At 36.3% G+C, this 144,179-nt stretch overlaps 8 protein-coding genes across 19 annotated transcripts in view; 4 read left to right on the top strand and 4 right to left on the bottom strand.

The window, feature by feature from the left end:
* The window catches only part of LOC148307639 (cryptochrome-1-like), a 22,883-nt gene extending 10,599 nt beyond the window's left edge, over positions 1 to 12,284 (top strand). For 2 of the 4 annotated variants that reach the window (XR_015837820.1, XR_015837819.1), the window contains 6 exons: positions 1,398 to 1,538; positions 6,630 to 6,781; positions 7,466 to 7,668; positions 10,135 to 10,170; positions 10,506 to 11,612; positions 11,776 to 12,284. Coding sequence is in view for 2 of the 4 variants with exons in the window: in XM_088263181.1 (XP_088119307.1) it covers positions 1,398 to 1,538; positions 6,630 to 6,781; positions 7,466 to 7,668; positions 10,135 to 10,170; positions 10,506 to 11,494 (1,521 nt within the window). In the remaining 2 variants the exon portion in view is untranslated. Of the gene's footprint in view, positions 1 to 1,397; positions 1,539 to 6,629; positions 6,782 to 7,465; positions 7,669 to 10,134; positions 10,171 to 10,505 lie in introns of all 4 variants that reach the window. The other 2 variants (XM_088263181.1, XM_088263179.1) reach the window with 1 other exon arrangement.
* Positions 12,285 to 13,618: 1,334 nt separating this feature from the next.
* Positions 13,619 to 25,273, bottom strand: LOC148307638 (uncharacterized). 5 transcript variants are annotated; one of them, XM_088263185.1, is made up of 8 exons: positions 25,029 to 25,273; positions 23,943 to 24,065; positions 22,662 to 23,368; positions 20,890 to 20,984; positions 20,232 to 20,301; positions 18,969 to 19,153; positions 17,069 to 17,880; positions 13,619 to 15,905 (listed from the first exon to the last, which is right to left on the bottom strand). In XM_088263185.1, exons 1-8 carry the CDS (start codon positions 25,075 to 25,077, stop codon positions 15,727 to 15,729), a joined length of 2,220 nt encoding a protein of 739 aa, XP_088119311.1. In that variant the 5' UTR covers positions 25,078 to 25,273; the 3' UTR covers positions 13,619 to 15,726. The 5 variants fall into 5 exon arrangements, with proteins under 5 accessions (XP_088119311.1, XP_088119312.1, XP_088119309.1 ...); XM_088263186.1 differs by having other exon boundaries at positions 22,662 to 23,347; positions 23,943 to 24,068; positions 25,029 to 25,265; XM_088263183.1 differs by having other exon boundaries at positions 23,943 to 24,068; positions 25,029 to 25,238.
* Positions 25,274 to 26,134: 861 nt separating this feature from the next.
* On the bottom strand, positions 26,135 to 26,813 carry LOC148307637 (cytochrome c oxidase assembly factor 1 homolog). Its single transcript, XM_088263178.1, has one exon. It carries the CDS (start codon positions 26,675 to 26,677, stop codon positions 26,267 to 26,269), a length of 411 nt encoding a protein of 136 aa, XP_088119304.1. The 5' UTR covers positions 26,678 to 26,813; the 3' UTR covers positions 26,135 to 26,266.
* Positions 26,814 to 26,942: 129 nt separating this feature from the next.
* RpL8 (ribosomal protein L8) lies at positions 26,943 to 32,429 on the top strand. Of its 3 annotated transcripts, none has more exons than XM_088263172.1 (5): positions 26,943 to 26,970; positions 27,193 to 27,343; positions 29,467 to 29,623; positions 30,446 to 30,808; positions 32,178 to 32,429. In XM_088263172.1, exons 2-5 carry the CDS (start codon positions 27,206 to 27,208, stop codon positions 32,291 to 32,293), a joined length of 774 nt encoding a protein of 257 aa, XP_088119298.1. In that variant the 5' UTR covers positions 26,943 to 26,970; positions 27,193 to 27,205; the 3' UTR covers positions 32,294 to 32,429. The 3 variants fall into 3 exon arrangements, with proteins under 3 accessions (XP_088119298.1, XP_088119300.1, XP_088119299.1); XM_088263174.1 differs by having other exon boundaries at positions 26,943 to 27,012; XM_088263173.1 differs by having other exon boundaries at positions 26,943 to 27,079.
* Positions 32,430 to 33,436: 1,007 nt separating this feature from the next.
* LOC148307635 (trafficking protein particle complex subunit 2-like protein) lies at positions 33,437 to 38,323 on the bottom strand. 2 transcript variants are annotated; one of them, XM_088263177.1, is made up of 4 exons: positions 38,151 to 38,323; positions 35,654 to 35,814; positions 34,531 to 34,692; positions 33,437 to 33,664 (listed from the first exon to the last, which is right to left on the bottom strand). In XM_088263177.1, exons 1-4 carry the CDS (start codon positions 38,181 to 38,183, stop codon positions 33,613 to 33,615), a joined length of 408 nt encoding a protein of 135 aa, XP_088119303.1. In that variant the 5' UTR covers positions 38,184 to 38,323; the 3' UTR covers positions 33,437 to 33,612. The 2 variants fall into 2 exon arrangements, with proteins under 2 accessions (XP_088119303.1, XP_088119302.1); XM_088263176.1 differs by lacking the exon at positions 38,151 to 38,323 and adding an exon at positions 37,429 to 37,485 and having other exon boundaries at positions 33,469 to 33,664.
* A 652-nt stretch (positions 38,324 to 38,975) lies between these two features.
* Vhl (von Hippel-Lindau protein) lies at positions 38,976 to 43,566 on the top strand. Of its 2 annotated transcripts, XR_015837818.1 has the most exons (3): positions 38,976 to 39,217; positions 41,701 to 42,680; positions 42,986 to 43,566. XR_015837818.1 is itself a non-coding variant. In XM_088263175.1 (2 exons), exon 2 carries the CDS (start codon positions 41,714 to 41,716, stop codon positions 42,221 to 42,223), a length of 510 nt encoding a protein of 169 aa, XP_088119301.1. In that variant the 5' UTR covers positions 39,070 to 39,217; positions 41,701 to 41,713; the 3' UTR covers positions 42,224 to 43,523. The 2 variants fall into 2 exon arrangements, 1 of the variants encoding a protein (XP_088119301.1); XM_088263175.1 differs by having other exon boundaries at positions 39,070 to 39,217; positions 41,701 to 43,523.
* A 10,004-nt stretch (positions 43,567 to 53,570) lies between these two features.
* LOC148307633 (uncharacterized) lies at positions 53,571 to 66,393 on the bottom strand. Its single transcript, XM_088263147.1, has 9 exons — positions 66,148 to 66,393; positions 64,102 to 64,169; positions 62,615 to 62,782; positions 60,332 to 61,132; positions 58,521 to 58,881; positions 57,603 to 58,092; positions 57,289 to 57,457; positions 55,490 to 56,505; positions 53,571 to 54,099 (listed from the first exon to the last, which is right to left on the bottom strand). Exons 1-9 carry the CDS (start codon positions 66,260 to 66,262, stop codon positions 53,697 to 53,699), a joined length of 3,591 nt encoding a protein of 1,196 aa, XP_088119273.1. The 5' UTR covers positions 66,263 to 66,393; the 3' UTR covers positions 53,571 to 53,696.
* A 2,934-nt stretch (positions 66,394 to 69,327) lies between these two features.
* On the top strand, positions 69,328 to 140,207 carry LOC148307632 (ATP-binding cassette sub-family C member 4-like). The gene is made up of 22 exons (XM_088263198.1): positions 69,328 to 69,882; positions 84,755 to 85,000; positions 100,360 to 100,564; positions 106,898 to 107,123; positions 109,391 to 109,547; positions 111,616 to 111,865; positions 113,220 to 113,438; positions 118,292 to 118,459; positions 119,039 to 119,176; positions 120,077 to 120,244; positions 121,835 to 121,960; positions 123,228 to 123,321; positions 124,665 to 124,797; positions 125,679 to 125,945; positions 127,278 to 127,604; positions 128,580 to 128,720; positions 130,859 to 130,962; positions 132,882 to 133,174; positions 134,525 to 134,647; positions 136,041 to 136,163; positions 137,260 to 137,420; positions 138,547 to 140,207. Exons 1-22 carry the CDS (start codon positions 69,809 to 69,811, stop codon positions 138,830 to 138,832), a joined length of 4,029 nt encoding a protein of 1,342 aa, XP_088119324.1. The 5' UTR covers positions 69,328 to 69,808; the 3' UTR covers positions 138,833 to 140,207.
* The last annotated feature ends 3,972 nt before the right edge of the window (positions 140,208 to 144,179 follow it).

Below are 144,179 nucleotides of genomic sequence, written 5' to 3'. Positions count from 1 at the left end.
GTAAATTCACAGTAAAATCGGGATACAATTTTATATTGTTTCACATTTTCAATAAATTTCGCAACTTAGTTAAAAATAAAATATTGCTTTGCAAGAGGTCTGTTAGGAGGCCTAGATGCTTCTGTATTCTGATACAGATCTGTCTGGGAATGCGGTGGGACAGCTTTTAATATATATTTATAATTCCACATGGACTGTGATCCCAGGTATATTCATTTGCTTGAAATAAGCATACTCGTTTATATACATCGATACTAGCATGCTCATAAGAAAACCTGTGCAGACATGCTTACAACAAGCCCCTCCGACGCGCACTGTAGGTAGAATGCTCAAAAATCGAACGACTGTCGATTTATTAACATACTCGAAATGAGCATGCTTATTTCTAGCAAAGTACGTACACGCATGCTACTAAGTAGCAATTTGTTAAATATAGCATGCCTATGTGCTAATAATGAGCGTGTGTATCTACCTTTAGTGCATATAAAGACGAATATTCTAACTGTTTTAATCAGTTTCCAGTTTATCCCAAGTGCAACTCGGGCAAGGAGTTCGCATTGTAAAGATAGTTCGAGTGCTGTTCGGGAAAATCATATTCCGACTTTTCGGTATTGATTTGCCTGCGCCAAATATATTTATGTATTTATTTTTATTGGCTAACCCGAGCGGTGTTCAGGCAGTCTTGTTTCGACTTGTTGGTGACGATCTCTTGCATCGACAAATTTTCTCACCAAATTCAACTGTTAATCGGTTAAAAGACCTTGTATTTATGGCCATAGCTACCTCGTCTCGCCTCACGATATACACCTGGGACTGCAGTCCTGACCTCGCCTCTTCGAATGAACAGCAGAACGGTACTAGAGGATTATTATCAAAAATACAGAGGTGATAGTACTTCGTATTGGATTGAAATCCTTAGACTTGCATGATGAGATCATTTGCTAGATATTGAGTTTAGATGTGAGAAGTACAATGGGGGAGAAACGTTGGGATGTTTTCTTTAAAGGGGTCATAAATGGAGAAAGGAAGACAAGCGGCCAGACATCCATCCCATCCCAATAATTTGATGGTTGATAAATAACAACCATCCCAATAATTTGATGGTTGATAAATCGTTTTGTGCAGAGTCCTCGGGGTAACGGGCTGACAACTATTGCTAGAGCTCGCCGCTTGGGGCAATTCCGCAAACTGATCCGCTGCTGTATTTAGTATAATATCAGGCTGACAGTGCTGACAACCGTGGGGCAATTCCGCGAACTGATCAGCTGCTGCATTTAGTATAATATCGGGCTGACAGTGCTGACAATCATGAGGCAATTCCGCGAACTGATCCGGTTCTGTATTTAGCATACTTGAAGATGATTATTTATTGAATATGTTTTGTTGATCAATCTCAGGGAAGAACAGGCTTCCCGTGGATAGACGCCATCATGAGCCAGCTGCGTGAGGAGGGATGGATCCACCATCTGGCACGGCACGCCGTGGCGTGCTTCCTCACCAGGGGGGACCTCTGGCTGTCCTGGGAAGAAGGAATGAAAGTAACACATACTTTCAGCTCTATCCACACTTACTCCATATTATACTTTTTCAGATTTAATTATACTGTTCAAAAGATAAGGTATTAAACCAGTGGCATGGGGTGAAATTTTTTGGTCCGCACTATGAGATACTCAAAGTCTATATTTTATACACCAGTCAAAGTTTTTAGATTTTTTTTTTTAGTTCTTATATTATTTTACCCGGTATTTCGACATGCAGAGTTCACCACTTTTCCATCTTTACAAATTCTAAATCTTTTCAAATTATCTTTGTCTTGTTTGGACGGAGCGTTGTGGTCTGTACCCTGTACCCTTGGTTGTCTGAAAAGTGATGGATGTTTTCTTACATTATTTTACCCGGTATTTCAACAAGCAGAATTAACTAGTTTTCCATCTTTACAAATTCTAAAAAGCATTAAATTATTTGTTCTCTTGTTCGGACGGAGCGTTGCGGTGCCCTTGGATGTATGAAAAGTGATGGATGACTCACCTTTATTTTCTCTAAAAATCATATTTAAAATGTCAATGACAATCAAAACATAATAAGTCCTTTAAATATGTTAATCTTAGCAATTTTGATTTTTTTGTTGTTGACTTTTACTTGGTAAATACCACTCCTTTTAAATGCATCTGTGACGGGGTATTTTCTAACAAAATTTGGCAAAACATTGAGATACATGTCACAATACATTTGAATAAATAGTGGTATTTACCAAGTGTCCGCCTCCGTAGTGTAATGGTCAGCACACTCGGCTACCGTTCTGGAGGTCCCGGGTTCGATCCCCAGGGGGGTCAAATAAAGATAAGTGATTAATTCACCCTAATATTTATTCAATATTACCCTGGACTGGTTCCTGAAGCGGAGGGCTGATCACCTTTCCTTCATGTGTTAACGATCAAGATAACACTGTGTTTATGATGTAGTGCCCTATGCATCATTGGGGTGCGGATGAGGGTTTGAATGAATTTACCAAGTAAAATTTTGATAAAAAAATGACAGTTACTACCTCATAGTGACTACTGAAACAAATAATGAAATCACTTTTATGAAACTCAACCCTTTTTTCTAATCATTAAAGTGATTTGAATATTTCCAATCATTTTCCTTCTTTTCAGTCTCTTCCTGCACATAGTTGCCTTAGCTATCTTTTTTTTACTGTTAATTCCCATATGCAAGGAAACATAAGTCCTCAGATGTGGTGTGTGATGTGTGTGTGGTGTGTGATGTGTGATGTGTGTGTGGTGTGTGATGTGTGTGTGGTGTGTGATGTGTGTGTGGTGTGTGATGTGTGTGTGGTGTTGGAGAACGAAACCTGCAAATGTTATCAATCTGTAAGACTCCCTACAGCGAATCCCATTTTCTTACGTTTTATACACAATTCGGCAGTCATTTTTGTTTATATTGTTTTTGCCATCTCGGTTTGTTTCCAAATTGAAACTTTTTCTGGGTGTCACCATAATTATTCAATGAGTCACTATTCACTTTTATTATCCCATAATGGAGGCTAAAAACTATTTCACTTCATGCCATTGTTTCTAATTACTCTATTGACATAACAAGTTGTAGTTTTATCTGTTAAATTTAGTATGCTACATGTTGACCCAATTTTTCTTCTTGTTTTATGAAAAATAGCTCAAAGCCAGGGATGGATTGGAAAATATTACCGACCACAGCGATCTTTGATATCGCTCACTCCTTTCAAGAACGTCATAAATCAAAATACTTGATTTTTCAGGAGAACATTTTTAAAGTTTAAAAATATAATAGAATGTATTATAAATAAATATCAAGCCACTTATTAAACTTTTTACTGTGCAACATATTATTTTAGGTAAAACCTGAAAGTTTTTTCTCCATTTGAAAATTATTTATTATATTTAAAAAAATAATTAAACAATACCTTTTCTTCAAAATGCGAAAACAACACTTTTTGCCCTGTAGTGGGTAAATATTAAGTTAAAAATATGCCTCTTTTGGTGGGATATAGTACATTTTCTGGGCATTCCGAAAACATTCACAACTGAAAATTGAAGTTTTATTGATTTATGACGTTCTTGAAAGGAGTGAGCGATATCTTTAAGCCAACACACGCACTGGCATTCATACCACATTGTCTTTTCAGGGATACGACGTACTAATCATCATGCTATCTCCTTTATACAAGTACCTTACGGGCATCTATCTCTTTTTTTCCTATAATATTTTCAGTTGTTCGTCCCTCTAGTGGACGAATTAAGAATCAAAGTAACAGAATCAGTTGATCATAAAGAAAACTTGATGGTGGTCTTTAAGCTATTGCGTCTCGTGTCTATATTTTTAGTTAAACCATTTATTTAAGTAAGAATCATTTTAGAAACCTCAATTATTATGCATTGACTGTTGATCGAAAATGATTTTTTGGCGTAAACAAGTCTTGATTTTTGTAAATAAGATAATTTATTTTTAAAAACTTGTAAAAAAGCAAGAAATCATAAAAGAAAAGTTAAAAGGAAATATTTTTAGAAACGTTTGGTATTTTAAAACCACCCTCTTAGTTTTTGTTTCTTAATTTGATGCAAGATCCCTTGTCCTCACAAATTAAAAATTATAAAAGGAGATAGACGTCCGGTAGGTACTTGTATAAAGAAAAATATACTACAATGATAAATACTGTATATGGAAAAGATAATGTGGCTGGCCGCCAATGCAGATGCGTCTGCACAATCGCATCCCTGTCTTGCTTTGGTCCATTCCCGTTGAGTCTTAAGCTAAGTGCAAGTCTAGATTTATCAATTTGTTTAGCAGTTTGTATGCAAAAGAGATGTATGGAGACAAATATTGAAGTGAGTTTTGTACTGAAATTTCTCGGTGGTACTGCATTTTATATAGTAAAATAATAACTGTATAGTTTTTTTATTTATTGTAACTGCAGACAGTTGGTAGAATTACATATTGAATTGTTGGGTGATATATCTAAAATTGAACAAGGTTTATTGGATTGAATTCTAAATTTATTTATGGATATGTTAATATGTTACATATTAACATATCGCTCACTTCTTTCAAGAACGTCATAAATCAAAATACTTGATTTTTCAGGAGAACGTTTTTAAAGTTTAAAAATATAATACAATGTATTAAAAATAAATATCAAGCCACTTATTGAACTTTTTACTGCATAACAGATCTTTTTAGGTAAAACCTGAAGGTTTTTTCTCCATTTGAAAAATATTGAGTATATTGAAAAAAATAATAAAACAATACCTTTTCTTCAAAATGCAAAAACAACACTTTCTGCCCTGTAGTGGGTAAATATTATGTTAAAAATATGCCACTTTTGCTGGGATATAGTACATTTTCTGGGCATTCCGAAAACATGCACAACTGAAAATCGACGATTTTTGATTTATGACATTCTTGAAAGGAGTGAGCGATATAATAAATAAATGTAAAATTCAATCCAATAAACCTTCTTAAATTTTGGATATATTACCCAACAATTACATAGTTTTTTCCACATATATTTTATTTGACCAGTGACCGGGTTTTGTCATTACGACGTAACGACAAAACCAGGTCACTGGTCAAATAAAATATTTGTAGAGCTTTGGAATTATGATTCTTTAGAGAATTCATGCGGACGTTAGCCATTTTGTAGTTAGTCCATTTGGATACCATGCTGGAGGTCCCGGGTTCGATTCCCAGGGGGATCAAAATAAATATAAGTGGTTTTTACCATTCCAATATTTATTTAATATGACCTGAGGCTCAGGACTTTTACTTCACATAATAAACAATCAAATTAAGATGTAAGCAGCGCCCTATGCACCATTGGGTGCAGATAAGGGTCTGGAGTAGTAGTTACCCATAACTTAACATCTGTTTTTTTTCGGAATCTATATGAATCTGTGTCGGGTTGTGGTCCCGTGGTTAGTGTTACGGACTCTGAAATCAGAGTTTCTCAGTTCGAATCCACTCTACCACAATTTGATGCCTGTTTCTAATAATGAGCTGGTTAGGCTCGCAGAAAAAGTATGAAATCGAAGTATTTTTGTAAATTAAAAAATCACAAATATTTCATCAAACTACAATAAATAAATAAATAAACTACAATCATAAATATTTCATAAAGTACATTTCCATATTTGTTTTCATATCATTCTCTAAGTATTTTACATTTCGTTCAAATAATAATTAACAGCATATTTAAATTGGTTAAATCCACTGTTTAAATTCAAACAGTGAATTTCACTAAGAAAGGGCTTATGTATATAAAACAATATTAGATGTCTTAACAGAAACGATGCATCGCTATATATACAATGGGAATATCACTGGACTCTGGGCATTCACACGGCTATAACAGGTTAGTTAGGTGCCAGTCACTACCAGGGCAGTGACTGGCACCTAACTGACACCATAAAAAATATAAAAAACTGCCCTTTTTCCAAATAAAACCATCATTAAAACTCAGTCAAAGGGTTAAGCCAGCCAATGCCGGATCTCGTAAGCCTCGTGAATTCCCAGACCCATCTTTCTTTTGTTATAAAAAGATCCTTCGTTTCTATTGAGATATAGATGTCATGTTAGAATATAAAGTGTGTTAGTCCACTTGCGAAATATGTAATGTTAAAAAATTTGATTTTTTAGAAAATGGCTCCAATTGGTAGAAAATTAAAAATATTGACGTCCATATTTAGCGTAATCTGCCAAAACTCATTGAGTTGGGAATAAAATGTAATATAAAAATCAATACTCTTGTAAAACTCGCTATGCAGATCGACAGTTCACTTTCTGAAATCTCTCACAAAAGCTCAAATCAGTAGAAGGTTTAATATTCTACCAGCCGCCATTGGCTAAAAGACTTAGTTTTTAAACATAAAGTGGTTTGCAAGTGGGCTACTACAAGTAATAATTTACTAGGGGAAGACTACTTATGTACAGATAGATGTTGAATAGAGCTTTAAATATTTCAAGAAGGGTTGGAAGGAGGATTGGATCAAATTTACATACCTAATTTTCATTCATTACCATTTAAGATCACAGCGACAAATGACCTTATTGAGCGAGTCTGAGTTTTTGGATGCAATATAACGAGTGGATTAACCCAGGTTTTTGAAGAGCTACTCCTGGACGCGGACTGGTCGGTGAACGCCGGCACGTGGATGTGGTCCAGCTGCTCCTCCTTCTTCCAGCAGTTCATCCACTGCCACTGTCCCGTGCGCTTCGGCCGCAAAGCTGATCCCAACGGAGATTACATAAGGTAATAAAAGGACTTGATAATTAACAGGAAAATATCGCTCGCTCCTTTCAAGAACGTCGTAAATAAAAAAACTTGATTTTTCAGGAGAACGTTTTTAAAGTTTAAAAATATAATTAAATGTATTAAAAATAAATATCAAGCCACTTATTGAACTTTTCTCTTTAGGTAAAACTTCTCTTTAGGCAACAGATCTTTTTAGGTAAAACCTGAAGGTTTTTTCTCCATTTGAAAAATATTTTGTATTTTTAAAAAATAATTAAACGATACCTTTTCTTCAAAATGCAAAAACAACACTTTCTGCCCTGTAGCGGGTAAATATTAAGTTAAAAATATGCCTCTTTTGCTGGGATATAGCACATTTTCTGGGCATTCCGAAAACATGCACAACTGAAAATTGACGATTTTTGATTTATGACATTCTTGAAAGGAGTGAGCAATATGTGAGATCGAAGATGTCGTTAGGTGGGGAAGGCAACGAAGGAGACAGTGGTATGCCCATGTGAGGAGAATAGAATCATCCAGACTCCCCCACATTGCGCTGCACATCATGCTGGTATAACACGTTTTGATCAATATCACTAGTCTGTTTTTGGTTGGTCGGAAGATATTGCTTTTAAGCAATAAGCCCGCCAATGTACTCATATCTTTTCTGTACATAAAGTTTAAATAAATAAACCAATACAGGCGCTACGTCCCGGCGCTGAGGGACTTCCCGACGCGCTACATCCACGCGCCCTGGCTGGCCCCCGCGCAGGTGCAGCGCGAGGCGCGCTGCCGCGTGGGGCACGACTACCCGCTGCCCATGGTGGAGCACGCCACCGCCTTCCGCAACAACGCGCTCCGCCTCCGGCAGGTCTACAGCTATCTGACCGCGCCCCAGCCCGCACGTGAGACCCCCCCACACCATAAATATTCTTGCATGGATAGGTCGACAATATTTAATTGGATCACCGATTGAATATTGTTGACTTACTAATAAACCAGGGTGTTTGTTTTTTTTTATGCAGTGGAACCTCTCATAACAAGTTTAATTCTTTCCAGCATTTTACTCGTTATGCGAAACACTCCTTAAGCGAAACATTTTTTCCCATACAAATCAATGGAAAATACGTTTATGCGTTCCAGGCCGAAAGAAAACTTAATTTTTAATACATATATTTTTTTAATGTTATTCAAATAAAATTACTTGTAAATTGTTAAGGAGTATTAAAACTTGGAATATAATGTAGATTTGAAAAAAACGAATAAAAAAATATGGATATATCGCTCACTCCTTTCAAGAACATCATAAATCAAAAAACTTGATTTTTCAGGAGAACGTTTTTAACGTTTCAAAATATAACACAATGTATTGAAAATAAATATCAAGCCACTTATTGAACTTTTTACTGTGCAACAGATCTTTTTATGTAAAACCTGAAGGTTTTTTCTGCATTTGAAAAATATTTAGTATACTTTAAAAAATAATTAAACAATACCTTTTCTTCAAAATACAAAAACAGCACATTCTGCCCTGTAGCGGGTAATTATTAAGTTAAAAATATGCCGCTTTTGCTGGGATATAGTACATTTTTAGGGCATTCCGAAAACATGCACAAATGAAAATTGTCAATTTTTGATTCATGACGTTCTTGAAAGGAGTGAGCGATATGACAAATACATTATCCCTTTTAACTAGAAAACTGTTTTAAGACATTTGTTTTAGCCGATGCTTCAAATGTTTTTCTAAAATGTGTCAGCATTATCATTGAATAAATTTGTAGCAGGAATAGATACCTCCTTATTAAGGCAATGCTTCTTGATGAACGATGCAACAGTTTCCCGTGCTTTCAGCATTTCTCTTATTGTTTATTTTATTTTATTTTATTCATTCGGGAATTGTACAGCTTACATATAAAAAAATTATATAAAACAATAGTTACATTAACAATAATAAACATTACATTACATTGACAAAAAATAGTTACTTTAAAAAAAAAACCAATTAAACAATTCCACAATTATGTTATAAAACTATTAAAGAAAATTCAGAGATTAAACAAAAAACAAAAAAACAGAAAAAGGGTATTATATAAAATAATAGATTTAGCAGGAAGGAAAAGGAAAGGAGAGGAATTAATAAGGGCGGTTAAAGGATTTTTTTTTCTAGGTAAGAAGTTTAAAAATATATTAAATATACATACATACATATACATACGCATACATACACACATATATATACATATACATATTCAATATTTATACAGAAAAAAATTGTCATGCACCGTTCACCCCCCACCCATAACATAACTAGGTTATTGGTGGAGAGTAAACAGAGTATGACAACTTTCTACCAACCTCTTTTTTTATTATAGCAACACTTTTCCCGTTTGTGCTAGATGATTGTTGCTCCGCTACTTCCTCCTCCTCCATTAACAAACTCTTCTCTATAATGTATTGGTGTGAAACACGATGCAACTCCATAAGCTCTTCGGTGGTCAGCTCTTGTCTGTACTCTTTCACAAGCTCTTCAAAATCGTTGTTATCCACCTCGAGTCCCAGGATATTGGCTAATGTCGACTAGACTCCACAGTTACTGTTTCAAAATCACATTTGACAACACTCTCTGGCCAAAGTTTTTTCCAAGCAGAAGTGAGGGTCCTCTTGGTAACTCCTTCCCAAGCCGCGAAGTACCAGTTCACAGGTGAATGTGGTGAAAAAGGGACTTGTCCTTCCTCTGAAACATCGCTTGTTAAGGGAGCAACTTTTTCACATTTTTTTTCTCGCTATGCCAATTACTCGTTAGGAGAGGTTCCACTCTAATTGCATTCGGAAAACCTCTTTGTTGTAAATATATAAAAAAAAATGGGAAAAGCACTAATTCCATAAAAAATGACATAAGCAGGAAATTAGGTGAATGATTGATCGTTGCCGTTTGTTCAACAAGCCAACTGTTTAAATAGGTACTACACACACACACACACGCACGCACGCACGCACGCACGCACGCACGCACGCACGCACGCACGCACGCACGCACGCACGCACGCACGCACACACACACACACACACACACACACACTCACCCCAACCAACATAAGAATAGCATTATCGGAGGATTTTTTTAATTGGCCATAGTTTGGTTAATTAATGTTGTGTATAATATATTGTTTTGGCTGTAAAAATCCCAAATAAAATAAAATAAAATAAAATAAAAATAATAGTCTGATAAGAAGCATCACTATATACGAGGTTTGTTCAAAAGAAAAGGTGAATTTCGAATTTTTTCCAAAAACATTTATTTATTCATCAATATCCATTTTCTCCCCTTCAAAGAACCAATTCCTTACATATATTTTTGTTTTGCTTTTCAGTTATTGAAGAACCTGTAAGAGGAGACAGCCTTTTACGTAAGTATTTTATAATATTTTTTTTTTATAGATTTTGTGATAAAATTTTTATTCAGTAGGCAAAGGAAAGAATGCAAGGCTAAGATAAGCATTATCAATGAAATTATGAAAGGTGTGTTTTGATGGTTTGGATATGTGGAACGAATGAGTGAGGATAGAATGGTAGAACAAATATGAGACGAATGTGGTTGGGAATAGAAGCAAGAGAAGACTGAGAAGACTTGGCATGAACGCATTGTTTATAGTGCATTTTTTCTAGGTTAGGAGTGAAATAATCGTCAGGTATACATAAAACAAAAGATTGTATCAATAATATTGGCTGTGTATTATTTCAGAAATGTATGCAATTAACAACATAACCACACCAAACATCACCGTCTCATCTTCCAGTCCCGATTCCGCCATCCGGGACTTCCGGGACATCAGGGACGTCAGTTCCAACTACTTCCGCCCCATCTCCGACAATCAGCAACCTGACTTCGTGTTCGGTCTGCGAACACAGCTCAAGAACGTAGACAATGAAGAATCCGATGAAGATCACCAAAACAGAACGGCCTCCGACGCATTCGCCGAAAGACAAAACAAAAGGAACTTGAGGACGGTGCTCCGACACTTGCCTTATAAAAAGATTATTCTGATTGAGCAGAAGCACGGAGTGATAAAGCAAAAAAGAAAGTCCAAATTGCGCAGATCGATCCAGTACCTAAATGGAAGAAACGCACGTGCAATGCGCAATATTATTGGTGATGACAACGTTAATGGATTTCAGAAAGTCAGCACGGAGAGTGTGGATAACGGGGAATCATACAATATGAGAAATGATTCAGAAGACGAAAACCAGCATTTCAAAGACGCGGCAGGTGTCAAGTTTGAGACGAAGTTCAAATTTGAAGCAGATGGGATGGAGTCGCCCCCGAGTTACATCTTCCCCACGCTATACGCTGTCAAGCAACCCTTGAGCGACACAATATACGAGATGAAGCACAAATCAACCAGGAACCCGTTAAGGAACAAAAGTAACTCGATGGAGACGTTGAATCTCCACCTGAACACCCCTTCCGACCAATATCCCCGAACCCGAGACGCACACTCCGAGAACGACCATGAACCGGATGACCAGGGCAACGATATCGAGCCAGACTTTACCTACGGCCTCGTGAAACACAACAGCCACTTTCGGGGCGAGGGCTACATCTCACGATCCATGCAGAGGCGCCGAGAATTGGCTGGCCAGGAGTCAAGCTTGGAAGAACACCAGATGACATACCTTCATCAGAGATTCGAATCCAATGTGCGCGAGGGACCTAGCGACACACTGGAATGAATAACAACACTACAGGATAGAATATAATATCACTCTACAGTATCCAAAGCCAATGAGTCAATATTTGATAACGAAAAATGTTCCCTTACCTTATATTCTAATATAACATCGCTATAGAGTACCCAAAGCCAATAAGTCAATATTTGAATCCGAAAAATTAATGAATAACAACACTACAGGATAGAATATAATATCACTCTACAGTATCCAAAGCCAATGAGCCAATATTTGATAACGAAGAATGTTCCCTTACCTTATATTCTAATATAACATCGCTATAGAGTACCCAAAGCCAATAAGTCAATATTTGAATCCGAAAAATGTCCCCTTTTATTGACCATCTCTGATTCCTTCCGTCTGTGACTGCCAATCAATACAAAAAATAGCCATGTGAGATTTCTACTATTAAGTTTTGAGTAAGAATTTGTTTGCTTTGAAGCCAGTTGACGCTATAATTAAGTTACAATAAGATATTTAGTGTTTTATAACAAGTTAATTTATAATTTATTGAGTTAATTGTCATTGTATGGTACGTGTTTATAATTTGTAGTAACTTTTGTATAGGTTTTACAATACATTAAGTTAGCTTCTTGTACCGTTTTATGTAGAAATGCACAATTTTTCTATACGTCTTTTGTATAACATAACATGTTTTTTACGTTAAATATTATAAAAAATGAAATCTAGATGTTACGCAGTTTTTTGCCTCTCCTGTGATTTTGTATTACTAGGAGGTTTACTTGATGTTGTGATATTAATATGTAACAAAATACAACATGTTGCAGAAAAATATGTATTATTTTTACACCTTTCAATATTGTTTATCAGCAAAAAAATAATGGAGAGAAATGCCAATGTGATCTTTTACCACATCTTATGCGGGAGGCAATTTTTACAGTCCTCAGTCCGACAATCGCCGTTTGCGGGAGGCTGTAATCACAATTACCAAAATTTTTACTTCTGTAGAATTTTCTGTAGATGGCAGCACCAACTGTTCCAACTAAGATAGACACGGTATTTTAATAACATTTCACATATACAACATTTGTAAATTAATGCAATATAGTTCAATAACGGAGAGAATGGTTGGAAAGTGTATAAAGTGATCATTTAAGCCAGCCCCAGGATAATCAAAATCTCAATGTTCATAACACTAACTCTAACCAACACGCCGCTTCTCTGCAGGGGTAGGCAGGGAGAATCGAACGCCACACCACTCTGTCTTTGCAAACATTCTTCGCCTCTTCTACATTCATGCATCTCCTCATACATACCCGACGATTATTACGACTCCTGACTTCATACAAAAAAGTAGCCGTTTCGTTTATGTTGAGACACCTATACTATAATGTATACCCAACCATTGCAGCAGCCTGGGTCCTCACCCATCCGACATCGGATCCGCGTAAGTTCATAAAGAACTCTCACAAAAGGTGGTATCATGCATGATAAAACTAGTGAAGAACATTGGTAACATAAACCAAGCTAGGACATAAAATACCAAACCCTCTTCTAGTGGAACGGAAGGTCTGTTGACGACAGTCAACAGTCCGGCTTCTCCTGAGGAGTGCAACGTGGTTTCCTCCCAGCAATGAGAAAATGCTGACAAGTTTCTGATTGGCCCACACTAGATTATTCTTCCTGTTCCCAACACAGATTCAAATAAAACATGTATTTTAGCTAGAGGAAACAAAATTCACAAAACAATTTATAAACCTTATACATCATTCTTCTTCTTCTAACCCTTATCCGCACCCAATGGTGCATAGGGCACTGAATCATATGAATGCAGTGTTATCAATCGTTAACACGTGAAGGAAAGGTGATCAGCCCTCCGCTTCAGGTACCAGTCCAGGGTAATATTGAATAAATGGTACAGTGAAAAAATCACTTATATTTATTTTACCCCTCCTAGTACTATTTACACACTTAAAACTACACAAAATGCACATAACACATGCGATTTTTTGTCGACCCGAAGACCAACATGCACTAAGGGTTGCAGCACAAACATGCGTTACGAGCCAAGGTCGCGAATGCATGAATAAATAAGTAAAAATGACTAACCATAAACTAAATGCTTTAAATATTAATAATATTGAGAATAAAATAAAGAACGATTAATTTTCATAATTATTTATTGAATCACATTTATAATCCATACCACATATCGCTCACTCCTTTCAAGAACGTCATAAATCAAAAATCGTGAATTTTGAATTGTGCATGTTTTCGGAATGCCCAGAAAATGTTCTATATCCCAGCAAAAGAGGCATATTTTTAACTTAATATTTACCCGCTACAGGGCAGAAAGTGTTGTTTTTGCATTTTGAAGAAAAGGTATTGTTTAATTATTTTTTTAAATAAACTAAATAATTTTCAAATGGAGAAAAAACCTTCAGGTTTTACCTAAAAAGATCTGTTGCACAGTAAAAAGTTCGATAAGTGGCTTGATATTTATTTTTAATACATTGTGTTGTATTTTTAAACTTTAAAAACGTTCTCCTGAAAAATCAAGTTTTTTGATTTATGACGTTCTTGAAAGGAGTGGGCGATATATCAAAATAAAACAATAGTACTACAGTAAAAAAAAAAGTTACTTCTTTATACATATTATGTTACATTACCCTGTAATAGCAGTCTACATCATTGAAAAATACAACAAGTTCTCACTATTGTTAGATAATTTATATATTTTTTAATTAACCGGATCCACGCGGCTCGCATAACCGTATGTGTTTTAACAAGACATGCCCCATACGCGGCTGACATAAGCGTTTGTGTTTTCACTTTGCTCCAAGTTTCGAACCTCAGTTCAACTTGGAGGGATTTTTTCATGGTGTGGAACTTTGGATAAAATAATACGTCAATCCTCGGCCTTATGACATCTGTTGAAATATCTGACTAATAATTTGTAACATCACAAGGATAAATAAAACAACAGATCCCTGATTTTTCTTGCGGTCGGTAATTAGTCCGCGCCATAATCAAGCCCTATATCTGTCTCACTCTCGACGCTACGCATCGCCAGTGGGTAAGAGTGACACACGATGCGTGCTTTGATTTATTTATGTTACGATCTAATTTGTTTATATTACGATATATTTCAAGAATAATGTGACACACGTGTATTATAGAGTACCAAAAAGGCACAATGAATCCCATTGAACGTTTTTGTTTAGGAAAATAAATCGTTTCATAACTAAAAACATGATAAAAGTAATCATTTAAAAAACGGCGAAATACAGCCGCGCATGAGCGTCTCTTAGGAACAAAGTTAACGCGTTTAAAAGGTTAATACATATAAAAAGAAATATTTGTTTTTATTATTTACACAAATGTTTAAATTTCATACTATTTCTGTGAGCCTAAGCGGCTCATTATTAGAAAGAGGCATCAAATTGTGGTAGAGTGGGTCCGAACCGAGAAACTCCGACTTAAGAGTCCGCGACACTAACCACGGGACCACAACCCGACCATTTTTACCATGTCTTTGCTGTATTTATATTTCAATTCAATTCAAACCCTTATTCGCACCCCAATGGTGCATAGGGCACTGCATTATATAAACACGGTGTTATCTTGATCGTTAACACACGAAGGAAAGGTGATCAGCCTTCCGCTTCAGATACCAGTCCAGGGTAATATCGAATAAACATTAGAGTGAAAAAATCCCTGGGAATCGAACCCGGGACCTCCAGAACGGTAGTTGAGCGTGCTGACCATTACACTACAGAGGCGGAGGTGTATTTATATTTACTTTATTTTAAAATTTATTCTAATGCTGTTCAATTTCAAGTTAAAGATACTTCATCTTCGAGGGTTACAATCTGTGTGAAAATTGGTTTGCTTCTTCTATGGTCAGTCTCCACCCGTCTCTTCAACTCGGAGTACCCGCTAAAGTGCATGGCGGAGATAATTTGGTCCATGTACTGTCCGGCAGTCGTTTTTTTTAAATAAAAGCGACTAGGACAGTTTAGTGTGGTCGAATTTATCACCGATCAAGCGCACCAATCCGAAGAAAGACGGCCAAAAACACAAGCCAATCATCCGTTTTATCATGCTAACCGGACTGCCGGACTCCCTTAAGGGAGGGACACTTCTTCTCTGTCTTATTCCTCATTGCTGAGGGTTGTGACCCATGCAGAAGCAATGACTCTTCTCCAGTTATCCTAGAGACAAAGAAATGAGGAATGGGTAGAATAACAAGTGGTCTCTCTAGCCTCTAGCCTCTAGCCCAGCACGTAGAAGGTGAAGTCGGTGGAGGTGTCCACGAGCTGCATGGCGCCGCTCTCCTCCAGCACGTAGCCCGCGGAGCAGGACGGGTTGGGCTCTTCTTGGAGCAGCACCGAGGAGCGGAAGTCCAGCCCTGCGCTCTCCGCCACCGGCTTGCATACAACGATCTCCATGCCTGCGGAAAAAATAAATAAATTCACTAACTTTTTTTTCTTCTTAATGATTGGCGTGTGTTTTTGCCTAGAATTTTCGCTAATGAATTACATGAAATTATAGTAACTTTAAGCATAAAGAGTAAATCCACTTCACGAGTAGGCATAGGCTATGAAACTTAAAAAGTTGAAGCCTGAGCAGGGACATGATAAGCGGTGTTGCATAAGCCGTAGCTAAATTTCAGAGTCACGTTAGGTACCTCAAAAAAAAAAAAAGATTTTTCCAGATACTTTGTGGGACGGACATATTATAAAACTTTATAAAATAAAAGTAAAGCTTTGTTTTTAACCTCTTTTATTTTTGGTACTTCTCTCCAACCGTTTTCGATAGAAACCTAGTCATCTTCAGGGATGGACATGCCCCTTTTAACCAGCCTGTGACAAGTCATAAGCCCTGTAAATACCCAGGCTTCCATATTCTTCTTCATCTATGTTGAGATGTCAAAGAAAAAAACAGGTGGAGAAAACCCAGATTATTATCACAAGTACACACTCCAAAAGTTGTGAAAGTTGTTTCAACCAAAAAAGCTATGTGTTAGGGTGGTGACTGACCGGAGCATTTCGTCGTAACATCGCTCGCGGCGAGCATCACCGAGCCTCCGAAACTATGGATGGAGCGCTCGGCTCGCTGTACTGACTGCCTGAATGCTCGCATCGTAACGTGTTACGTTACGACAAATTGCTCCGGTCAGTCACCACCCTTAGGTTTTGCTTGGAACTTGGAGTTCTATGTACGTTACCATAAAGTGTGTTAATTGTGATTAGCGTGTTTTGCTGGGAGGTGCTTTCATGTGTTATGTGAGAGTAGTTCATTAAGAACGTCCGCCGTTAGCACGCTCAGCTACCGTACTGGAGGTCCAGGGTTCGATTCCAGGGAGGGTCAAAGAAATATAAGTGATTTTTTCACTCTAATATTTATTCAATATTACTCTGGACTGGTACCTGAAGCAGTTGGCTGATCACCTTTCCTTCATGTGTTAACGATCAGGATAACAATGCGTTTATATGATGCAGTGCCCTATGCACCATTGGGGTGCAGATAAGGGTTTGAAGAAGAAGAAGAAGTTCATTAAGATATTTCATTGTGAGACATTGATATTTTAAAATGGTTGGGAGTAATACCTACCAGCATTCAAATTGTCCGCTTTCTCCAGAGTGTCGACCTTTTCATCTTCGCAGAGCAAGACGGGCATGCTCGGCATCAGAGGAAACTTTCCGCTGACCCGCTCGCAGCTCTTCGGAGGACTCACAAACACGCCGTCTCCGACGCTCCTGCTCTTCCCGTTCTCCACGCGTATCACTTTGTCGGGGCACAGCTCGCCGAAGAAGGACGGGGCGCAGAACACACCCGGGTCTTTGCGGAGGGCCTTCAGATCGGTCTTGGCCCCGCCCACAAGTTCGACTTCTGGCAAGGTTTCCACATTCCGGTTGAACACAAGCAACGAGCCGATGTTGAAATTTTTAATAGGGGAAGTCTCCTTCGAATCGATCTTGAGTATTTCCCCCGCGACCCCTTTGCACAGGACATCCGGAAGGGCCAGCGTTTGGAAGGACATGTGTCCCATTTCCTCGTCGAAATGCGCCGTGAACGACGACAGGTCTAGAGAATCCTCTTTTACGCTGTTCAGACTCTTTTCGCTGGTGAAGTACTCCTTTCCCGGAGAGACGCTCTTGTTGTTTTGCAGCATTTGGCAGTCGAAGTCCAACTTGAGGTCGTCGGCCATCGTGGTACCTAGCAGGCTGTCCTTCTTGGGACAGTGGGTGGGCAATTTGCTGTCATTTTTTTCTTTTGCACGGCTGAATTTCTTTTTCTTGGCGGCGTGCTTCGCAGGCGGGTCTGAGCCAGCGGCCCTTTTCTTCACTTCCGTCTGTAAGCTGGTCACAAACTCCATGTTGTTCCATTCGTGCTCATATTCCGGGTGATGCACCTTTAAATGCCTGCAAATTGAGTTTGTAATTGAGTTTGAGTTGTAAATTAACGGGCGAAAATTAATAAGCGAGTGTTTTTGCCTAGAATTTTCACTCATGAATTACATGAAATTACTCTTAATTAAAACCTTATCCGCACCCCAATGGTGCATAGGGCACTGCGTCATATAAACGCAGTGTTATCTTGATCGTTTACACATGAAGGAAAGGTGATCAGCCCTCCGCTTCAGGTACCAGTCCAGGTTAATATTGAATAAATATGACAGTGAAAAAATCACTTATGTTTATTTTACCCCCCTCGGGAATCGAGCCCGGGACCTCCAGAACGGTAGCCGAACGTGCTGACCATTACACTACGGAGGCGGACGAAATTATAGTAACTCTAAACATAAAGAGTGAATCCACTCACAAGTAGGCATAGGCTGTGAAACTTATAAAATTAAAGCCTGAGTGGGACATGATAAACGGTGTTGCATAAGCCGTAGCTAGATTTCAGAGTCACTTGGACGTTAGGTAATTTAAAAAAAATTTAAAAAATTGGAAATTAACAAAGTGTAATTAACAAAACAAAGTAACCCTCCGTAGTGTAGTGGATCCGATTCCCGGGGGGGGTCAAATAAATATAAGTGATTTTTCACTCTCATATTTATTCAATATTACCCTGGACTGGTACCTGAAGCAAAGGGCTGATCACCTTTCCTTCATGTGTTAATGATCAAGATAACACTGTGTAAACAAGATGCAGTGCCCTATGCACCGTAAGGGTTTCGAAGAAGAGAATTAACAAAATCTTAATAAAGTGTTTCTTGACTATTTTTTGCAGATACTTTGTAGCGCATTTCACAAAACTTTATAAATTAAAACTAGAGCATTGACTTTAACCTCTTTTATTACTTTTAGTACTTTTCTCCATTATTATTTTTAGGAATAGGGATAGGGAATCTGGTATTTATGAGGAGGCACATGAATGTGGAAGAGGCGAAGAATGTTTGCTAAGACAGGGTGGGAAACGGCGCGATAGTTAGGTAGTTAGTTAGTTTTCAAACTATTTTTCATCGGATAATATTGTACGGCAACTAAAAGAGAACGATCTTTACCTGCGTATGGAGTGTCGGTGGGCGACCACGGCGCCGCAGTAGACGCAGGTGTAGCACAGCGACTTCTCGTGCGTGGACATGTGCCTCTTCAGGCAGCTGTTGTCGCTCAGGGAAAGCCCACAAACCGAGCACGACACGGCGCGACTCTTCTGGGAAGGTTTCTCCTTGTCTGATTTGCTATCATCCTGAAATCACAAACAACTCATCATGGAAACGCTGTCTGCTCACATTTTAACCTTTTAACTGCCGGCAGGTACATGTATGGCGGTACCCAGCACGCCGGGAATTTTACGACAAATATAAAACCTTTTAAACATATCGTTATTGAAAGTGTTACATTTATAGTTTATTTATAAAACTTACCAAATAAATGAAGAGCGCGCCGCCAGTCGTGCAGTCATTTATCCAAAATCATAAAATTAATTGTTCATGGTGCAGGGTTGTCACAAAATTTGTCATAGAAAATATGAAAACTAAATTATATGTCAAAAGTAATTGTTTATGTTCGTTTAATATTAAAAGTATACACACACAGTATGATTTAAAAAAATTAAAAATCATCAGAATCGACCCTAAAATCACTTTCATCAGATTCGGCAGTGACGGCAACTCGGGGATTATTGGACAACCCTGAGCGCCATCAGTTGTTCCGACGACAAAGCTCTCTTTAATTTACGTTTAAAGTGGTAAAAACAAATTCTGTTTCTATTCTAAGTATGCAAAGATATTCTCAATAGATGCCACTATGTGTTCAATATATTTGTACATTTTAAATAATTGATTTTCTTTAGTAAAATTCTATTTAAAACGGCGCGTCTTAAGACGTAATTTTTGTATGAGCGGCGCTCCGTTCACAGAAAATTATGCGTCTTAAGACGCTTTTGGCAGTTAACCGGTTAAAAATGAATTTCCAATCTATAATAAACTTTTAATGATATGACAAAATGTATATCTTACTTGACAGACCTTTAAAAGTTGCAATGTCCGCCTCCGTGGTGTAATGTTTAGCGTGTTTAGCTATCGTTCTGGAGGTTCCGGGTTCGATTCCCAAGGGGGGTGATAGTAAATATAAGTGATTTTACACACTAATATTTATTTAATAATACCCTGGACTGGTCCCTGAAGCGCAGGAGTGATCACCTTGCCTTCATATAAGTATCCATCAAGATGACACTCTGTCAATATAATGCAGTGCCCTTGCACCATTGGGTGTGGACAAGGGTTTGAAGAAGAAGAAGAAGAAGAAGAAATGGTATATCTTACTTTGGTATTCGTGCTTTCGGGAATTCGTGAAGCATCCTGCGAATCGACAGGAAAACTTGTACAATTTTTCCTATAAAAAAATAATTAATTAGGGGATCAGGTTTATAAGTTCAAAATGAAAAAAGTTTCAGAATTTTGTTTTAAAAACAGATTTTAGTATTATTATATTATTTTGAGAAATAAAAAGACTTTAATTTATTAAATTAAACCCTGAACAGGGCAACAGGTTGTTGCCGAAACTAGTCGGTTGTTAGTAAAAATGTGAGTGAATCAAAAAATAAAGTCTTTTTATTTCTCAAAACAATATCGTCGTCATACAGGAGAAAGTGACCAAGTGCATTGTTTTACAAAAACGTGATCATTGACTATTTGATATCTTACTAGCTTAATATTGCCCTGAAAAAAGTCCCAAAGGATTTCAAACTTGGAAGTATAATATATTGACTAGTTAAAAATGACTAACTGCATTGGTGTTTATTCTCTTGCCAAGCAAAAGTGACTTAAATGGCCTTCCTGAACATTTTACGTTTTGGTAGTTGGTCACTTTCTCCTGTACGACTACGATATATCAATACGATCCACAAAGTTAATGCTTTCAATATTCAAAACACTTTTTTGTCTAATTTTTTGAAATGTTAATTTATCTAAAGTTACTTACTTAGAAGCCAGTTCAGGAAATTTGGTGAGATTGAGTTCTGCTTTCTTCTTTTCTGGACAACAATGCGTGATCAGCGTTTCCTTACGGGTGAAACTCTGTAAACACATAAACATATCGTCACGTTGACATCTCGATATAGGATAACCTTCAGGGCCAATGATATTGTCCCGCAGATGGACAGTTGATGGACTGAAATAGCCCAAACAAGAGAGGACTGGAAAAAATTATAAGAGCTCTACATTCGGCAGTGGAGAGACATCTGACGAAGAAGAGGAAGATTACACAAAGTGAATGATGAATGAGAAGGAGAGTGTTATATCGCTCACTCCTTTCAAGAACGTCATAAATCAAAAATCGTCAATATTCAGTTGTGCGTGTTTTCGGAATGCCCAGAAAATGTACTATATCCCAGCAAAAGAGGCATATTTTTAACTTAATATTTACCCGCTACAGGGCAGAAAGTGTTGATTTTGCATTTTGAAGAAAAGGTATTGTTTAATTATTTTTTTTAAATAACCTAGAAAAAATTCAAATGGAGTAAAAACCATAAGCTTTTACTTAAAAAGATCTGTTGCACAGTAAAAAGTTCATTGAGTGGCTTGGTATTTATTTTTAATACATTGTATTATATTTTTAAACTTTAAAAACATTATCCTGAAAAATCAAGTTTTTTTATTTATGACGTTCTTGAAAGGAGTGAGCGATATGTTATATATAAATGAGCGTGAATGTAGGATAGTGTGGATAAGGGTGAGAAGAAGAGTCTGTACAGATTGAGGAGATGATAAAATAAAATTCACAACACTTGCAAATTATTTTTACATTTTTTGCATCTCAACATAGATGTAGACTGAAGTAGACTGAATGCAGTCGAAATGCGATCTCTCAGAAGAATGTGCGACAAAACGATGTATGATAGATGTGCGAATATTGAAATAAGGAAGGAATGCAAAGCTAAGATAAGCATTATCGATAAAATTAAGAAAGTTGTGTTGAGATGGTTTGGACATGTGGAACGAATGAGTGAGGAAAGAACGGTAAAACGGATGTATGGGGCGAATATTAGTGGGAAAAGAAGCAGAGGAAGACCAGAAAAACATGGCACGATCAGGTATGCCAAATACTTGAAAGTGGTCAGGTTAGGAGTCGTAACAATCGGCGGGTATGTATGAGGAGATGCATGAACGTGGAAGAGGCGAAGAATGTTTGCAAGGACAGAGTGGTGTGGCGCTCTATTCTCTCTGCCTACCCCTGCGGTAAGCGGCGTGATGGTTAGTTAGTTAGTTAGTTAGTTTTTCAACATAGATGTAGAAGAATATGTCCAGGTATTTACAGGGCTTATGGCCTGTCATAGATGACTCCATACACATATGCACATCACCATTCTACCCATGATTGACAACCACACAACTCAAATTTTCGGAACTCTTACATATATTGATCGGACCGAGTTCGGATCTGCATACAAAGAAAGGGGCTCTGCTAAATAAAAGCTTCCTCATTCCAACGTAGATGGCTGTTGTGAACTCATATGTACTGTGTAATGATAAATATATTCCGAAAATTTCGAATTCCGAAAATTTGAGTAATGTGGTTGTCAATCATGGGTAGAATGGTGAATTATGAATATATATTGTATATTAAAAGCATTGTTAACTTTGTGGTATGGTAATATAACACTCTCCTTATCATTTTGTTTGTGTAATACCACTTTTAAGTGGTATTACACAAAGTGAACAATGAATGATAATGATGAATTTTTCAAAACTTACCAAAAAGCAGTAGGTGCAGGTAAACTCTCCGGTATGTTTTCTAAGATGGCGGTGAAGGTAAGCACTTTTCGAAAACGTCTTGTGGCATATCTCGCAGGTATTAAAATTCATAAGCGGTTTCGACTTTTCCGCAATTTCGATCGGCCCTCCGCTGACAATCCGCCCGTTCAAGTCTATCAACCTCACCGACTTGTCAACAGAGTTGTCCACAATGACCATGTTATCCTGGTAGACCGTGTTTGGACACGACTCTTCGTTGACCTCTGAAATTTCAACATTCTGGACGGCGGAGGCGAAACGGCCGCCTTCGAGGTAAAAGAGATTGAGGGGAGTTATGGTGGCTAGATTTCCCCCATCACCTTCACCCTTATCATTAGTTGCCATGGCATCTTTGTTTGAATTGCGATTATCTTTCCCATCTACGGCAAGACCGCCCAGGTTTAGAATTTCCGTGTAGTTGAATTCCGCGGGCGCGTCTTCCGCGTGTTTCGACGGCATCACGAGAGACGGATCGACCAGCTGTTCGCATATTTCTCTATTCTGAGAGTTGATCTGCATCAGGTCGGTAACAGCATTGGGCTGGCTGATCTCCAGTTGACTTGTGGTGAGACTGTCGAATTTGATGAACGGTGTATTTGCCAGTATTTTCTCACTCCGCAGGGCGACATCTTTCGCGCTGGGTTTTGCTGGAACATCAAATGGTCCTGCTTCAAAAATTTGTACATGAAAATCAGCAAGAAACATTTTTGAGTTTTGAAAAAACATAGGAGAAAGGTATGGTAAATAGAAAACCAGGATTAGTAAGAAAGTTTAGTAATGCTACCCTACACTACATGATACATGCGCATACAATAGTATGTGAGGAGAATGGAACTATCCAGACTCCCCCACAACCCCATGGTAGACGACTCCCGGGCAGACCACCAAAGAGATGGGTCGATAGCTGTTAATCGATATCGCAGGAGGCTAATCCCTCTTAAAAACAGGCCAGAAGGCCTGCAAAAAGATGAAGAAGAAGAAGAAGAAGACATTATAGATTATTACATATTGCAAAATGGAAAAAAAAAAATTAAGAAAATTTTTATTTTTTTTAAATCACTTTATTTTTTGGTAGGTTTTTTTCATCCGGTTTCGACAAGCACCTTGTCATCTGCATGAATGTGGAAGGGGCGAAGAATATTAGGAAAGACAGAGTGGTGAGGGATTCTGTTCTCTCTGCCTACCCCTGCGTGAAAGTGGCGTGATGATTAGTAAGTTAGTTATAATTTAGTAACTAATTACCTGGTTTCCTATGCTGCCGCGCTCTGTGTCCCGAGAAGTGGGTTCGTAAATGTTTGGCGAATTCCACTTCGCTCGTAAGAACCAGGCAACACTGTTTGCACTGCCACGACTTGTGAATGGACTCTGCTATAATATAATTAACTTAATGTTTTTTTTTTAAAAAGGAATAAGGCGCAAAGCCTATTTTAGAGGCTTGTCTGTAGGTGTAGGTAGTATAGTAAGGATAGAGTTTTATAATAATACTTACTTATTACTTATAACCCTTATCCGCACCCAATGGTGCATAGGGCACTGCATCGAATTGATGCAGTGTTATCTTGATCATTACTTACACAAAGGCAAGGTGATCACTCTTGCGTTTCAGGAACCAGTCCAGAGTTATATTAAATAAATATTACAGTGTTAAATCACTAATATTTATTTTCACCTCCCCCCTGGGAATCGAACCCGGGACCTCCAGCACGGTAGCTAAACACGCTGACCATTACACCACGGAGGCGGACTTATAATAATATTGAACAATTTATATAGAGGCTTTTTCGTAGAAAATCTTAAAGACAGGTGTTTTTTATGCGGACCGCTGGCGACAGGATCTGATAATTATGTACATATACAGTGAATCTACAGTTATTTTACCTCTTGTTGTTATGTTTTTGTAAATATAAATCAGAGGTAAAATAAATATGAACATAAATAAAATAAACATGTATAAAGTAAAATAAAATAAAATAAATATGCATGGCTAACGAAAAAAATATCTTGATAACTCTTTTTGGGGCTACATCCAGTATTTGAGTATATAGATATAGGCACACTCAAAATATTGTTGGCAAAAATAGATAAAATTTCATTTAAAAATTGTATTTTTCTTTTAGCTAAAGATATAAACTGCTTACACGATATTAAATAATAGTGATGCAATTAAAAGAATGAGTATAATGAATTAACCTAACTGAAAAACCTAAATGTTTTTATTAAAACGCAGGCCGAAAAACAGATTCCACATTCGATGTGGAATCTATGTAACGACATAAATTAACATAAAAATTTATTTTAGTGATCAGAGAAAACAACTAAATTACATACCTTGCAAGCTTACATTAAAATTTTGTAAGCAGTCTTTTATTGTTGTCATGCTTCCAGCGTTTAGATCATTTTGCGACTCCTACGATCGAAGATCTTACATTTTCAGAATTGACAATATCAATTGTAAATTACTGAGAAACACAAGGTGCGATACACTTCAAAATCCGAAAATATCAACAACAAAGCACCGCAAGGAAATTCGAGCCCGCCAAATAAAACAATTGTATGACGTTTACCATAGATATAAGAAATTTTAGTCTAAATCATAGATTTAATAACTCAAAGTACCTACTTGGGGGACCAAAACATCTTCATGAACTAGGTGTTTTTACGAAACTATTATTATGTGTATATTTACTATCTCACCGCTTCACCGCAGGGGTAAGCAGAGAGAATGGAACGTCTCACCAATATGTCTTTGTAAACAATCTTCGCCTCTTTCAGATTCATGTATCTCCCCATACATAACTGCTGGATGTAGGTCTATCACAAACATTTCTTCATGCATACCCGTCGATTATTCCAAATCCTGACCTGACCACTTTCAAGTTTTTAAAATACTTTGTAATGGCAAGCTTTCCTCGGTCTTCCTCTGCTTCCATTACTAACCATATTCGCCTCATAAGTTTGTTTTACTATTATTTCTTCACTTATCCCATTCACATGCTCAACACATCTCAAAACACTTTCCTTAATTATAATGCGCATTATAATTAAGGAACATTCGAACATCTATCATACAAGATTTTGTCTCACATTTGACTGAGAGAACGCATTTCGATTGCATTCATCCTTCTTTTGCAACATGCATGGTTGCATGCTTCACTTCCATACATGAAATAAATTTAGATTCACACTGAATTTCTTGTGAAATTTCACATTCAATATTTAAGTTACAGTAAATAATGAATATCCAAAATGATTAATTTACTAATATGTTTTTATTCTTAAACTTTAAAAACAATAATTATTTCTTCTTAGAATACAATAAATACAAACCAAACAATATAAAAATGATGACAAAATATTTTTATATTAATTCTCCATTATCACACTATATTCACATTGACAAATGAAGAGGTTTTCAGAAACCTACAGTCTGATCGATACACGTATAGCCACAATTGATGAAACCCTTTCAAACTCACAAGAAAAATATTATTTCAACGTATTGTTTACAATTTGTATCAATACAGAATAAAATAAAATAATGTATGATTTTCGTGAGTTACATATGATCACTTTTGAATGTCGGAAGAATTCGTTGTGTCTTTTACAATAACCAATCTTTTGGCAGGATCGTCGTCCAACCCTAATTCAGCTCTCGTAAATACCCATTTATCTTCAACTTTGTCGGCCCAGAAATAATACGTGCCATTTGCATTCGGTCCTTTTATTGGTATTTGAAATCTGGCAGTCCGTCCATCGCAGTAGTTGATTTCGCTGTTAAACTTAAAAGCCTTTTCTTTGATAGGTTCGCCGAGAACATGCACAGCACCGGGATGGGTACGAAGATTCTTCATAGCAGATTTATACAAATCACTAGTGTACACCTGACTCCTCAATTTATCCTTTAGGATGAAACCGGTGGTAGCAACTATAAAACCACCGACTCCGGCTATTTTAACCAGTGTTTCTGTTCTAACCATTTCAACTTATATGTATTTTTTAAACTTACTGTAAATAAAACACTTTATTTATTTTTAAATACAGAGTTAACAATTTCCCAAACAATAAATTATTGAGGTTATGTAACGCAACGATCTGTCAACACTTGACGTTTAATTTAACCATAGATTATCGTACGCGCATATATAGTATCTAGCTACCAAAAATAATATTAGGCAGCTATTTAGTTTTTATTTAAAAACATTCGGATTTTGACACTTGTGACAAACTTCACGTTCATCTGTTCTTTTTTAATTTGTCTTTGGTTTACGCGGTACGTGTTCTTGTGATTTGTTGTTAAAATCCTGAATTATTTGTACAATTTCAGCTCATCCATTTATTTTTTTCATGGATAATTGTTAAATAAACTATTTTACGTCATTGTGGATACCTATTTTTTGATTTTAACATGTTTTTATTGCTCTCCAGTTTTCATAATACATGGTGCCGTTTGAAGTTTCTTACACGTTTGTGATGATAACCTTTTTATTTTCAGTGTGTCATTAAATATGGGACGTGTAATTCGCGCCCAGCGTAAAGGTGCGGGCTCTGTCTTCGTAGCCCACACAAAGAAAAGGAAGGGAGCTCCCAAGCTCCGCTCTCTGGATTTCTCCGAGAGACATGGATACATCAAGGGAGTCGTGAAGGTAAGCGATTTCTACCGCACATAACCTCATACTATTTCACTTAAATACACCCTTTAACGCATATCCCAGAATTTCGCTTGTGCAAGCTCCAAAATCAATCCGTCAACAGTATAACCTAACCTCAATTTCAGTTCGTAAATTCATTACTTGTGCAATTATTGCCAGAACCTGGAATTTGCGCATTTATTCACATTTACGATATAAATTACCCATGAAATTGCACCCTTAAATCTAGTAGCAAGTTATCAAGCAAGGAGAAGAGGCACATGCCTCGGACCTCAAATTTACCTTATTTAAATTGTTTTCTTTTTTTTTTATCGATTTTGATAATCCGGAAATTAATAATTAAAAATTATAAATGTTCAGATAATGCAAATAAATAAACGTTTTTATTTATAACAATCTACAAAACACCCAATCCGTTTTTTTTTTAAATCTCAATATTCTGTGGCTTCATTATTTATGAAATAAATAAATTGTTATTAATTGGTTGAAAAAGGGTTTAAAAAATGGATATTAAATTTACATATTTCTTTACATAAATGTAATTTGTCTTTGGGCGATATAAGATCGCATGGAAAGAATGATGACAGAAAAGAATCGATAACATTTTTGTATTATAGTGACATCTATCTGCTACTCAGCAAAGCAAACATGACAAGAAACTAGAAGTTTAGGACATGTTTTTTTTTTGATGTTGAACGTAACCAAAATACACAAAAATGTACATACTGCCGCAACATAAGGTTTCTGAAACACACAAATAAGTGCACGCCGTAATACATATTGATGAAAACAAAATATGGATGGAATGTTACGCCACCTTCTGTAGGGATAGGCAGAAAGGATTGAATAACCTTTTCGAATATTGTTGCGATTCCTGAATTGCAAAATATTACTGTCACGGTGATATGGCACATATCGCTCACTCCTTTCAAGAATGTCATAAATCAAAAAACTTGATTATTTAGGAGAACATTTTTAAAGTTTAAAAATATAATACAATGTATTAAAAATAAATATCAAGCCACTTATTGAATTTTTTACTGTGCAACAGATCTTTTTAGGTAAAACCTGAAGGTTTTGTCTCCATTTGAAAAATATATCTAGTATAGTTAAAAACATAATTAAACGATACCTTTTCTTCAAAATGCAAAAACAACATTTTCTACCATGTAGCGGGTAAATATTAAGTTAAACATATGCCTCTTTTGCTGGGATATAGTACATTTTCTGGGCATTCCGAAAACATGCACAACTGAAAATTGACAATTTTTGATTTATGACGTTCTTGAAAGTAGTGTGCGATATGTCTTAGGATAGATGGACGAAAACAGTGCTTGAATGGAGGCCTAGAACGGGACGCAGAAGCGTGGGTAGTCCTCAGACAAGATGGTCCGATGACATTAGGAAAGTGGCGGGCCTGCACTGGAAGAGAGCCCAAGACAAAACTGGTAACATAAATCAAGCTAGGACACAACGCCGAACCCTCTTCTAGTGGAACGGAAGGCCTGCTGATGACAGTCAACATTCCGCAGTCCGCTTCTTCTGAGGAGAGCAACGTGGTTTCCTCCCAGCAATGAGCAAATGCTGACAAGTTCCTGACTGGCCCACACTAGATTATCCCTCCTGTTACCAACACAAATTTAAAAAAAAACATTTATTTAGCTAGAAGAAACAAAAATCCACTTAATGATCTTTAAACCTTGTACATAATAAGAAAGGTAAATAATAAATGCACCGTCCGCCTCCGTATTGTAATGGTCAGCACGCTCAGCTACCGTACTGGAGGTTACCGGTACCGGGTTCGATTCCCAGGGGGGTCAAATAAATATAAGTAATTTTTTTCACTCTTATATGTATTCAATATTACCTTGGACTGGTACCAAAAGCGCAGGGCTGATCACCTTTCCTTCATGTGTTAACGATCAAGATAACACTGCATTTATATGATGCAGTGCCCTATGCACCATCGGGTGCGGATAAGGGTTTGAATGAATGAAATAATAAATACAATTCCCATCTTTAAAAAAAAAGTCCAAGGAGGCCTTTGTCCAATACTGGACACAAGAAAAATATGATTACTGTTACGAATATTAGAATAATTAAATCTAAATTTGCAGGATATCATCCACGACCCCGGTAGGGGCGCTCCCCTGGCCGTGGTGCACTTCCGCGACCCCTACAAGTTCAAGGTGCGCAAGGAGCTCTTCATCGCCCCCGAGGGAATGTACACTGGACAGTTCCTGTACTGCGGAAAGAAGGCCACCCTCCAGATCGGTGAGTAGCGAGACTCGTGTATACTCCACACTTACTCCATCATCCAAGATACATAAATAAGATTCGCATTGGTTGTAATAGGGCAGGCATGGGGAACCTGCCTGTTTTGCCTGCCTGAACTTTTTGTAAATATGCATTTTTGAAAGAAAAAAATTAACTGCATTAATTTACTTTAATTACATCACAATATAAATGGTTAAAACCATTTATATTGTGATGTAATTAAAGTATTTAGTTTATAGGAGGGGTATCAAAGTTTCCTTTACTGCGGCCTCATGTTGAATTAGATAAGTGAATGTGGCCTATTGAAATAGAAAGGTTCCCCATGCCTGTAATAGGGTATGGGGTGGCATTTGTTTATTTGACTTGTAAAAAAGTCGTGGTATTTATTGTTTCGGCATTCACTTTGTGGTGAGACATGATAAAAATATGAATAAAACTTGTTCTTCACTATTTGAGTACTCAAGTGGTAAAAAACAAGTGTTGAAAAACAAACTTGATCAAGTATTTCGAATACTTGAAAGTGATCTCAGATCAGGAGTCAGAATAATCTGCGGGTATGTATAAGGAGATGCAATATCCCACCAACGAAGTTCTAGTGATCAAGTTTTCTAAATTGGTTCTTATATATAGAACTTCCAAGAATTTGAGTAGTGTGGTTGTCAATAATTTGTAGAATTGGTGAATGTTACACATGTGTAAAGTGATTACTTAAACCAGCCTATGACGGTCGTCAGCCCCGTAAATCCCCAGACTTCCATATTCTTCTTCATCTTTGATGAGATGTCAAAAAACTATAAAGATTTTGTTTGGTGTTTGCAGGTAACGTGATGCCCGTGGGCACCATGCCCGAGGGCACCATCGTGTGCAACCTGGAGGAGAAGACGGGCGACCGCGGTCGGCTGGCGCGCGCGTCGGGCAACTACGCCACCGTCATCGCGCACAACCCCGACACCAAGAAGACGCGCATCAAGCTGCCCTCCGGTGCCAAGAAGGTCATGCCCTCCAACAACCGCGCCATGGTGGGCGTCGTGGCTGGCGGCGGCCGTGTGGACAAGCCCGTGCTCAAGGCCGGTCGCGCCTACCACAAGTACAAGGTCAAGAGGAACTGCTGGCCTAAGGTCAGGGGTGTCACCATGAACCCCGTGGAGCATCCCCACGGTGGTGGTAACCACCAGCACATCGGTGAGTCACACACAACTCCAACCCTAATTATACTCGGACAGTTTGCTATACTAATATCACATAATAAATAATATAATAAAACCCTTATCCGCACCCCAATGGTGCATAGGGCACTGCGTCATATAAACGGAGTTTTATCTTGATCGTTTACGCATGAAGGAAAGGTGATCAGCCCTCCGCTTCAGGTGCCAGTCCAGGGTAATTTTGAATAAAAATAACATTGAAAAAATCACTTTATTTATTTTACCCCCCCTGGGAATCGAACCCGGGACCTACAGAACGGTAGCGGAGCGTGCTGACCATTACACTATGGAAGCGGACAAATTAACTATGCATACTAATCACATGTAACCGGAAACCAAATTCCCATCTGCACAATTTTTTTTTGCCCTCTGCGCTGTATCAAAAGTAAGCAAATAACGCCTATAAGCGTCTCCCGCTCTCTACCAACAGTATGTAAAAGATGCTTTTACATAGTGTTTCCCACAAACAATGTGTTGACGTGTTATAGGTGTTTGGGAGAGGCATGCAGAGATCCATCAACTGGTATATACGTAGCGACTGTTGATATTAATTTTTGGATCGTATGTCATTCTACCACAATACTAATCACATGTACTACTGCACTTTAGTGGCTGTCTGGCAGTAGTAAAGTGTTACGTAGCCACAAAAGTACATAGTCAACAGATGAGATCACTTGAGAGTAATTGTCCTTGTCTTGAGCAGATCTAAACAGCGCCTCGACAGTCCTGATCCCCGTCCAATGTTGTATATTCCGGAGCCAGGAGATCTGTCTTCTGCCCACACCTCGTCGACCCTCTATTTTGCCTTTTATGATTAGGTGCAATAGCTCGTGCTTCTCTTCTCTTAGCACATGCCCCAGATAGGACTCCTTCCGGACCTTGATATCAGTCAGCAACTGTCTCCCCGCTCTTGCTCTTTGGAGCACATTTAAATTGCCGACCATATCAGTCTATGGAATGCGTAGCATTCTACAATGTAGCCACATTTTGAATGGCTTTAATCAGTTCATAGTGCCGATTTTGAGGGTCTACCGCAGTCGTACCTAGAGAAATTTAAATCATTCCGCAATTATGTAGCATAGTTTAATTTCACATTTAATTTCTACTTCTAATTTTTATTTTTCTTACTTCATTACTTTTAATTGTTATCACCCTTTTTTTACAACCAAATTTCTATTCTGTATATATGTGTTTAACCAGCACCTTTATTGTTTCTGTAAGCTTGTTGTGTTCTCATCTAATTGATGAAAAACATTCAAACAATTTGTATTGCGCTGTATTTCATTTATTGTAATATGTTTTTCATTGTTTGTGAACCATAAATAAATAATTATTTTTCTTCTCAGGTAAGGCTTCCACCGTCAAGAGGGGAACCTCCGCCGGTCGCAAGATCGGTCTCATCGCTGCGCGCAGAACTGGACGTATTCGCGGAGGAAAGGGAGACGCCGTCAAGGACGAATAGACAGAGAAACACAGCGCCATTGCGGCCAACCGCTGACCTCTTCATACACACTCTCCTTGTACTGCTTCGTGTGGGCTGAAGCCAGCGGATGGTTGTATGTTTATATAAGAAAAAATAATAAAAAAATTACTCAAAATATTCTTGGTTTTATTTTTTATTTACTGTCAACCATTTTCAAAACTATGTTTCACGTATTATACTAACATGTACTTATTACTCATAACCCTTACTCGCACCCAGTGGTGCATAGGGCACTGAATTGAATTGACGCAGTGTTATCGTGATCATTACTTACATGAAGGTAAGGTGATCACTCTTGCGCTTCAGGAACCAGTCCAGGATAATATTAAATAAATATTTCAGTACAAAATCACTAATTTTTATTTTCACCCCCCCCCCCCGGGAATCGAAACCGGGACATCCAGCACGGTAGCTAAACACGCTGTCCATTACACCACGGAGGCAGACATACTAACATGTAGGTGCATAGAATAAAACTAATGATATTTATATAATAAAAAAAAACTTGTTTATTTTTACAAATAAATTGAGTTTATTTAACCTGCTAACAGGGGAGTTCACTTTTTAATTACGTAACATACAACGGGCGCTAACTCTTTCACTAGGACGTGTCAGTACGTCACGCCCGGAGGTCGTAATTTCATATATATTTTATTTATGCTTAAAATAAATCAAGACTATGAAATTTTTTTTTTTCATTTATTTGTATATAAATCACAAAATTAAAAACAAATATAAAAGAATTCATGTCAGGATGTGTATGGATGACTAATGACTAATTACTTATATGTTTTGAATATTGAAAGCATTAACTTCATGGAATATATATATATTATTTTGAGAAATAATAAGACTTTGTTTTTTGATCCACTCACATTTTTATTAACCAACTAGTTTCGGCAACAACCTGTTGCCCTCTCCAGGGTTTTTTCAGTCATAAATTAAACCCTGAAGAGGGCGACAGGTTGTTGCCGAAACTAGTTGGTTAATAAAAATGTGAGTGGATCAAAAAACAAAGTCTTTTTATTTCTCAAAATAATATAATTACATACTTGTATTATTGGAAAATATAGGTCCCGCCCGTTCTAGGGCGCAACATATATTTCAAGGACGTATTCATATGTCCTACCCGTACCCGATATTGTTTACGTTTGACGTATTTATACGTCCCGCCCGGTTAACAGGTTAAATATGTTAAAACAAATGAAATGTCTTTATGGAGCGACACTTTTATAACATTTATGGATTAATTGGAACATTTCTAAGGTGAAGATGAAGAGCAGATCAGCTTCAAACTTCTACATAGGATTTCCACCAGCCATCAGACTTTTGACATTCTTGGCAAAGATCCTGAAATATAAAATTACTAATAAAATATATTTATCTTAAAAATAATACCGTAGAACGGGGCTACTTGAACTTTCATGTGTTACTTGAGCCCAGTACAAAAAAGAGATTTAAATCTGTACTTGGTCTACAATAATGAACGTTTCGACATGATTCATTGTTTCCCTGACAGGGGACACTTATTGTCACGATACGTTCATTATTGTAGACCAAATACATATATAAATCTCTTTTTTGTACTGGGCTCAAGTAACACATCAAAGTTCATTAGCCCCGTTCTACGGTACTGAATGTGTATGTATAGTAAAAAATAAGTGAATGAGGTTAAAAGGAGAAGCACATTAAGCGAGCAGCATTTACTTATTAGTCATTTAATTGGTGATTTTTTTTATAACGTTGCACACATTTAGTTAAATAAAAAACTGACGGATATTTTCGTAGTATAGAAGATAAAACAATGTCAATAGTGTTTTTAAATTATCAAACACATTTTACTTTTAAATTATGGTTTTCCTACCATTATTTCATTTCATTCAAACCCTCATCCGCACTCGATGGAGCGTAGAGCGTTGCATAATATAGAAGCAGTGTTATCTCAATCTTTAAATACACAAAAAGGAAAGATGATCAGCCTTCCGCTTCAAGTACCAGTCTAGGGCCAATTCAATAAATATTAGAATGGAAAATCACTAATATTTATTTTACCCTCTTGCGAATCGAACCCGGGAGCCGGGACCTCCAGCATGGTAGCCTAACGTGCTAACCACTGCACTACGGAGGCGGTCATAGTGACCCCAAAAGCTCTGGTAACCAAAGGGTTAACATGCAAATTGGTTGCGGAGATTTCGTTGGGGGGATATGACACTTACGGAGAGGTGATGGGGTCGCCGGGCCGGTAGAAGGGGCAGCAGAGGGCGTCGGCGTAGAAGGAGTGCAGACGCCGCAGCAGGGAGCGGACCTCCGCGTCTCGGGCGCCCCCCTCCCCCACCACGGCTATGAGCTTCACTTTAGTGTTGGTGACGTATCCGTAGCTGGAAAAGAGTTTCTTCTTTATACTCAATAAAAATATACTTATTCATTGTAACTGCAGACAGTTGGTAGAATTCCATATTGAATTGTTGGGTAATATATCCAAAATAAAACAAGGTTTTTGTTGGATTAAATTCTACATTTATTTATGTATATATCTTAATACGTGACGCGTTTCCTCTTAGGACATTATCAAACACTCTGTCGAGTGTACAAGCTATTGCACTTATTCATAAAAGGGAAAATATAAGGTGGGTAGAAGGCAGATCTGCTCCCCGAATATACAAGATTGGATGGGGATCATAATAGTTGTGGAAGTCCTCACCAAAACGTTACATTTCCATTATAAATTATTTTAAGTAATCGGTAAGTACCTTGCAAAATTGTTACATTTTGGTGCGATTTAATGATTTCATATTGTAAATTAATGTTTTACTTAGTAATTACCACTATTTCCTAAAATCTACTGTGACCCGTGTTTCGATGCATTCCGCATCATTTTCAAACACCGTATGTGAAACTAATTCTAAATTTTAAAGTCGCAGTTTAATTTATACATGCCACTATTGTCTAATATATTTCCAGGATAACTTTGTGTTTTAAAAATTTTGGTGATTTATTTTTAGTGTAAGTTCGACTGTGGAAGTAAAAATGGATAGATTTTACCACAAAGTGACTGCCGAATCAATTAATGAAATGATTTCATATTGGTTTAACACAGGATTGGTCACGTTTTGTCACAACTTTAATTAAGATTGCGATAGAATACAGTAAACAGAACAGATTTGCATTTAAAGGATTTTTGTGCAATATTGGAAATGTAACTTTTTGGTGGGGTGATAGCACCTCCAAAGTTGTGCTATTTAGAGCTGCACAAGGTAGGGACACATACTTTCAAATGATAGTCAAAGTCGGGGAGATTCGACATGGCACATGAAGAAGGAGAATATAATGAAAACGAACATATTGTGGGCTTCCGTCGAGTAGAGAAGTCCCAGGTAAAGGTCGCGCTGGTCCGGGGCCCGGCCGCTTGACAGTTTTTCTTCTGCCACGTCCAGCGCCGTGTGGACCCTCCACTGCATCTCGGCCTCCGCCTCGCTGCACGCCACGTACAAGGGCCAGTTCTGAACCACAGACAACTATTTAAGCATCATCTTATTACCTGTATTCCATAAATATGTTGACAGCTTAACCCTCTCCTATATTAACCTAGTTCCTATTCCGATCCATGGTGTAATGGTTAGCGTGTTTAGCTACCGAGCTAGAGGCCTCAGATTTGATTCCCAGGGGGAGGGGGGTGAAAATAAATATGAATAATTTCACACTCTAATATTAATTTAATATTACCCTGGACTGGCCGCTGAAGCGCAAGAGTAATCACCTTGTCTTCTAGTAATTAAAGATCAAGATAACACTTCTATACGATGCAGTGCCCTATGCACCATTGGGTGCGGATAAAGGTTAAATAATAATAATAATAAAAACATTAACCAGTTCCATGACTAGCCCTCGCGTGACTCGGGCAAGGAGTTTGTATTGCATTTGACGAGTCCGAGCACTGTTCGGGTAAATCGTATTCCGACTCGTCACTCCTGCTTTGCCCGAGTCAAATATTGACCCATTTGTTACCCAGATACACTCAGACCTCGCTTTGTGTCGTAACTGAATTAAGACTCATTTTTGCTGTGCGTTGTTCTTTTTTCGAACTGAGGAGAATCATTTTTGAATTTTCTAAAAGGTAATTTCCTAAAAAACTAACTAATTAACCATCACGCCGCTTCTCCGCAGGGGTAGGCAGAGAGAATTGAACGCCACCCCACTCTGTCTTTGCAAACATTCTTTGCCTCTTCTACATTCATGCATCTCCTCATACATACCCGACGATTATTACGACTGCTGACCCGGCCGCTTTCAAGTATTTGACATACCTGATTGTGCCAAGTTTTTGGTGATTTCCCGTTTTGTAAATTTAAATTTTGATTAAATTTTGGGAAATCTTTTGGAACTATCTAAGACACAAAGTGAGGTCTTAGTGTACTGATTTTTTTTGGTTTTTTATGCAACTTGTCAATCATATTTTGTGGCGACATTTCGATCACCATTACAGGGATCATCTTCAGGGCACTATGAAGCTGATATTATGTGACGTACAAAGTGAAATATGAATAATAATAATAATATAATAAAACCCTTATCCGCACCCCAATGGTGCATAGGGCACTGCGTCATATAAACGCAGTGTTATCTTGATCGTTTACACATGAAGGAAAGGTGATCAGCCCTCCGCTTCAAGTACCAGTCTAGGTTAATATTGAATAAATATGACAGTGAAAAAATCACTTATGTTTATTTTACCCCCCTCGGGAATCGAACCCGGGACCTCCAGAACGGTAGCCGAACGTGCTGACCATTACACTACGGAGGCGGACAAAAAAGGCGGAAATATGAATGTCAGTATAAATAATATAATGTATAATAACGAATGAATACAGACCTGAATGATGGAAGTTTAACTTCTGAAACATGTAGTCTATAATAAAACTCAAGTGGTAAAAAACGAAGTGTTTTCTTTAATCATTGTAACATGTCTTACCACAAAGTTAATGCCGAAACAATAAATAAAATATCTAAAAGAGTTCGTTATAACCGAATTGCGCTGTATTTGCGGGTGAATCGATAGAGTACGGAAATAATTGCATGACTACACAGCGCCAATAATAATTCGGTCATCAGCTTACCGAGAAGCGTATATGATTCCAATCAACTATCGTTCGGATCATCTTCCCACCTCATGGTCATCCACTCGCCACAGCAGCTAGGGAGACCATACATCACTGATGACATCAAGACTAATGTACAAATAAGTTTAAACTTAAGCTGAATTGGCGCCGTGGCGTAGTTGGGTAGACGCTCGACCGCGAAACTGGCGTCGCGGGTTCGATTCCCGCCAATTATAAAATAAATTTAAGAAAGATTGATTTTCAATTGGTCTGGGTGTTTGTGGTGTATTTTTCACATCTACCTTCCCTACCCTTACTTTCCTACCTGCAGACAAGCCTCTTAACATAGAGGCTTTGCGGATTATTCCTTAAAATAAATAAAAATAATAAATAAATGACTTAGACAATATTTGATTGCTTGGATTCAATTTGAAAGCTAAAATACTTTAAATAAGTACCTCAATATTTCAATGACATTTCATAATTTCGGGCAATCTTTTTCAAAACTAGTCACTTTCATAGTGAAATTTTGTCAAGAACCGACAGTTTTTATGAAACACTCTTGAAATAAAAATACTTATTTACTTATGAAACTTAAATGACATATTAAACACGGATTACTACATATAACGAAATAATTATGTTCGTTATAACATAATTATGTTTTATTTTCAAGAGTATGTATTTCTGACAAAATACATAAAATAATCTGAAGAATTATAAAAAAAAGAGAATTATACCTCCTTTCCAATTACCGCGACACAGACAGCCATGATAATTATAACGTGTATTTTTTTTAAACTAGTGTAATATATTATAATGGATTGAATACATTAAGTTATTGATAAATATAAAATTAATACATTCTGAAGTTCCACATAGCCCTTATTATTATTGAAATGTCACAAACGTCAAAATAAAATTTTAATTATTGCCATTAAAAAAAATTCAATACTTTTAGCTATTTATAAAAGTAGCGAAATTTAGTTGTCCTACCTAAATAATATTTATCTTTCTGATCATCCAAAAATTACTCGTGATCCGAAGGGGGGTACTAATAGACCCCAGTTCATATTAGTATGGAAATAGTATACGGCTCGCAGCAAGTACCAAATCACCGCCAACTGAGTCACAGTGATATCACGTCCGTCCCAAGGGGATTGAGTGCGGGTAGCGGGACACTAGAATAGCGGGACACTAGATCAAACGAAAGCCGAATAGTTTAGTTGTATCACTCTTTCGTTATAGTAGTATTACATTTATTACAGTGAAAGAAATAACATGTAGCTTGCAGACAAAAAATAACGTGCTGGTACATAAGTACGTAAATCTCGCGGCATCGACTGATTGTGCTTTTTATCAAAAACACAAAAATTCTATTGATTTTGTTTTTCGCATTGGGTAAAGGTTATTTTTCACTTTTAGCCAATGCATACTTAGCGGATATCGTTCAAACAGAAAATATCCCAATTTGAACGGGTGATCGTCTTTATGATCTCTTTTAGTAGTTGAACGTAAACAATTTATAGAAAATGAAATGCAGAATTACAGTTTAACCAACATTCAGATATTAATTGTTTTGACATCGCGAATGTCAGATTTTCAAAGAATTTGCATTATTTAAAAATTAAAATAATTTTTATGTAATTATTGCATTGCGTTTTCTTTCTCAGTTCTACAACCGGCTGTTGAATTATTTTTCTTCTCCATGATTTTGAAATACTAAATATAAATTTATTCGTAATTAGAAGTTCACGCTCGCCTGAAGGATTATGAATATTTCCTTGAAACAAATCTGCTTATAGAGGTTCGTTTACTTTTCAATATCTATTAATAATTGTTTACCTGGTAATTTTTCAATGGTTGGGTTTACTAACATATTCACAACAAACGGGAAAATAAATGATAAAATATGTAGATGATTCTAGAGAATTCTTCAGAGATTAATAAAATAAAAAGAATCCTGTAATAGAAAAAAGTTACCAGTAGGTGCTATCGTCACCAAAAAAGATCGTTAACTCTGACGTATTTAGTTGGCAACCTATTTATATAAATAATAATAATAATAAAACCCTTATCCGCACCCCAATGGTGCATAGGGCACTGCTTCATATGAACACAGTGTTATCTTGATCGTTTACACACGAAGGAAAGGTGATCAGCCCTCCGCTTCAGGTATCAGTCCAGGGTAATAATGAATAAATATTACAGTGAAAAAATCACTTATATTTATTTGACCCCCCTGGGAATCGAACCCGGGACCTCCAGAACGGTAGCCGAGCGTGCTGACCATTACACTACAGAGGCGGACAAAAGGCGGACATTTATATAAATAATGATTGGTATTTAGAAAACCTTATATAAATACGAACATATAAATTTATATTATCCACTGACACTTCGTGATGGAATTGCATTTTTAATTTATTATTAGATTAAAACCAATATTTTTAGCTTTTCCACTTTTTTATTTGACCAGCGACCGGGTTTCGTCGTTACCGACATCATCAGACTGGTGATGTCGGTAACGACGAAACCAGTCTGATGATGTCGGTAACGACGAAACCCGGTCGCTGGTCAAATAAAAAAGTGGAAAAGCTAAAAATATTGGTTTTAATCTAATAATAAATTACGAACATATAATATCTGTAAAAAACTGCGATGCATGCTAGTTGTCACTACATTATTTACATGTGTTCCCCACAGATTGGGTGTCTAATAATAAATTACGAACATATAATATCTGTAAAAAACTGCGATGCATGCTAGTTGTCACTACATTATTTACATGTGTTCCCCACAGATTGGGTGTCCGTCGTAAATTTTACGAATGTCCCGTAATCTAGGGTTAAGTATGCAGGGTATCCAATTCAAAAAGTATACTTTTTTGACATCCCAAAAAAGATATGGAATAATAATAATAATAAAATTGGATAACTTATATAGTGCCATTTTCGTAAAAAAATACCTCAAGGGCGCTTCACGGTGAATGAATTGGGGAAAATATTATGGTGGAAATGATTTAGCAAACAAATGTGTTTTTAGTCTTTTTCTAAAGATCATCTCACTCTCACTATTTCTAACCATTGGTGGAAGAGCATTCCACGCCGTCGGTCCTGCAACAGCAAAGGCACGCTCGCCAAATTTAGTGCGTTGGTTGCGAGCTGGTAAGATAACTTTGCCCATTGCAGATGTTGTAGCCGATCGAAGCGTGAGACGTCTATCAACCAATTCATATGGAATAAACAGCTAGGAAATCTGGGTATTTACTTCCATATTCTTCTTCATCTATGTTAAGATGTCAAAAATGTAAATATAAATCCTGAGTGAAATAAGGAAGGAATGCAAAGCTGAGATAAGCATTATCGATAAAATTAAGAAAGGTGTGTTGAGATGGTTTGGACATGTAGAACGAATGAGTGAGGAAAGAACGGTAAAACAAATTTATGAGGCGAATGTTAGTGGGAAAAGAAGCAGAGGAAGACCGAGAAAAACATGGCACGATCAGGTATGCCAAATACTTGAAAGTGGTCAGGTTAGGAGTCGTAACAATCGGCGGGTATGTATGAGGAGATGCATGAACGTGGAAGAGGCGAAGAATGTTTGCAAGGACAGAGTGGTGTGGCGCTCTATTCTCTCTGCCGTGATGGTTAGTTAGTTAGTTAGTTTTTTAATCCTGAGTGATGAAAACCCAGATTTGTGAACAAGTATTTGGACACAAATAGGTCGTAAGACCTCAAAAAAGATGGTCTGACGACTTAGCCGCTGTGGGGGGTAGAAATTGGCTGTAAGCAGCAACATACCAAAAAAGGAAGGATACGGAAGAGGCCTATATTCGGAGTGGAGAACAGAAGGCTAAAGAAGAAGAAGAATTTGGATGCACTCAAAATGTTGTGACTAATAATATCATAGTTGTGCAGGAGAAAGTGACCAACTAACAAAATGTAAAATGTTCAGGAGGGCCATGCAGTTAGTCATTTTTAACAAGTCAATATATTATACTTCATATTATTTTTTGACATTTCATCAAAGATGAAGAAGAATATGGAAGTCTGGGCATTTACGGGGCTGACGACCGTCATATTTATTTGGACACACTCAAAATGTTGTAAATATTATACTTCCATGTTGAAAATCGGTTTGGGATTTTTTCAGGGTAATATTAAGCTAGTAAGATATGAAATAGTCAATGATCACGTTTTTGTAAAAAATGCACTTGGTCACTTTCTCCTGTATGACTACGATATATCTATTATTATTATAATACCACTATTGTGGCTATCTTTTCAGGAAGACCAGTGCTATGAATGCCGTCGAATACGAAACAGACGACGAGGGAGATCCGAGGATAGTCAAATCCACGGAGAGCGAATGCCCTTCCTACGTGCGCTTCACCAACGTCAGCCGCAGGCCCGTGGACATCTACTGGATCAACTACACGGGCAAGCCGGAGAAATACAAGCAGCTGCTGCCCACGCAGTTCCTCGACGTCAACACCTTCACCAGCCACCCGTGGATCTTCAAGGACTCCATGACGCAAGAGAGATTTGTGATTAATAACTGCCGCGTCTTCCGGGGTCCTCCTGATAGGGTACCCGTTCCCCATCCAGCTAACTTCGCCATGAGGTCTAGATTCAACATTGTCGCGAGGAAGAATTGCAATATAACGGCACCTCTGAGGGATCTCAAGTCCAACGCAATGCTGGCCATTGTGGAGCTGCTGAGGGATGAGAGTCAGGTGAACCATTTAGAGCTACCGAGGACCCTAGAGTTGGAGCTGAAGCAGGCCATCGTGTCGCACAGAGCTCGGTGACGTTTAATGCTGGAACAGACGGGAAGAGACAACGTTAGAAGCTCCAGATGACTTTATATATTCCAAATGAATATATCGGACAATTTTGTCATCTGAGTTCTGGCAGTCTGCCTTTTTTCGAGTCTTTTCAGTGCCTTCTATAATGAATACAAGCTGTGGCCTAGATTTAGCAACTTCACGTCAGTTGTAAACTATATACTATTTTTTTAATTTATATTTCATCATACAAATAATTAACACAAATTACAATAACACGCCTTCACTGAGTTTTCCCGTGCTGAAGGCACATTTTAAAATACATTATAAACAATATGAAAGAAAATTGTTTATACCATGTCATCTCATATGACATGGCCGAATGACACAATCTATTTCAGATCTACCCACTTTCATTATCCATTTATGAATAGCTCTTTTATTCAAATACACATATTGATTTGAAATAAATTGACTTTCAGTGATAATCTGTGGATTTATTTGCAAAGTTACTGTATAATTTAGACTTCACAATCTTAATTTAAAATCAATTTTAATAAAATACCTATCTGATTTTGCAAACCAATAATTAAAAATAAGTTTTATCATGTTTTATGGATGGCAATCACCACATATTTTCATTAACAATATTAATAAACTTTTGCTTTGTCTCTGACATTGTGAAAAAAATTAAAAAATTAACTCCTTAGATATGATTTAGGTCACAAAAACTCACTCACTGATAGGTTAACTAACTCGTGCAATATTATGCCGGAGAAGACTCAGTATAATGTAATATTGAATTATTTTCTAATATAAAATTTTATTTGCCCTCAAGTCAAAATTTTAAAAATAGTATTGAATTTTTTGCAAATATAACTTTTTTCTTCTATGTAAAAAATTATATCAAGTTCTCAAACAATATTTTACTTGAAAAATAGAAGCAAATGGATTAAGAATGAAGATGCTAAACCTATTTTACAGCATGGCGTGTATTTATATTCTAGGAGGCACTGGTCTGTTCCAGTGAGATAATTTTAATAATAATGGCAGAAATTTTATATCTGCACTTCGTTATTAAGCTAATTTTATTAAAAATAATCATTTGTTATTATGATAATTGTGGATTATGGATGTGAAAATATATTTGATTTATTCTGAAAGTTTTGAATGTGAATGAAACTAAGAACAGGAGTTTCTGCTTTAAAAAAAAGTGAGAGAAATGAGTTATAATTTTCAATTATTGGTCGTTTTTTCAAAATTCTTAATTCATTTACGAAAATTAAATATGCCTCAGGAGTTATTATTCTTCTTGCATAAAAAATCAATACATCTTCAATAAAGACATCATTAACCTTCCCCTCCCGGTGATATATATTTATTACAACTCGACTTTTCAAATGAGAATATCAATACAAAATATGATACATACAGACTCAGAATGTTTGTATTCCTTCGTAATATAAGTATGAATTACATGAAAGTATTACAATATAATATTTTATTGTAATACTTTCATGTAATTCATACTTATGTAATAATTACATGAAAGTATTACAATATAATAAAGTATTACAATACAATATTTTGTCCGCCTCCGTAGTGCAATGGTCAGCACTCTCGGCTACCGTTCTGGAGGTCCCGGGTTCGATTCCCAAGGGGGGTAAAATAAATATAAGTGATTTTTTCACTGTAATATTTATTTAATTAATATTATTACCCTGGATTGGTACCTGAAGCGGAGGGCTGATCACCTTTCCTTCATGTGTAAACGATCAAGATAATACTGCGTTTATATGACGCAGTGCCCTATGCATCATTGGCGTGCGGATAAGGGTTTTATTTATTTTTATTTATATTACAATAAAAAGCTATTCATTTGCAACGGAAATAAATAATTTGTGAAAAAATCAGGGATAAAATCAGTAATACAAAAAAGTTGCGTGTTTTGTGTATACGCGCATGTCCTAAAGTGTTTACTGCGCCAGTAGTGCGCAGTAAACACTTTACGACATGCCCGTACATAAATCGTCTTACGTGGCGGTCATGTCGCTACGCCAGCTATTGCGGCTACTTGCAATGTATTTGTTTCTCATTTTCAGACACATACCAGATCTAACATTACAAAATTGTTACAATTCAACTTCAATTATACACACACACACACACAAACACACACACACACACACACACACACACACACACACACACACACACATTTTTAATTGGCCATAGTTTGGTTAATTAATGTTGTATAATATATTGTTTTGGCTGTAAAAATCCCAAATAAAATAAAATTAAAAAATTAAAAAATTTAATTATGGTCAATAAAGCAACATTTAGGAATATTGACATTTTTCCTGATTTCAAATAACATTTTCATATGGTGTACAAAATACATATCATCTATGCACGCAGGAGTTTTTTAGCACCGTAAGGGAAAGATTAATGAAGTCTTGATTTACAACATTTTGAGTGTGTCCAAATACTGGACACAAAATCTGGAGTTATTTTACAGGAGTTATTTTCATATTATTTTTTGACATCTCATCAAAGATGAAGAAGAATATAAGAGTTTCTGCTTAATAAAGAGCTTCTTTACATCTCACCAATAGATGTCTCTAGTGAGGTTCTAGTGATTCAAGAACAAGTTTTCTAAATTGGTTCATATATATAGAACTTCCAAGAATTTTAGTAGTGTGGTTGTCAATAATGGGTAGAATTGGTGAATGTTACACGTGTGTAAAGTGATCACTTAAACCAGCCTATGACGGTCGTCAGCCCCGTAAATGCCCAGACTTCCATATTCTTCTTCATCTTTGATGAGATGTCAAAAAATAATAAGTCTTGATTTAATGCAATCGAAAATTACTATGTAATTTTGGCAACAGATGTCAGGCAAATTGAGTCAGATACTAATATTAGGGTATATCACTCTTCATATTAAAAACTAACCAATTTTTTATTTTTGATAGAAGGGTTCTCAAAAGTTGCATTAGATCTAAACTACAATATAAATTCAAAAGTTTTTGTCAAAATATTTTTAGATGACGAAAATGGCTTGGAGATATGTCGCTCATTCCTTTCAACAACGTCATGTATGAAAAATCGTCAATTTTCAGTTGTGCATGTTTTCAGAATGCCCAGAAAATGTACTATATTTAAGCAAAAGCGGCATATTTTTTTACTTAATATTTACCCGCTACAGGGCAGAAAGTGTTGTTTTTGCATTTTGAAGAAAAGGTATTGTTTAATTATTTTTTTAAATATACTAAATGCTTTTCAAATGAAGCAAAAACCTTCAGATATTACCTAAAAAGATCTGTTGCACAGTAAAAAGTTCAATAAGTGGCTTGATATTTATTTTTAAAACATTTTATTATATTTTTAAACTTTAAAAATGATCTCCTGAGAAATCAAGTTTTTTGATGTGTGGCGTTGTTGAAAGGAGTGAGCAATGTGTGTTATTATCAAATTTTAAGCCCAAATAAAAATAATAAAAAAGTACATTGTAAACATATATTTTTTATGAAATAATATAGATTATTAGGGTTTGTAAAATATATAATAACACAAAATCATATGATTATTATAAATCGATTATACAAGGCAACTTTTGAGACCCCTTTAACCACTGAATTTTGAAGTCATCTAAAACAATACAACTTTACAACTAGAACATTATCATATCAATGTAATTTTTTATTGTACATGTAGTTGAATTTTTAGTTGATTTAAAGCTATTACTTATTTTTAAAGGTTTTCTTGACTTTAAGATAAGAGGAATAAAATTACTATTTATGCTAGTTATTGGTTAAAATAATCTATAATAATATTAGCTTTGAGCTGAAAATTGTGATACATTAAATTAATCAAAAGTATGGTACCCAGGCAGGAACAAAACATACCCGTAAAATAAGAAAATCAATCCCAAAAACAGTTGTACGTCTACTCAAAACTAGCAGAGACATTTAGACAAAATCATTATTACTAATATAGGCTGTATTTTTATGAAAATATATTAAAATTCAATTTGTCTAATATAATGAATTTCACATATGAATATTTGTGGATATTCAAAAATACAGTGAAACCTCTATCTTTCGTTTTTAAAATCAATCCCGAAAACAGTTGTACGTCTACTCAGAACTAGCAGAGACATTTAGACAAAATCATTATTACTAATATAGGCAGTATTTTTATGAAAATTATTAAAATAGATATTTTAAAATTCAATATGTCTAATATAACTAAATTCATATATGAATATTTGTGGATATTTAAATACAATGAAACCTCTATCGTTTTTAAAGGGACCTATTGAAACAAACTATGAATGGGGGAAAACAATGAATGCGGGATTCAGAAGTCCATACAAAAGGAGATACGATCCAGTAAAGATACCGTCCTCCCAATATACAATACATAACCATTGGTAGATTGAAATCCTAAGAAGAATTGTACAAGTTTTAGGTGTAAATAAATTGATTTATTTTTTAAAAAATGCAGTAATAAAAAAAATTAAGTTTATTGCGTCGTAAATAATATGTGATCGTCATTTGTTTTTTTAACTTTTTTATTTCAGTAAGTCAACAGTATATTTTCTTTGCAAATAATATTTTTTTCGGCATCAGTTATTGAATGTACGTAGTAGAAAATTTTCAATCTTTCAAAGAGTGTGCATGCTTCTGAAAATGAAGGTACAGGCAGCGGCTCCTCTTCATCAATATCGACCTCTTCTGCCTTATCCGTCAACCTTACGTCACACAAGCTTTCGATAGTTTTATCCCATACGTTGGAATGTTGTCATCGAATGTAAGAATTCATCTTTTCATCTCACCAATAGATGTCTCTAGTGATTCAAGAACAATGTTTCAAAATTGGTTCATATATATAGAATTTCCAAGAATTTGAGTAGTGTGGTTGTCAATAATGGGTAGAATTGGTGAATGTTACACGTGTGTAAAGTGATTACTTAAACCAGCCTATGATGGTCGTCAGCCCCGTAAATGCCCAGACTTCCATATTCTTCTTCATCTTTGATGAGATATCAAAAAATAAGATTGAGAAAATTAACCTTTCCAGGAGTACAACAATTGATGTCCGACTTTCTCTGGGGAGTGGGTTTTTTTTACATTAAATAAACATTTTAAAAAAAAAATTAATCTGCATTATGAAGATAGAAATTATGTAAAAATAATTTAAATAATAATAAAGATCTCTAGGTTTTATTTTATGACTAAGTTAAATACAAATATCCACAGATGTCATTACTATAGACTTCGACGTTTCTTTAACGTCGATACTCCTTTGAGGAAATTCGCACCGACGTTTATTTACATCCATACTCCCGGAAAGGTTAAGAAGAATGTAAAAAAACACAAACAAAATATATCAAATATGCAGCGTAATTCAAATGATGAATGCGGTAAAATGGTGATAGAGAAACAATCAATGCAATCTATTTTATATTCAGAGTACCTGTCCTTCAAACTAATTATGCGCGGAGTTTACCTATGCTTCCAATGGCTAGTGAGTACAACTCATGTTTTAGCTAAGTTGACATTTTCAACTGCGGAAAATCTGAGTTGAAAAGTCGAATGGTGAGCATATTGTCCTCTCAGGATCTTTAAAAACTATTCTCTGCATTGTATGTATTTCCCTACTAGAATCAACATCACACACACACACACATTCATTCATTTGCTAGATCTACACTAAATATTTTGTACTAATTTTTATGTTTCTGTGGTTAACTATAATTGGCTTGTTTAATGTATATCTTTTAATTGTTTTGTTTTACATATGTTGCTAATGTTAACCCAAATAAAATATTAAAAATAAAATAATTGTACAAAATGAATTTCTAGAATAAATAAATGACAGATCCGGGAAAATGATTATTCGAGGAACGATAGATAGAGGTTTCACTGTATACATATTTGAAATCAGTAGTGCCAATAACTCGGTGAAGGGGGCAACACCCCCGTTTACTGTTCTTATAACTTTTACATGCTTTGATACCTAAATATTATAAAATAAACTTGGTAAATACTTTTTTGAAAAAATTGTTTGTTAGATAGAAAATTTATATACAATAGATAGTTGTAAAATAAATATATATTATTAGTTTGTAACCCGAAATTCAAAACTAACTAACCAACAAAAAAACATTTACATATATATATATATATATATATATATATATATATATATATATATATATATATATATATATATATATACATATGTATTTTTGTCCGCCTCCGTAGTGTAATGGTCAGCACGCTCGGCTACCATTCTGGAGGTCCCGGGTTCGATTCCCAAGGGGGGTAAAATAAATATAAGTGAATTTTTCACTGATATTTATTCAATATTATTACCCTGGACTGGTACCTGAAGCGGAGGGCTGATCACCTTTCCTTCATGTGTAAACGATCAAGATAACACTGCGTTTATATGACGCAGTGCCCTATGCATCATTGGGGTGCGGATAGGGGCTTTATTTTATTAATATATTATACACATATATATATATATATACATATATATATATATATATATATATATATATATATATATATATATATATATATATATATATATATATATATATATATATATATATATATATATATATATATATATATATATATATATATATATATATATATATATATATATATATATATATATATATTGTAGCCAAAAAGCCTCCAAAAAAGGGGCATTTGAATTTGAAGTTCCATTAAATTTGATATAATGAAAATTATTAATTTCCACTCATCAAATATACAATTTTTTTATCATAAATAGAATAGTCTTTTCTACAAAAGTGATTGACAATTAATTATTAAAATAGTGAAAAATTGTTTCAAATAAAGTATCCTTTTTATGAAGCATGTCTACAATCCGTTTTTGTGTTGTAAATTTCACAATTTTTAGTATATCGCTCACTCCTTTCAAGAACGTCATAAATCAAAATAGTAGATTTTTCAGTAGAACGTTTTTAAAGTTTAAAAATGTAATACAATGTATTCAAAATAAATATCAAGCAACTTATTGAACTTTTTACTGTGCAACAGATCTTTTTAGGTAAAACCTGAAGGTTTTTTCTCCATTTGAAAAATATTTAGTGTATTTAAAAAAATAATTTAACAATACTTTTTCTTCAAAATGCAAAAACAACACTTTCTATCCTGTAGCGGGTAAATATGAAGTCAAAAATATGACTCTTTTGCTGGGATATAGTACATTTTCTGGGCATTCCGAAAACATGCATAACTGAAAATTGTCGATTTTTGATTTATGACGTTCTTGAAAGGAGTGTGCGATATAACTCAGTATACCGAGAACTCCCCTTGAGGATCAGTATTCGTTAAGTTGCGAATTTTTTATTTATTCTTTTATTTTTAATTTATGACGTTCTTGAAAGGAATGAGCGATATGTATTGTGTGTTTGATTTTTTCATGGAGTATTTTTTTTCTTTCTAGTATTGGTTATGAATTGAAAAATGTTTGATAAATACCAATTATTCGCACTAATAACAAAAATCAAATGACACAACAAAAGCATTGCGAAAGTGCATAAATTATAAATAAGAACACTTGTTTTTTACCTCTTGAGTTATATTTATTTTAACAACTAGTTTCGGAAGCTACAGGTGCTTCCATCTTGGGTCTGAATAGCATCTGTAGCTTCTGAAACTAATCGTTACAATAAAATAAATATACTCAAGTGGTAAAAACCAAGCGTTCTCATTTACAGTCTCATCATGTCTTACCACAAAGAGAATGCCGAAACAATAAATAAATTTATGTATTAATTTTAAATCAAACACAGATTTTTTGAGTCTACTAAGTTGTATTTTATTAACAAAAACACATAAAAATTATATTGTGACAATTGTTTCGCCTTGTTAGGGCATTATCAAACGTATAGCATTAGCATTCGTTTGATAATGCCCTACCAAGGCGAAACAATTGTCACAATATAATTTTTTATGTGTTTTTGTTAATAAAATACAACTTAGTAGACTCAAAAAATCTGTGTTTTATTTAAAATTAATACATAAATTAAAATGGAGTTCTACAAATTAAACGCCAAATCAATAAATAATAAATAAATTATAAACTTGTTCAAAATTTCTGCTTACCGTATTTTACGGACTGTAAGATGTACTTTTTTCTTCAAAAATTTGCCTCCGAAATTCAGGTGCATCTTTTACTCGAAATTAATATAAAAATGTCCAGTGCTTGATTTAAATCTCTCGCTAGTCTTAAAAATGGCCGTATATTCGATGCCGCGGGAAACCTATCTCTATCTGGCAACATTATAGTGATGGGAATCGTACAAAAAAATGTGGTCCACCACACAATACACACTTGTAGTACACTAAAACACACGACAATTGTGTAATGCAATGTTTTCTGAGGCGAATGCCCCCTCTCTCCGACAAGGATTCCACAAGAGACCCAAAATTCCGTGGCAATCAAATTTTTGTAAAATTGTAATTTTTTTTAAATGGCTTAACATTAAGGTGAATTTTATAGTCCGTAGCATCTTACAGTCCATGAAATACGATAATGTCATTGGAAATACATAAAAAATAACAAAATGGGTTGCGTTTATATCGCTTTTAAGCGCACAGGATACAAAGCGATGGTAATTTGCCACAAATTTTGATAATATAAAATGGGTTAGTTAAGGATAAAGGGAGTAAGGATCTGGTATTCTCTTTTGTTTGTATGAACTTTTAGTTCAAATTAAGAAATACAAGATCAAATTTTAAACAGTAAATACTGAATACCGCCACAATTACTACAAATACTTAGTATTTTTTTTAAATAAATGAGTCGCCTGCTTTCAAAATCCGCCAGATTAAACTTTATAAGATTTTAAAATAAATACTCTATCGGAATGTCAATTGTGGGTTTTATTGTTTAAAATGTTTATATACTTGAAAACCATGCTAAAAAATACTTAAAAACAGCGTTGTATTTCAATTTCCGCTATATTCATGAAACTTGCCTTCTGACGCATATCGGCCAATCAGAGAGCAGGGATAGGTTAAAAATTAAGATGACATCATTATCAGTTTGTGTCTCGTGTTTTTTTTTTAAATACTGAATAATTTTCTAAAAAAAAAGGAAAATTCTCAATTTTATAATAAATCTAAATTTTACCCGGAGAATTTGGCATTTTTTGTAAAATCGACTTACATGGATCTGGCGGATTTTGAAAGTAGGCGACACAAATATAAAGTTGTGAAATGTCCAATGAATTCTTGAAATGAAATGTTAATGATTGTGTTTTATATTGAATAGAGAAACACCAATGTATAAGGAATACATTTTATTGTGATCATATTAATTTTAATGATAATGCATATATGTCTTATGTAATAAGAAAAATATATAGAATATACACTTATATTATATTATACATGTTTATATGAACAAGGTTTATCATTTTACCAATAAAATAATTCTTCTTACTACCATTAACCACTAAATATATGAGTACTATACTAAATAATAATAATAAATTTGGGTTACTCAAATAGCGCCTTTTTAGTAAAATGTTACAATGCACTACCTCAGGGGTTCCCAAAGTGTGCGCCGCGGCGCCCTGGTGCGCCGTAGAAAGTCAAGATGGGCGCCGTGAGTCGATCCTCTATCATTTTACGAAACCACAAATATTCTCGGGTATCTATAAAGCAACAATTTCTATTTTGAGACCTAGCATCTTTCTACCCAACTATTATTGTAGGTACCTATTTCTTTAGACTATAATATATATACATACGTATAAAGTCACATTATCTATTCCAAATAGCTTACTAAATTAGGGCGCCGTGACAACATACTAAACATGAAAGTGCGCCGCGGGCTGAAAAAGATTGGGAACCCCTGCACTACCCTGTCTGGCAACGAGGGTGATTCTTCTCTCGGTGATCCAGAGACTGACAATGTATCAGGGCCAACTTGCGGGATTACAGGGACAAGCAAAGTAAATTCATCAAAGACAAGTTCATCCAAGGAAAGAGTCCAAAATTGGTATAGCCTAGGTGAGATTGTCCGTGATAAAAAGACCCACACCTGAAGACAAGGGAAGCTGGCCCCAACAGTCTACAAAGACGGTAAGTTGGGATGGAGCCAAGAAGATTTTCGTAAAATACTACCTCAAGAGCGCTTCACTATGATTGAATTGGGGAAAAGGAGATAGTGAAAATGATTTAGTTACAACATTTTGAGCGTGTCCATATACTTGTTCACAAAATCTGGATTATCTCCAATTACAGGAGTTATTTTCATATCATTTTTTCACATCTTATCAGAGATGAAGAAAAATATCACTATATATACATATATATATATATATATATATATATATATATATATATATATATATATATATATATATATATATATATATATATATATATATATATTTATATATATAATATTTTCATCTCACCAATAGATGTCTCTAGTGATTCAAGAACAATGTTTCAAAAATTGGTTCATATATATAGAACTTCCAAGAAATTGAGTAGTGTGGTTGTCAATAATGGGTAGAATTTGTGAATGTTACACGTGTGTAAAGTGATCACTTAAACCAGCCTATGATGGTCGTCAGCCCCATAAATGCCCAGACTTCCATATTCTTCTTCATCTTTGATGAGATGTCAAAAAATAATATGAAAATGATTTAGCATCAAATGCGTTTTTAGTCTTTTTCTAAAGATCATCTCACTCTCAATATTTTTAACTACTGGTGGAAGAGCATTCTACGCCATCAGTCTTGCGACGATTGATAATGCTTATCTCAGCCTTGCATTCTGTCCTTGTATCACCATTCGAACATTTTTTTTGGGCGTGTACTGTATGTGACCATCGCGTACATGTATGTGACTTAGTTTAATGGTCAGCTCGCTCAGCTACCGCACTGGAGGTCCCGGGTTCGATTCCCAGGGGGCGGGTCAAATAGATGTAAGTGATTATTTCACTCTAATGTTTATTCAATATTATCTTGGACTGGTACCTGAAGCGGAGGGCTGATAAACTTTCCTTCATGTTTTTAACTCTACCACCACTCTGTAGGCTAGAGATTCTGGCCCGTATGATTCTAGTAGGCAGCTCCGTGGGCCACAATGTCTGGCCCGGCGCAGGTATAACTTTAATCACTGATTTCTCTATCACCCAAGTATATTCTACCAAAAAATATTTGAGATAAATATAGTTAATCTTAATTAACATGGTCATACGAATTGCCAGACAGAGTGTCCCAAAATTAGGGAACCAAAATATTTATTTTAATGGTAGAAAAACGTCGCATTTTTTTGATCAGAGTAGCTGATCAGTTATGAGAAAAAATGGTCAGAGTGGAAAGGATTAACAATTAAGATGACACTGCATTTATAAGATACAGTACCCTACGCACCATCGGGTTTTGAAGAAGACTATGTTTACATATAGTACTGATTTTCCAGATCTATTTGGCTTGAATTAAATCATCAAGACTCCAGTCAGACAACTCCAGATCACTATCTAAGACGCTTCGTTTATTCTGCAGCGCAGATCTTGGTTTGGGGACTGGTTGGATCTTACTGCCAGATGTGGACGCTACGATGCCGACAGCTCCTCCAGGGTTGCTGGTGTTACCACTCAAGTCACTGCCCACTCTCTTGGGAGAGGAACTTTGGTTCCCTTGCATCGTGGTGTGGAACATTGTGTCGATACCTCCCGCAGGGCGCTTCTCTGTCCTTGTCCCCAGCTGGTGGCCGATTGTTCTGGAGATTTCCGCAATTTTGGCGCTCTGTTTGGTGCTGAGTTTGATCTCGTCGCTTGGACTTGGGTGGACTGTGACGCTGTGATTGATAGGATCCGGTTCGACGCTGAAATGTTAAAATAACCCTTTAAATACAGGTCAAATCTCTTTGTAGCGAATACCGAATTAACGAAATTTCCAGTATAACGAATCTGCAATTTGTCCCCGGAAAACTTCCATATAAAATGTGCTGAACAAAAATTCAATGTAGCGAAGCCGATCTCAGAATAACAAACTTTTTTTATCAAAATTTTAAAATGATGTTACAATTCATTTTAAGACATTGAGAAGTCCAAAAGAAAATTTCCAATTTTTTTAATAAAAAATTTAAAACCTATTTGAATTTGCTTTTTAATTCACCTTTCTTTCATCGCTTATAAATTTCTTTTATCCAATAAAGTCTGACAGTTTGAAAATCATAGTTTCATTTCTGTTGTGTCCTGTAGTAAGTAGGTACTTATATTGTATTGATCACTGGCCGGAAGATCGGGTGTAGTGTAACAGTAATAACTTATATTAATTTTCTAATAAGAGTGGGTATAATATAGCGACAAAATAAATTTAAAATGTGTCGTATCCTATACATCCACTGTAACGAATTTTCATTATGGGGAAATATTTTTTTGGTCCCGTGAAGTTCGTAATACCAAGATTTGACCTGTGCCTATAATTTCTATACTTTCTAAGTACATAAAATTTCCATTTTGCTCAGCCCAGCTTAGCTTTGCGAATTAGGTGTCCGCGAAGAATTTTAGGCGTACGGTGATTTGACTTTGTGAGGAATGAAGAGATAAGGCGTAGGACGCAGCAAATCTTGGTCACAACTATCGTCACAGACCGAATCCAGTTGGCAAGCCCGCGTACTCCGCATGCCTCCCGAGAGGCGCCATCAAGCTTGCCTCTTTTACAAGGCATCAGGTTCGCGCCGCCCAGGACGACCACTGCTGACAATTTGTCAGCAGCTCTCGTCTGAACTTCGGAACGCGGAACTAACCTGGAAGGATGCAAGGGAGCTGGCAGCCGACAGAAAAGTCTGGAGACAGTTTGTGGACTCCGTATGCTCCACTTAGGGATCGGATATGGTTTAACTAATAATTTATATTATTTTTTGACATCTCATCAAAGATGAAGAAGCATATGGAAGTCTGGGCATTCACCATTCATAAACATTCACCAATTCTACCATTGACAACCACACTACTCAAATTCTTGGAAGTTCTATATATGTATATGAACCAATTTTTTTTAAAACATTGTTCTTGAATCACTAGAACTTCACTAGAGACATTTATTGGTGAGATGTTTATTTCGTTACAGCATTTGGACACACTCAAAATGTTGTAAATAATTTCTTTACTAAAAATTTATTCTTTATTTCTGAAATGCTAAAATACCCGTGAAATACTTTGTAAACATCTGTACAAAAAATAATTATTCAAAATAAGACAAATGCTTACTTGGAAATGTCCCACTCACTGTCCGAGTCTGTATTGGCGCTCGCTCTAGCTTCCCAGTCAGTTTTGGCCTTCACTTCAATAGCTGAACTCGCCGTCGGACTCACACTGAGCGATTTCATTTCATTGGCGTCCAAATCGAAGAATACCTTCTTCTTGGCAAGAGATCCCGAAGACAGGGTATTTTTAAGTACGCTTTTTTGTAACGAAGCTTTGTTGATGTTCTCCTCCGACACTGCTTTCCTGGTATCTTTACTTTGGTCTTCAAAGTCACTATCGTCCGATGTGGTGGTCGCCCCGGCGTACATACTCGGTATGTTGTCTTCCGATTTTGACATCCTCGAGCTACCAGATCTCAAGGCTTCCCGACTCTCTGCGGGACCAAGTTTTACATTATTTGAACCATTTGGTATGTTTCTAGTCGGGGTCGATGACACTATACTGACTTCTTCATTCGACGGTTTTCCGGGTCTTCGTATGGGTGAAATGAGAAGACTCTCTATGGATTTGGAAGGCTTATGTGTAATCGCGGTAGTGACAACTAGTTTTCTGTCGTTTACATTTTCGAGTTCATCTGAAGAATCTGTTTCACTATACGTTTCTGAGAGAGACAATTGCAAATCTGTACTTTTGTCTTTTTCATTGCTCTTTGTAAGCTTCTGATCATTATTCCGACTGGATTCCTTCATATACGTCAGGACTGACTCCTGAACAGTCCTATTCATAATTTTGGATGGGGATTTTTTATTTGCCGCTTCAAATATTTGCGACAGACTCCTCCGTGTCATTCCGACTGATTCCCTCTTTTCATTATCTGTGTTCCTGGTTTCTTTAGATTTCATAATAGAAAACGCTCTATTTTTTACGTTGGTTAGAATCGATCCGATCTTGTTGAGCGATACATTGGACTTGCTCAATTGGACAGACGATAAAGGCGATTTATTATTGTTTATCTCTTTAACTTTCTCTTCCAGAGTATTCGATATTCCTTTTCTTATTTTGTTGAAATGATTATGCTTCTGAAATAATAATATTCTTTTAATCTCTTTTCTGTGAAAAAAATCAGGAGAAATGTAAAAAAGAATCATGTTTATAGATAAAACTTTGTAAATAATAACATGAAAAAACCCCTTAAAAATTTTTTTAAAAAAATGGATAATTTATAAAGCGACATTTTCGTAAAATACTACCTCAAGGGGTCTTGTTATTATTAGACCAACCATTTACACTAAAGCAATTTAAAGAAAATTCTTCACTGTTTTCCATAATATTGATAAAAAAATCAATATTTTGGAGAACAGTAGAATATAAAAATTAATACAGTGAGTGGTTGTATACTAATATTATTAACATTTTTGTTAAAAAATAAATAAGTATAAATGACTAAACACAAAGTAAATGCTTTAAACATTAATAATATTGAGAATAATATAAAAATTAAACTGTGACTGTGGAAGTTCTTCGTATACATTCTATAAAATTTAAAATAAAAATCAGGGAACATAAATTATGCTAAAGAAATAATGAGTTAACTTTATAGATAATAATCACAATGTATAAATCAATATTTACTGAAAGTTTCAAGCTTTTGAAACATTTGAAATCCATAAAAATATTAATATTAATAAATCCAGGTTCAGACACCCCAGCAAAGAAATGGCTGATTTTACTATATTATTTTATGAGGTAGTTGAATGTATTCTCCCAGGGTGGCTCTGTGTGTACTCGTATTGACTGTAGTGGACTTTTTCCAAATAAAATCTTCATTAAAACTCAAAAGGTTAAAAATAGTAGTTAAATACCTTTGCCACCAGATGTCGGCGATGTTCCACGGCTGCCATATTTCTCTCAAATGCCTCCGAACTCAGTCCCTTGTTATTCGATGAAACTCCGAGTTGTTCGAGTCTCTTGTTAACAATGAGCACCAGATCACCTTTGACGGCATCCATTACTTTTTTCCCGCTTGAAGGCCTGTTGGAAATAATACCATTATAGAATTTGATTGCTCAAATGCTACCATGGTCACCCGGGATAGTGTATAGCACAGGATATGGAGCCTGAACCCAACGTCTACCAACAAAACAGGTTTGAACCAGATCATTTCTTACACACTTACCGAGATGCATGTTCAGATTTACTGCTTGTTGCGTCTTCAGAACTTTCAGTGTCGCTTTCATCTACTTCTTCAAATTTCTTTATGGACTTTTCTTTGATTAAATTAGCAACAGTCTTGCCATAAGCGTCACCTCTTGAAGTTGAGGGTCGCTCTTCTTTCTGTTGTCCTTTGATATTTTTGACTGGGCTATTTTTATGCGCAAAATTCATCGGTTTATTCTGCATGGCTGCCTTCAGCTTATCACTTGTGTGAGATTTTAAACGCTTTTTTATGACACTACTGTCACTGGACATTGCTGCCGTTTCAATATCATTATATCTGTTTCTTTCCGATCCGGATTTCAGGTTTGCGATGTTTAGTTTGTCATCGGAATCACTTTCCTTCGGTGCTGTTGAAAATTTGTGAATGGTCAATGGATCCTTATTTTTCCTTGCCTTCTTTTCATCGTTTGGAAAATATTTATCTTTGACTATGCTTTCTTCTGATGAATCTACAACAAAAATATAAAATTATTTGTAAAATCAGTTTGAGTTTTTTTTTGGCCCATTTTTGGTGCCCGTACTAGATACCGGCAAATACACAAAGTCCCATGTTTTTGCCAGTTTTTTATTTTATTTATTGTTTTTCTAAGTAAATGAGAAACATTTGTGTTTTTATTATTTACACAAGTACTTCAATTTCATACTATTTCTGTTAGCCTAAGCGGCTCATTATTAGAAATAAGTATCAAATTGTTATAGAGTGGGTTCGAACCGAGAAACTATGACTTAAGAGTCCGCGACACTAACCACGGGACCACAACCCGACACCCGTGTGTGGGAAATATACGGGCAAAGGTTAACACAGTGTTGAAAGGGTACACATTTTTTGAGAAGTTGAAGATTTCTCGATAAGAATAGCGGAATTTATGATTGTTACATTCTTCGTAAGGTGGCAAGGTTTCATGACTCTCTCCGTTTCTCAGTCTCCTCTGTATGTCCATTGATGATACACTTCTAATGGGTACGGCTACATTTCTCAACGGTGAGCTGGCGACACTCAGCTTCCTGGTTTGATCTTCCAAAATCTTCCTTTGCTCCTTGGCGCTGTTTTCCAAGACATCTATTCTGCTCTTGTACTGTTCTTGGATGACCTGGGACTCGGTGAGCCGTGCCAGCGTTGCCGTCTTCAATTCTTCGACGGTGCGGCGATGGTCTTCTTCGGACTTCTGCAATTTTTGTTGCCAGATTTTTTCTTGACCTTCCAAATGACTTTTCAGCTCGGTGAAGTCTGATGACGCCTGAAAAGTACAATTGAATACTGTGAGTGTTTTAACAACTGAAAAATACAATTGAATACTGTGAGTGTTTTAACAACTGAAAAATACAATTGAATACTGTGAGTGTTTTAGCAACTGAAAAGTACAATTAAATACTGTGAGTGTTTTAACAATTGAATACTGTGAGTGTTTTAACAACTGAAAAGTACAATTGAATACTGCGAGTGTTTTAACAACTGAAAAGTACAATTGAATACTGTGAGTGTTTTAACAACTGAAAAGTACAATTGAATACTGTATTTACACAATATTTCTCAATGAAATCAAATTTTACAAAAGTAAAATTAACCCCATGAAATACGCAAACAAAGTTCTAGTTAATTTCGCATTTAATAAATATTAGATCACAATATTTTGAGTGTGTCCAAATCTTTGTTCACAATTTCGAACTATTTTTATTGATATCTCAACATAGATTAAGAAGAATATGAAAATTTGGATATTTAGAGGAATTACGACCTGTCAATTAAGTGATCACTTTATTTGGTCTCTGATAATAAGTGCAACCATAGATGGTGCCGAGAACTCGGATGTGAAAGAAGGTGTCAATTTAAGGATAAATACAACTTCCGAAATTTGAGTAGTGTGGTGAGTTTGAGGAGTAATGATACTACCACAAAGTGACTGCTGAATTAATTAATGAGATTACCTTTCAAGCTAATGATATGATATGTATTTTTATTTATTTATTTATTGAATGGCTAATGCCTTTAACATAATACATATAAACAGTATCTAATATAAAAATACATTAACGAATACACTAATAGAGAAACAAAAAGTCTCAAACATAAAATAAAATAGTATAAAAAACAAATAGTAATCACTGGTCAATAAACGTCTCCTTCACACACTATCGGCGAGCAGCAAGAGAGAGTGAAACACAACGTTTAAATTTATCCATAATAACATGGAGAAGAAATGCTGAGAAAGTACAGACTTCAAGGTGGATAACAATATATTAAATGAATCTTTACTTTCAAAAGCATTGGCTAACATGTGAAGCCGCGGAATCGGAGAGAACATGGTATAGTTTGCATTATGTACAAATACTGGGAATATAGATTTTTGCCTAGTACCTCTTCGAGGCACGCTAAGCTTCATTTGATTTAGGACACCAGGGCTGTCCAAAAAATTGTTAAGAATTTTATATAACAGGACCAAATCAGTAATTTCCTTTCTATCACTAAGATTTATTAATTTTAGCCGCTTCATTATACAATTACAATCAAATCAACAATGAGTATACATATTTAGTTTAAATAAATGTATCTAAGGAACTTGTGTTGTACTCTCTCTACGCTTTCAGCGTGTATAGCATAATGAGGAGACCAGACTATGGAGCCGTATTCCAACTGACTTCTAATTAAGGCAACATACAGGGACATTTTGAAAAATATTTCTTTCTAACCTTTTCACGAAGTTGCTCTTTGAGCGCTAGAACTTCGGCTTCATGCTGTTTTAAAGCTTTGTTTAGTGCCGCTATTTCTTCATTTTTCTTGGCACTTTCCATCACTTCGACGGCATTATCCTTTTCTTTGATTACGTTGACACTCTCTGCCAATTGTTTCTTCAAGGCTTCAAGCTGCTCCGCTAATTTGTTTTGCTCAGATATTTTCCATTCCTCGAACGCGGCGAGAGAAACTGTTTCCTTCTCCATTATGTCTTTTTGTGATTTCTCTTCGACAGCATTCGCCGCACCATCTTTGGAACTAGAAGTTTTCGAATTTGCATTGTCATCACCCTTATTTTTACTGCCAGTCTCGACTTCCTTCATTTGCAATCTTTTCTCCGTAACATTGACTCTATCCTTTAAATCTTTGATTTCCAAAAGAAGTTTTTCTGTTTCCTCTTTGTATTTGGCTTGGTGCATAGGCGAATTATTGGCACTGCCATATTCGAGGATTTTATCGATGCCATCCCCCCCGAAGGACGGTATGCTTGGATGCCTTCTCGCCATGTGTGAGTGCAGATAAAATTGGTTCAGAAACACCTTGTCGCAGTGGATACATTTGTGGAATGACTTGAGCCCTTGTTCGCTCATCGATGTGGTTCCAACTTGACCTTCGTTCATCGCCATTCGCTTGAGCAGGTTTGCAATGTCGCTGTTTTTGACATAATCCATGGTCTTTTGCTGCCTTCTTATTTTGTTTCTCAGCCTCCTGATGTCCTCTTCTTTCGCATGAATTTGTCTTTTGAGGTTGTCATTGTCCTGTAATTTAAATCGGTGCAATTTGATTGGAAGGAATTCTAAAACTAAACGAATAAATTTTCAGTTAACATATCTTCTTCTTCTAACCCTTATCCGCACCCCAATGGTGCATAGGGCACTACATCGTATAGAAGCAGTGTTATCTTGATCGTTAAATACATGAAGGAAAGGTGATCAGCCTTCCGCCAGGTACCAGTCCAGGGTCATATTAAATTAATATTAGACAGAAAAATCACTAATATTTATTTTGACCCTCTTGGGAATCGAGCCCGGGACCTCCAGCATGATAGCCTAGCGCCCTAACCACTACACTATGGAGGCGGACTATGGCGGTTAACATATAGAAACTAAGCAACTATGACACTCATTGGCAATACATTTGAAAAAGTATTTATAATTTATGGTTATTTTCTTTTGCACCTTTGTGTACAAGCAATATCTGCCCACTGATTTCAAACAGCTGTATAAAGTACACACTTTGATACTAGTCCCTTTTTGGATAACACTCTCCTTATCATTCATCATTCACTTTGTGTAATACCACTTAAAAACACTACTTTATGACTACCGGTTTTGGTCTGTATTTGACGTGATGATGGAATGGTTATTCCGAAACCGGTAATCATGATGTAGTGTTTTTAAGTGGTATTACACAAAGTGAGCGATAAATGATAGTAGTAGTAGTAGTAAAACCCTTATCCGCACCCCAATGGTGCATAGGGCACTGCGTCATATAAATGCAGTGTTATCTTGATCGTTTACACATAAGGGAAAGGTGATCAACCCTCCGCTCCAGGTACAAGTCCAGGGTAATATTGAATAAATATAAGAGTGAAAAAATCACTTATATTTATTTGACCCCCCCTGGGAATCGAACCCGGGACTTCCGGAACGGTAGCCGAGCGTGCTGACCATTACACTACGTAGGTAGAATGATAAGGAGAGTGTTATATTACCATACTACAAAGTTGACAATACATACTTTTAATATACAAAATATTTTTTTTATGCAGGTAGATTGGAATATATTGGTAAATTTATTACAATGTACATTTATTCTTTACAAGAGTCTAATAAACAGACAAATGTGCACTCATAGATAAAAAGTAGCTTCTTATGGTAGTAGATTACCGTAGAATGGGGCTACTTAAACTTTGATGTGTTACTTGAGCCCAGTACAAAAAAAATTAAATCTGTATTTGGTGTACAATAATGAACGTATCGACAAGATTCATTGTTACCCTGACAGGTGACACTTATTGTCACGATACTTCGATCGATACCACGATCTAAATGTTTTTTTTGTACTGGGCTCAAGTAACACATCAAAGTTCAAGTAGCTCCGTTCTACGGTATATTCTTTTGGGACCTATTTTGTAAGGACAGTAAGGTTCGTCCATACTGTCCAGGGATGCGAATATCAAAATTTTAAATAAATGAAGAGTGAAAATGTTATTTTTTCAAAAGAGGAAAACAACTGACATCTTCCATTTGTCCAATTTGAGTTCTGAGCTGAGGCACCACGACATCCAAGTGCCTGCGGCAGTGAAGCAAGTACTCCACGGATAGTTGTGCCAGACGAAACAACTTTACGAATCCTGCATCAAGGATCCGTACGTCAAATTCCTTCTCAAGCTGACAATCTAGTACCTGAAGCAAAAAGGATAATAAAATGGATAAAAAATTTTGAATATGGCAATAATTATGAAGAAAAAAATGGCTGCCAGGTTGCAAAACCTTTTTTGACAGTTCCTAACCTGACTTATTTTGACTTTAGAGCCAATAGGGAACATTTGCGATATAATTTTCAATTAAACATCTCATAAAAACATCATCATATATGATCAATCTCATGACGTTCCATGATTCGGTTCAAATCAGCCATCTATGATTGGATTTGGAAAACTTTTATTTAGCAGAGACCCTTTTATTTGTATGCAAGATTTGAACCCGGATTATTTTATATACCGGGAAACGCCTGGTTTTAAACTTTTAGCTTTCCACTGTAGTCAAATGAAAGTTACTGTTATTCTGAATTTAAAATATACTTTACTTTCTCATAATAGGCACAATAAAATGTGCTGTTTATAATTAACCTTTTAAAAAAAAAATTAATTGATTAAAAAAAATGTGTTTTTTATATTTATAAAAATACTTCAAATTCATACTATTTCTGTGAGCCTAAGCTGCTCGACTCAAGAAAGTCCATTAACCAAAAAAAATAGAAAGTAACAAATTTTAAACTCCTTTTTCATTTAGCACATGATCGCTAGCTTTTTACTTTTTTACTTTGTCATCTTTTTTAAGTTTTAATTTAAAAAAAAAAAAAATTGCTTACTGAGAGTCAAGTATTTTTTTTTTGTATTTTATATTAAGTTTTTTGTATTTTGTATTAACTAATTATGTCCGCCTCCGTAGTGTAATGGTCGGCACGCTCGGCTACCGTTCTGGAGGTCCCAGGTTCGATTCCCAAGGGGGGTAAAAATAAATATAAATGATTTTTTCACTGTAATATTTATTCAATATTACCATGGACTGGTACCTGAAGCGGAGGGCTGATCACCTTTCCTTCATAAGTAAAAAAATCATGATAACACTGCGTTTATAAGACACAGTGCCCTATGCACCTTCGGGGTGCGGATAAGGGTTTTATTATTATTATTATTAATTATACTTAGAAACCTATACCCTTATACCCTGTTCTATGACTATTTATTTTGTATACCCACACACAGGCCATGCCTTTGTGGGATCTTTTTTTGTATTCATTTTTATTTTTTTTTAATATTTTTTGTTTTTGAATTTATGTAATGCAAAAGAATTTAAAATAAAGAAAAAAAAACTCAATGTTAATAAATGTTTGCATTTGGAAAATACATGTAGCAGTTAAATAATAAAAGTTCAGGTACTAAGCTCATAGATAACAACCAAGTATTCTGTTTAAATTAAAATAATATTATTTTAAATACCTGATATAAATGTTCATCAACCGTTGTGAAATCTCTTTCCTGTATAACTCGGTCAATATCAATGACTTCTAGAACAATACAAGAATTAACCACACGGTGATCATGAATTTTGGTAATATTCTGCAAATTGAGGAAATGTTTCCTGGCAAATTGTAAATTTTGTTGCAAATCAAATTCATCAAGGTTATTCTCAATATTATTAATATTTAAAGCATTTACTTTGTGGTTAGTCATTTTTACTTATTTATTTTATTACAAAAATTTTAATAAAATTAGTATATAACCACTCACCGAGATTTTTACGTCTACCGGTTTCGAGACGTACCCGTCTCTTCGTCAGGACAATCACTAACACAGCATGCAAACAATACTACCCTTCACCACCATAGCACCATTTACACACTCAAAACTACACAAAATGTTAGTATTGTTTGCATGCTGTGTTAGTGATTGTCCTGACGAAGAGACGGGTACGTCTCGAAACCGGTAGACGTAAAAATCTCGGTGAGTCATCAAGGTTGTTTAAATTTTAACATCTTTAAAAACAAACCAACTAACTAGAAAAAATATAATGCCACACCATTAAGTCTTTGCAAACATTCTTCGTCTATTCCTTATACATGGATCTCCTCATACTTCTAACTCCTGACCTGACCACGCGCAAGTACTTAAAATACTTGATTATGCTATATTTTCCACGGTTTTTCTCTGCTCCCATTTCCAACTACATTCACCTCATAATTTTTTTTAATGTTCTTTTTCACTCTTTTATTACACATCGCTCAGTTCCTTTCAACGTCATATATCAAAAATCATCAAGTTTCAGTTGTGCATGTTTTCGGAATGCTAAGAAAATGTACTATATCCCAGCAAAAGTGGCATATTTTTAACTTGATATTTACCTGCTACAGGGCAGAAAGTGTTGTTTTTCTATTTTGAAGAAAAGGTATTGTTTAATTATTTTTTTTATGCTAAATACATTTCAAATGGAGAAAAAAATCTTCAGGTTTTACCTTAAAAGATCTGTTGCACAGTAAAAAGTTCATTACGTGGCTTGATATTTATTTTTAATACATTTGATTATATTTTTAAAAGATCTGAAAAATCAAGTTTTTTGTTATACTTATGACGTTGTTGAAAGGAGTGATCGACGTGTCCAAACATCTCAATACATCTATCTTAATTTTATGGATAATGTTCATATCAGCCTTACATTCTTTCCTTATATCACCATTCGAATATCTATCATTCATCGTTTGCCACAATGAGAGATCGCATTTTGACTGCATTTAGTCCACTTCCATCCTTCTTTTAATAACTCCATGTTTCACTCCCATACATTAAGATGGAGACTGACCGGAGGATTTCGTCGTAACGGTACACGTTACGATGCGAGCATTCAGGCAGTCAGTACAGCGAGCCGAGCGCTCCATCCATAGTTTCGGATGCTCGGTGATGCTCGCCGCGAGCGATGTTACGACGTTATGTTACAACGAAATGCTCCGGTCAGTCTCTACCTTTAGAGTTGGAACCATTTAACATGACAATATTATAACATTTCGCTCACTCCTTTCAAGAACGTCATAAATCAAAAAACTTGATTTTACAGGAGAACGTTTTTAAAGTTTAAAAATATAATACAATGTATTAAAAATAAATATCAAGCCACTTATTGAACTTTTTACTGTGCAACAGATCTTTTTAGGTAAAACCTGAAGGTTTTTTCTTCATTTGAAAATATTTAGTATTTATAAAAAAATAATTAAACAATACCTTTTATTCAAAATGCAAAAACAACACTTTCTGCCCTGTAGCGGGTAAATATTAAGTTAAAAATATGCCGCTTTTGCTGGGATATAGTACATTTTCTGGGCATTCGGACAACATGCACAACTGAAAATTGACGAATTTTGATTTATGACGTTCTTGAAAGGAGTGAGCGATTTGTGGAGGACTAATGTCATAGACAATCAACTGCATTTATGCACCATATTGGACATGGATATAAATGATAAATGAGAAGCACAAGATGAAAATAATACCAACTTATGTCATTCCAGTTGATTACTACATTTGGTTTGGGTGAGTTGAAAAAAAATCCTGAATCTCTAGCAAGTTTTGAGAAGTCGTGGTTCCATCTGTACGAGGATCTGCTAGCCATATTTCTTCACGTCGACATTATTTAGTTAAATTAATTCGAGCTAACGTGACAATAGGTACACATTCATGGTAAAATAAGACTCGGAATTGCGATTACTGTCACAGCTTGTTATTCTTCCGACGCATTGTTCCTTAGCAACCATTTGTTGTGATTAGCAACGAAATTGACAGGTGGTAATGTCACATGTCGCCAATCAGTGAACCGTGAGAACAAAGTATCGGGTTGTGGTCTCATGGTTAGGTTTGGATTTCACCGTCCTGGAGTCCGGTTTTGAAAAATGAAAGCGACTACGACAGTTTAGCGTGATCGAATTACACGGAATTTTACCGTCCGGCACGTTAGTTAGCGTTTTAAAACGACGATTGGCTTGGATTGGCTTGTGCTTTGTCCATCTTTCTTCGGATCGGAGCTCTTGATCTTGTAAATTCGATCACGCTAAACTGTCGTAGTCGTTTTCATTTTTCAAAATCGGACTGCCGGACGGTGAAATCCTGTGTAGTGGACAAACGCCCTTAGTGTCGCGGACTCTTGAGTCAGAGTGGGGCTATAACACCCAAGATGGGTGAAAAGCCATTAAAAAGAAGAAGAAGAAGAGTTTCTGGGTGCGAACTCACTGTACCACAATTTGATACATATTTTCGGGGCTTTTTTGCATGTAATGCGGTGGAACGGCGTTTCGGCACCTCTTTTCACGGTAAATAAAAATATAAGAAAATTCAAAATTAATTACATGAAACAACGTTTACGCTTACGTAAATAAAATCTGTATTTATATAATTCGTCTAAATGAAAAAATATGGTATTGTTATGAATATTTAAATGGTATTTGAATATATATATTTTTTAGTAAAAAGCTTGACATGAAGTAAGTTCCGGTACTTTTTTTGTTTTAATAAAAGCCCTGCCTAATTTTATTAATAAGCCGCTTAGGCTCACAGAAATAGTATGAAATTGATGTATTTTTGTAAATAATTAAAACACAAATATTTATCATTTTTAATAAATAAAAATTTATCTAATAAAAACTAACAAACTGACCATAACGCCACTCCCCAGGGGCCGGCAGAGGAATTTATTTCGGTAATTTTATGCAAATTGAGGAAATATTTCCTTGCAAATTGTAAATTTAGTAGCAAATCAAATTCATTAAGGTTGTGCATTTTAATTTTTAACATATTTAAAAACTTATTAATTGACCAGTATACCGCTTTCCACAGGGGTAGGCAAAGATAATAGAACGCCACACCAACGTCTTTGAGGACAATTTTCGCCTCTTACACATTCCTGCATCTTCTCGTAGATACCCGCCGATTATTCCGATTGCTAACCTGACCACTTTCAAGTACATATATAAAATAGGACCTTGAATAGGTATTTAGGTGAATAGGTACTTGTCAAGTTTTCCTCGGTCTTCCTCTGCTCCTATTTTTTAACTACATTCACCTCATAAATTTATTTTACTGTCTCTTTTTCACTCATTCGTTCCACATGCCCAAACTATCTCAATACACTTTTCTTAATTTTATCGATAATACTAATCTCAATCATGCATTATTTCCTTGTAACTGCATTTGAACATCTATCATACATCGTTTATTATTGTAAAATAAATTATTTTTAATTTTTGACAGTTAAATTCATTGTGAAGAGAACTTTAAATCATATTTTTTTTAACGGTCAACGGTCATTTAAAAGTCGTTGAGTTTAAAGATCTGTAAAATTATACCGTAAAAGCTTTTGCCTTATACGATGCCGTACGTGTTATCTATGCACCTCGAGATAAGCCAAGATAAAAAATTATTATAATAATATTTATAATAAAACCATTAAATATTACAGAATAAAAAGCTTCACAACCACTGCCCTGGCTTTCTAATATACATGGGTACATGCGTATCGAGAAAGTATTTGTAGAACAAGTGAAATTGAGTTTTTCTTTTACGACAGACCAAGAAATGGACAATATTTGCAACTCTTATTATTGTAATAATTTTTTTTTTGCTGGGATGCTGGGAACTGAGAATGCTGGGAGAATGCTGGGAACAAAGTGAATGGTGCACTGAAATCAGTTATAGCAAATAAAAACCTATCAGCGGAAGCTAAACTGGCAGTGCACAACGGAGTCCTGGTTCCAACTCTAATGTATGGAAGTGAAACATGGAGTTGGCAAAAGAAGGGTGAAAGTAGACTGAATGCAGTCGAAATGCAATCTCTCAGAAGAATGTGTAACAAAACGATGTATGATAGATGTGCGAATAGTGAAATAAGGAAGGAATGCAAAGCTGAGATAAGCATTTCCGATAAAATTAAGAAAGGTGTGTTGAGATGGTTTGGACATGTAGAACGAATGAGTGAGGAAAGAACGGTAAAACAAATTTATGAGGCGAATGTTAGCGGGAAAAGAAGCAGAGGAAGACCGAGAAAAACATGGCACGATCAGGTATGCCAAATACTTGAAAGTGGTCAGGTTAGGAGTCGTAACAATCGGCGGGTATGTATGAGGAGATGCATGAACGTGGAAGAGGCGAAGAATGTTTGCAAGGACAGAGTGGTGTGGCGCTCTATTCTCTCTGCCTACCCCTGCGGAGAAGCGGCGTGATGGTTAGTTAGTTAGTTAGTTAGTAAAAATAAAGCCTCATCCAGAATTTACTATTGGAAAGTTCTATTATATTAGCATGACTGCATAGCTCATTGGTATAGTCATTGGTAGTTATTAGTATATGTAAAGTTCGTTTTGGCAAAAAATTATAAAACATCAAAAAATCTAATATGTTTCGTCCAGAAATTCATTAAATATTGCGATAGATTTATTTCTAGAACGGTCGAAAATGAAGTTCAAATGGCGCCCCCAATAATCATCCAGACAACTTTGTCGAAGTGTACCTTATCGTTTTGTGTTTATAAAGATAGCCTTTGTGACTGATAGAACGCTTTTAATCTCATACGACGATGTGAGAATGTCGCGTGACACGCATCACAGATAATTATTATCAAACTGCGTTGATAGAAAAGGGATCTTTATTATCAACACAGTAAAATGATCAAATTAGTTACAGATTTTGCTCAGTTCGCGGCCGGCGTCCGTCTTCGGCGGTTGTGCTCGTGTCCGATTTATCCGATTATTTAACATCTGTCGTATCTGACAAATCCGTACGTAAATACTAAACGGAAAAATCGCGCCCTCCGACTAACGATCAACTTACGTTATGTAAAATAACCTACTAAATATTGTGAAATATTATCGGTGTTGAAACAGTATTCTGTGTTTTTATTTTATTTGAACTTAACCTCAACTCCATGCCACATACAACGGTGGTTCGAAAAAAAAACAATCTACCGTTGTGAAATAGCTAAACCGCGTTGATTTTGTCGTTTTATTGTGATATAACTAATGTAAACACTTATTTCTAGTGAATTATATAATAATTACTAGTGTCTAAGTTACTTGTTACAGTACAATGTTGGTTTACTAGTGAATGGACATATTTTTCGAGTGTTTTCTTTTTATAATCGTGATTTGAATATTGTTTTTTTCGGAAAGAAAAGATGGATTCGTCGAAACGAACTGTTAATGTCAGTCCCTATGTGAATGCAAATCCGCTTTCAAAGCTTTTGCTATGGTAATTATTTTTTCTCTTGATTTTTTATGGCTGGTTTGTTGTGGGTCAAACAAAATTGAAATGTTTTATTGGGCAATTTTTATCTCCGTAATCACTGGTGCGGTGTACTAGATAGAGACGTATTTAGTAACTTGATACATGCACTATTCCTATACAAAAATAACACGTATTTTGGAGAGAAAAAAATCTACACCAATCGAAAAAATACTCAAATAATATCAGTCGAAATTGCGTGTTTTTAATTTGGTTACAATATCGATTTTTAAAAATGATATGTTTTTTTTACCATTTGCGACTTTCAATTGTTTTGTTCTAGGTGCAAAATGAGACTGAATTGTTGAAACTATTTGATTCAAAGACAGTACAATTTGTTTAGGATTTCGAATTTCACTACGGTTTTCCGGTTAGCGATAATACCCGGTAATTTTATGAAATATGAAAAAAAAAAACAAATATATTCGTGAAGAATTTATGAATATATCGCTCACTCCTTTCAAGAACGTCATAAATAAAAAAAAACTTGATTTTTCAGGAGATCGTTTTTAAAGTTTAAAAATATAATTAAATGTATTAAAAATAAATATCAAGCCACGTAATGAACTTTTTACTGTGCAACAGATCTTTTTAGGTAATACCTGAATCTTTTTTCTGCATTTGAAAAATATTTAGTATATTAAAAAAAAATTAAACAATACCTTTTCTTCAAAATGCAAAAACAACACTTTTTGCCCTGTAGCGGGTAAATATTGAGTTAAAAATATGCCGCTTTTTCTGGGATATATTTTCTGGGCATTCCGAAAACATGCTCAACTGAAAATTAACGATTTTTTTTATACATGACGTTGCTTGAAAGGAGTGAGTGATATCGCTCACTCCTTTCAAGAACGTCATAAATCAAAAAACCCGATTTTTCAGGAGAACGTTTTTAAAGTTTAAAAATATAACACAATATATTGAAAATAAATAACAAGCCACTTATTGAACTTCTTACTGTGAAACATATGTTTTTAAGCATAGCCTGAGGGATTTTTCTTCATTTGAAAAATATTTAGTTTATTTAAAAATAATAATTAAACAATACCTTTTCTTCAAAATACAAAAACAACACTTTCTGCCCTGTAGCGGGTAAATATAAAGTTAAAAATAAGATTCTTTTACTGGGATATAGTACATTTTCTAGGCATTCCGAAAACATGCACAACTAAAAATTGACGATTTTTGATTTATGACGTTCTTGAAAGGAGTGAGCGATATGTATTTTCAAGTCCCTGTATATCATTTACAACTTTAAATATATTTATATATATATTTTTTCAAAACAAGCAATTTCAAAATGAATACGATAATTGTTTTGAAAGTTGACTAAATTAAGCGTACGACATTTTTTGCATCGTAACATTTTGTAAGACTTACCTACAATATTAACAACAATATTATTTGAATTAACCTATTAATATCTATCGGAAAATTATACATGATCTTATGTGAATATTTATAAACATACAGTAATTTGCACTGCATGCGCAATCATGACCACAAATATTTAATCGAGATTTATCCATACATACATCGGTATAGTTCATTCGAAGAATATATCTGCATGTACATGTCGCTCACTCCTTTCAAGAACGTCATAAATCAAAAAACTTGATTTTTCAGGAGAACGTTTAAAGTTTAAAAATATAATACAATGTATAAAAAATAAATATTGAAATTTTATTGAACACTTATTGAACTTTCACTGTGCAACAGATCTTTTTAGGTAAAACCTGAAGATTTTTTCTGCATTTGAAAAATATTTAGTATATTTAAAAAAAATAATTAAACAAAACCTTTTTCTCAAAATGTAAAAACAATACTTTCTACCCTGTAGAGGTTAAATTTAAAGTTAAAAATATGCCTCTTTTGCTGGGATATAGTACATTTTCTGGGCATTGCGAAAACATGCACAACTGAAAATTGACGATTTTTGATTTATGACGTTCTTGAAAGGAGTGAGCGATGCGATGAAATTAATCCAAGACCAAGGCATAAATTATTTTTAATTATACCGCAAAAATATCATACATATTCATTGCTATAATAAGGCAAACCTCCCTATAACGTTGAGATACGTACCTCGTTATCAGAGGGAACGTTATGTTTTCAAATTTTATTTCAATTAATAATGACACATTTTAGTCAATTCCGCAGATTAAAATGTAAAAATACATACTTTAATAAAATTCATTCAACACCCACACCTTGTCCGCATCGGATGGTGCATAGGGCACTGCGTCATATAAACACAGTGTTATCTTGATCGTTAGCACATGAAGGAAAAGTGATCAGCCCTCCGCTTGAGGTACCAGTCCAGGGTAATATTGAATAGATATCAAAGTGAGAGGGAGAGAAGATCCCCACACGATGGACTGGTCAAATTAAGGCAGCAGCAGGCACCTCGGTGGTTGGAGCGCTACGTGCAACGCAGTTAAGGGATAACTGGAGGATAGTCATTGCTTCCACAAGGGTCACAACCCTCAGCAATGAGGAATAAGACGGAGGAGAAGAAGAATCAGAGTGAAAAAAAAACACTTATATTTATTTTACCCCCTCCCTTGATATCGAACCCGGGACCTCCAGTACGGTAGCCAAGCGTGTAGGCGGACTCATTAACCCTCTGTAATGTTCCCTCCGATAACGAGGTACCTATCTCAACGTTATAGGGGGGTTAACTGTACTTCGTTTCGTGTCGTCGCTTCGACAACAGCCGGAGTTCATTTTGTCGGATGCACCATTCACTTTTAGCTCGAAATTTCAAAGTCATTCAACTCTAATACCACCGCTAGATCCAAAGTCAAAACACGCGCCGCTCCAACAGGCGTGTTGGGGTTTTATTTTTAGATTTTATTATGGTTATAACGATTCTGTCGGCGATTGGTAAAACCCATTGTTTAGAAAATGTCGTGAACCGTTATGGGAAGCCTTCTTGCACGCTCCATCGGTCTTTGGGCTTGTATTACAATAATGGCAATTTGTTGCCTCCACATCTCCAACTGAATGTTCTCGGATTTTTAAACGATTTCGGCCGAATTACTGAGATGAGGGTAAAGGTGGAGACTGACCGGTGCATTTCGTCGTAACATCGCTCGCGGCGAGCATCAGCGAGCATCCGAAACTATGGATGGTGCGCTCGGCTCGCTGTACTGACTGCCTGAATGCTCGCATCGTAACGTGTTACGTTACCACCAAATGTGGAAGTCAGTCTCCACCTTAACACAAAGAGCACTGGAGAGAAGGATGCTAAACGTATTCCTTTGAGATCAAAAAACTAATGTTTGGACATATTATTTTTTGACATCTCATCAAAGATGAAGAAGAATATGGAAGTCTGGGCATTTACGGGGCTGACGACCGTCATAGGCTGGTTTAAGTGATCACTTTACACACGTGTAACATTCACCAATTTTACCCATTATTGACAACCACACTACTCAAATTCTTGGAAGTTCTATATATATGAACCAATTTAGAAACCTTGTTCTTGAATCACTAGAACTTCACTAGAGACATCTATTGGTGAGATGTAAAGAAGCTTTTAATAGATGTCTCTAGTGAAGTTCTAGTGACAGCAGCATTGAGAAAAATGAAATTTCTCTTACAGCCAATTCCGAATCTTATGTGGCCCGCCCTTCTCAAATCGACTTATGTTTATCTTTGCACAGTTACCTAATTCAAGTGTTCTTAGCCAGTCATTTTGGTCGGGCGCTATCTCTCGAGCAAACAGTGCACACACTTGACGATCACCTTGGTGCTTAGCTTGGTCGCTGATTCTGATTGCGGTTTGATTATGCTCGGCGTTTTTCCACGAAATCGACAAGAGCCATGTAACGTGTGTATCCACACTATGACCGTTCTGAGAAATTAAAAATTATTACAATGGATATGAATAAAAACGATACAATCTTTTTATTCCCTTGAGCCATTTTTCTCATTGGAGCTCTCTTAGGAAGTGCATTCGAGGTCGTGTGCATAATGAATTAGTTAAATAATTGGATTCATATGTGCTTACGTTTACATAATTGAGTACATTTAATTAATTTTTGGTCAAAATAGATGTCCGCCTCCGTAGTGTAATGGTCAGCACGCTCAGCTACCGTTCTGGACGTCCCGGGTTCGATTCCCAGGGGGGTCAAATAAATGTAAGTGATTTTTTCACTCTAATATTCATTCCATAATACCCTGGTACCTGAAGCGGAGAGCTGATCACCTTTCCTTCATGTGTTAACGATCAAGATAACACTGCGTTTATATGATGCAGTACCCTATGCACCATTGGGGTGCGGATAAGGGTTTGAAAATGAAAATGAAAAAAAAAATAGATATATATTTTTAAAAGAATTTTATTTTTATTTTTATTATTTAGAAAAATACTTTTTAGCATCGTGGGGCTTGCGACCGTCGTAGGCTCGTTTAAGTGATCACTTGACGCACGTGTAACATTCACCAATTCTACCCGTGTTTGCAACCACACTACTCAAATTCTTGGAACTTTGAAATATATTGAAGAATTTGAGTAGTGTGGTTGTCAATCATGGGTAGAATTAGTGAATGTTACACGTGTGTAAAGTGATCACTAAAACCAGCTTACGACGGTCTTATTCTTCTTTATCTATGTTGAGATGTCAATTTTTTTAGTAGGTGTTTATTTACTGTAAAAAACAAAACACCGTAGAACGGGGCTACTTGAACTTTGATGTTACTTGAGCCCAGTACAAAAAATATATATGTGTATTTGGTCTACAATAATGAACGTATCGACAAGATTCATTGTTTCCCTGACAGGTGACACTTATTGTCACGATACGTTCATTATTGTAAACAAAATACAGATTTTTTTTTTGTACTGGGCTCAAGTAAAACATCAAAGTTCAAGTAGCCCCGTTGTACGGTAAATGTTTTAAATATCGCTCACTCCTTTCAAGAACGTCATAATTCAAAAAACTTGATTTTTCAGGAGAACGTTTTTAAAGTTTAAAAATATAATACAACGTATTAAAAATAAATATCAAGCCACTTTTTGAACTTTTTACTGTGCAACAGATCTTGTTAGGTAAAACCTGAACGTTTTTTCTCCATTTGAAAAATATTTAGTTTATTTTAAAAAATAATTAAACAATACATTTTCTTCAAAATGCAAAAACAACACTTTCTGCCCTGTAGCGGGTAAATATTAAGTTAAAAATATGCCTCTTTTACTGGGATATAGTACATTTTCTGGACATTCCGAAAACATGCACAACTGAAAATTGACGATTTTTGATTTATGACGTTCTTGAAAGGAGTGAGCGATATTTAAAGTATTAATATAATAATTACACTAAAATGTGTCGATTCATATCTCCGTTTAGTGCTACGGATATATTCATGGAATATCATTATATTTTACATGAATAAAATCCTGATTATCCGGTAATAGCTTATTTAGCAGTCTGAATGCAAGCACCGAGTATGGAAGTATGGCTGTAACCTCGACAGCATTCATGTTTCGCAATACGTATCTGCAGTTGCAATACTCTCGCTTGGGGCGAATTAACTTCTTCTGTACTGATCGTCCATATATCACACATGATCCGAAGGGGGTACCAAAAGACCCCAGTTCATATGAATGGAAATCGTAGTACGCAACTCGCGGCAAGTACCAGCTCGCCGACCAAGCGAGTGACTTTGCCTTAGCGAGTGTTTTTGCCTAGAATTTTCACTCATGAATTACATGAAATTATAGTAACTTTAAACATAAAGAGTAAATGCACTCACGAGTAGGTATAGGCTATGAAACTTAAAAAGTTGAAGCCTGAGTAGGGTCATAATAAGCGGTGTAGCATAAGCCGTAGCTAGATTTCAGAGTCACTTGGACGTTAGGTAATAAAAAAAAGAGTCACGGGTGTCTCTTCTGTTCCAACACGCCGTCAAGTGCCTACTGAATGCGGCCATTTAATAAGCGAGCCGCCGGAAATCGGATCAAACGAAAGCTGAGTTCTTTAGGTGTCTCGCTCTCTCTTATGGTAGTACCACATTTATTAGAGTGAAAAAAATAACATGTCGCTACCAGACAAAAATCAACGTTCTGATATATAAATAAGTACATCTCGCGGCACAGACTGATTGTGCTTTTGATCAAAAACAATATTTTGAAATGTTTAGTGTTTTGAAATTATAAAAATAAAAAGGGATAAGTTTTCTCAATATTATTTTTTGGAATTACAAAAAAATAAGGAGTAAGTAGCTCTCATAATACTTAAGCAAAAAGTGTTGACTTTCTCCCCTGTAGCGGGTAAATATTAAGTTTAAAATATGCCGCTTTTGCTGGGATATAGTACATTTTCTGGACATTATGAAAACATTTACTAATGGAAATTGACGATATTTGACATATGACGTTGTTGAAACGAGTGAGAGACATGGGGTATTAAAATCCCCCTCTTAGATCCGGCTGGGTTAAAATCATTTTAACCGTGGCCCAAAGTGATCGCCTTTCTCCACGATGGCTCCTAAAATGTCCACATTTTTGTGACGAAACTCTTTAATCAAGGGTAATCGTTTGTTGGTTACGGACTAGTTTTGACATACACCACAAGTTTAACCGTTTTGCTCCCGATCGAAAAAAACCAGTGGCGAGCGTTCCATGTTAAACTAATTAATTAAAAAAAAATACTTAATAAATACCACTATTTCTTAAAATCTACTGCGTTCTGTTTTGACTACGTTTATAAATATTTTAAAAATAGTTATTGTTACTGCATTTCACTCTTTACTTTTGTTTTTTTACGTATCTTATTCGTTTGTTTTAAAATTTTGGATTTATTTACCTTATTAACCTTAATAATAAAATTAGTAGTAGAAATTACTCATCGGGAAAATCATATATGATACTCTTATGTATGTTATAGGTTTTAAAATATAAATGAATACCATAATTAATATTATTCTTTGACATCTCATCGAAGATGAAGAAGAATATGGAAGTCTGGGCATTTACGGGGCTGACGACCGTCATAGGCTGGTTTAAGTGATCACTTTACACACGTGTAACGTTCACCAATTCTACCCATTATTGACAACCAGACTACTCAAAATCTTTTTTTTTTTTGAATTACCTAACGTCCAAGTGACTCTGAAATCTAGCTACGGCTTATGCAACACCGTTTATCATGTCCCTACTCAGGCTTCAACTTTATAAGTTTCATAGCCTATGCCTACTTGTGAGTGGATTTACTCTTTATGTTTAAAGTTACTATAATTTCATGTAATTCATGAGTGAAAATTCTAGGTAAAATCACTCGCTCTACTCAAATTCTTGGAAGTTCTATACTTATATATGAACCAATTTCGAAACGCTGTTCTTGAATCATTAGAACTTCACTAGAGACATCTATTGGTGAGATTGTATTGAAAGCTGTCCCACCGCATGCCCAGATCTGATACACAAGCATCTAGGCTTCCTGACAGATCTGCTCTTGCTAATCATTTAAAAAAAAAACTAAGTTGCGAAATTGATTGAAAATGTGAAACAATATAAATCTATTGGTAAGATGAATAGATTAAGATCCGAATCCTGGATTAAATTCACGTACATGAGAAACGCCAGAAAATATCATTTTCATTATTATATACTGAGTGTCTCCAAACACTTGTTCACAAAATCTGGAGACCATGTTCTTCTTCACCTTTGATGAGATGTCAAAAAATAATATGAAAATAACTCCCATGATTGGAGATAATCCAGATTTTGTGGACAAGTATTTGGACGCACTCAAAATGTTGTAAAGTATAATTAAATTTTAAGAATAAATGTTGAACTCATTTATTAGGGATATATCATAAATTTAAAATAATTTTCTATGAAATAAATTTTGTGAAGGATTTTTTCGCACTTAGCCATGCTTTGGGCAGCCCTAGTTTCGAGCATAAGTCTTATCTCGGCGGCTGTAAAAGTCGACATACAGCATTATCATTGAGAGCAGATCAGGGATATATCATAATAATTCAATTATTTTCTATGAAATCAATTTTGTGAAGGATTTTTTCGCACTTATCCATGCTTTGGGCAGCCCTAGTTTCGAGCATAAGTCTTATCTCGGCGGCTGTAAAAGTCGACATACAGCATTATCATTGAGAGCAGATCAGGGATATATCATAATAATTCAATTATTTTCTATGAAATCAATTTTGTGAAGGATTTTTTCGCACTTAGCCATGCTTTGGGCAGCCCTAGTTTCGAGCATAAGTCTTATCTCGGCGGCTGTAAAAGTCGACATACAGCATTATCATTGAGAGCAGATCAGGGATATATCATAATAATTCAATTATTTTCTATGAAATAAATTTTGTGAAGGATTTTTTCGCACTTAGCCATGCTTTGGGCAGCCCTAGTTTCGAGCATAAGTCTTATCTCGGCGGCTGTAAAAGTCGACATACAGCATTATCATTGAGAGCAGATCAGGGATATATCATAATAATTCAATTATTTTCTATGAAATCAATTTTGTGAAGGATTTTTTCGCACTTAGCCATGCTTTGGGCAGCCCTAGTTTCGAGCATAAGTCTTATCTCGGCGGCTGTAAAAGTCGACATACAGCATTATCATTGAGAGCAGATCCCGTAAAACAACTGTACACGTATGCAAATTACACCTATGGAGTTTAAAAAGCATGATTCGTGCTATACAAGTACTATGCTTCATTATGGCGAGATAATTAATAGCCCGCAACTTAATTTTCTTTAAACCCTGGTAACATTTAACGTGATTGCATTTTGTGTTGAAACGTCTCAGAAGAATGTGCGACAAAACGATGTATGATAGATGTGCGAATAGTGAAATAAGGAAGGAATGCAAAGCTGAGATAAGCATTATCGATAAAATTAAGAAAGGTGTGTTGAGATGGTTTGGACATGTAGAACGAATGAGTGAGGAAAGAACGGTAAAACAAATTTATGAGGAGAATGTTAGTGGGAAAAGAAGCAGAGGAAGACCGAGAAAAACGTGGCACGATCAGGTATGCCAAATACTTGAAAGTGGTCAGGTTAGGAGTCGTAACAATCGGCGGGTATGTATGAGGAGATGCATGAACGTGGAAGAGGCGAAGAATGCTTGCAAGGACAGAGTGGTGTGGCGCTCTATTCTCTGCCTACCCCTGCGGGGAAGCGGCGTGATGGTTAGTTAGTTAGTTAGTTAGTATTGAAACGTCGTTTTTGTATTGAAAAAATAAGTTTTTCTCCGAAATAAATATCGCTCACTCCTTTCAAGAACGTCATAAATCAAAAATCGACAATTTTCAGTTGTGCGTGTTTTTGGAATCCCCAGAAAATGTACTATGTATATCCCAGCAAAAGCGGCATATTTTTAAATTTAACATTTACCCGCTACAGGGCTGAAAGTGTTGTTTTTGTATTTTGAAGAAAAGGTATTGTTTAATTATTTTTTTTAAATATACTAAATATTTTTCACATGGAGAAAAACCTCCAGGTTTTACCTAAAAAGATCTGTTGCACAGTAAAAGTTCAATAAGTGGCTTGATATTTATTTTTAATGCATTGTATTACATTTTTAAACTTTAAAAACGTTCTCCTGAAAAATTAGGTTTTTTTGATTTATGACGTTCTTGAAAGGAGTCAGCGATATATGGTTTTGGAAAAAAAACAGTTATTGAAAGGTAAGGAGTTAATGATAATGTGGAGAAAGATGATATTTTTTGTAACAATATATTTAAAAAAATATATATATAAGTACTTATATTCTTTAAAAAATGTACGGGAGACATGTGTGGCTTCTCGCCTAACCGGTCGCGTTTTGAATTGTATGTTTGCGAGTACCCCCTTGAGGCCTTACTCGCAATAATATAATTCATTTAGCGTCCGGCTGCGCTGAGAGCTAGTCGTCACTTTACGCCCATTTAAAAAAAATAATATATCGCTGAAATGTCCATTTCTAACGCTATCATCATGGGTGTCTTTAGAATGTAAAAATGTTGACGATTTAGATACCATTTTTTGGAATAATCAGTTAATTTTTTAGCGTTTTGGCAATTTCGCATACTTATATTGGATTGTTTTTTGTTTTTGTTTTTTAGAATAAATGTATTTTTAAATATAAGTACATTAAAAAAATCACCCTTCAATAACTCTTTTATTTCAATACCATATACTTATTTATTTCGAAGAAATTCGTATTTTTTCAATACAAAAACGGTATTTTAAGAAAAAAATTAATTACGTCAAATTTTTTATGGACTTGAAGAAAATTAAGCTGCGGGGTATTGGTCATCCCGCCTTAGTATCCACATAAAAAAATCATTAACACCCCTTTGATTTTGACTGACGTTTAAACGTTTAAAGGCTTACCACCTGTTAAAATCTTATCCGAACGCTACAGAATAGCCTCCTAATAGAAGCGTGTTGCTATTCGATACTTTATACAGAATCCGATGAATAAATAAAATAAAATAATCGCGTCGTGTGTTATGAATTTATAAATATGGATATATTGAAAACAGTCTAGCCACATGACAGCGCTTTACAGGAAATGGCGGACTATGAATGTCCAATGAGTGATGTGTCTTGCGAACAGTTATTTGTGTATCAATTATTAGCATATGATTGACGTATTATTCAATAATTTTCATTATTTTTATTTATTTTCATTATTATTATTCAATCTTTTTGTCCGCCTCCGTAGTGTAATGGTCAGCATGCTCGCCTACCGTTCTGGAGGTCCCGGGTTCGATTTCCAGGGGGGTTTAGTAAATAAAAGTGATTTTTTCACTCTAATATTTATTCAATATTACACTGGACTGCACCTGAAGTGGAGGGCTGATCACCTTTCCTTCATGTGTAATCGATCGAGATAACACTGCGTTTATATGAAGCAGTGCCCTATGCACCATTGGGGTGCGGTAAGGGATTTATATTTTTATTATTCAATATATACTTTAACTCCTCCGCATATCAGTTTTTTTTTCAAAATATGTATACAAATACACTAATTGAATATATCCCCGCAAGTAAGAAAGTTGCCTCGCCCGGAGGGGAGGTGATATGGTTTGTCAAACAATGAGGCGCTAATATTTTGCACCTGATAAAACAAGAACAAACATAGAAGTAATCTTTAAATGCAGAAAAAGGTAATACGCACTAAGCAGTTTAATTTTTGTGGTACAAATCAGTCCGACACAATCATAACGCTCGCGTGAGGCTCATAGTTTGAAGCGTCAAAGGCGTTCAAATTCAACCGGGTTATAAAAATAATCTCATAAAATTATAATTTTCACTGTTTTATCAATAAACATGGTTCATATAACAATTTTGCACGTATTTTATCGTGTGTCTAGATCAGAAATGTGATAAATTAACAAGAAAACTTGAAAAAATAACTCAATAAAACATTGTACTTGGGATGTAAAGTTTTGATTTCTTACTGATTCTAGTTGATATTTCAATCCAAAGGATAATTCTGTCCTTACAGGGATACCTTTTCTTCAAAATGCAAAAACAAAACTTTTTGCCCTATAGCGGGTAAATATTAAGTTTTTTTTTTGACATCTCATCAAAAATGAAGAAGAATTTGAAGTCTGGGCATTTACGGGGCTGACGACCGTCATAGGCTGGTTTAAGTGATCACTTTACACACGTGTAACATTCACCAATTCTACCCATTATTGACAACCACACTACTTAAATTCTTGGAAGCTCTATATTTATGAACCAATTAAGAAACCTTGAATCACTAGAACTTCACTAGAGACATCTTCTATTGGTGAGATGTAAAGAAGCTTTTTATTAAGCAGAAACTCTTATATTAGTATGTGAGGTCCGAATCCTGGATTATAATCACACACATGAGAAACGCCAGACTTCCATATTCTTCTTCATCTTTGATGACATGTCAAAAAATAATAAGAAAATAACTCCTGTAATTGGAGATAATCCACATTTTGTGAACAAGTATTTGGACACACTCAAAATGTTGTAAATATTAAGTTAAAAATATGCCGTTTTTGCTGGGATATAGTACATTTTCTGGGCATATCGAAAACACGATTGAAAATTGACTATTTTTGATTTATGACGTTGTTGAAAGGAGCGAGCGATATATTCATCTCAGACACCTATAATATACGCCCTACATATCGCTCACTCCTTTCAAGAACGTCATTAATCAAAATACTTGATTTTTCAGGAGAACATTTTTAAAGTTTAAAAATATAATAGAATGTATTAAAAATAAATATCAAGCCACTTATTGAACTTTTTACTGTGTAACAGATCTTTTTAGGTAAAACCTGAAGGTTTTTCCTCCATTTGAAAATATTCAGTATGTTTAAAAAAATAATTAAACAATACCTTTTCTTCAAAATGCAAAAACAACACTTTCTGCCCCGTGGCGGGTAAATATTAAGTTAAAAATATGCCTCTTTTGCTGGGATATAGTACATTTTCTGGGCATTCCGAAAACATTCACAACTGAAAATTGACGATTTTTGATTTATGACGTTCTTGAAAGGAGTGAGCGATATCTTTAAAAATACGTTTATTTATTTATTCAATCGTTCCCACTTCGCGCATCGTCGCAAATGTTACCTAACCACTATAAATATTTACTAAATCGTCCAGTTAGGGACGTCAGAGTAAAGGCCGTTAAAGCCATCTTGTAATATCAAACACTAATCCCGACTCGAGCCATTCTGCGATCAAGGGTCTATTAATACTTGAGAGGCGGATGACGACTTTCAGCCTACATCTGAAGGCTCGCTTAGTTTGTTTGAAGCCCGTGTTATCTTAACTGTCGCTGTTTTGTACGCGATATGACGCAAACACGAAGTCGTAAAGTTCGGGAATAGGGCTCCGCGCGCGAGTGGATCATTCTCGTGATGTGTTATTGTTGGCTAATAAATTAATAAATTAGGAGACGTCTCGTGTTGGCCATATGCTCCACCTAGGGAGCGAACATGGAAAGAAGAAGAATAATAATAAATTAATATGGAAAATCGCAAGACTATCGGTAACATTCTTATTGAAATATGTAGAGAAGTAAGGGTTTATGAAGGTTTATACTTTAGATATTTTAATAAAACGAAAAACGGACACCGCTGTACGTCATCGAATTTTACGTCATCGGATGTGTTATGGGGCGTGTCTCTTTATGTATCTGCTTTATATAGCTGTCATAGTAGTCATGTAGATTCGTTTCTGTGACGTCATTCGTTGCCAACTTACGAAAACAACGTATTTACGAAGGCAATTTTTTCAAAAGAAAATGACGAATGTTATAAACACGTGTAAAACCTGAATGTTGTTTCTCCATTTGAAAAATAATAAGTGTATTTAAAAAAATAATTAACAATACATTTGCTTCAAAATCCAAAAACAACACTTTCTGCCATGTAGCGGGTAAATATTAAGTTAGAAATATGCCGCTTTTGCTGGGATATAGTACATCTTTTGGGCATTCCGAAAACACGCACAACTGAAAATTGACGATTTTGTGGTATATGACGTTGTTGATAGGAGTGAGCGAAATGCTTGCGGTGTGATCAAAAGCTTATAAATTCTTGTGTCCAAACAAATTTGGTATCATTGACGTCTTTTTGGCTTTCTTTGGCACAAACTGTCCAAACTAATGCGATTTCCTGTTCTATAATCGGTTGTGCATATTAATAAACTGTATTAATTCGTAATGAAGCACAGTTATATCCGTATTCGCATATTCTGTAAATATTTGGCCTTGTTACGAAAATTCCATACGAAAAAAGATATAAGTCCGATCCTCATCCCCTGGATCCAACATCCATCCAGTTAATATCCTAATTTTCTAGTAAATAACTTCTCTCTGTACCTCTACGTTCTTTAAATTCGTATTAACGTTTCTTTACGTTTAAAGAAATTTCCAATTACAATGAAAGAAATTTGATATCAATCTTACTATTATCTATTATCACAAATTTTGCGTATATTTTGGATACAGTACATTTTCTGGGCATTCCGAAAACATTTACAACTGAAAATTGAAATGTAGAAAAAACATTTAGGTTTTACCTAAAAAGGTCTGTTGCATAGTAAAAAGTTCAATAAGTGGCTTGATATTTATTTTTAATACATTGTGTTTATATTTTTAAACTTTAAAAATGATCTCCTGAAAAATCAAGTTTTTTGATATATGACGTTGTTGAAAGGAGTGAGCGAATTATCTACAAACTTTTAGTTATTTTTTTTTTAATTGAACGGATTAAATTTATAGTTAATAATCTTATTTTATAATTAAGTAATATTATTTAATTAACTTGACATTGGCAAAAACAATATATTTTATATGCAACGCCATCATATATTTAAAAAAAATTATCATTAAGTATAAAAATCAACCATCAAAGCATCACTGCTTCCTTGCGTGTGTTTTTGCCTAGAATTTTCACTCAGGAATTACATGAAAGTATAGTAACTTTAAACATAAATAGTAAATCCACCCACGAGCGGGCATAGTCCATAAAACTTAAAAAGTTGAAGCCTGAGTACGGCTGTCCAAACTTAAAATACAGTAAGGGACATTTTTTTTAGTATGTTTTTTTGTATTTTATTGACTAAGTAGAATCTACTTAGTCCAAAAATGCAAAAAAAAACGAACTACAAAAAAATGTCTCTTACTATGTTTTGAGTTTGGACAGCCGAGTAGGGTCATGATACGCGGTGTTGCATAAGCCGTAGCTAGATTTCAGAGTCGGACTAGACTTGGACGTTAGGTAATTAAAAAAAACACTGCTCCCGTACAACGAAGTTTCACTTGTGGACCTGTCTCTTTTTCTGTACCCTCTCTGACGTCACGACATCCTCTCTTTTGCAGGTGGATGGGCGACATCTTCAAGAAGGGCGTGCGGGCCGACCTGGCCGCCGAGGACTTATACGACCCGCTGCAGGGCGACCTGTCGGAGCCGCTCGGGGACGCGCTGGAGGACAACTGGGCCGAGGAGGTGCTCGCGGCCAAGGCGCGCGGCGGCCGCCCGAGCCTGCTGCGCGCCATCCGGCGCACCTTCCTCTGGTCCTACATGGCGTGGGGCGTGCTGGAGTTCATCCAGGCCGTGGTGCTCAGGTGAGGGATCCTTAGTTTTGTGTCATTTGGGAATTTAACCACCCTACTCTCGAGTTCGTCCAGGCCATGGTGCTGAGGTAACTTTCTCCAGCCTTCTTCTTGTATCCTGTATTGAACGAAGGCCTTGGAAGAGAAGATTTTTCTTTTCTTTTTTTTTTAGATGGGAATTGCATTTATTGTTTACCTTGCTTATTATGTACAAGGTTTATAGATCATTTGGTGGGTTTTTGTTTCTTCTAACAAATTCAATATGTTTTTATTTGAATCTGTGTTGGGAACAACACAATCTAGTGTGGGCCAATCAGGAACTTCTCAGCATTTGTTCATTGCTGCAAGAGAAGGTCTATCAGGAAGCCTATATGCTTTTGTACAGTGACGTGCATAGGGTATTAATTAGGGTAGGCAGTAGAGGTAGGTAGTAAGGTAGGCCAGGTACTACTTAGTAAGGTAGGGTAGGTACTGGTTGCGTTTTTATATGTCATGCGGGTAAGTTAGGATAGGCACTGATCTTCTGCCTATATAGAAGGCACGCCCCTGCTTCGGTATCAGATCTGTAAAATGCGGTGGGACAGCTTTCAATGATCAAAGGCCTCTCTCTTGGACTTCCACAGTTGTCTGTTGGACGCGACTCTCTTCCAGTTTAGGCCCGCCACTTTCCTAATGCCATCGGACCATCTTGTCTGGGGCTCACCCACGCTTCTGCGTCCTGTTCTAGGCCTCCAGTCAAGCACCTTTTTCGTCCATCTATCCTCAGACATACGTGCCACATTGACCTGCCCTGTTCCACTTTTGTTCTGCGATTCCTTGAGCTGACAACTTTTAAACAGCCAAAAAAAATATATTGTTGTTTTATTATATAAAAGCAGTTCCGCCAAGAAATGTCCGTACAAAACTTGAATCTAATTAATCATTGTTGCTATGGGTTTGCGAGTAGTATAGTAACCAGTGGACACGTTGCTTCACATGATATACAGTATCGAACAGATTAATTGAAACAAAACTTTTTTTCGTATTTTCAACACCCTCTAAAAAAATGTTTTGGGGGTGTTCCTCGTATTATGGACCAAGGCCGCTTCTTTCAGAGACTGAGGTGATGAATAGCGTGAAGTATCAGCCAATTCTACTGGAAAAGATACTACCAGAGATACTACAAAAACGAAGGTCAAATGGTAATGGAATATTTCAGCAGGATTTAACCCCCTGCCACAAATCCAAAAAAAAATGAAAATTTTCACACAAAAACAATGAACTGTGTTGGACTGGTCAAGGATTTGCCAGACATAAACCTAATTGAAAATCTATCGGCAATCTGTAAGAATCGGCTTCTCTTGCACTACGGCGGAAATGCTCATTTTGTCCATAATTCAGGTATGGTTTTGAGACGAAAAAATGACATTCATGTGCCAAAACCTTATATATAAAATAAAACCCTTATCCGCACCCCAATGGTGCATAGGGCACTACGTCATATAAACGCAGTGTTATCTTGATCATTTACACATGAAGGAAAGGTGATCAGCCCTCCGCTTCAGGTACCAGTCCAGGGTAATATTGAATAAATATGACAGTGAAAAAATCACTTATATTTATTTTACCCCCCTTGGGAATCGAACCCGGGACCTCCAGAACGGTAGCCGAGCGTGCTGACCATTACACTACGGAGGCAGACAAAAACCTCATATACATGTAATATATGTAATAGATGCCAAGAAAAGTAAAATCTTTGATTCAGCCCAAATGGGATCATATTAAATATTAATTTTTGATATAACTAATAAACAAAAGATTTCACAAAACTTTTTACGAAAATACTACAAAAAAAATGTTTCAATTAATCTGTTCGATACTGTATGTTCCTTTGCGATAGTGAGCCCTATCGATCGGCAGTATCAGCATTGCGTGCCGTGTTATATTATTTGTCCCTAATCGCAATCACTGATTATCTTTTAATCAAAGTCCCGTAGGATGGGCACGCCTGTTGGTCGAATTCTAGAACTCGGTAAAAAATATACAGTATATCTTAGAGATGTAACAAATAAGTGACTCGCAATGTTTTGGGAGTGTCCGAATCCCTGTCCACAAATCTGGGACTCTTCATTGAGGAGTTATTTTCATTTTTAATCTAAGTTTTACCCGGTAAATACCATTAAATTCTTAAAATCTATTGTGATATCGCTCACTCCTGTCAAGAACGTCATAAATCAAAAATCAATTTTCAGTTGTGCATGTTTTCGGAACGCCCAGAAAATTTTCTACATTCCAGCAAAAACGGCGTATTTTAACTTAATATTTACCCGCTACAGGGCAGAAAGTGATGTTTTTGCATTTTTAAGAAAAGGCATTGTTTAATTATTTTTTTAAATAAACTAAATATTTTTCAAATGGAGAAAAAACCTTCAGGGTTTTCCTTAAAAGATCTGTTGCACAGTAAAAAGATCAATAAGTGGCTTGATATTCATTTTTAATACATTTCATTTTATTTTCAAACTTTAAAAACGATCTCCTGGAAAATGAAGTTTTTTGATTTATGACGTTCTTGAAAGGAGTGAGCGATGTTATCACCCAAGTCCATTTCTGTGATTCTAATTCTACTCCTTACAATGGCACATTAACAACATACCACACTTGCTGACAACTCGGATTGATAATATTACCGCTTGTTGCTGTTGCGTGACATTTACGGCCAGTCGAGTTAGCGTTGCAATGTTTTAACGTCGTTTACACGTTCTGCGGTGCATAAACTATCCGAACATACACAATAATCAATCCTAACAAATGATTGAAAGGCCTGCATTTTAAAACTGATAATGAATGTTGATAACTTATCATTTCAGGAGGGTTGTAGTTTTCCGTCTGAAGTATGTACATATCGCTAACTCCTGTCAACAACTTCATAAATAGATTTATATTATCCACTGACACTTCGTGATGGAATTGCATTTTTAATATATCATTAGATTAAAACCAATATTTTTAGCTTTTCCACCTTATTTTTATTTGACCATTCTGATGATCTGATGATCTGACCCAGTCTGATGATGTCGGTAACGACGAAACCCGGTCGCTGGTCAAATAAAAATAAAGTGGAAAAGCTAAAAATATTGGTTTTAATCTAATAATATATTAACTTCATAAATAAAAAAAAAACTTGATTTTTCAGGAGATCTTTTTAAAGTTTAAAAATATATTTAAAAATGAAATGTATTAAAAATTATTCTGGTATTAAAATTACGCGACGTTCTACCAGTATATTTAGAAGGACATGAATCACAAGCTAATTGGTATATACCAGAATTGTCTAGGATATTGTTTTTATCTTTATTATTTAAAAGGATTTTCCCAATATTATTATTAGTTCAAAATGCCGGTCTAATATTTTTTGGTAAATATTTAGTTACTTTATTCTTTACATTATTTATAAACATTATTCTTCTCCATTTACTATTATTATTATCAGTTGTCCGCCTCCGTAGTGTAATGGTCAGCATGCTCGGCTACCGTTCTGGAGGTCCCGGGTTCGATTCCCAAGGGGGGTAAAATAAATATAAGTTATTTTTTCATTGTAATATTTATTCAATATTACCCTGGACTGGTACCTGAAACGGAGGGCTGATCACCTTTCCTTCGTGTGTAAACGATCAATATAACACTGTGTTTATCTGATGCAGTGCCCTATGCACCATTGGGGTGCGGATAAGGGTTTTAAAAAAAAATGTTTATTCAATATTACCCTGGACTGGTATGTAAAGTGGAGGGCTGATCACCTTTCCTTCGTATGTTAACGATCAAGATAACACTGTGTTTATCTGATGCAGTGCCCTATGCACCATTGGGGTGCGGATAAGGGGTTGAATCTTAGTTACTTTGGGATATAAAAACCGTTCTAGGGTTCTTTGTTGAGTATGCTTATTTCAAGCAAATGTTATAAACGAGTATGTTACTTCAAGCAAATGGATAAAGCTAGAGAGCATGCTTGTCTTAAGCATCGTTAATCCCGATGCACCTAAATATCTTGCTGAAAATTTAATATATACCTCAGATCATGGTATTCATTGTACGTATGAAGCAGACTCATCCTTGGGACGCGTCGACTTAACCCCAGATGTAAATCTGTCCGCCATATCTCCGTCCGATCTGTCCTCGTCTTTCTCCGAGAACGCGTGACCTCCGCCGTTTACCATACACTCGCAGATGTATTCCGGAATGAGATGATGTACTATTTGTACCTATTTATCGCCATATTATGTACGTGTCTGCGGGCATTATGGTGAATATTGGAAGTGAACTATTGTGAGGGCCATACTCGACCATATTTCGCTCACTCCTTTCAAGAACGTCATAAATAAAATAAAAACTTGATTTTTCAGGAGAACGTTTTTATGGTTTAAAAATATAATACAATCTATTAAAAATATATACTAAGCCACTTATTAAACTTTTTACTTACAACATTTTGAGTGTGTCCGAATACTTGTTCACAAAATCTGGATTATCTCCAATTACAGGAGTTATTTTCATATTATTTTTTGACATCTCATCAAAGATGAAGAAGAATATGGAAGTCTGGGCATTTACGGGGCTGACGACCGTCATAGGCTGTCTTAAGTGATCACTTTACACACGTGTAACATTCATCAATTCTACCCATTATTGACAACCACACTACTCAAATTCTTGGAAGTTCTATATATATGAACCAATTTAGAAACCTTGTTCTTAAACTTTTTACTGTGTAACATATCTTCTTAGGTAAAACCTGAAGGTTTTTTTCTTCATTTGAAAAATATTGAGTTTATTTAAAAAAATAGTTTAACGATACCTATTCTTCAAAATGCAAAAACAACACTTTCTGCCCTGTAGCGGGTAAATATTAAGTTAAAAATTTGCCTCTTTTGCTGGGATATAGTACATTTTCTGGGCATTCCGAAAACACGCACAACTGAAAATTGACGATTTTTGATTTATGACGTTCTTGAAAGGAGTGAGCGATTTACCCAAGTTTACTATGTTCATACTGTCACGTTCCTCCTTTATGCCATATTCCATACTCCAATTCCATATTCCATACACTTTATGCCATACTCGACCGTATTTACCCAAGTTTACTATGTTCATATCGTCACGTTCCTCCTTTATGCCATATTCTTCGTCATACAGTACAACCTCGATATAATGGATCTCTATTTAACAATCTTCGGATATAACGGACAAAAAATTCTGACAAATTCTTTTTTTTTAATTTTACCGTTTCACTCGACTGGTGGTGTTCGGCGGGAAGCGTAATTTTACCTTTTCACTCATCGTAAATTGCGTGTAAGTTATTTTTATCATGACTTTTGCGGCATCTTTTGATCTCATATCGGTGTATACAGTATGGTCAAATGTTATCACTTCTTTTCAGAGATGTTTATCTCTATTATGAGCGCGAATCCGCCCTCAGATAATAATAATAAAATAAAACCCTTATCCGCACCCCAATGGTGCATAGGGCACTGTGTCATATAAACGCAGTGTTATCTTGATCGTTTACACATGAAGGAAAGGTGATCAGCCCTCCGCTTCAGGTACCAGTCCATGGTAATATTGAATAAATATTACAGTGAAAAAATCACTTATATTTTATTTTACCCCCCTTGGGAATCGAACCCGGGACCTCCAGAACGGTAGCCGAGCGTGCTGACCATTACACTACGGAGGCCCTCAGATGGTGTGTTTATATTTATTTATTTATTTATTGAACGGCTGAAGCCTTTAAGATAATACATATATACAGTATCTAATATAAAAATACACTAATGAATACACTAATAGAGAAACAAAAAGTCTTGTAACAAATAGTCTTATAACATAAAATCATAATTAAAAAAAATAAAATAACAAGTAGCAAGTACTTAGTAAATACACGTCTCCTTCAAACACTATCGGTGAGCATATTATATTATAACTAACTAACTAACTAACTAACTAACCATCACGCCGCTTCTCCGCAGGGGTAGGCAGAGAGAATCGAACGCCAAACCACTCGGTCTTTCAAACATTCTTTGCCTCTTCTACATTCATGCATCTCCTCATACATACCCGACGATTATTAACGACTCCTGACCCGGCCGCTTTCAAGTATTTGACATACCTGATTGTGCCAAGTTTTCCTCGGTCGTCCTCTGCTTCTTTTTCCAACTACATTCTCCTCATAAATTTGTTTAACCGTTCTTTCTTCACTCATACGCTCCACATGTCCAAACCATCTCAACACACCTTTCTTAATTTTATCGATAATGCTTATCTCAGCCTTACATTCTTTCCTTATTTCATCATTCGAACATCTATCAAACATCGTTTTGCCACACATTCGTCTGAGCGATCGCATTTCGACTGCATTCAGTCTGCTTTCATCCTTCTTTTGCCAACTCCATGCTTCGCTTCCATACATAAGGGTTGGAACCAGAACTCCATTGTGTACTGCCAGTTTAGCTTCCGCTGATAGATTTTTATTTGATGATTTTAGTGCACCATTCACTCTGTTCCCAGCATTCACTCTCCTTTCTATGTCTTTATCAATCTTTCCATCCCTAGAAAACATACTACCCAAATATATGAAATCATCTACCTGTTCCAAAATCTCCCCATTTACCAATATTTCACACTCAGATCTACATTCATCTCTTTCAAAAACCATGATTTTGGATTTGCTAACATTCATCAATAAATCACTCATCATCAATCATCATATTATAATATACATGCTTAAATTCAAGTGTCGCCGCATGTATACAATTTTTGATAAAATGCGGCCATGATAATCACGTCATACTTCTAGCACTTGTATCAAATTGTATTAAAAAATATATGTTAAATAAATTTAAAAAATGGCTTGGATTGGCTTGTGCTTTTGTCCATCTTTCTTCGGATCGGTGCTCTTGATCGGTGCGTGAACACGTTGCGCGTAAATTCGATCACGCTAAACTGTCGTAGTCGGTTTTATTGTTCGCAAAACCGGACTGCCGGGCGGTAAAATTCTGTATAGTGCACAAGCGGCTAAAGGGTTGAACGTTACATGTTCTCATGAAAATACAAGTCATATTAGAATTTATTTTACAAGAAAACGCGAATGGATACGGCGCATTTGTTTGCTTCGCATTCCGCATTAGTTCCGAGACTTCGTAATGAGAAAAGGCTTCTCTGAATTGAGTATTGTGCATTCACAAATAAGTCGCTCACTCCTTTCAACAACGTCATATATCAAAGTATGGTAATTTTCAGTTGAGCAGTTTTCGGAATGCTCAGAAAATGTACTATATCCCAGCAAAAGCGGCATATTTTTAACTTAATATTTACCCGCTACAGGGCAGAAAGTGTTGTTTTTGCATTTTGAAGAAACTGTATTGTTTAATTATTTTTTTTTTAATGTACTTAATATTATTCAAATGAAAAAAAACATTCAGGTTTTACCTAAAAAGGTCTGTTGCACAGTAAAAAGTTCGATAAGTGGCTTGATATTTATTTTTAATACATTTAGTATATTTTTACAATGATCTCCTGAAAAATCAAGTTTTTTTTTATATATCGCTAACTCCTTTCAAGAACGTCATAAATCAACAATAGTCAATTTTCAGTTGAGCATGTTTTCGGAATGCCCAGAAAATGTACTATATCCCAGCAAAAGCGGCATATTTTTAACTTAATATTTACCCGCTGCAGGGCAGAAAGTGTTGTTTTTGCATTTTGAAGAAAATATACTGTTTAATTATTTTTTTTTTAAATATACTAAATATTATTCAAATGTAGAAAAAACAATTAGGTTTTACGTAAAAAGGTCTGTTGCACAGTAAAAAGTTCAATAAGTGGCTTGATATTTATTTTTAATACATTTAGTATATTTTTACACTTTAAAAATGATCTGAAAAATCAAGTTTTTTTTATATATGACGTTGTTGAAAGGATTGAGCGAAGTATGAATTCGAATGCATTCGTGAATAATAAACGCACTCATGTAAAATCCACTTGCGATTCACGATAATCAATAAAGCGGCGCGACGCTTAAGAACCGCCCAGTACTGGTATTAATTTACTGCGAGAAGCGACCAATGAATATGGATCAAACATAAATAACGTACATGTCATATTGTTTTAATTCCCACGACATTATCGAGGACACGTGTTACTAGCAGAATGCGTCAATTCATGCAAATTGACATCTTAACAAAGATGAAGAAGAATGTGGAAGTCTGCGTATTTACAGGGGTATTTATGTATTAAATGTTAAATCAAACACTGATTTTTTGAGTCTACTAAGTTTTATTTTACTGTTAAAAAACACATAAAAATTAATATTGTTTGGAAATGTCATAACTAGGCGAAACAATTGTCACAATATTAATTTTTATGTGTTTTTTAACAATAAAATACATCTTGGTAAACTCAAAAAATCTGTGTTTGATTTAGAAAATAATACACAAGTAAATTAAAATGGACTTCTACAAATCAAACATAGGCATAGGCTATGAAACTTAAAAAGTTGAAGCCTAAGTAGGGTGACGATAAGCGGTGTTGCATAAGCCGTATCTAGATTTCAGAGTCACTTGGACATTAGGAGTAATTTTAAAAAAAATACTACCTCCTATAATACCGGTTTTTACGAAAACCCGTGGACTTTGTTCGGCAAGCCAAGTGGAACTTTCGTAATAAACGGGTCACCGTCAATACCCATTTATTGGTGTTGTGTAAACAATGTCACACTTCTTGATTGGCTGCAGCCGGCCGCTTTATTGCCTACGATTAAATTACCAACGCAACGCGATACATTTCACCCCCTTTTATCGACGCACGCTTAACCGTAATCCGACGGTTAAACTGAAAGATCTCTATCAAAATCTCAACCGTCACCCGTCGGTTTGGTTTGATTAGTTCATTTTTTTGGTAGTTACGCAAGTGGCTTGGAAAATGGTCAGTACCTACTTACTTTCATTCTGCGTTCTTTACGATTTTTGACAGCCATAAATCTATGGTTCGAATATGAATTTATTCCAATTTTTGAAATTAAGAACGCGCGCCATATTTTAAATTTTGACGTATCGATATATCTGTGAATATTTTGATACATTTCTAAAAGTTGTATTTGAATTCGGTAAGATTTACCGAAATTCCGGAAGATTTTTTGCAAATCATGTTCAATTTCATTAGATCTACTAAAATTACCAATAGATTAAAAAAATATGATGTTGAATTTCATTATATCTACCAAAATTCCCAAATTTTTCCAAATTTGGAATAAAGAATGCGCGCCATATTTTTATCGGTACATGTGCCGAAATTTTGGTAGATATCTGAAAGTTGTGTTTGAATTCGCTAAGATGTACCGAAATTCCGGCAGATATTTGCAAATCATGTTCAATTTCATTAGATCTACTAAAATTACCAATAGATTAAAAAAATATGATGTTAATGTACATTATATCTACCAAAATTCCCAAATTTGAAAATAATATGAAAATAACTCCTGTAATTGGAGATTTGGACACACTCAAAATATTGTAAATAAATTATCTGGTCAAATTATAAGCTTAAATAATAAAAATGTAAATGGTATTTTCTGGCGTTTCTCATGTGTGTGATTATAATCCAGGATTCGGATCTCACATACTAATAAAAGAGTTTCTGCTTAGTGAAAAGCTTCTTTACATCTCACCAATAGATGTCTCTAGTGAAGTTCTAGTGATTCAAGAACAAGGTTTTTTAAATTGGTTCATATATATATAGAACTTCCAAGAATTTGAGTAGTGTGGTTGTCAATAATGGGTAGAATTGGTGAATGTTACACGTGTGTAAAGTGATCACTTAAACCAGCCGATAACGGTCGTCAGCCCCGTAAATGCCCAGACTTCCATATTCTTCTTCATCTTTGATGAGATGTCAAAAAATAATATAAAAAAATATGTTAATGTTCCTTTATTTTTTTCGTAAACCAATTTTATCAGATACCAACATATCAGTTTCAATTTCTGTAAATCATATTCAGTTTCGGTAGGTTGATTGAAATGTCGATATTTCTCTGTTGGCAACTCTGAGAAACAGGTCAATGATATTGTTTTTTTTTATTTTTTAAATATTTTTCTTTTTATTTCACTTGTATAAATGGCATTTTAGTAATAAGAATATAAATATAACACCTCCATCCTAAATTATCCGCCTCCGTAGTGTAATGGTCAGTACACTCGGCTACCGTACTGCAGGTCCCGGATTCGATTCCCGGGGGGGGGGGGATCAAATAAATATAACGATATAAAATCAAACGAATGTTTGATAATGCCGTAACAAGGCAAAACAATTGTCACAATATAATTTTTTTTTAAATGTGTTTTTGTTAATAAAATACAACTTAGTAGACTCAAAAAATCTGTTTGATTTAGAATTAATACATAATGTAATGTTATGACGGACGCTTGCTCGTGCGCGAAGACGCTTTGTGATCAGCGTACGCGTGCACTTGATGACGTCCCTATTAAACAGGACGCTTTGGTCCCCTTTTGTCAGGAGGCAGGTTGGACTGAAGCGAGTATTAAATAATAACACGGCATCATCGACTATTTATATATTTGTTTATTTAAAAACAACAATACGGCAGTCAATACTCGTGTATTTCCAAACAGCTCTGTTAAGTTATGTTACACCCGACTCTCACGAAGTACCAAATTAGACTATGTTAAAAACCCTCTTGCTTTAGGGTAGAGAATCATAAAATGCTGTACCGATTTATGATGGTCATGGGAACGCATACTAAAGCCGGACAACATACTGCAAGCAAATGACGAGTCCCTCGACTTTCTAAAAAGGGACAATAAAAGTGCGAATGAGAAATGGCAGGGCCATTACAATAAATTAAAATGGAGTTTTACAGATTAAACGCCAAATCAATAAATAAAATGTAACTTTGTTTTAAAATCACTACAAATATTTTATAATCTCTACCGGTTTCGGAGCTAACCGCTTCTTTATCAAGACTGATTAATAAAACATATTTATCTCATTAATGGTAAGCAAGGTAAATAATAAAGCAAAACCCATTAAATAAAAATAAAAAGTAAATAGGAATTAGTAGTGGAACATTTTGCTTCCGGATGTTGTGAGCACGCACGGAATACGGGTATCGTTCAGAAAGATCATTGATCGTGAAATGAGCTGCGTTGATATACTCTATTGATATGCAAATGGAGGTTTATTCAGAAGTCAGGCTGTGTTTGGCTGTCTGCGTACTTAGCGGTTCATGTTATGCCAATTTATGACCAGTGAACACATTCCCAGTACGTATTGCATCATTTATCTTGCATAAATATATTTCCAAAGAGTTGGTTGTGAATGCTTTAATACAATAGCCTAGCTAGGGTTATCAAAAATCTTTTTTTGACCCTGTTTAAGGGTCTCAAAAGGGGGATATATGGGGAAAAAAAGATTGTAGAGTAACAATTGAATTAACTGACATCTATGGTTCATTCCTTACTGTAGGTTCCAAGTTGAATTCCCAAGGGGGGGGGGGGTCAAATAAATATTGGTGATTTTCTCAATATTATTAATATTTAAAGCATTTACTTTGTGGTTAGTCATTTTTACTTATTTATTTTTTTACAAAAATGTTAATAATATTAGTATATAATCACTCACCGAGATTTTTATGTCTACCGGTTTCGAGACGTATTGTCCTGACTAAGAGACGGGTACATCTCGAAACCGGTAGACATAAAAATCTCGGTGAGTGGTTAAATAATAATATTATTAACATTTTTGTAAAAAAAAAAATAATAAGTAATTTTTTCACGCTTCATGTACCAGGCTGATCACCTTTCCTTCATGTGTTAACAATCAAGATAACACTGCGCGTATTTGATGCAATTCCCTATCGGGTGCGGATAAGGATTTGAAGAAGAAGAAGAATAAGAATGTTTCATTTGCAACATTTTGAGTGTGTCCAAATACTTGTTCACAAATCTGGGTTTTCTCCACTTATCTTTCTTCATAAATCAAAAATCGTCAATTTTCAGTTGTGCATGTTTTCGGAATGCCCAGAAAATGTTCTATATCCCAGCAAAAGGGGCATATTTTTAGCTTAATATTTACCCGCTACAGGGCAGAAAGTGTTGTTTTTGCATTTTGGAGAAAAGGTATTGTTTAATATTTTTTTTAAATATACTAAATAATTTCAAATGGAGAAAAAACCTGTAGGAGGTTTTACCTAAAAAGATCTGTTGCACAGTAAAAAGATCAATAAGTGGCTTGATATTTATTTTTAATACATTGTATTATATTTTCAAACTTTAAAAACATTCTCCTGAAAAATCTAGTTTTTTGATTTATGACGTTCTTGAAAGGAGTGAGCGATATATATGTACATTACGACCCGAACTTACTTAGTTACAGACCTTTAAATGCGTCTCCCGAAAACCTGTCTATGTAAAGCCATTCGTCACTCACTCCTTTAGCCAGGCAACAGTTCAATTCAATTCAATTCAATTTATTCAATAATTAATATATACATTACAAACAAACATTTAAGGCGTATACATTAAAAAAAAAAAAACAAACTAAAAATTACACAAGAAGACTCTTGTTAAATGTGTAGAAGAATCTCGCTTCGGAAAACTCCTTCGGACACATGGAACAGATCAATATCCAATGTGATATTGTTCAACATAGCGGTAGCTCTTCCTACAGGCATAACCATCGGCAGGTTGGTCCTGTGTATAGGAATGTGAAACAATCTATGCCGACGCTGTCTTAGGTAACTATCGGGAACATACAGACCAATGCTCTGGATAATTTCAGGATTATCCATCATACCGCGCAACAATCGATAAAAATGCGTAGTCTAATACGCATTCCTTCTAGTTTCTAAACTATTGTAGCCAAGCATACCCTGGAGAAACTGGGTCGGGTAGAGCCAAGGATAATAGCCGTACTCTGTCATGTAGAGATACCTCAAAAACTTCTTTTGGACTTTCTCTACCATAAGAGAGTACTTAAGCTCGTGTGGCCCCCAGATCATCGAGCCACTCTTGAGTCTACTTCGCACCAAGGAGTTATAAAGAGTTCTCAGCACGCGGGTATTTTCGAAAACCCTGGCAGTACGCAGTTGACATGGTTTGCGGCATCTCTGTATAATAATCGTGAAACATAGTATCTTATTTTTAAATAAATCTAAACTAAGTATAAACAAATAAATAAAAAGAACTGCTTTAGAGATAAGGTTGTGGTTTTGTCAATCAAACTATAAACGATAAAACTCTTTGCTGCTTGTTTTTTTAACCTTATTTTTTTTTATCAATGTTTACCTTTCTTGAATGTTCTTCAAATTCTAGATATTTGTACGATTTCGTTTATTAGATAGAAGATATTACTTGAAGATACTTAGAAGCTGATAAAAATCGAAAACAAATGATTATTTAACTTTATAAAATTACTACTACCATCACGCCGTTTCCCCGCAGGGGTAGGCAGAGAGGATGGAACGCCACACTCTTCTGTCCTGACATACACTCCTCGCCTCCTTCACATCCATACATCTAGTCATACATGCCCTCCGATTACGCAGACTTTTGACACCGCCAGATTTTAGGTTCTGATTGATCTGATCGTGCCAAGTCTTTTTCGGTAGTCCACGTTCTGTTTTCCCTCTCACATTCGCCACATATATTTTCTTAGTCATTCTCTCGCTATCCATTCGCTCCACATGTCCATACCACCGCAAAGAGCTCTTCCTAATCTTTTCAATTATTCCTTGTTCAGCCTTACATTCCTTTCTTATATCGTCGTTCTTTCGTTTCCTTTTTTATAAAATTAAATCATGATAAAATAAATGAATTAAAATTAAATTAATTTATGAGGCGAATGTTAGTGGGAAAAGAAGCAGAGGAAGACCGAGAAAAACATGGCACGATCAGGTATGCCAAATACTTGAAAGTGGTCAGGTTAGGAGTCGTAACAATCGGCGGGTATGTATGAGGAGATGCATGAACGTGGAAGAGGCGAAGAATGTTTGCAAGGACAGAGTGGTGTGGCGCTCTATTCTCTCTGCCTACCCCTGCGGAGAAGCGGCGTGATGGTTAGTTAGTTGGTTAGTTATGAAATTAAATTATGATGATGACAAGGTTCTTGCTGAAACCGGTAGGTTAAAGTGTACTAATAATAAAAACTAAATTTGTCCACCTCCGTAGTGTAATGGTCAGCACGCTCGGCTACCGTTCTGGAGGTCCCGGGTTCGATTCCCAAGGGGGGTAAAATAAATATAAGTATTTTTTTTCGCTGTAATATTTATTCAATATTATCCTGGACTGGTATCTGAAGCGGAGGGCTGATCACCTTTCCTTCATGTGTAAAAGATTAAGATAACACTGCGTTTATATAACGCAGTGCCCTATGCACCATTGAGGTGCGGATAAGGGTTTAAAAAAAAAAATAATAATAATAAAGTGGTTAAAACACAGTTGTTTCATTTTATAAAGTTCATAAAATATGCCACAAAGTATCTGCGAAAGACGTTCAAGAAATGATTTGTTTATTATGTTACTCCGTAGTGTAATAGTTAGCGCGTTTGGCTACCATTCTGGAGGTCCTGGGTTTGATTCGCAAGGGGGACAAAATAAATATAAGCGGTTTTCACTCTTATTAGTACTTATTTAATATCACCCTGGACTGGTACTTGAAGCGCAAGGCTTGCCTTTGTGCAATTTACTATGTCTCATGTTCATGCATCTCCTCATACATACTCGCCGGCTCCTAAGCTGATCGTTTTCAAGTATTTGACATACCTGATAATGCCAAGTTTTTCTCGGTCTTCCTCTGCTCCTTTAAACTACATTCGCTTCATAAATTTGTTTTACCGTTCTTTCCTCACTCATTTGTTCCACATGTCCAAACCATCTCAACACACCTTTCTTAATTTTCATCGAATATGGTTATCTCAGCTTTGCATTCCTTCCTTATTTCACCATTCGAACATCTATCATACATGTTTTTGCCGCACATTCGTCTGAGAGATCGCATTTCGACTGCATTCAGTCTACTTTCATCATATGGTACCAAGTATTTAAGTGCATTCAGTTTACTTTCTTCATATGGTACCAAGTATTCAAGTGCATTCAGTCTACTTTCATCATATGGTACCAAGTATTCAAGTGCATTCAGTCTACTTTCATAATATGGTACCAAGTATTCAAGTGCATCCAGTCTACTTTCATCATATTATACCTTTCACCCCGTACCAAGTATGGACAAAGGCCCACTTTTTTGTGTCCGTATGTGGTACGGGCAAACGGTTTAAAAGTACTTAATTTGAAGATCTGTTTAAAAATGTTTCTCCTCCGTGTTGACAGGAACCTGCAGCCGTTCGTGTTGGCTTACCTGATTGCCCACTTCAACCCGGAGAGTGAGCAGAGCGTGGAGGAGGGCTACCTGCACGGCGTGTCCACCAACGTGGTGGCGCTGCTGTCCATGCTGCTCATCCACCACTGCGGGCTCGGGGAGATGCGCATCGGCATGCGCCTGCGCGTGGCCTGCTGCTCCCTCGTCTACAGGAAGGTGAGCGGACACATCAGTATCTAACTATGAAACGTTAAGGGGGAGACTGACCTGAGTCATTTCGTCGTAACGTAACACGTTCGATGCGAGCATTCATATAGTCAGTACAGCGAGCCGAGTGCTTCATCTGAAGTCAGATGCTCGCCGTGAATGTTTGTATTTATTTTAGCATTTTCAAATTAATCTTATTTCTGATAATATCTTTTGTATTCTTGCAAGTTTCCTTTATTATAACCTAAAATATACGCACACATATGCCATCCCTTTGTGGGATTATTTTTTGTATTAATATATATATTAGGTTTTCGAAACTAGTCATAAATAAAACTACAACATTTTGAGTGTGCCCAAATACTTGTTCACAAAATCTGGATTATCTCCAATTACAGGAGTAATTTTCATATTATTTTTTGACATAACTCCTGTACTTGGAGATAATCCAGATTTTGTGAACAAGTATTTGGACACACTCAAAATGTTGTAAATAAATTATCTGGTCAAATTATAAGCTTAAATAATAAAAATGAAAATGGTATTTTCTGGCGTTTCTCATGTGTGTGATTATAATCCAGGATTCGGATCTCACATACTAATATAAGAGTTTCTGCTTAGTAAAAAGCTTCTTTACATCTCACCAATAGATGTCTCTAGTGAAGTTCTAGTGATTCAAGAACAAGGTTTCTAAATTGGTTCATATATATAGAACTTCCAAGAATTTGGTTGTCAATAATGGGTAGAATTGGTGAATGTTACACGTGTGTAAAGTGATCACTTAAACCAGCCTATGACGGTCGTCAGCCCCGTAAATGCCCAGACTTCCATATTCTTCTTCATCTTTGATGAGATGTCAAAAAATAATATAAAGAAAACTCACTAAGTAGGTATATTCAAGTGTTTAATTTTTAAAAAATAATCACTTTGTTTAGTATTTTGAGGTTTTCTTTACATCTCGAAATAACGCATTTTGAATAACAAGTGAATGGTGCACTGAAATCAGTTATAGCAAATAAAAACCTATCAGCGGAAGCTAAACTGGCAGTGCACAATGGAGTCCTGGTTCCAACTCTAATGTATGGAAGTGAATCATTGAGTTGGCAAAAGAAGGATGAAAGTAGACTGAATGCAGTCGAAATGCGATCTCTCAGAAGAATGTGCGACAAAACCATGTATGATAGATGTGCGAATAGTGAAATAAGGAAGGAATGCAAAGCTGAGATAAGCATTATCGATAAAATTAAGAAAGGTGTGTTGAGATGGTTTGGACATGTGGAACGAATGAGTGAGGAAAGAACGGTAAAACAAATTTATGAGGCGAATGTTAGTGGGAAAAGAAGCAGAGGAAGACCGAGAAAAACATGGCACGATCAGGTATGCCAAATACTTGAAAGTGGTCAGGTTAGGAGTCGTAACAATCGGCGGGTATGTATGAGGAGATGCATGAACGTGGAAGAGGCGAAGAATGTTTGCAAGGACAGAGTGGTGTGGCACTCTATTCTCTCTGCCTACCCCTGCGGAGAAGCGGCGTGATGGTTAGTTAGTTAGTTAGTTGAATAACATTAACCAACTAAGCAAACGCGTTATGTAATATCCGTTTAAGATTGCATTCACCTTTGAATACATGGGAATTATTAAATTGGAGGCTAAAACCGATGTAAAAACCATAATTATATTACCAATGCATGACTGTGCATTCTTCTCAGACCCCAGTGCCTTCTGTATTAAATCCAAGACATGAGTTTAGTTTGGACCTCAAAATTAATATCGGTAAAGGAATGTTCCATGATAGTGTAAGTAATAAAATAAATAAATAAATAAAACCCTTATCCGCACCCCAATGGTGCATAGGGCACTGCGTCATATAAACGCAGTGTTATCTTGATCGTTTACACATGAAGGAAAGGTGATCAGCCCTCCGCTTCAGGTACCAGTCCAGGGTAATATTGAATAAATATGACAGTGAAAAAATCACTAATATAACTGTAAGTAAATTGAATTTAATTTAAAAAGATCAACTACACGTCATTTCGCTGGCTACATATATGAAAAATCTACAAAATATCAAGTAATGTTAAGTGAATAAAAAGCGAAAGTGTATAAAAAGTTTTCATCATTCTCAGTGTCAATATTGTATTTTTTCTGCATTTAAAAAGAACATCACGGACTCGAAAAAAATTTGAAACTGTGATCTTACGAATTTTGATGAAACTGCTACAATGGTTTTGTACTCAAGCAGCGCAGGATCTTCCAATTTTTATAGGAAAACTGGATTGACAGAAAAATATGACAATATGGGTGAATTGTATGAATTTTCTTTCAATTGCGACATATTGTTTTATGTGACCATTCCAGATAACATACATCATGTGGTAGGTATGTTTTAAAAAATATATATCTATTCTCGGATATTATGAGGAACAGTTATAGTGAGCAAATTCAGTCGGTCCCTTCATCCTCGTTATAACCATGTTCGACTGCATAACTAACTAACTAACTAACTAACCATCACGCCACTTCCCCGCAGGGGTAGGCAGAGAGATTAGAGCGCCACACACTCAGTCCTTGCGAACATTCTTCGCCTCTTCCACGTTCATGCATCTCCTCATACATACCCGCCGATTGTTACGACTCCTAACCTGACCACTTTCAAGTATTTGGCATACCTGATCGTGCCATGTTTTTCTCGGTCTTCCTCTGCTTCTTTTCCCACTAACATTCGCCTCATAGATTTGTTTTACCGTTCTTTCCTCACTCATTCGTTCCACGTGTCCAAACAATCTCAACACACCTTTCTTAATTTTATCGATATCTCAGCTTTGCATTCCTTCCTTATTTCACTATTCGCACATCTATCATACATCGTTTTGTCGCACATTCTTCTGAGAGATCGCATTTCGACTGCATTCAGTCTACTTTCATCCTTCGTTTGCCAACTCCATGTTTCACTTCCATACATTAGAGTTGGAACCAGGACTCCGTTGTGCACTGCCAGTTTAGCTTCCAATGATAGGTTTTTATTTGCCATAACTGATTTCAGTGCACCATTCACTTTGTTCCCAGCATTCACTCTCCTTTCTATGTCTTTTAGAAAGTGCTTATTTGATTACCGAACCCTTCTGGATGTATAGAAGTGAATCATTATTTAGGAGGCATTGCCTTTACACACCCATCATATTTTGTGGACTTTGAATTGGTTTACTATCAAGGTCTACTAATTCCATTTGCCCGTATAATTATAGTTTTTTTTCACTATTTGAGTAAGTTAATGCTAGTTTTTGTGACTTCACATAATTTAATGAATCAAAATTATTTTTTATCACTAATGAATACTGGAAATGAATGAATTATTATTAACAACAAAATTTATATCAAAAGTAAGGTTATTTTATTTTTATTTTTAAAGGAATAACCCGCAAAGCCTCTATTAGAGGCTTGTCTTCGTGTAGGATTGTAAGGATAGGGAAGGTAAATGTGAAAAGTACATCACAAACACCCGGACCATTTGAAGATAAATCTTTCTTGAATTTATTTTTCACTTGCTGGGAATCAAACCTGCGACGCCAGTTTCACAGTCTACCCAACTACGCCACAGCGCCTGTCTGCGTGCACTTTTCATTATTGTCTCTTAATTTCTTCAAAATGGATTCTGAATCTTTTTTTATAGTAATGTATCCATTGTTGTCGATACCTGCTGTCTTCTTGAAGGCAATTAGCAATCGTTCAATGAATTTTATTATTGGAATTCGAGATAGTGTGTGTTACAATGATTCCTTACTTTCCTGTAAAATTTCGCCCGAAGAGCTCAACCTTTCCAGGAGTATGGACGTAAATAAACGTCTGTGCGAATTTTCCTCAAAAGAGTATCGACGTTTATGATCGTCGAAGTACGTCCATCAATTAGTATGATGTAAAAAGTATAGCAATGACATCTGTGGATATTTGTATGCAATTTTGCCCCTAAATAAAACCTAGAGATGGTGTTTTTTTAAATTCATTTATAATTATTAAATAATGATAAAGGAAACATTTGATTTTATACCACTTGAGTTTTATTAAAGACTACTAGTTTCGGAAGCTAGACTTCCATCATTTATATTTTAGTTTTAAAATTTAGTTTTGTTTTAATTATTCAGACCTGACGATGGATGTTTAGCTTCCGAAACTAGTAGTCTTTTATAAAACTCAAGTGGTATAAAAACAAGTGTTTCCTTAATCATTGTAACATGTCTTACCACAAAGTTAATGCCGAAACAATAAATAAAATATTATTAAATAATTTCTATCTTCATACTACATACATTTCGTGATTTTTTTTCATGTTTAAAAAGAAACGGACAGAGAAAGTCAGACATCAATTATTGTACTCCGGGAAAGGTTAAACCCTTTGATTGCCACTAGTCTAAATTCAGGAGTCGGGATAATCGGCTGGTGTGTATGAGGAGATGCATGAATGCGGAAGACACGAAGATTGTTTGCAAAGACAGTGTGGTGTGACATTTTATTCTCTCTGCCTATCCCTGCGGTGAAGCAGCGTGATGGTTTGGTTAGGTTGTCGGAGTCGGAATAATCGGCTGGTATGTATGAGGAGATGCATGAATGCGGAAGAGGCGAAGATTGTTTGCAAAGACAGTGTGGTGTGACATTTTATTCTCTCTTCCTATCCCTGCGGAGAAGCGGCGTGATGGTTTGGTTAGGTTGTCGGAGTCGGAATATTCGGCTGGTATGTATGAGGAGATGCATGAATGCGGAAGAGGCGAAGATTGTTTGCAAAGACAGATTGGTATGGCGTTCATTTGACTCTGCCTAAAACGGAGCGATGATTATTCAGTTAGTCATGAATCGTTAATTTTATTGTAATACTATTAATTATATTCAAATTATAAACTTAAATAATAAAAATGAAAATGGTATTTTCTGGCGTTTCTCATGTGTGTGATTATATTCCAGGATTCGGACCTCACATACTAATATAAGAGTTTCTGCTTAGTAAAAAGCTTCTTTACATCTCACCAATAGATGTCTCTAGTGAAGTTCTAGTGATTCAAGAACAAGGTTTCTAAATTGGTTCATATATATATAGAACTTCCAAGAATTTGAGTAGTGTGGTTGTCAATAATGGGTAGAATTGGTGAATGTTGCATGTGTGTAAAGTGATCACTTAAACCAGCCGATGACGGTCGTCAGCCCCGTAAATGCCCAGACTTCCATATTCTTCTTCATCTTTGATGAGATGTCAAAAAATAATAATTATATTGAAATGATTTATTAACTGTTGAATGCGGTAAAGCTCTAACATTAAATGTTTTTTATCAGCAGGATATTATAATTTTATTGTTTACGAGAATTTGTAATTTAAACATGAATTAATAATAAATGTAATCTTCTTACGATAGTGAAATATATTAAATGTTGTCAATAATTTCAATAGACTAGGAATTCCCCCCAAGAATTCTGTTTACTTTTAACTAGTACAGAGTTGGGAAATTCCCAGCATAAATGTTTGACTAAAGTATAACTAAAGAAGAGAGGGAGAGGAAGATCCCTTACACAATGGACCGATGGAGTTAAGGCAGCAGCAGGCACCTCGGTGGTTGGAGCGCTACGTGCAGTGCAGTCAAGGGATAACTGGAGAAGAGTCATTGCTTCCACAAGGGTCACAACCCTCAGTAATGAGGAATAAGACGGAGAAGAAAAAAGAATATATCAAGGACGATATATGTATTTTCATGTTTGACTAAAGAATAATTAAACAAGAGAGGGAGAGGAAGATCCCCCACACGATGGACCGATCCAGTTAAGGCAGCAGCAGGCACCTCGGTGGTTGGAGCGCTACATGCAGCGCAGTCAAGGGATAACTGGAGAAGAGTCATTGCTTCCACAAGGGTCACAACCCTCAGTAATGAGGAATAAGACAGAGAAGAAAAAAGAATATATCAGGGACGATATATGTATTTTCAGTGACTGTTTCAACGAAATCCGTTATAGTTTAAGGAGACAATGGTATGCGTATGTGAGGAGAATGCAACTATCTAGACTCCCCCACATCGCACTGTACCGCCAATCCCATGGTAGACGACTTTGATGACAAAGAGATGGATTGATAGCTGGGAATCGACATCGCAGGAGGCTAATCCCTCTTAAAAACAGGCCACAAGCCCTACACCAAGAAGTAGAAGAAGAAATAAATTTTAATAACACATTTTCAATGTCGTTTTTATCATTTTGCGTGTTATCCGACCTTGCCACGGCCGGTTTAGGTCGAATAATGGAGACTAATGTATTTTAATTCATCTTCTTCATGCCTAGGATAATAACACGATAAATTGAATATTCCAGATTCTGCGCCTGAACAGATCGTCGCTGGGCAAGACGGCCACGGGCCACGTGGTGAACCTGATGTCCAACGACGTGAACCGGTTCGACGTGGCCGCGTCCTTCGCTCACTACCTGTGGATCATGCCGCTGCAGATCCCGCTGGCCGCCTACCTCATGTGGCGCAGCGTGCAGGTGGCCGCCTTCATCGGCATAGCCGTGCTCGTGGTGCAGGCCGTCTTCCTCCAAGGTGGGCTGCTCTCCCGGTAGATCTACTACATGTGTGTGATTATAATCCAGGATTCGGACCTCACATACTAATATAAGAGTTTCTGCTTAGTAAAAAGCTTCTTTACATCTCACCAATAGATGTCTCTAGTGAAGTTCTAGTGATTCATGACAACGTTTCTAAATTGGTTCATATATATAGAACTTCCAAGGATTTGAATAGTGTGGTTGTCAATAATGGGTAGAATTTGTGAATGTTACACGTGTGTAAAGAGATTACTTAAACCAGCCTATGACGGTTGTCAGCCCCGTAAATACCCAGACTTCCATAATCATCTTCATCTTTGATGAGATGTCAAAAAATAAAATGAAAATAACTCTTGTAATTGGAGATAATCCAGATTTTGTGAAAAAGTATTTGGACACACTCAAAATGTTGTAAGATCTACTATTATTACTACTACTACTACTACCACACTCTTCTGTCCTGACACACTCTTGTCGCTTCCTTTACATCCATACGTTTAGTCATACATGCCCTCCGATTATGCAGACTTTTGACACCACCAGATTTAATTTTTTATTTGAAAAAATAAGAGAAATATTTTTGTTTTTATTATTTCCAAAAATACTTAAATTTCATACTATTTGTGAGCCTAAGCGCCTCATTATTATAAATAGGTATCAAACTGTGGTATAGTGGGTTCGAACCAAGAAACTCTGACTCAATAATCCGCGACACTAACCACGGGAGCACACCCGATTTTAGGTTCTTATTGATTCCATCAGTTGTGCCAAGTCTTTTTCCGCCAACCTCGTTCTGTTCTCCCGCTCACATTCGCCACATATACATTCTTAGTCATTCTCTCGTTATCCATCTGCTCCACATGTCCATACCACCTTAAAGAACTCTTCTTAATCCCTTCAATTATCCCTAACTCAGCCTTACGTTCCTTATATCTTAATTTTTAATTCTGTCATACAATGATTTTACACACATTCGTCTAAGGAAGCATTTCAACCTGGTTCACCCTGGTAGATCGTAATTCAAATTTAGCTTGATTGATAGTATTTATTTTACAGAACTCCATATTAACTCATTCTTTGCGGGAAACGCTTAAATGCATCTTTTACGTACTGTTGGTAGAAGGACAATTACTCTCAAGTGATCTCATCTGTTGACTATGTATTTTTGTGGCTACGTAACACTTTACTACTGCCAGACAGCCACTAAAGTGCAGTAGCACATGTGATGAGTATTGTGGTAGAATGACGTACGATCTAAAATTTAATAGCAACACAGTCGCTATGTATATACCAGTGATGGATCTCTGCAAGCCTCTCCCAAACACATATAACACGTCAACACATTGTTTGTGGGAAACACTATGTAAAAGCATCTTTTACATACTGTTGGTAGAGAGCAGGAGACGCTTATAAGCGTTTGACAAAAAACTTTGTACAAATGGGAATTGGATTTGCGGTTACTTGTGATTAGTATACTGAAGGTCGGGCAGCGGACTCTGAGTATAATTAGGGTCGGGTTGAAGAAAAAACATTTTTCTTCTCCCTGACTCCATCCCAACTTATCGTCTTTGTAGACTGTTGGGTCGACTCTCCTCGTCCTCAGGTTGTAGGTCCTTCGTGTTACGCTACCTAGGCCATGTCTTCGTATTACGTCACCTAGACCATGGGCTTTGCATCATGTTATCTTTCCGTATCATGCATGAATTTTTCTAGGACGATCCATGGCGATCGCCTGGTTCGCAATATGTTCAGGTTCTCCGTGTCCTGCTCATATCGCTCACTCCTTTCAAGAACGTATAAATCAAAAAACTTGATTTTTCAGGAGAACTTTTTAAAGTTTAAAAATATAACACAATGTATTAAAAATAAATATCATGCCACTTATTGAACTTTTTACTGTGCAACAGATCTTCTTAGGTAAAACCTGAAGGTTTTTCTGCATTTGAAAAATATTTAGTATATTTAAAAAAATAATTTAACAATACCTTTTCTTCAAAATGAAAAAACAACACTTTCTGTCCTGTAGCGGGTAAATATTAAGTTAAAAATATGCCTCTTTTGCTGGGATATAGTACATTTTCTGAGCATTCCGAAAACATGCACAACTGAAAATTTACGATTTTTGATTTATGATGTTCTTGAAAGGAGTGAGCGATATCATCTCAATTGCCATCGGTCGATGAAAAAACCGCCCGACAACAATATGTTAAGTAAAGATCATACATCCCTTTTTGTGCTACAAAAATGTTATTTTTTGTCCAGGTTACCTGAGCAGATACCAGACAATTATGAGGAAGAAAATTGCCCTGCGTACCGACGAGCGTGTCAAGCTGATGAGTGAAATAGTGGCAGGTATTCAAGTCATCAAGATGTACGCGTGGGAGAAGCCATTTGAGAAGCTGGTTGCCCTTTCTAGACGGTTAGTACCGATAAATAATACAGCAATATCTCGATATTAACACAGTTTATGGTGAAGTTTGTTAAAGACATGTAATTTGATGCGAGTGATATTCTAATATGCGATCTATCGCATCAAAAGAATCTCTGAACTGAACACACCCTTCCATAACTGCCTGAGGATGAGCCATAATGATCTAGCTCAGGCATGTCAAACTCGCGGCCCGCGAGTATTTTTTAAATTTTTTTTTTTTTCGGCCCGCAGATACCCGCGGTTATATTTTTCATTTATTTGAATTCTAATTCTATTTATTGTTTCGGCATTAACTTTGTGGTAAGACATGTTACAATGATTAAAGAAAACACTTGTTTTTTACCACTTGAGTTTTATTATAGACTACATGTTTCAGAAGTTAAACTTCCATCATTCAGGTCTGTATAATAACTAAAATATTAAATATAAAATTGTTCTATAAATAAGGAGAGGGGAAAGTTAGAGGGAGGGGGTTAGTCAAGGGGCGGAGTTTGAAAACAAAGGAAAACTCAAACTCCGCCCCTTGACTAACCCCCTCCCCCTAACTTTCCTTTCTCCTTATTTATAGAACAATTTTATATTTTATATTTTAGTTATTATACAGACCTGAATGATGGAAGTTTAACTTCTGAAACATGTAGTCTATAATAAAACTCAAGTGGTAAAAAACAAGTGTTTTCTTTAATCATTTTAATTCTTCATTGAAATATTTTTTTGTAAGGGAACATATGATTTTCTTTTACAAAATAATTCAGTTGGATCTACTGTACCTCATGTGACTGTCTTTGATGATAAATTATTCACTTATTAGATAAGAATGAACATGAGATTTTTGAGTTTTTTGATGTGGCCCGCCGGCGTACCCAAAATACCTTATGTGTCCCGTGGCGCCTTTTGAGTTTGACACCCCTGAACTAGCTTACCAACAAAATAAAATTATATTTTACTATTTTTTTTTTGTGTGTAATTTAGTCATAATCTTATTGTTATAAAAAAAGTGTCAAAATTAAAATTGTGTTTTGTGAACAAATTATATCATCTTTATTAGTGGTACAGTGGGTTTTTTGTGTATGAAGTTTGAAGGTATCTAAAATGCACAAAAATCACGAAATGCACATCATAAGGATTCTGAAACGTAAAAATATGTGCACACCTCCGCAACATGAGGTTTATGAAACGCACAAATGTGTGCACGCCTCGCAGCGTAAGGTTTCTGAAAAGCACAAATATGTGCATGCCGCAATCAATGTGTTAATGATCAATCGATTTAATTCAATTCAATTCAATTTTTTCAATTAAATTCAATTTATTCAATAAAAAAAATAATATACACATAACAAACAATATTCAAGGCGTATATATTAAAAGTAAAAGTAAGCAAGAAGACTTAAAGGTGTAGAAGAATCCCGCTTCGGAAAACTCCTTCGGACACATGGAACAGATCAATATCCAATGTGATATTGTTCAACATAGCGGTAGCTCTTCCTACAGGCATAACCATCGGCAGTTAAAGGTAGTTCTATGTCTTCTTACCCTTATCCGCACCCAATGGTGCATAGGGCACTGCATCGTAGGGATGCAGTGTTATCTCGATCGTAAATTGCATGAAGGCAAGGTGATCAGCCCTGCGCTTCTTGTACCAGTCCAGGGTGATATTAAATAAATATGAGAGTGAAAATCGGCCATATTTATTTTGACCCTCCTGGGAATCGAACCCGGGACCTCCAGCACGGTAGCCAAACGCGCTGACCACTGCGCTACGGAGGTGGAGTTCTATGTACGTTACCATAAAGTGTGTTGATTGTGATTTGTGGGCTTTGCTGTAAGGTGCTTTCTTGTGTTAATTGATAATTGCGAATTCGGATAATTCGCGACTGGACCGGGATTAGGAGTGGGAGAGTTATTCCGGGTGGCGCAGATACGCGAAGCCTTTGACATAGTGATCGCCAATTTTGAGGGGACCTAACAAGGCACAAAAAAGAATAATTTTAAAAAGTTCTACTGTACATGAATAAAGCTATATTTTAAAATTGATTTTGATTGTTTTGTATTTCAGTGTGGAGATGAAGCTGATTGGCAAGACGGCCTACATCCGCGGGTTCTCGCTGGCGCTGATGGTTTTCATGGAGCGGGTGTCCCTGTACGCCAGCATCGTGGCCTTCGTGCTGGCGGGCAACCGGCTGCGCGGCGACGTGGTGTTCTCCATCGCCCAGTACTACAACATGCTGCAGCTGACCGTCTCCATCATGTTCCCCTTTGCGCTCTCCACCTATGGAGAGGCGCGCATATCAGTCAAGCGGCTGGAGGTACGGTTTTATAAATTTACCAGCTTGCGGCACTATCGGAGCTGGCGTTTACATACCCCCAAGATGTTTGTCACTGCCCACTCCTTTCAATGTTGTCAAATCATACAAATAGTGGACCATACGGTAAATTTATTTGGTTATTAATCTCTTCTCTTCTTCTCCGTCTTATTCCTCATTACTGAGGGTTGTGACCCTTGTGGAAGCAATGACTCTTCTCCAGTTGTCCCTTGATTGCGCTGCACGTAGCGCTCCAACCGCCGAGGTGCCTGCTGCTGCATAAACTTGATCGGTTCATCGTGTGGGGATCTTCCTCTCCCTCTCTTCCCCTCCAGGCTACCGATCACGACCAATCGTCAAAAGAACTGGAGAATCCATCGTGTACAGGCATTGGCCAGAGTCAAGCCATCCAAGCGTAGTTCCTGGTGAATGGACTCGTTGGCGCGTCTAGCCGTCCATGTTTATGCCAATACCACATTTCGAAAGTGTCAATTTTTCTCCTTTCTGGTGCTTTTATGGTCCATGTTTCAGCAATGCTTTAATGCAAATTAAAAAATCAGTATTTACAAACTTTATGAACAAAGACTTAAAACTGAAGTGACACAAAACTTAAGTAAAATGGAGGTAAAGTTAAAAATTTCTTCTTCTTTTGTCTCAACTTGTGGATTGGTCTGCAGCAACAAATGACACCTCCTTCGCCACTCCCGTCTATCATGTGCCACCCTCTTCAGCTCTTCATAAGTTGAACAGCCCATATCTTTGTACAAGTCGCAAAGATATTCCCGGGGTGGGCGTCCTCTGGCATTTGTTCCCTCGATCGCTCCCTCTATTATCAGGTGCAGGAAACACTCCTGTCTCAACACGTTGAGTGCTGACCATTACACTACGTAGGTGGACACCACTCCTTTCAAGAACGTCATAAATCAAAAATCGTCAATTTTCAGTTGTGCATGTTTTCGGAATGCACAGAAAGTGTACTATATCCCAGCAAAAGCGGCATATTTTAAACTTAATATTTACCCGCTACAGGGCAGAAAGTGTTGTTTTTGCATTTTGAAGAAAAGGTATTGTTTAATTATTTTTTTAAATAAACTAAATATTTTTCAAATGGAGAAAAAACATTCAGGTTTTACCTAAATAGATCTGTTGCACAGTAAAAAGTTCAATAAGTGGCTTGATATTTATTTTTAATACATTGTGTTATATTTTTAAACTTTAAAAACATTCTCCTGAAAAATTAAGTTTTTTGATTAATGCGTTTTCGAAAGGAGTGAGCGATGTAGTTAATGTTAAATCCGATGTTCCCTCTTTAATGTTAAATCTGATCATGATGTGTGATGAGCATTCTTCTCGTCAGGAATTCATGATGCTGGAGGAGAAGGTGACCAAGACGAAGATAATCCCGCACAACGGCTCCGAGTATAAGTCCATCCCGGCAGAGTGCACCGATGTCGTACTGTCCAAGGCTCGGGCCTGCTGGTCCAGCGAGGCCATCGTGGACACCCTGAGGGAGATCTCGCTCCGGGTCAAACCTGGGACCTTCTGCGCCGTGGTCGGCCCCGTCGGAGCCGGAAAGGTTAGAGATGTGATTCAGCTTATCGCCGTGATATGATATTTCCAGGCATACGCAGGAGATAGTAGAGATTCTGAATGTATCACATTTTTATTCCTTAAATATAAAATAACATAAATTATATTTGAAGCACTAACTTTGTGATTTTCCATTTTCCATAGACATCAACAAATAGAGCCGCCAATAATTACGCAATGTTACCAATATTAAAATAAGTCCATCGTTCCTGTGACATCATTCATTACCAACTTACGAAAACAACGTATTGACGAAGGTGAATTTTCCAAAAGAAAATGATGAATGAAAAATATTGATTATATCGGCTGTTATAAACACAAAACGAGTCTAATACAATCCTTTAAAGGTTGGGTATGTTAAATTTGATATTCCTCCCGTCTGACAATGATCCATTAATGGGCTTAGAATTTTCAACCATGATGAGAAAGATGTTTGAGATCCCGGCTAATGCTCTTACCCGCCTCCTATGCGTGTTTGCATCCACGAGTGGGTTTAGCAATGCTTGAATTACACGGGCTATTGATAGCATGAATCAACACAGAAATCCTACTCATATTTGCAATCGCACTGTAGCCATCTTAGCGTTATCTGTTTGGGCACTTTATGGTCCAGGATTATTGAGATGCCTTCTCACAGGGTTATCATAAAGTCGCGTTACGATCGAGGAATGTCATCCGCACTGTACCTGTTATTGAGGTTTCAAACATTCAATAAGAACCTCTACCGATACGGTTGAATGATCATCTAAAAATTACTGTTTTGGCTGAATGATAACATGCAAATTACTGTTTTGGATGTATGGTAACGTGTAAACTACTGTTTTGGCTGTATGGTAACATGTAAATTACTGTTTTGGCTGTATGTTAACATGTAAACTACTGTTTTGGCAGTATAGTAACATGTAAATTGCTGTTTTGGCTGTATAGTAACATGTAAATTACTGTTATGGCTATATGGTAACATATAAATGACTGTTTTGGCTATATGGTAACATGTAAATTACTGTTTTGGTTGTATGGTTACATGTAAATTACTGTTAAAGCTGTATGGTAACATATATTACTGTTATAGCTGTATGTTAACATAAATTACTGTTATGGCTGTATATGGTAACATGTAAATTAGTGATATGGCTGTATGGTAACATGTAAATTACTGTTATGTATTAGCTATTTGGTAAAATAAAAATTAACTCTACCATCATGGTCAATGATCATATGAAATGATCATACTCAATGATCATGTAAAAATTGCTGTAAAATAAAAATTAACTCTACCATTATTATATCTGATATATTCTAAACAATATATCAGAATTTTCAAGGTTTATGTCTGTTTTACTGGTAAAAAATTATATTACTGTTATAGCTGTATGTTAACATAAATTACTGTTATGGCTGTATGGTAACATGTAAATTAGTGATATGGCTGTATGGTAACATGTAAATTACTGTTATTAGCTATTTGGTAAAATAAAAATTAACTCTACCATCATGGTCAATGATCATATGAAATGATCATACTCAATGATCATGTAAAAATTGCTGTAAAATAAAAATTAACTCTACCATTATTATATCTGATATATTCTAAATAATATATCAGAATTTTCAAGGTTTATGTCTGTTTTACTGGTAAAAAATTTTATTTAGTGTGTTTCATCCTCGAAAAAAACCAAAGCCAAAAGGACGAATGATTTTTCTTGCAAATAAATTTAATAAATTTATATACACCGCAGGACAAAAAAATTTACGAGTTTACTTGCTACCGCACGCCTTGACTTTACTGAACTCTTTTTCTAAGAAATCCTTTATCGATACCTCTTTCTTTTGTTCAATAAATTAAAGACACTTTGTGTCACCTTTCTACAATATTTACATTTTAAAATGTCTCAACAATTTTGTTTTACCCGCGTTTGAGGGAACATAACACAACAATCATGGAAAGTGCAAAGCAAATGTCGATAGCGATAAAATCCAAAATAATCACACTGTCGCAACAAAACATATCTAATTGTAAAATATCTCGTCGAGTTGGGTATTCAGAAGGTGCAGTGAGGTTTTTATTTAAAAAATTCCAACAAACTAAATCCATAGAACGGAAAAAAGGAAGCGGATGGGGGCGCGCGACATCTGCCCGAGATGATCGCTTAATAAAAAAAATTGTTATGCGCGATCGATTTTTAACGGCACTTAAAATACACTCAGAGGTGCAGTCTACTAGCTAATCAACATTTTCAGTAAAAACAGTGTTCAGGCGGCAGTTGGAGCATGGTTTCCAAGCACGAAGTCCCGCAAAGAAACCATTACTGACGAACAAAATGCAGAAGGCTAGACTGGATTGGGCGAAAGAGCACCAGAATTGGACCTTGGAGGATTGGCAAAATGTTATTTTCTCCGATGAATTAAAATTCAACCTTTTTGGTCCAGACGGCATAAAGATAGTTCGACGAAAACTTGGGGAAAAATACCATCCGTCGTGCGTCCCTCGAACCGTTAAACATTCACCCTACGTCATGATTTGGGGGTGCATGACAGCGTACGGTTTGGGACCTCTAAATTTTATACAGGGTACGATGAATGCCATCCAGTACAAAAAAGTGCTGAAAAACCATCTTATTCCAACAATCGAGGACATTACGCAGTATACCGCGGACCCGATTTTTCAGGACGATTTGGCGCCGTGCCATAGAGCCCGCACTGTGAGTACAAATATTTATTTTTTAATGCACTTTGTAGACCACTTGATAAATAATTTATTGTTTTTCTTACAGATCATTGAATACAAGGATAAAATTGGCTTAAAATCGTTGACGTGGCCCGGGAATAGTCCTGATTTGAACCCGATAGAAAATTTATGGGCGATTATGAAAAAAAAAGTTGGGAAAAAAAAATAAAAAAACATTGAGGAATTAAAAAAAAACTTGATTCAAGTTTAGGAAGAAGAAATAACATCAGAAATTTAAGATTCGCTTTACGCTTCGTTAAATAATAGAATTTTACATGTTATAAAAAATAAAGGGGAATTCACTAAGTATTAAATATTTTTAAATGTTATAAATATGTTTAAATGTAAAATACCTTAATTTAAAATAAAGCGATTAGAACCTTCTTCTAAAATATGAATAAAAAAATTACATGTCTTTTATTACTCCATCACAAACACTCGACCATAAATGAACCGTTATGGGTCTCTAAGGTTCGGATAATCTGATACCTGGTATATAATGGCAATTTCTAAGTACAATTCATGAGTAAGATCTTTCATTTTAACCTTGAAGTAACGAGTAGTCATCACATATGTTAAACAATACAAAAAAAACTAATTGAATATCAAGAATAATTCATTATGTGTCAATTTTAGTTTTTTTGAGGACTCGTAAATTTTTTTGTCCAGGGGTGTATTTCTATATACTTCGCTGAGATGATTGAGGGCCGGATATTGCTTTATAACAAAGTTGGTTTTTAAGTTTTAAAATGAAAATATTAGCGCTTTAGAATATTAATTATATATAACTTTACACCTCATGTTGACATGTCATATTTTCTTACATAAGCATGTTTTATTACGTGCTAGGTAGGGAGATAACAGTATTGAACAAGGTACATTAATTGACTTATTATTACGAGGTATGTTTTCCGCCATTCATAACAAAACAAACCATTGACTGATAAGAGTAACATATTTTATAGTATAATAATAATAATAAAACCCTTATCCGCACCCCAATGGTGCATAGGGCACTGCGTCATATAAACGCAGTGTTATCTTGATCGTTTACACATGAAGGAAAGGTGATCAGCCCTCCGCTTCAGGTACCAGTCCAGGGTAATATTGAATAAATATGACAGTGAAAAAATCACTAATATTTATTTTACCCCCCTTGGGAATCGAACCCGGGACCTCCAGAACGGTAGCCGAGCGTGCAGACCATTACACTAAGGAGGCGGATTTTATAGTATAGGGTTCAATTTTATGTACATCATTTCCTTAGTAGGTCACTCAAGTTTGCATTGCGTTCTTGATTGTGTCCAGTATCCAGTTATTACGTTTCTCTGAACGCGATACAGATACTAAGTTTTTTTTCTGCAATCAATATATAACAACATTAAATAATTCCTTCTATTCTGAATTTGAAATGAGGCCTAGCGCAGAAGGTAAAAATACCCTTACCATCCTTAACACTTTCAATGCCAGAAGGTATTAACCGGATCCACGCGGCTCGCATAACCGTATGTGTTTTCACAAAACATTCCCTGTACGCGGCTGACATAACCGTTTGTGTTTTTACTTTACTCCAAGTTTCGAATCTCAGTTCAACTTGGAGGGATTTTTTCATGGTGTGGAACTTTGGATAAAATAATACGTCAATCCTTGGCCTTATGACATCTGTTGAAATATCTGACTAATAATTTGTAACATCACAAGGATAAATAAAAGAACAGATCCCTGATTTTTTTTGCAGTCGGTAATTAGTCCGCGCCATAATCATGCCCTATATCTGTCTCACTCTCGACGCTACGCATCGCCAGTGGGTAAGAGTGACACACGACGCGTGCTTTGATTTATTTATGTTACGATCTTATTTGTTTATATTACGATATATTTCAAGAATAAGTGTATTATAGAGTACCAAAAAAGCACAATGAATCCCATTGAACGTTTTTGTTTAGGAAAATAAATTGTTTCTTAACTAAATACATGATAAAAGTAATCATTTAAAAAACGGCGAAATACCGCCGCGCACGGGCGTCTCTCAGGAACAAAGTTAGCGCGGTTAAAAGGTTAAATATACAAAATATAGCTTATAGATAATGTTGTTGTGTGGTTGGTTTCAGAGTTCCCTGCTCCAAGTGCTCCTGGGCGAGCTGCCCTTGACCGAGGGCACGGTGGAGCTGGGCGGGGCCACGCTGGCCTACAGCTCGCAGGAGCCGTGGCTCTTCGTGGCCACCGTGCGCCAGAACATCCTCTTCGGCCAGCCCTTCGACAAGGACAGATACAGAAAGGTACTTCTAATGTTTTACAGTAAAGTAGTGGTCAGCGTGCTTGGCTACCGCACTGGTCCCAGGCTTGATTCTCAGCGGGAGTCTAAATAAATATCAGCATTATTTCACTTTTACACGTTCACTGTGTATAAAATAATACTATACAGAAATATATTACAAATAACAACTATGTAGTTTTTTCCACATAAATTTATTTAAAAAAACGACCGGGTTTCGTCGTAACCGACGTCATGAGGCTACTTTATATTTTGAACATCACAAGTGTATTCCTTTGTGTTTTCAAAACATTTAAAACTGGCTACGAATCCTTATATGTAAAACTCTCCTTACAATTCCATCATCATGTCAAGATTTGTCTATCTGGACATGGTCTAGACTGGAACTTAAGCGCAGGGCTTATCATCACCTTGCATTAAACGATCATGATAACACTGCTTGTATACGACGCAGTACCCTATGCAATACCAGTTCAGCTTTCGCTGAATGTTTTTATTTGCTATAACTGATTTCAGTGCACCAATCACTCTGTTTCTTACAAAAGTATGATCTGTGATTAACGTTGAAGGAGTGACATTCCAGGTGGTGAAGGCGTGCTCGCTGGAGAAGGACTTTGACCAGTTTCCTCGCGGAGACCAGACCATGGTGGGGGAGCGAGGAGTCTCCCTGTCGGGGGGGCAGAGGGCCCGGATCAATCTCGCCAGGGCAGTCTACAGACAGGTACTGCAATTGTGTCATGAATTTGCACACTATGGACGGGAAACGTATTTCTACCTATTTGGTCGATTGATGCTTAAGGACGGGAAAAGTATTTCTACCCGTTTGGTCGATTGATGCTTAAGGACGGAAAAAGTATTTCTACCTGATCGGTCGATTGATGCTTAAGGACGGGAAAAGTATTTCTACCCGATCGGTTGATTGATGCTTAAGGATGGGAAAAGTATTTCTACCCGTTTGGTCGATTGATGTTCAAGGACGGGAAGGGTATTTTTACTTTCTGCGCCGACCTCATTTCAAAGTCAGAAAAGAAAGCCTGGGCATGCTGAGTTAGTATGTAGAACTTTAAAAAAAAATACTCGAAAATAGTGATTTAAAATATATTAAAGAAATTCGCGTGGGACCTTTGTTTCTGCCCATCACCAGTGGTCCCGGCGCCGGCGTAAAAAATAACTGCCTGAATGTGTTAAATTACAAGTAAATTAAATGTAATTAAATCATTTTAACATGTCTTACCACAAAGTAAATGCCGAAACAATAAATAAAATTAATTGTGCATTATTCTCAAATTGTCAGTAATTTACACTGAGTTGAACTGCCAGTAATTGATGATATCGTAGTCATACAGGAGAAAGTGACCAAGTGCATTTTTTACAAAAATGTGACTATTTGACTATTTGACTAGCTTAATATTGCCCTGAAAAAATCCCAAAGGATTTTAAACTTGGAAGTATAATATATTGACTTGTTAAAAATGACTAACTGCATTGATGTTTATTTTTTTGCCAATCAAAAGTGATTTAAATGGCCCTCCTAAACATTATATGTTTTGTTAGTTGGTCACTTTCTCCTGTACGACTACGATATGTGTCATGTATAGTAATTGATAATCGTTCTCCTCAGGCCGACCTGTACATGATGGATGACCCCCTGTCCGCTGTGGATTCGCATGTGGGGCGACACCTGGTCAACGAGTGCCTCATGGGCTTCCTGGCCGACAAGACGCGCATTCTCGTGACCCATCAGCTGCACCACCTCAAGTCCGCCGATCACATCGTCATCCTGAGAAACGTGAGACACACACTCAATCATTCCGTGTATATATTGCAACTGCAGACAGTTGGTAGAATTCCATATTGAATTGTTGGGTAATATATCCAAAATTAAACAAGGTTTACTTGGTTGAATTCTACATTTATTTATGTATATATTAATATAGGTGACGCGTTTCGTCTTCTTAGGACATTATCAAACACTCAGTGTTTGACATTATCAAACTCTCAGTGTTTGATAATGGTGTTTGATAATGTCCTAAGAAGTCGAAACGCGTCACGTATTAATATATACATAAATAAATGTAGAATTTAATCCAAAAAACCGTGTTTTATTTTGGATATATTACCCAACAATTCGTTTCGTGTAAGCTAACAAAAAATCAAATGAAAACTTTGCCATGCTGAGAATATATAATATGAGAATTACAAACAAATAGGGTAATAATAATCTTCTCTCTGACTTATTCCTCGTTACTAGTGACCCTTGTGGAAGCAATGACCCTTCTTCAGTTATCCCTTGACTGCGCTGCACGTAGCGCTCCAACCACCGAGGTGCCTGGTGCTGCCTTAAATTGGTCAGTCTATCATGTGGAGAATCTTCCTCTCCCTCTCTTCCCCTCTAGGCTACTGATCACAACCAGTCGTTCCAGGCTATCTTCATTGCCACACGCAATATGTCCAAAGAACTGGAGAATCCATCGTATACAGACACTTTGGCCAGAGTCAAGCCATTTGTCATTCCATTCGGACACAATGAAAATATTGCGATATTGTGCTGTTTGTATAATTTATTCCATACAATAAGTTTAATGAATGTAATTTAAACAAGAATTAAGGAACATGAATTATGTTTCAGAAATAATAATTTTTTAGAATTTGCCAACCATTTTTTTAAATTATATTTTTTATTTTTTTACTATATGTATTACGGCTCTTTAGGCATGGCCTGTGTTGAGCCAAAATACTTACATGTTAATACAATTTTTTCATTTTATTTTCATTTGTTTTTTTAATTATTAGATTATATACATACAATAGATACAATAACATACATTACATACAATAGATACAATAACAATTTACAGTATAAAGGTTTTACAATAAAATAATTACACCTGGAATTGAATTAATTCACTTTCTACCTTGTACCTTCCAACGAGAAGCAACCATCGACAGACACTGTTCTTAAAGACTTAATTAGATAATGATCACAAATATGACAACAATAACGTAGAAATCCTAAATTTATTAACACGAAAAGTCATTAACTGCAACATTTTAAAAACATAAAAATTCTTAAAAATATTGATAACAATAAACCCATCATTGAAATATGCAACGACCCTCCTATTGTCTATTTTCCCACTTATAAAAAATAAATAAATAAAAATAGGAAACAGCTCCTACCCCCTCTTCAACCTTCAACGTCCCAAGGACACAACTCTAAAATTTAGACTTATCTTCATATACAGTGTTTGGAATAGATCCGGAATGCATTGAAACACGTGTCCCAATAGATCTTTACAAATTTACCAAGAAAAACTTAAATTAAAAATTAATTTTAATCAATTATTGTGGATATCGAAGTTTTTTTTTATTATTTCAGGGGAGAATTGAAATTCAAGGAGCGTACGAGGAAGTCTACAAAAACCCGCTCTTCTCAGAGCTGATGGCCGACGAAGAAGAAGAGGACCCTGAGAAGGCGATGAAGAGGCAGAAATCCTTATCAGAAGTGAGTTACTATGAGTACATCATCAAATATCACTCGCAAAAATCTGCCAGTTGATGCTGCCCGCCAATTGATAGATGCATTTGTAGTATCTAGAGCCCATTATTGAACAGTGTATACACGGTGTTTCTCCCAAAGTCTGTGTATTTTTTAGAATAATTTATATATTAAAATAGTATTAATAAATGTACGCGAGAAGGACAAAGAGACGCAGTTCATCAACTTTTATTTTGCTTATAATATTGTCCCCACCACGTATAACTCCTTTGAAATCGTATATATAAGGGGTGGCGGACAAATTTTTGTGTGCTCAGATTAAATAATATTCAAAACGTGTATACGCCACGCTCGCTCTGCTTTTATATAACTAACTAACTAACTAACCATCACGCCGCTTCCCCGCAGGGGTAGGCAGAGAGAATAGAACGCCACACCACTCTGTCTGCAAACATTCTTCGCCTCTTCTACGTTCATGCATCTCCTCATACATACCCGCCGATTGTTACGACTGCTAACCTGACCACTTTCAAGTATTTGGTATACCTGATCGTGCCATGTTTTTCTCGGTCTTCCTCTGCTCCTTTTTCCACTTACATTCGCCTCATAAATTTGTTTTACCGTTCTTTCCTCACTCATTCGTTCTACATGTCCAAACCATCTCAACACACCTTTCTTAATTTTATCGATAATGCTTATCTCAGCTTTGCATTCCTTCCTTATTTCACTATTCGCACATCTATCATACATCGTTTTGTCGCACATTCTTCCGAGAGATCGAATTTCGACTGCATTCAGTTTACTTTCATCCTTCTTTTGCCAACTCCATGTTTCACTTCCATACATTAGAGTTGGAACCAGGACTCCGTTGTGCACTGCCAGTTTAGCTTCCGCTGATAGGTTTTTATTTGCTATAACTGATTTCAGTGCACCATTCACTTTGTTCCCAGCATTCACTCTCCTTTCTATGTCTGTTTTTATATTGGTGTCGCTTTGTTCTTCTCGCCCTTGTGTTTTGCAATTTTCGATATATTGCTGTAATTTTGTTATTTTCACACTTGTGACTTTGTAATTTTTAATAAATAAAAGATTGTCTTCATTTGCGCGTTTCCGTCTTCCTCGTCACAAGTGTTCCAGTACCGTTAGCAGTAACACACGGGTCTAGTGACTCGACTGCAATCAGTGTTAAACGCAGCAGCGAGAAATCTATTACTATGGATACTCAATACTGTCACATTCTCATTGTGTAATACTGCTTGGTTTTCTGTTTCAGTCCAAGCAAGTTCCCGATGTGGCCGACCTGATTCCCAAGGAAGATGAAGACGATGAGGAGGAAGCCGATGAAAATAAAGAACTAATGGAGAAAGGTAAGGAGTTTTATAGTATTTTTGACATCTCAAGAAGAATATGGTATTTAAAGGGCTTATGGGCTTTTCATAGTCTGGTTAAGTGATCACTTTACACAGGTGTAATATTCACCGATTCTACCCATGATTGATGACCACACTTCTGAAATTCTTGGAACTTCTAAATATGTATATAATTCGATATCGAAACATAGTGCTTCTACCACTAGGATTTCATGAGAAACGATAGAAAATATCGTTTTCAATAATAATTTTTTTTTTAATATGACTTAAATCATTGTCAATTTTTAATTATGGGTTTATTTTTATCAATATTTTTATCTTTCGAAAATGTTGCAGTTTATGACTTTCATAAGTTTATGATTTTATGCAGTTTATGATTATTTTGTCCGCCTCCGTAGTGTAATGGTCAGCACGCTCGGCTACCGTTCTGGAGGTCCCGGGTTCGATTCCCAAGGGTGGTAAAATAAATATAAGTGATTTTTTCACTGTCATATTTATTTAATATTACCCTGGACTGGTACCTGAAGCGGAGGGCTGATCACCTTTCCTTCATGTGTAAACGATCTAGATAACACTGCGTTTATATGACGCAGTACCCTATGCACCATTGGGGTGCGGATAAGGGTATTATTATTATTATTATTATGACTTTTTGTATGAATAATTTTTAGGATTTCTACGTTATTGTTGTCATATTTGTGATCATTATCTAATTAAATGGTTTGCAAATTGTAAAAAAATATTATTTCTGAAACATAATTTATGTTCCCTAATTCTTGTTTAAATTAAATTCATTAAACTTATTATTTTTTTTCTTTCTTCTTCTTTTTCTCGATCCTAAGGATCTGTTTGCGCCTCCGCTTGTAGCTCTTGGGATGTTGACTCCCAGCTGTCTTTCACCTTTTTGGAGGTCTGCCTGGGGGTCTGCGTCCTTCAGGGATTCCTTGAAGGGCGATACGTGGAAGTCTGTCATCTGACATTCTGTTTACATGATCATTCCAGTATCGCCTTCGTTGTCATCCCCACCTCACGATATCCTCCGTCTTACACATGCTCCGGATGTCGGTATTTCTTACTCAGTCTTGCAATGTGTTTCCGGTTATGGATCGGAGAGTTTTCATCTCGGAGGTTCCAAGTCGAGATTTTGTTCTAGGAGTATCTGCTCTTGCCTCAATCCCATAAGTGGCTATTGGTCGAACACATGTTTTGTATATTTTCATTTTACTTTCTACTCACATGTGTTTGTTCCTCCACACCGAGTTTCTATTAGCATCTCTAGAGGCATCCAGGTTTTATTTATAATTTGATATTGTTAACATTCATTTTTGTTCATGTTTCAGGAAACTTGTCAAAGTCGGTGTACTTGAAGTACCTGAGGTCCGGCGGCGGAGTGTTCCTACTGTTGGTGACTCTTTTCATGATCCTGCTCGCCCAGGCTATCACTTCCATGGGGGATCTCTACCTCACGGCTTGGTGAGTGCGACCGTTCATCAACTCCTGCTGAATCCTACACCTGAAATGTCGAACCCTCTTCTAGCGGAACGGAAGGCATGCTGGCGACAGTCAACAGTCCGGCTTCTCCTGAGGAGTGCAACGTGCAATGAACAATTGCTGACAAGTTCCCGATCGGCCCACACTAGATTATCCCTCTTGTTCCCAACACAGTTTAAAATAATAATAAAAAAAAAGAAAACAGCTAGGAAACGTAAAAATCCACTTAAACACATTGGTCACGTTAAGGTTCATTAAAGGAATGTAATTTGACACGGGCAATATAAAGATGGTGACAGAAATCAATGGATAATAGTGACATCTATCTACACAGCAAAGCAAACATGACAAGAAATTAGATGTAGGAGTAACATGTTTTTTAAAGCACTAAGGTTTCAAATGCAAACATGGATCGAGTGAGTATTCATTAGTGAAACTTTGAAAAAGAATACATGATCAATATATTACTCACAATAACAACGCATAGTACAAGGCTTGGAACATGGGCTAAATCGGGTATCGTTATCGAGTGCACATGAAAAATAGAGCTATATCATCCTTTTCCAGGTCAAACAACGCAGAGTACAAGGCTTGGAACATGGGCCGAATCGGGTATCATCAAGTGCATATTGAAAATAGAGCTATATCATCCTTATTCCAGGTCAAACAATGCAGAGTACAAGGCTTGGAACATGAGCCGAATCGGGTATCATTTCGAGCTTGCATTGTAAATATAGCTGGACACATGGGCCGAATTGGGTATCGTTATTCCAGGTCAAACAATGTAGACCACTAGGCTTGGAACATGGGTCGAATCGGGTATTGTGCACATGGAAAATGAAGCTATATCGTCCTTATTCCAGGTCGAACAACGCAGAGTACATGGCCGCTCGGGACGACCAGTTCATGGACGGCGCGGCAGACGGCTCCAACTTCACGAGCAACCTGACGCAGGTGACGACTTCGGCCACCATCCTCAGCATCCAGATGGACGCCATGAACCAGGCCATCGAGCTGGACCCCAACACCACCTACGTCGACATTCTGGAGGAGTCTTTCGCCGACACCAACACGGCCATCTATGTGTACACTGCATTCATCATCGGCTGCATCATATTCACAACTATCAGGTAATAACAGTACCAGCTTCAATTCTGATATTTTGTTTGAAATACATACAGTTCATCGCTGAAAATTGGTCTTTATTTTAGTAAAAATTACACTAAGTTCTACATTTTGACATATCAGCATAGATGAATATAGAAGTCTGGGTATTTACAGGGCTTACGACCCACCGTAGGCTGGTTTATGTCATCACTCTATACATGTGTAACATAGAGGCGTGCATTCGATATAGGCAGAAAAGCAGTGCCTGCCGGGGATGACTCGCGTGCCATATAGAAACATGACCAGTGCCTACTATGCCTTATCCGTACCCAACCCTACTGCCTACTCTGATTAAAAACTGTGCACGCCACTGGTGTAACATTCAATGCATTCAACATCAGCAATGATACATCAAAACATGTGTCACAACAGATTTAACCTTTCCCTCCCGGTGGTACGTATTTACTACAACTTGACTTTGAAAATGAGAATATCAATATAGAATATAATAGATGCGGGCTCACAATTTTTGTATTCCTCCGTAATACTTATAATAATAGTATTTGGTTGGTTGGAAGATATTGCTTTTTAGCAATAAGCCCGCCAATGTACTTATTTATTTTCTGTACATAAGTTTAAATAAAAAAAAATACTTTTACGTATTACATAAAAGTATTATAATATAAAGTTATTCATTTGCAGAGATGGAAAAAAAAATCGGGGATAAAATCACCAATACACCAACGTTTCTCAGAGTATGCGTGTATGCCGCACTTTACGTACACGGGCACGCGGCTTCATACTGTTTCCGACAATCTCATTTTAGTTGCGCACAAGTCGTCATTCAGGGCGGTCGTGTCGCTGCACTAGTTACGGTGGCACTTTTTTTTACACACATCTTTTTTAGGTATTTACCAGAGTTAACATTACAAAACTGATACATTTGAACTTTAACTATGCTCAATAAAAGCAACATTTAGGAATATTTACATTTTCCCCGTTTTGAAATCAGATTTTCATAAGGCGTACAAAATACATCGCACACTCCTTTCAAGAACGTCAAAAATTAAAAATCGTCAGTTTTCAGTTGTGCATGTTTTCGGAATGCCCAGAAAATGTAATATATCCCAGCAAAAGAAGCATATTTTTAACTTAATATTTACCCGCTCGCTACAGGGCAGAAAATGTTGTTTTTGCATTTCGAAGAAAAGGTATTGTTTAATTATTTTTCAAATGGAGAAAAAACCTTCAGGTTTACCTTAAAAGATCTGTTGCACAGTAAAAAGTTCAATTAGTGGCTTGATATTTATTTTTTATACATTAAATTTGTCATTTGAGCATGTTATTATTCACAGATCGATCCTCTTCTTCTGGGTGAGCGTCCGCGCCTCCATCAACCTGCACGACACCATGTTTGGCAACATCCTGGAGGCCACCATGCGCTTCTTCGACACCAACCCCTCGGGCCGCATCCTCAACCGCTTCTCCAAGGACATGGGCGCCGTGGACGAGACGCTGCCCAAGTTCTTCCTGGAGGCCATCCAGGTCTTCATGGTGGGGCTCGGCATCCTGGTCATGGTGGCCATCAAGTGCCCCTACATGCTCGTGCCCATGGTCGTGCTCGGAGTGGTCTTCTACAAGATGACCATGGTCTACCTGGCCACCGCTCAAGATGTCAAGAGGTATCCGTTGTGCGCAATGTTTCTGGGTGGGGTAAAAATGTAATAGGCCGGTGCCTGTACAAGACTTACTTACGCCAACCCTTACTTACAACCCTTACTTACAACCCTTACTTATCCAACTTGCGCCATGGTTGGCGTAAGTTGGGTAGACGCTTGACTGTGAAATTAGCGCCGCGGGTTCGGTTCCCGCCAGGTGCAAAATAAATTCAAGAAAGATTTATTTTCAATTGGTCTACGTGTTTGTGGTGTATTTTTCACATTTACCTTCCCTATCCTTACTATCCTACCTGTAGACAAGCCCTCTAATATAGAGGCTTTGCGGGATTATTCCTTTAAAAAAAAAAACATTAGCATATTGAATTTTCCCTTCTGTTCTTGTCATTGCTCTTTGGACCACATTTACGTCGCTGACCATATCGGTCCATGGAATGCATAGCATTCTACAATGTAGAGACAGACATACACTTGAAATATCTTCTTTTCACCCTTAGCCGCACCCAATGGTGCATAGGGCACTACATCATATAAACACAGTGTTATCTTGATCGTTAACTTTTGAAGGAAAGGCGATCACCCCTCCGCTTCAGGTACCAGTCTAGGGTAATATTGAATAAATATTTGAGTGAAAAATCACTTATTTTATTTTATTTTTTAATAATTTTTTTTTTACAAAACACATATTTGAATAATACAAAATAGTTAAGTGAATATACAAAACATTTCAAATATAACGTTTCTACCTCTAATAAAGTAGATAGTGTTTAGAGAGGGAGTTCATTTTACAATTTTTTTTTTTTTATAAACATAGTAAATTATACTCGTATTTATTTGACCCCACCCTGAGAATCGAGCCCGGGACCACCAGTATGGTAGGCAAGCGTGCTGACTATTACACCATTGAGGCGGAATATGAAATATAATTGATAAGACAGAAACAGTCCTGCGCCAATATAACAATTTTTCTCTTGTCAATAGATTGGAGGGTGTGACAAGAAGCCCCGTGTTCTCTCACCTGTCTGCCACACTGGCGGGGCTCAGTACTATCCGTGCCTGCGGAGCTCAGGAGATGCTGAAGAAGGAGTTCGACCAGCACCAAGATGTCCACAGCGGAGCCTGGTCAGTATTCTTCCTCTCCGTCTTAATCCTCATTACCCTTGTGACCCTTGTGGAGGCAATGACTCTTCTCCAGATATCCCTTGACTGCGCTGCACGTAGCGCCTTGACTTGATCGGTCCATCGTGTGGGGATCTTCCTCTCCCTCTCTTCCCCTCCAGGCTACCGGTCACAACCACTCAATTAAAAGCTGTCCCACCGCATGCCCAGATCTGATACAGAGCATCTAGGCTCCCTGACAGATCTGCTCTTGCAAAGCTATTTTTTTTTAACTAAGTTGCGAAATTTATGGAAAATGTGAAACAACATAAAGTTGTATCCTGATATTACTGCGAATTCACATTTAAAAGCTTTCAATATCCTTGTCACTGCCAATCTAAATAAATACAAGTTTGTAAATCCATCACCAAATTTTCTAGAAGTACCCCGGTGTAGGCAGTGAAAGGGATTAGTATTTAGTTCAGTTAGTCAGCTAGATCTGATTCCGACCCGATGTTGGCCGGTACACAGATGCCCACAACCCCGACCAGCACAGCAGACAGACACGGAATAGTGCAAAGACATTTACAGAGAATGGTCAGTCATCGCATTTCCAACCACTCAAATAGGCTATCCTCATTGCTACGCGCGATGTGTCCAAAGAACTGAAGAATCGTGCACAGACACTGGCTAGATTGACTCTGGCTTGAGCCATCCAAGTGTAGTTCCTGACTAATGGACTCGTTGGTGCGTCTAGCTGTCCATGGAATTCAGAAATTGGTCAGTATTATTATTGAGACATCTTACGAAAAAAAAACTACTACTCTTTGAATGAGTAAAGAAATGATAATAAGAAAATAGACTGGCCCGAATTGCTCTTCAAGAGTACCCAGGCGAAGAAGACCACCAGGAAGACCTCTAAAGTGATGGCGTGACAGCTGCCAGTCCACGTCACAAGAGACGGTTAACGGAACAGACAGATCCGAGGATCTATAAAAAGGAAGAAGAAAAAAAAGAAGATTTAATTGTAAATTACATTGATTTTTCAAGTTTTCCTCAGTCTTCCTTTAGGGCGTTTGTCCACTACACAGAATTACACAGAATTTTACCGTCCCGCATGTCAGTTAGCATTTTAAAACATTGATTGGCTTGTGCTTTTGCTCATCTTTCTTCGGATCGGTGCTTTTGGTCGGTGCTTGAACACGTTGCGCGTAAATTCGATCACGCTAAACTGTCGTAGTCGCTTTAAATTTTCAAAACCGGACTGCCGGACGGTAAAATTCCATGCAGTGCACAAACGCTCTTAGGGCGTTTGTCCACTACACGGAATTACACAGAATGTTACCCTCCGGCACGTCAGTTAGCATTTTAAAACGACGATTGGCTTGTGCTTTTGTCCATATTTTTTCGGATCGGTGCTCTTGATCGGTGCGTGAACACGTTGCGCGTAAATTCGACCATGGTCAAATTCCGGGTAGTGGACAATCGCTTTTACTCTTTTTTCCAACTACATTTGCCTTATAAATTTGTTTTACTATTCTTTCTTCAGTCATTCGATTCACATGCCCAAACCATCCCAACACACTTTTATTAATTTTATCGATAATCCTTATCTCAGCCTTGCATATATCCAAAGGTTATATGTATTATTTTTTTTAATTAAAATTTTTGCTTAGTAAATACCATTATTGTTGTCCGCCTCCGTAGTGTAATGGCCAGCACGCTCGGCTACCGTACTGGAGGTCCCGGGTTCGATTCCCAGGGAGGGTCAAATAAATATAAGTAATTTTTTCACTCTAATATTTATTCAATATACCCAGGACTGGTATCTGAAGCGGAGGGCTGATCACCTTTCCTTCATGTGTTAACGATCATGAAACACTGCGTTTATCTGATGCAGTACCCTATGCACCATTGGGGTGCGGATAAGGGTTTGAATAAAATATCATTATTTCGAGTTCACAGAACTTGAGATATAGCTAGTACAGTACAGCTCATAAGAAGAAATCTATACTAAGAAATAGTGCTATTTACTAAGTGAAAATTTTAATTGAAAATGGATAGGTTTTACCACAAAGTGACTGCCGAATCAATTAATGAAAGTATGTACATATTAGTTTTGAGTCAAGTTCTATGTGTATTAAGTCAATGTTTTTCAACAGGTACATTTCCATAGCTGCCAACACCGCCTTTGGACTGTGGTTGAGCAATTTCTGTTGCGTGTTTGTGGCCATCGTCTCCTTCACATTCCTCATTATTGGAAAAGGTAAAAATTTTGTTGATACGACCTCCCATACTATTGTCCGCGGGGTAAACACATCACAAGTTTATCATAAATTTATCTTTTTGTCCACCAAGAGTGTTTGCTAGCCTATAGTATTCTAATAGTCTGGTTAGGTTCCTGACTGAAGGAGATTGAGTTGAATCAGGTTAAGTAGAAATTAAGTTATTTTAAAAAGTTTTTAAACTTATTTTTTAACAATACAAGAAAAGTAGAGAATTTTTTTTTCAATTCAAACTCTTATCCGCACCACAATGGTGCATAGGGCACTGCATTATACAAACACAGATAATAAGGTAATATTGAATAAATATTAATGTGAAAAAATCACTTTTATTCATTTAACCCCCCCTGGGAATCGAACTCGGGACCTCCAGAACGGTAGCTGAGCGTGCTGGCCATTACACTACGGAGGCAGACAGAAAAATTACTGTTTTTGAAATTTTTACAAATTTTCTATATAAATTTCGAAGAAAAAGCGAGTCTAGTGATGGCATTTTTTTTTTTGGCAATGTATTCAAGTAAATACCGCTTCATTATTTGACATTTATGCACAAAAATACAAATCCGGTATTCGGGAAACATATTATTCAATGTTATTTGTTGATAAAAGAGATGATAAAAAAAAACAAGTGTGGTATAAAAACTGTTGGGATAAGTAGCGCGGCACCAGTTGATGGCATTTTTTGTAAAAAAAATGTTTCAAATGATCAAAAAGTGAGATTATCAATAAAATAGCAGTTTGCAGTTTGCCGCAGATTATTTATTTATTTATTTATTGAATGGCTAAAACCTTTAACATAATACATATATACAGTATCTAATATAAAAATACACTAATAGAGAAACAAAAAGTCTTAAACATAAAATAATAATAAAATAACAAATAGTAAGCACTGGTAAATACACGTCTCCTTTACACACTATCAGCGAGCAGCGAGAGGGAGTGAAACACAACGTTTAAATTTATCCATTATAACACGGAGAAGAAATGCTGAGAAAGTACAGACTTCAAGGTGGATACAATATATTAAATAAATCTATACTATCAAAAGCATTGGCTAACATGTGAAGCCGCGGAATTGGAGAGAACATGGCATAGTTTGCAATATGTACAAATACTGCGAATACAGATTTTTGCCTAGTACCTCTTGAACGCACGCACGGTCTCCTAAATCTTTATTTGATTTAGGAGATCAGGGCTGTCCAAAATATTATTAAGAATTTTATATAGCAGGACCAAATCAGTAATTACCCTTTTATAAGTCATGTTCTCAACGTAGAACCTATATTTCGTAAAACATCCATTTGCTGCAGGTCATTTTCTCAACATGTTACCTGTATTTACTACATAGAATGTCTGTTTGCTTTTCTCAATGTTTTACCTGTATTTGGTAGAACGTCTGTTTGATTCTCAAAGTGTTGCCTTTGCTTGCAGACAACGTGAAGGCATTTTTTGTAAAAAAATGTTTCAAATAATCAAAAAGTGAGATTATCAATAAAATAGCAGTTTGTTGCAGATCATGTCCTCAAGGTAGAACCTATATTTAGTAAAACATCCATTTGCTGCAGGTCATTTTCTCAACATGTTACCTGTATTGAGTACATAGAATGTCTGTTTGCTTTTCTCAGTGTTTTACCTGTATTACCGAGGAAAACTGGGCACAATCAGGTATGTCAAATACTTGAAAGCGGCCGGGTCAGGAGTCGTAACAATCGTCGGGTATGTATGAGGAGATGCATGAATGTAGAAGAGGCAAAGAATGTTTGCAAAGACAGAGTGGTGTGGCGTTCGATTCTCTCTACCTACCCCCGCGTGAAGCGGCGTGATGGTTAGTTAGTTAGTTTTACCTGTATTTGGTAGAACGTCTGTTTGGTTCTCAAAGTGTTGCCTCTGCTTGCAGACAACGTGAAGGCGGGCGACGTGGGGCTGGCCATCAGCCAGTCGCTGATCATGACGGGCATGCTGCAGCACGGCATCAAGCAGGCCACGCAGGTGGTGACGCAGATGACGAGCGTGGAGCGCGTGCTGCAGTACACGCGCCTGCCCAGCGAGCCGGGCCTGCGCGCGCCCCCGGCTCCGGCCGGCTGGCCGCCCAAGGGGCGCCTGCAGCTCCGCTCGGCCGGGCTGCGCTACTGGGACGGCGCGGACCCCGTGCTCAAGGACCTCAACGCGGTCATAGAGAGCGGCTGGAAGGTAGGCGCCCCCGCAAATTCACCCGTTTATTTATTTTTACATTATTTCGAAAAATAAAAAGACTTTGTGTTTTGATCCACCCACATTTTTATTAACCAACTAGTTTCGGCAACAACCTGTTGCCCTCTTCAGGGTTTAATTTATGACTGAATGAAACCCTGAAGAGGGCAACAGGTTGTTGCCGAAACTAGTTGGTTAATAAAAATGTGAGTGGATCAAAACACAAAGTCTTTTTATTTCTCGAAATAATATATCAATATGATCCACAAAGTTAATGCTTTCAATATTCAAAACATATTTATTTTTATTTCATCATACTCCAGTTTACTGCTGCTAACCACAAATTTAAAATAAAATAAAGTGCCTACATGTTTCTAGTTAAAACCATAGTGCAATATGTTACCGATGTAACAGAAATAGTGCTTGTATAGATTTCATGTTGGTATCATTGTCTTAGACCCTATTTCAGACTATTTGTTGTGGCCATGTGCACATGTCGGGATATTTATAGGTTATCTGTATCTTAGTTTATCAATTTTGTGAGGTTATTGAACGAAATAAGCAAAATGACAGATGAATTATAGTCATAATAATACTAAAAATAAGTAGTGTTATATATAGTACCTCATATTTTCAAGAATAAATACTTTTTATTTATACTTTATAAAACATGGTCTTTGTCGCTAACCACCAGGCACACAATGTGTATTTTTAATTTTGTTGAGGGATAAATATTGTATCAATCTGTGTGCACGATTTTCACAATAAAATTTTGTTTACACAGATCTGAATGTAAAATATTGGTAAATGGAGAGATTTTGGAACAGGTAGATGATTTCGTGTATTTGGGTAGTATGTTTTCTAGGGATGGAAAGATTGATAAAGACATAGAAAGGAGAGTGAATGCTGGGAACAAAGTGAATGGTGCACTGAAATCAGTTATAGCAAATATAAACCTATCAGTGGAAGCTAAACTGGCGGTGCACAACGGAGTCCTGGTTCCAACTCTAATGTATGGAAGTGAAACATGGAGTTGGCAAAAGAAGGATGAAAGTAGACTGAATGCAGTCGAAATGCGATCTCTCAGAAGAATGTGCGACAAAATGATGTATGATAGATGTGCAAATAGTGAAATAAGGAAGGAATGCAAAGCTGAGATAAGCATTATCGATAAAATTAAGAAAGGCGTGTTGAGATAGTTAGTTTTCTTATTTGTAAATAATTTCTAGAAATATAAATGTGTTAAATAAAATATTTTTTATTCTGTCCTCAAAGGGTCAAAAGGTTTCTTGTACTTATTAGTGGTATTTACCAAGTAAAATTTAAATTAGATAATATTTCTTTGTACAGGTCGGTATAGTTGGTCGGACTGGCGCAGGAAAGTCCTCACTGATCTCCGCCCTCTTCCGGCTGGCCATTGTTGACGGAGAAATCCTGATTGACGGGAAGGATACTAAGGACATCAAGCTGCAGGTAAGACAACTGTTTGACCCGCGTAAATAGTACCAAATAAATGTTGTATCATTAGTATCAAATATATATTTGGTACTAACGATACAACAGGCGCCGTGGCTTAGTTGGGTAGGCACTCGACTGTAAAACTGGCGTCACATATTCGATTCCTTTAAAAAATATATATGTTTTTAAATATTGTGAATTTTTTTCTTAAATCATATATGACCGGATGGTCCCATGCAGTTCTTGGAACCCAAATAAATTAGCCATTTTTTAAAAAGTATACTCACTTCTGATTTTCCGGTTTTTTGGCAAATATTCTGTCCAGTTAATCCGAAAACACGAAAAAAAAAATTACAAAGAGAAATTTAAAACTGTTCTATATGCTTTATAAAATTAAACAACTTTGTTTTAACTATTATTAGTACACTTTGACCTACCGGTTTCGACAAGAACCTTGTCATCATCAGGGTTTATTAAATTCTAACCTTACCAAAAACTTCCACACACTCTGTACACCATATGAAAATATGATTTAAAAAACTCCTAAATCATATTTTTTAAATCATATTTTCATACGGTGTATGGAGTGTGTGGAAGTTTTTGGTAAGGGAATGTAATTAATAAACCATAAACCATATCCGCTCCTTAGGTGGAGCATATGGAGTCCACAAACTGTCTCCAGGCTTTTCTGTCGGCTGCCAGCTCCCTTGCATTCTCCCAAGTCAGATCCGCGTCCCGAAGTTCTGACGAGAACTGCCGACAAATTGTCAGAAGTGGTCGTCCTGGGCGGCGCGAACCTGATGCCTTGTAAAAGAGGCAAGCTTGATGGCGGCTCTCAGGAGGCATGCGGAGTACATGGCCAAGCCAACTGAATCGCCTTTTCTTGACGACAGTTGTGACCAAGATTTGCTGCGGCCTACGCCTCATCTCTTCATTCCTCACAAAGTCAAACCACCGCACGCCTGAAATTCTCCGCAAACACCTATTCTCGGCGCTTAGTACACGGCTGCTCTGGGCCCTTGTAAGGTGCCATGTTTCACAGCCGTATAAGAGAACAGGAGCAATGCAGGCATTGTATAGGCGGCATTTGGTCTTCACCTGATACCTTTTTTTTGTTGTTGATGTAATTAACTATGAGTATTTTAATGTTTTAGAATTTAATAAACCCCGACAAGATTCTTGTCGAAACTGGTAGGTTAATAATAAAAAAGCGGTTAAAACGAAGTTGCTTAATTTTATAAGGTTTACAAAGTATCTGCGAAAAACATTCAAGAAATTTTCTTCTGCGTTTATGTATGCCTACTTGTTTAGCAAGATGCACGTGTTAACAGCGTGATATGATTAGAGACAACTAAATTAAAAATGGATATTTTGCACATGAAAATGATTGGGTTTTTTTGTTGTTCAGGAACTCCGGAACAAGATCTCAATCATCCCGCAGGAGCCGATGCTGTTCTCTGCCACCCTCCGGCACAACCTGGACCCCTTCTCTCAGCAGTCTGACGCCGCTCTCTGGGGAGCCTTGGAAGATGTAAGGAATACGTCAACTTTATTTTAACCCTAGCCAGATCTAACAGGGGGATTGAAACCCCCCCATATATGAATTTTAATTCCATAACTTAAGTATTATAAGAGCTACTTACTCCATATTTTTTTTGCAAAAATAATATTAAGGAAAACTTTCCATTTTTTTTTTATAATTTCAAATCGTTGAATGTTTCAAAATATTGTTTTTGATAAAAAGCATCATTGTTGTCGGGCAGTTTTTTCATCAACCCCGACCCTAATTATACTCAGACAGCCAGCGTCCAGCCCTCAGTATACTAATCACAAGTAACCGCAAACCCAATTCCCATCTGTACAATGTTTTTTGGCGTCTCTTGCGCTCTACCAGAAGTAAGCAACTAGAACGCTTATAAGCGTCTCCCGTTATCTACCAACAGTATGTAAAAGACACTTTTAAGCGTTTCCCGCAAACAATGCGTTAAAATAGTATAAAATATTTGGAAAACGGCAATCAATTCACGTAAACCGTCTTCCTACAGGCATAACCTGGCGATGGTTATGCCTGTAGGAAGAGCCGCCGCTATGCTGAACAATATCACGCTGGATATTGATCTGTTCCATCTGAAGGGATATTGCAAAGCGGGATTCTGCTACATCTTTAACAAGAGTATTCTTGCTTATTTTAGATTTTTTGTTAAATGTATACGCTTTAAATTTTAATTAGTAATGTGTATGTTAATTATATTTTGTCCGCCTCCGTAGTGTAATGGTCAGCACGCTCGGCTACCGTTCTGGAGGTCCCGGGTTCGATTCCCAGGGGGGGGTCAAATAAATATAAGTGATTTTTCACTCAAATATTTATTCAATATTACCCTGGACTGGTACCTGAAGCGGAGGGCTGATCACCTTTCCCTCAAGTGTTAACGATCAAGAAAACACTGTATTTATATAATGCAGTGCCCTATGCACCATTGGGTTGCGGATAAGGGTTTGAATAGAATGAATGTTAATTATAAATAAATAAATTGAATTGAATAGGCATCACACACAATCACACGGCCAAACGATACTTGAGAAGAGTGCAATTGCTAAGTTGGGAGATTTTCTTGTTTGGCCTTCAGGTGGAGCTGAAGGAAGCCGTGGGCTCCCTGTCCCAGATGGTGAGCGAGGGAGGCAGCAACTTCTCGGCGGGACAGAGACAGCTGCTGTGCCTGGCGCGCGCCATCGTGAAGAACAACAACCTCCTCGTGCTGGACGAGGCTACTGCCAACGTGGACCCCAAGTAAGCAATAACCGTAATAATAATAAACAGTCCAATAATTCTAACCACTTGAACCTATGACCCCAAGCGCCCGCTAAAGGCTGGGCAAGAGTGTATGCGGGAATGTCTATATTATTATTATACTCAACCCTTATGAAAACTAGACAAAGGAGTCTGCACACACTTGTCCTTGTACTGTCATAGCGACCTGTTGAATAAACAGATTGCCTCCTAATTAAGAGTTATTAGTACCGATTCCCGAGCCCCGTAATACTAGTTACATCGCCATAGTGTTTTTATCAGTTAAGGCTTGGAGCATTATGGTGAGCAATGTTGTTTCATCCCATTCAGAGTTTTTGGCCATATACTCAATCACTGTTCTTCCCCAGCCACCTTAGTAACATAATCCTGTCCTTCTGACTTATTTTTACTCCCCAAACTCAAATATGTAGTTTGAAAGGGAGGCAATTTGAGAAGATTCCCGAGATTACGGCAAATGCGACAAAGGAGCTGAAGGTCATCACAAAAGAAGCGTTCCAGGAGACTGTTTCCAAAAGTGGAAACACTGTTGGAATTAGTGTGCGTTGTCTTCTTCTTCTAACCCTTATCCACACCCAATGCTGCATAAGACACTGCATCATATTGACGCAGTGTCATTTTGATTGTTAACACACAAAGAAAAGGTGATCAGCCTTCTGCTTCATATCATCAATCCAGGGTAATATTGAATAAATATTAGAATGAGAAAATCACTTATATTTATTTTACCCCCACCTAGGAATCTATCTCGGGACCTCCAGTAAGGTAGCCGAGCGTGCTGACCATTACACAACGGAGGCGGACAAGTGTGCGTTGGGGAGGTGAATACTCAGAAGGGCGGGTGTCTGGGTAGACATCCTAACTTCTTAATAAAGTTCATTTTGTTTTATGATGTCTACTCTGTCTTATTCCTCTTCTTTCTGTGCCACTTCTAATGAAGATCGGTGATCATCATGGCTATCTTCAATTTTGATGCTGCAGCTCGGAACAGAGATTTGGTGCTTCTGCCAAACCATTATTATTCTTATTCCTCATTACTCATTATTGATTTAATGTTGTCAGTCCTCGTATTCCGATAAGCGATACATATTGAACCTACCATTTCCAGAACGGACTCCTTGATCCAGAAGACGATCCGGCAGAAGTTTGCGCACTGCACGGTGCTGACCATCGCACACCGGCTCAACACGGTGATGGACTCGGACCGCGTGCTGGTGATGGCGGCGGGGCGCATGGTGGAGTTCCAGCACCCACACCGGCTGCTGCAGGACCCCGACTCGGCGCTCTCGCAGATGGTGGCGCAGCTGGGCAAGGCGGCCGAGCGGAACCTGCGCGAGGTTGCCCGCGACGCCTACGAGAAGCACATCAAGTTCATCGAGGAACCTGCCGATTGATTGTCCCCATAATAATCTAAGTAATTACTTAATCTAAGTATTATTATTACATAATCTAAGTAATTACTTAGATTTACTATCTAACTTTGATGTTAAGTGTATAAGTTCAGCTTGGCCAAGTTACCATCTAACTTTGATGTTTAAGTGTATAGGTTTGGTGCAGCTTGGCAAAGTTACGATCCAACTTTGATGTTTAAGTGTATAAGTTTGGTGCAGCTTGGCCAAGCTACCATCTAACTTTGTTTTAGCTTGAGTAAGTTATAATTTAAGTAAAACTTGAAAATTGGTTCTCACTTAAGTAAGTTATGAACTTAGTAACTTTACTACAGCTTATGTGAGTCATGATCCAAATTTGCTGCAACTCATGTGAGATATGATTCATCTTTGCTTCAGCTTATGCAAGCTATGATCCCACTTTGCTTCAGCTAATGTGAGCTGATCTAATTTTCCTGCAGCTAATGTGAGCCATGATCTAACTAACTACAGCTTATGTGAGTTGTGATCTAACTTTGCTGCAGCTCATGTGAGCTATGATCCAACATTGCTACAGCTTATGTGAGTTAGGATTTAACTTTGCTATAGCTTATGTGAGCTGAGTCTATTTTGAGTAACTTTACTCCAGCTTATGATCCAAATTGTCGAGCTTAAATTATGACTTGCCTTTGCTCTAGCTTAAGTAAATTATGGTCCAACTTAAGTTTAGCATTATCCTTGCGGTTTTCATCTTAAATTGATTACAGGAATTACTTTGTACGTATCCACTTATTGAAACCTTCATAATAAAGTCAGAAATACAATTAGCTACCATTAACACATCTGTGTCGGGGTGTTTTCCAGACAAATTAGGCAACAACGCGGTCAATTATTTATTTGGCCGTGTGAAAAATAAGGTGAGGCGTAAAATAGCTACATCTTCAAATGATTTTTTTAAATTTTTTGTTTAAAAATCATTAATTTATTATATTATGAACACTTTATTGTTTATTTTGTTTTAAGCTCACAAAATTGAAATATGTATGTGAAATACAGAAAATGATGGAAAAAAAACTCTCACATAAAGAGTACCTTTTTATAAAGTTTATCATAATTTAGTAAAATATTTTTTCTCTGAATTTTAAAAGAAATGCGAACCAACAGTTGATTAAAATATTATCAACAACACCTTACCGCTAATTTATAAAAGCAGAGTTTTTTCAGCTCTAGTAAGTTCTATGAAACGTGTAGAAAGGGGTCCTGACAACAATGTGTTAATAGTTTCAGATTTAAACAAATTAATTATTGCATTGATATATTGCATATTTACCACTTAACCTTTCCCTTACGGTGCTAAAATAAAAACGCGCATTCCGGTGTTGGGTAGTCAGTACACAAAAAATGCGATTTTTAATGGGAAAAATAAGAACATTCATAGCTAATCCCCTTAACTAATTATAATTGAAGTAAAAAATTATAATAATTGAGATTTACTTGCTGAAATAATTTAAAAAAACCATCTGGCAACGCTCACAGAACGGGCATAGACCCACTCTGGTTGCAAGCCCGAGAGCTACTGCCGACTGCCGCTAGTATTGACAGTGGCCGCACTCTTCGCCCTTTATAGTGAAGTACGCAAGAGTGGGACGCGAATATAGTGTCGCGCTTCCCGCACACTCTTTGAATTTGTTTCCCATGTTCACAAAATACCTCCAATGTACCCGATAAATTCAGATTATAATAATAATAATAATAAATCCCTTACCGCACCCCAATGGTGCATAGGGCACTGCTTCATATAAACGCAGTGTTATCTCGATCGATTACACATGAAGGAAAGGTGATCAGCCCTCCGCTTCAGGTACCAGTCCAGTGTAATATTGAATAAATATTAGAGTGAAAAAAATCACTTATATTTATTAAACCCCTCTGGGAATCGAACCCGGGACCTCCAGAACGGTAGGCGAGCATGCTGACCATTACACTACGGAGGCGGATTATTATTAATATTATTTTTTAAATCAATGCGGAAATATATTATTATAGAAGAATACCTAAAATCTTAACCTTGTATTTATTATGTTTATAAAGATCCTGATGGTTGATAGAAGCAACGTGTAGTAGATACCCAATACAGGGAAGGGAGGGTTAACCTGGTACTTAGTTTAAAAGTAGTTTTATCAAGTGATGGAGCATTTAAGTACTTAGTGAATATGTTTTATGAAAATCACACAAATCATTAATACAAGATCCTATATGTATGTAAAACCGATCGAATATTTTTGACAGGAGATTCATTTTTTATATCTTCGCTCTAAGTATACTTATCATTGCGTATTTTTAATTTTTATTAAACAAATTATTTAATTAAAGATATTTTAATGCAATTATTGCTAGAAAGATATCGCTCACTCCTATCAACAATGTCATAAATCAAAAAACTAGATTTTTCAGGAGATCATTATTAAAGTTTAAAAATATAATAAAATGTATTTAAAAGAAATATCAAGCCATTTTTGAACTTTTTACTGTGCAACAGATCTTTTTAGGTAAGACCTGGATGTTTTTTCTCCATTTGAAAAATATTTAGCATATTTAAAAAAATAATTAAACAATTACCTTTTTCTTCAAAATGCAAAAACAACACTTTCTGCCCTGTAGCGGGTAAATATTAAGTTAAAAATATGTCGCTTTTGCTGGGATATATGTAGTACATTTTCTGGGCATTCCGAAAACATGTACAACTGAAAATTGACAATTTTTGAAATATGACATTGTTGAAAGGAGTAAGCGATATGTATTAATATTAAATTGTACGATATATGTGATATATCGCCATGTTACTTGTATTTGATTAATTGAATTTACACCGCCGGTATATGGCAACTGCAATATTTACAGCATCAATAGACTGAAGACATTAGTAAATGTTTTTTTTTAATATATTAAATATACTATAAAATATTACAGTTTTTTAAAGCTATATTGAATTTTTATAATCATGTAAAATTTATATTGCGCCTTAACTAGTACTTGTAGACTTGAAATGTCCATTTTTTGTACTTAAACTATGTAAAAAAAATACAATATATGTATACCTTTCCGGAGTATGGACCTAAATGAACGTCGCTGCGAATTTTCCTTTAAGAAGTATGGACGTAAATGAACGTCGGTGCGAATTTTCCTTTAAGAAGTATCGACGTTATTGAACGTCGAAGTCCGTCTGTCAGTTAGTATGATGTAACTTGTATAACAATGACATCTGTGGATATTTGTGTGTAATTATGTATAATTGAAAAATATGTCAGAGGTTTTTTTTTTATTATTTTAACATATTCTCTATCTTTATAATACAACGATTTAATGGAAAAAAAATTCATGTAAAAAGAACCCACTCTCCAGAGAAAGTCGGATGTCAATTTTTGTACTCCCGGAAAGGTTAAGGATAGTGAAAGCTGATGAATCCAAATTTTGCCATAATTTGGAAAAGAATACTAAAATTTTGATACTTCCTAACGATTTTTGGTGGCCGAAACCCAAGATGATTCATCACATATCGTGGGTATACTGGCAAAAACTTTAAACTCTAAAATCACTGTTATTTAAAACTTTTAGCCTGAATAAAATACCAGCTATTAAACTTAAAGTTGAATTTAATTTTAAAACCACATAAATATGACATTTCAAACTTACTTATACTTACTTATAACCCTTACCCGCACCTTATGGTGCATAGGGCACTGCATCGAATTGACGCAGTGTTATCTTGACCATCACTTACATGAAGGCAAGGTGATCACTCTTGCGCTCAGGAACCAGTCCAGGGTAATCTTAAATAAATATTACAGTGTAAAATCACTAATATTTATTTTCACCCCCCCTGGGAATCGAACCCGGGACCTCCAGCACGGTAGCTAAACACGCTGACCATTACACCACGGAGGCGGACAAACTACTTAATGTATTTTGCCAGTTTATAGAATGTTAAAAAAAATTATATTACTGCGTCATTAAGTCAAAGAAGCATATTTTCGAGTTAACATTTTGTTGCCAGTACCCCCACGATATTATATAATGTGCTCCATGTGTTGCTTATATGTTGCTCATGTGTTGTATTTTCAAACTATTGTTTTTATTATAATGTATTTTTGATAAAAATATATGAAATAAATTTACATATGAATTGGGATCTTTTCACAAAGGTTTTTATTTTAATATTTATAAAAAAAAAACAAGAAAACATTACAAATAACAGTATTTAACTATATTTATTTTTTTAATCATTTTTAGATTGATGAATTTTCTAGAATGGATTGAAATACAGTAGAATCTTTCTCATCCACCCATATGTATTGTATTATTATACTGCTCTTTTTAAAAATAATAATAACAGCTTTTAAAGCAATGTTTTTAATGTAGGGAATAAATCATAGTCATTTTCGGGTTCAGAGATAATCAAATCTATTCTAACCTAACCTAGGTAGAGTTGAGAGACTGCAGATCCATATTTTTGTGTATTTTCTGATGATCTGACGTTTTTTGCATTCTGGCCATATCCCCAGTTCCGAAGGTGTGAGATTAAAGTGGTTCTACTGTATGGATATTTTCAATGTTTTAAAGAGTCTATGACATCCCGCCAATCATCCATCACCAAACCTCTTGTTGATGAAGCACGGTGCGTTTCTGCCACACAGATTAAAGCAACATTGTAGAAAAATGTATTGTAGCTAAGATATTGATATCGTTTGTCATTTTTTTGCATTTTTCCACCAAAATAGCATGAAAAGATTGAAATATCAATGTCAATATTATCACGGCACGCTTGTTTGATGAGCCGTCTTTGTATCTCTTACCTACAAGAGGTGGACCGCTTTCATAGTGTAATAGTCAGCACGCTCGGCTACCGTTCTGGAGGTCCTGGGTTCGATTCCCAGGGGGGGTCTAATAAATATAAGTGATTTTTCTCTCTAATATTTATTCAATATTACCCTGGTACCTGAAGCGGAGCTGATCACCTTTCCTTTGTGTGTTAACGATCAAGATAGCACTGTGTGGTTTGAATTGAATTGAATAAGAGGTGGAATTACATGCAGAGGATTCAGATTCAAAAACAAAGTAATGCTAATTTAATGCCAGTTGGGCAGATATGTAACCGATGTGATGTAGGCGAATTTGACATGTACAATTAATGCCTTCAATTAAAACTAAACTCCTGATGAATTACTGAGAGAAGTAAATGACCTTGTTTCAAAACCGCCGTGTTTCACCTACTACATATTCTTATCAGTGGCGTGCACAGTTTTTAATCAGAGTAGGCAGTAGGGTTGGGTAAGGATAAGGCATAGTAGGCACTGGTCGTGTTTCTATATGAAAC

Source organism: Brachycentrus maculatus, unplaced genomic scaffold (genome assembly GCF_059751285.1).
Source record: "Brachycentrus maculatus isolate JH-2025_06_01 unplaced genomic scaffold, ASM5975128v1 h1tg000196l, whole genome shotgun sequence".
Taxonomy (NCBI): Eukaryota; Metazoa; Arthropoda; class Insecta; order Trichoptera; family Brachycentridae; genus Brachycentrus; species Brachycentrus maculatus.
Note: the sequence above shows the minus strand (reverse complement) of the source record. Positions and strands in the feature narration are given on the sequence as shown.

What these genes read in the sequence shown, in the direction of transcription:
- LOC148307638 (XM_088263183.1), bottom strand. Translation starts at nt 25,077, where the DNA reads ATGACAACAATAAAAGACTGCTTACAAAATTTTAATGTAAGCTTGCAA. An exon ending in TTTCCTGAACTGGCTTCTAA is followed by an intron (nt 20,302 to 20,889) that starts GTAAGTAACTTT and finishes ATTTTTTTATAG; the next exon opens with GAAAAATTGTACAAGTTTTC. An exon ending in CCGAAAGCACGAATACCAAA is followed by an intron (nt 19,154 to 20,231) that starts GTAAGATATACC and finishes TTGTGATTTCAG; the next exon opens with GATGATAGCAAATCAGACAA.
- LOC148307637 (XM_088263178.1), bottom strand. Translation starts at nt 26,677, where the DNA reads ATGGTTAGAACAGAAACACTGGTTAAAATAGCCGGAGTCGGTGGTTTT.
- RpL8 (XM_088263172.1), top strand. Translation starts at nt 27,206, where the DNA reads ATGGGACGTGTAATTCGCGCCCAGCGTAAAGGTGCGGGCTCTGTCTTC. An exon ending in ACATCAAGGGAGTCGTGAAG is followed by an intron (nt 27,344 to 29,466) that starts GTAAGCGATTTC and finishes CTAAATTTGCAG; the next exon opens with GATATCATCCACGACCCCGG. An exon ending in GAAGGCCACCCTCCAGATCG is followed by an intron (nt 29,624 to 30,445) that starts GTGAGTAGCGAG and finishes TGGTGTTTGCAG; the next exon opens with GTAACGTGATGCCCGTGGGC.
- LOC148307635 (XM_088263176.1), bottom strand. Translation starts at nt 37,470, where the DNA reads ATGATCCGAACGATAGTTGATTGGAATCATATACGCTTCTCG. An exon ending in GGAATCATATACGCTTCTCG is followed by an intron (nt 35,815 to 37,428) that starts GTAAGCTGATGA and finishes TCTGTGGTTCAG; the next exon opens with AACTGGCCCTTGTACGTGGC. An exon ending in TCGACGGAAGCCCACAATAT is followed by an intron (nt 34,693 to 35,653) that starts GTTCGTTTTCAT and finishes ACTCTTTTCCAG; the next exon opens with CTACGGATACGTCACCAACA.
- Vhl (XM_088263175.1), top strand. Translation starts at nt 41,714, where the DNA reads ATGAATGCCGTCGAATACGAAACAGACGACGAGGGAGATCCGAGGATA.
- LOC148307633 (XM_088263147.1), bottom strand. Translation starts at nt 66,262, where the DNA reads ATGGCTAGCAGATCCTCGTACAGATGGAACCACGACTTCTCAAAACTT. An exon ending in AAGAGCAACTTCGTGAAAAG is followed by an intron (nt 58,882 to 60,331) that starts GTTAGAAAGAAA and finishes TGTACTTTTCAG; the next exon opens with GCGTCATCAGACTTCACCGA. An exon ending in AAATCTGAACATGCATCTCG is followed by an intron (nt 57,458 to 57,602) that starts GTAAGTGTGTAA and finishes TATTTCCAACAG; the next exon opens with GCCTTCAAGCGGGAAAAAAG.
- LOC148307632 (XM_088263198.1), top strand. Translation starts at nt 69,809, where the DNA reads ATGGATTCGTCGAAACGAACTGTTAATGTCAGTCCCTATGTGAATGCA. An exon ending in GCTCCCTCGTCTACAGGAAG is followed by an intron (nt 100,565 to 106,897) that starts GTGAGCGGACAC and finishes TGAATATTCCAG; the next exon opens with ATTCTGCGCCTGAACAGATC. An exon ending in ACAAGGACAGATACAGAAAG is followed by an intron (nt 118,460 to 119,038) that starts GTACTTCTAATG and finishes GTGACATTCCAG; the next exon opens with GTGGTGAAGGCGTGCTCGCT.